Source organism: Haliotis rufescens, unplaced genomic scaffold (assembly GCF_023055435.1).
Source record: "Haliotis rufescens isolate VD_foot unplaced genomic scaffold, xgHalRufe1.0.p SCAF_37, whole genome shotgun sequence".
Taxonomy (NCBI): domain Eukaryota; kingdom Metazoa; phylum Mollusca; class Gastropoda; order Lepetellida; family Haliotidae; genus Haliotis; species Haliotis rufescens.
Genome location: NW_025964079.1, coordinates 3,878,827 through 4,023,005, shown reverse-complemented (window position 1 = coordinate 4,023,005; position 144,179 = coordinate 3,878,827). Strand labels below are relative to the sequence as shown.

At 41.6% G+C, this 144,179-nt stretch overlaps 4 protein-coding genes across 7 annotated transcripts; 1 reads left to right on the top strand and 3 right to left on the bottom strand.

The window, feature by feature from the left end:
• Nucleotides 1–34,613: 34,613 nt before the first annotated feature.
• LOC124144332 (cytochrome P450 20A1-like) lies at nt 34,614–56,963 on the bottom strand. 2 transcript variants are annotated; one of them, XM_048381233.1, is made up of 11 exons: nt 56,806–56,963; nt 51,650–51,702; nt 50,596–50,765; nt 48,769–48,914; nt 47,690–47,857; nt 46,646–46,727; nt 43,737–43,913; nt 40,256–40,379; nt 38,301–38,412; nt 36,518–36,582; nt 34,614–35,603 (listed from the first exon to the last, which is right to left on the bottom strand). In XM_048381233.1, the coding sequence occupies exons 1-11, from the start codon at nt 56,875–56,877 to the stop codon at nt 35,351–35,353; spliced, it is 1,422 nt and encodes a 473-aa protein (XP_048237190.1). In that variant the 5' UTR covers nt 56,878–56,963; the 3' UTR covers nt 34,614–35,350. The 2 variants fall into 2 exon arrangements, 1 of the variants encoding a protein (XP_048237190.1); XR_007218001.1 differs by lacking the exons at nt 34,614–35,603; nt 43,737–43,913; nt 46,646–46,727; ... (3 more) ...; nt 51,650–51,702; nt 56,806–56,963 and adding an exon at nt 42,061–43,681 and having other exon boundaries at nt 36,565–36,582; nt 39,634–40,379.
• Nucleotides 56,964–57,165: 202 nt separating this feature from the next.
• Nucleotides 57,166–79,755, top strand: LOC124144329 (aladin-like). Of its 2 annotated transcripts, XM_048381288.1 has the most exons (15): nt 57,166–57,255; nt 61,570–61,695; nt 63,469–63,593; nt 64,093–64,148; nt 64,768–64,859; nt 66,119–66,165; nt 67,885–68,043; nt 68,549–68,632; nt 70,005–70,125; nt 70,910–71,034; nt 72,166–72,226; nt 74,253–74,508; nt 76,094–76,169; nt 78,949–79,033; nt 79,286–79,755. In XM_048381288.1, exons 2-15 carry the CDS (start codon nt 61,576–61,578, stop codon nt 79,418–79,420), a joined length of 1,542 nt encoding a protein of 513 aa, XP_048237245.1. In that variant the 5' UTR covers nt 57,166–57,255; nt 61,570–61,575; the 3' UTR covers nt 79,421–79,755. The 2 variants fall into 2 exon arrangements, with proteins under 2 accessions (XP_048237245.1, XP_048237244.1); XM_048381287.1 differs by lacking the exons at nt 57,166–57,255; nt 61,570–61,695; nt 63,469–63,593; ... (8 more) ...; nt 78,949–79,033; nt 79,286–79,755 and adding an exon at nt 76,292–78,942 and having other exon boundaries at nt 74,371–74,508; nt 76,094–76,194.
• Nucleotides 79,756–86,768: 7,013 nt separating this feature from the next.
• Nucleotides 86,769–119,707, bottom strand: LOC124144328 (calpain-3-like). 2 transcript variants are annotated; one of them, XM_048381314.1, is made up of 16 exons: nt 119,644–119,707; nt 108,920–109,481; nt 108,068–108,199; nt 107,433–107,623; nt 105,799–105,976; nt 105,045–105,110; nt 104,467–104,555; nt 103,672–103,835; nt 100,044–100,145; nt 98,769–98,869; nt 97,389–97,597; nt 95,701–95,771; nt 93,289–93,405; nt 91,733–91,812; nt 87,566–87,786; nt 86,769–87,334 (listed from the first exon to the last, which is right to left on the bottom strand). In XM_048381314.1, exons 2-16 carry the CDS (start codon nt 109,421–109,423, stop codon nt 87,313–87,315), a joined length of 2,247 nt encoding a protein of 748 aa, XP_048237271.1. In that variant the 5' UTR covers nt 109,424–109,481; nt 119,644–119,707; the 3' UTR covers nt 86,769–87,312. The 2 variants fall into 2 exon arrangements, with proteins under 2 accessions (XP_048237271.1, XP_048237270.1); XM_048381313.1 differs by having other exon boundaries at nt 119,414–119,701.
• A 1,906-nt stretch (nt 119,708–121,613) lies between these two features.
• On the bottom strand, nt 121,614–128,366 carry LOC124144366. Its single transcript, XM_046513732.2, has 4 exons — nt 128,319–128,366; nt 125,220–125,644; nt 124,098–124,211; nt 121,614–123,044 (listed from the first exon to the last, which is right to left on the bottom strand). Exons 1-4 carry the CDS (start codon nt 128,337–128,339, stop codon nt 122,900–122,902), a joined length of 705 nt encoding a protein of 234 aa, XP_046369688.2. The 5' UTR covers nt 128,340–128,366; the 3' UTR covers nt 121,614–122,899.
• Between the last annotated feature and the right edge of the window lie 15,813 nt (nt 128,367–144,179).

Below are 144,179 nucleotides of genomic sequence, written 5' to 3'. Positions count from 1 at the left end.
TTTGGTCGTCTTATATTATGAGCCCAGACTCGACAAGGCTAGCTGATGTGGGATGTTTTTTGGGCAATAAAGAGAATGTGTACACACAAAAAAAAACAACTTTAAAACTGGAATGTAATCAAGTGAAATTGATATTTTAACGAGTCTTATATTGTGTGCCAGAGTCCATTAAACGTTTATCGCACGATACTTTTCGCCGGTATCAATAATTGAGCACAAAATCACATAAGCAAAATGAAGAAGTTGGATGTAGGCTGTCAACCCAATCTTCACTGAATAAGCTTGGTAAGCAACGAACTTATTATACTTCAACAGTTTTCACAATGAGTACAAAACATTTAGTAGTTACATACTCAAAAAGGAATAATATAGGATATTTACAGGAAATTATAGGGTACTGGATGACGTTTTGAAAGCTATTATCTATAGTAATGTACATGCACATACTTTACATCCGTCGACGTGAGGTATTATTTGGTTGGTTGGTTTCTTGTTGTTTAACGCCGTGCTCAGCAATATTCAAGCTATATGACGGCGGTCTGTAAATAATCGAGTCTGGACCAGACAATCCAGTGATTGAGCATCATGAGCATCGATCCACGCAATTGGGATCGATGACATGCATTAACCAAGTCAGCAAGTCTGACCACCCGATCCTGTTAGTCGCCTCTTACGACGTGAGGTATCAAAGGAGTGAGTGGGTTAAAATTTAACGTCGCATCGGCATTATTTCAGCCATATAGCGACGAGACCAAGTTTATATTACAATTAAGTCATTTATGCAAAACCATATTTCAAAACAATTTATGAAACATATTTGAGCATAACAATATCATGTATACAGTTATAAAACACGGGCTATAGGTCACCATCACTTCAGCTACTGTTGGATGTGCATAATACAAGTCAATATTAAAAACATGCTCAGCTTTGAGTTGGCTTTAAAACACTGGTTGATGCACCATCTTTCTGATCATGCTGGTCAAAAACCTTGGACAAGATTGGATACATTTCTAAGTTCGGCTAAAATTGTCAATACTCGCCAACATCTGAAGGGATGATGTAAATCCTGCTGGCGTCCATGCAGGTAGCAAAGGTACTGTAGGTCGCCGTGGTCCTTAGTCTGGTGACCTTTTTTCTTGTACTGTCAAGTATATAATAGTTAGGACCTTTTAATGCATACCGTTAGTCGCCTTTTACGGCAAGCATGAGTTGCTGAAGACCTATTCTTCCGCGGATCTTCACGGGTCTTGCCAAATAAGCAAGATAATTCTTAGCATATTTTGTAAGAATGGTCCTGCTCGGGGGTCACTTTAATTCCAAGCAATATCTCAACCTTTATCTGATGATAAAAATATAAATGTTTTATTTGTGGATATCAGTGCAAACAAAACGACACACACTAGGATAATTGTAGGTATGATAAGCCAAATAGTGTCATTAGCAAGTAAGTGATCCTCCGAAAAACATATTAATCGTGCTAAGATAAGTGTAGTTATGATAAGCCAAATGGTGCTATCAGCAAAGTGAATGATCCTCAGAAAAAAACAATTTTGTCGATCTGAATATACACAAAGCAATCGTGGTATCTTTGAGGAATCTCCGTCTACAAATGCCCCATAGTTCGTGTATCTGATGTTAGATAGCCAATAAAAACCACTTCATTCATCCGCACTCTTGGTCTAAAGGGTATCAGCACAGCGCGTACTAGTTTCCAACATGTTGCTCACCGGGTGTTTTGTGTTCGGGGTACTATCCTGCACTGTTGCTGAAGATGGAACGGGTGCAATTAGCAGTTCTATTCTGCTTCAATGTGGGCAACGTTGCAGCCGTACACGAGGTTGCAGGTCAACAATGTGCTGTCATGTTGATTCCATGAACTGCGTTAACGTCAAAATGGTAGGTGAATCGATTTTATATCCTTGAAATTCCCAAGCACGAAGCTGGTTTTCGACACTTTAAATTTAAACTTAAGTTGACTGCGTGCCCGTCCTCAAATGTCATTGATACGACTCAGGCTAGTGATATTCACCTTCCACTGACCGACCAATAGATACATAATGACTGACACTGATAATCGCCCAGGTTCATTAACAACTTCGGAAATCTTTCACGTTCTCGTGTTTATCGTGACTGCCATTTTGAAGTCGTGTAGTTCATGTTTGTTGCTGCACTAGGCAATATACCATTTAAATTGTTTATATTGTGATGGTTTCCCTTTGTTGTTGGTTGTTGGATTGTTGTATAACGCCGCACTCAGCTATAAGACGGCGGTCTGTTATTATCGAGTCTGGTCCAGACAATCCAGTGATTGATATCATGAGCATCGATCCATGGAATTGGGATACTAGGACATGCATCAAACAAGTTAGCGAGCCTGACAACCCGATCCGGTTAGTCGCCTTTTACGACAAGCATAGTCACCTTTTACGGTCAGCATGGGCACGACCAATAGATACATAATGACTGACACTAATAATCGCCTCAAGTTCATTAACAACTTCGGAAATCTCTCCCGTTCTCATGTTTATCGTGACTACCCTGGATCTTCACGGGTCTCAGGGAAACTATTTTCAAAAACTGAAATTCAGGGAACTATTTTCAGTTTAAATATGTTTCCACAGGTTTAGCTGTGGAGCCTCATATGTTTTGTTAAACCGATTTCAGTATTTATAAACAAAACAGTTTACTTATGGGCAAAGACTGTTTGTATCATTGTTCTTAGAGATTCGCAAAGCCCTTTTATCAAGCATGGGTTGCTGAAGACCTATTCTACCCCGGATCTTCACTGGTCCTGTACTTGATGTAAATGCATTACGACACACTGTCAAGTCTTAAGTACTAGTACGTATATTAACGACCCAAGTTTTCCTTTATGTTCCATGGATGCTGTACCCGTCCTTTCGTATTATTTTGGTGTGTTGTTGAGATGACACCCTCAGATGATGAATCATGACAGACAATAAATCCCACGACCCTCGCGCTTCCTTCAACTGTCTTCCCTCATTGTGCACTTTTGCAATTTTTTTATTTATCTGATGATTCTCTTCTGACGCATGTCAAGACTCATGATGAAGACAAGGCATTCCACAGTTTTCTTAAACGAACCAAGGATGTGTGACATAGCCTCAATGTCACTGTTGATTTTGTTGATGGTTCTGAAGTGCTATACCAAATCGGCCCAGATTCAAGGACAGGATATCTGAATGACCACTGCATCGAGTTCATAGAAGTATCCTGATAGCATCCTGCAGAGTCCTTCGCTTTGATGAGGTCGGCTGGCCTGAAACGTGAAACAGAAGGCTTTCTGTTTGCTGCTTAGAACCGGTCACTTCCCACTCCAAACGTATGCTTTAGCATCAAAATGTTTACATGAAATGCAGAATATACAAAGATGTAATGAGACTGGCCAACACATTGTCATTGGATGCCAAGCTTTGGCACAAACACAGTATCTTAAGCGACATGATGGTGTAGCTCGATCATTTTGTCCGTCTTCGCAATCCTTGTGGTTTTGACACATAGTTCCATCCATGGTACGACCCAGAATATGTAGAGGGCGTCATGGAAAATGCAGCCTCAGACGTATCAGGCCTACTAACCTGATCTTGTCCATTTTGATAAATCTAATGAAATCATTTATATTGTTGAATTTTCTCTGTCCCTTTTGACACTAATGTGATCGACAACATTCAAGAAAAAGATGGCCATTATGCAGACCTCGCTTTCGAAATGTCATGCTCGCATCCCAAGTACCAAGTTGTCCGACTCCCCATCGTTTTCGTTGCCTTAGGTTGCTACCTCCCAATCTGTTGACTGACATTTGGAGAGTACCCGGGTTTGCTACCAGGTATACAGCCCTCCTGACAATCTGGGTAATCCAGAAGGCTGCAGTGTTGGGGAGTCTTCACATTCTCCGAAAAAGTCTGGGTGTGTTTGACTAGGCAACGCTTCCTGGGAGAAGTCCCATTCGCTGTCTGTGCTGCATGTAGAGGGGGCAAAGGCCCTGAGCTGATGATGAGCCTAACCAGCTTGACTGTGCCAGGATCACCCATACCTCTTTGCTGCATTTGTTTATTTTAATCTGTACATAATACTAAAATATAAACAGGAAGTTCGCATTGTCCTCCCTGAAGTTCCTGATGCAGCTGTCACTGACGACCCACTCACAAAATGTAATCCCCGATGTTAAACTCGAAGATTTTGAGTCCACCCACCCTTCGGACCCCTCTGCTGTCGATGATCTTTCTGATGATCCCTTATATATTTTGTTCATTGTCAGTCGCGGATTGTTCTATGCCTGACATTAACTGCTGCGTCTATGCTGCTGCTCGAACACTGGAGGAACTCCAGACAGTTTTCATTGACATTGAACCACAAAAGGGTAATAAACAAAATCATCCAAAGAAAAACCGGTTTTAAATTAAACCAAATGAAACCAGGAAATTAGGGCTTTCTTTACGTTCCTCAGGGCAATCAATGTCAAAACGACCAAAATCAGTTTGGAAAACTTTAAAAACAAAATACAAGACAACAAAAGAGAAAATTCTTTGTCAAGTTCTTGATTCTCTGAAGGCAAGGTTAAAGGTTTAGACAGAAAAAAAAAGAAATTTGTGAAAGAAAACAAATTGTTCACATCAAAGGGGATGATGAGAAAAGACCCACCATTGATTCGAGTGAAAGGTTTTGGAAAGAGTTGTGGCAACTGTAACCTCGAGGAACCATGGGTGCAGGATTACAATGTTGTGTTTCATATAGGTCGCCATTTTTTTTCAAATAGTCTTTTGCTTTGCCCCCTTTAAGAATGCAGGTAATGAGACCACGTTTCAGTGTCACCTTTCTTATAAGCCATATTAAGAGATTTGATTAAATATTTTCCAATATCTATCCAAAAGAATTTTAGACATTTAGACATTTAGCAGTGAAACCATCGGGGCATTTCTGGGCGAGGCAAGAGGCAAGAGAGTTAACTGACTATAAAAGTCCAGTTTCCACCCTTGCCGAACTAGGCGGGTATAATGGAGTTATATTTTGGCTGGACTAACGTGTCAATGCATAGTCCAATCAAAATCGCGCACCGAAATCGAAATCCGGTTCGTAAACTCTCGTGCAGATTTCGGTCAATTGCAGGATTTGCAAAGCATGTGCACCGCCAACTAGTTGTCAGCAGATATTTTCCAAATCTTTTCATGTTTTTAATCAAGGTGCTCACGTGATTTAATGCATTTCGCGATGTAAGACCCGTTTTATCACAATATAGATCTTGATTATCGATCAGATCGTCCTGACCGGGCGCAACCATTTTGTGTGAAGCAAACGCAAGTGATACGAGAGGTGCAATCTGATTGGTCCATAGGAGAGGCTTAGAAGGGACATAACTCGTAATAGCCACTGGTGGCGCTACGATCGAGCCCAGTTATTCCAGCCTAGTTCGGCAAGGGTGGAAACTGGACTTTTAAAGTCAGTTAACTCTCTTGCCTCGCGAAGATGGGGCGTCGAGGACTTCACCATACCCTAGTTCACCTTCCATTGTTGAAGCTTCATCAACGTTTAAGTTTTGGTGACTGATAATTATTTAGGAGTTCGTTCAAGTTAATATCTGTTACTTCATGTTTTGTAACAGTGTTTTGATAAAAATGTACCACTTCTTTTGGTATAAATTCCCATGAATCAAGTATCGTGCCATTGCTATTTATTTATTCTGGAAATAGATTCATTTAAGGAGTTTCTTGATTGGAGTCTAAGAAAGAATTTGCTTGGATTTCTCCTTTTTCTATCAAGATATCTTTGGATCGGACAATGAGACCTTGTGATTTAATTTCACTTATATCTTTTTTTCATTATATTTATTTCCTCAAGTTATTCTGGTTTTTTTGTGCAAAGGTCGTTTGTCACATCTAGGAGTTCTTCAGTTTTTTATCTTTCTGATAGCACTTTTTCGAGTGTTTCTCTCTTTTTTTTCTTATATGATAAATATTTAATCATTTCTCATCTTATCATTAAAATCAGCGTTTCGAAGAATAATTGATCACCAATACTGAATTCCGTACAATTGTTATGAGTTTTATATTGTTCTTAGGTATTGGAAATTACATTTTATATTAGTTCCACATATTATGTGTCCCTAAAAAGAGAGTTATTAAATTTCCAGAAGCCTTTCCCATGTTGCAAATCTGATAAGTTGAAAGTGATAGATATTGGTGAGTGGTCTGATTTAAAACTAGGTTCAATTAAAGTTTCCGTGATAGATGGAAGAATATTGTGAGAAACTAGAAAATAATCCAAACGAGCTTGTTTTACAGGGTTGGGTTGTCGCCAGCTGTATCGTCTTTCAAAGAGGTTTCGATGTCTCCACGCGTCAATATAATCCTGTTCGTCTTTAAGCTTTTGACTTTGGATGATTTCTGTTCTTGTAGATGTAGGTATCTATAGCATAGACTTGTACTACATTCCAATCGCCACACAGTAATACATGATCGCTATTAAGTGAACGAATCAGTATATCGAGATATTTTATTAAAAGCGGATCATCAGTGTTCGGGCCGTACTTTGTACTTGTCTATAGAGAGTTCAACAGTAATCATGTTTCCTACTATGGAAATCGTATCCAAGAAGTTTGAACAAAGTATGGCCACACCTCTAGAGTTACTTTTAAAGAAATTAAAACAACAATTTCTATTACCCCATTCTTCCCTTATAGTCTTTTCCATGTCCTTAGCGGAGTGAACGTCCTATAAACAATATATATATATATAGAGAGAGAGAGAGAGAGAGAGAGAGATTGCCGATCGCTATTGTTTTATAAATCTAAAATTCTGTTTCCGGTTTTGTTTTTCGTGGATACCTCGGCAATTTAAAGAGGTCCTTTTCATTCGTCCAGTCATAGAAGATTATATAACAAGTATACAAGGGTTGGGGCTGCATAAAACATCAAGTCAAACTATTCATAGGTTTTGTCAGCCGTAAGTGTACATAATAATGGGCTGATTCTAAAGTTTGAAAGTACATCAAAAGTAAACTGAAACATAGGTGATGAACATACACAAACTTAAAAAGGATGGATGTAATTTTCCGACCCACAGATGTAGATTATCATTAGTTACTTATCCTTAAAAAGTAAGCATAATATTTGTAATGTTCAAACAGATATTCTAAAAATACTCTTCAGTGTTGGTTCATACTCACATGACCCGTGAAGATTCCGGGGTAGAATAGGTCTTCAGCAACCAATGCTTGCCGTAAAAGGCGAGTATGCATGTCGTGAGAGGCGACTAACGGGATCGGGTGGTCAGGCTCGCTGACTTGGTTGATGCATGTCATCGTATCCCCATTGCGTGGACCGATGCTCATGGTGTATCACTGGTCTGGTCCAGACTCGATTATTTACAGACCGCCGTCATATAGCTGTAATATTGCTGAGTGCGGCCTTAAACAACAATTATGTTCTAATTCGTCTAACTCAAACGAACATTAAACGTTTATCAACAGCACAATACTTCATTGGGTGGCACCTACCGCAACCTACAAAATGCTAACATTCTCTGCTGCCCAATTGCAACCTGGAACAAATCGAATCGAGCATTTCAAGTGCCTATCATGCAATGAATGATGTTTCTTTATAGGTAAATATATCTTCATAGGTATTAGACCCGTGAAGATTCCGGGATAGAATAGGTCTTCAGCAACCCATGCTTGCCGTAAAAGGTGACTATGCTTGTAGTAAAAGGCGACTAACGGGATCGGGTGGTCAGGCTCGCTGACTTGGTTGATGCATGTCATCGATCCCAATTGCGTGGATCGATGCGCATGATATTAATCACTGATTGTCTGGTCCAGACTCGATTATTTACAGACCGCCGTCATATAGCTGGAATATTGCTGAGTGCGGCGTTAAACAACAAACCAACAACCAACAACAAAGGGAAACCATCACAATATAAACAATTTGAAAACCGTTTGAACTTTTATGCATATTAAAAACAAAAGACATAACTTGAATTTTACTTTTGTTTTTCATACTGAGAGTTTTATCTCTACTATTTAATGAGAACGATATTGTTTAATATTCAAAATATAAGGCATTTAAAGTTATTTGTCCTTTTTGATATGTGTATTATGATTTTGACAATATGCTGTCCACTTTAAACATTTTTCAGCAGTTGTATTTATAAGATAGATAGATCTACTAAATACTATATCACTACAAATGTGGATGTTTAACAGTTCCTGAACTATAATTAATGTACATTCCAGTTTTAAAGTTGGTTTGTTTTTTGTGTACACAATCTCCTTATAGCCCCAAAAACATCCCACATCTGCTAGCTTTGTCGAGTCTGGGCTCATAATATAAGACTACCAAATTCAGAGATCTTACATACATCATGAAGATATTACTTTCATATGCAAACGACAAACCCTTACGCACATAACGTTTTTGTCCATACGTCATCACTGCACTTTACATATCCCAAAACCCGTGAAGATCCGGAAACCCGTGAAGATCCGGGGTAGAATATGTCTTCAGCAACCCATGCTTGCCGTAAAAGGTGACTATGCTTGTCGTAAAAGGCGACTAACGGGATCGGGTGGTCAGGCTCGCTGACTTGGTTGATGCATGTCATCCATCCCAATTGCGTGGCTCGATGATCATGATATTAATCACTGGATTGTCTGGTCCAGACTCGATTATTTACAGACCGCCGTCATATAGCTGTAATACTGCTGAGTGCGGCGTTAAACAACAAACCAACCAACCAAATCATAGGTATTAGCTGATTACCTGTGCAATCACAATGTTGGAAAACTATTCGGTTCCCTTTTGTGTCAATCTAGATCGTATGTTTACAGAAATAATCTACTTTTGACAAACTCATACAGTAATATACATATATCTATATCTATATTACTTACACGGGGTGGGTGAGCGGGAAGGAAAACGTCTCCTGTGGAGCTGGAGACCTCAAGTGGCCAGGCATCTGTCTCGCTCCGGCTCATCACCTCTGTCACGTGGCTTCAGCACGGACATCTCGACAAACATTTACCTGCACGATCACAAGCCCAAAAGCCCAATACTATATTACCCGTTGATAAATATTATTATGTTCTAGGGGCGGTCGGGTAGCCTAGCGGTTAAAGCGTTCGCTCGTCACGCCGAAGACCCGGGTTCGATTCCCGACATGGGTACAATGTGTGTCCCCCGCCGTGATATGGCTGGAATATTGCTAAAAGCGGCGTAAAACCATACTCACTATTATGTTCTAATTCGTCTAACTCAAACGAACATAAAACAGTTATCAACAACACAATACTTCACTGGGTGGCGTCTACAGCAACCTCAAGTACATAAAGAACGGGAATAATCAGGACACATATATTGCTAACACTTCACAACCCAAGTGTCTCTGAAACACTTATCCGTCTTTAGAAGAGTCCGATTTCCACCTACCATTTCTTTTAAAGAGTCTGTCCAGGACTCCAGCTTCCACAGAGTCTCTCCGGGATTCCAGCTTCCACAGATTCTGTGGCTCCTCTAGATCGAAAACTTTTTACACCAAATGAACTTTTTTCTAAACCCAGAGATTCCAACATCGACAAAACTGTCTCTCATTCTCGAATATGAAATAGGTTTTGTACCTGTTAATCTAGACATCCCCTTACTTCTACCCACGGAAGATGTACTCCTTGGATCCAACCTGCAATGCGGCCTATTTTATGTAACGGTTAAGCATCTGAACTGGACATAATTTTGACCTACTGACCGATATCACCACGTGATTTCCATCCCTGTATTTATCAGCTTTACTTTTCTCTAAGAAAATAGATATGTAACAACCTTATATCAGAACACTTAAGATTCACAACTTCTGAAAACCTGAAAAAATGCATATGCTATAAGACAAAATGTCAGGGATCCTAAGTTAAACAAACTAGCCTTATCACATCCATAATGTTCAACTAAACTAAACTCTTAAGAATATCTGGAGTAATAGGGCTTTCTTAGAAACGGGGCAAGAATTTGTTCTCATGCTGGATTCTAGAATAAACTTTACTTTACTTGACCCACCCGGAGTCCTTAAGCCAGCCAAGTTGTGAGCCCAACCAATACTGTACCAAGTCTGCTGAATAGTAGATCAGGTTTTGCCGTTCTGCATTAGATTTTGCAAATAAAGAGCTACGTGGAAATCTGTAGCTGGTAAAGGGGTAATTTCAGAAAACTACTCACACCAATCTACCCGCTTTTTATAACACTTTCTATACGTTTTCACCATAGATGGCGCTCGAGCTTTCAGCTTTGTTTTCGATAATTCGTGAGCTAGAGTCTGTAAACGGCCGTCCTGAAGTGGCATACCCACACTCCAGTGGTAAACACCTCTGCAATAATAATGTTAAAAACACTTTACTGCCAATGCACTCCCCTTGAATTTACCATTGAAAATTGTCTTGTGACGTCCTTGAACAAAGATAACTCTGTTTGTCAGTTCTATAACGTCCGACAAGCCTCGAACGGTCTCTCCTAATCTAGCAAACAAACCCGGCCAGAATATAGCAGATTTCCAACACCGCACTCTCAGTACTGACCGAAACCTATTGTACAAAATGAAAATAATCACTTTAGATATGAGAGGAAGAATTGGAAGTAGCCAATTGTTTTCCCCCCCTCTCTCTCTCTCTTCCTCTGCTGACCACATAGAATGGAACTGCTCTTCTGTGTTCTCAATATAAGATCCACAACCAGAATTGCTAGCATCTGAATACACTGAGAATGACGGACGAAAATCTCGATTGATGAACCTAGAGTTAATATGCTGTATGGTATCCTTCCAAAATTCTAGTTCAGTGACAGAGATTTAAGAATAGATGTACCTTATCCCATGACCTGCAATTAGCTATCTGTTAATAACATCTTTTTGTCATCAACCGCGTACTATTACATACCACTGGCGAGAAAGAAATGATCTTGCCTACTACACAAGCTAATCTTCTTGCTGAAAAAGCTGGCAACTCGGTTAGTAGCATCTACCAAGTCCTTCACCTTTTGGTTAGGTGTACCCATAGTTCCTGACGCCAAACACCAACTAATGCCAAGCCATTCTAACTGTTGTGACGGTTGCCAAACTGACTTTTGTGAGTTAACTTTAAACCCGTGCACGAGAATGACTTTTGTTGGCTCCAAAACCATCATGAAGATATATAACGAAGTCAAGTCCTGGTGCCCTCCAATACTTGACCAATGGCCTTATACACTTGGTAAAAATATATCGGGCTGATGTTAAGCCTAGCGGTAGAACTGTAAACTTGAAATATCTCCAACTACCATGTAAGTTCCAAGCAAAACCTAAAAATGTTTTCTGAGCAGTACATATATCAATGTGGTGATATCCTGATTTAAGATCAAACTTGAACATGAAATCTCCTTTTTGAATGAAGTCCAATACTTGAGAGTGATGATCTAATGTTGTGGATCGCTTCCAAACGTGACTATTTACTAACCTCAAGTCGAGAATTAATCTTTTCTTCCCAGATATTTGAGAGAGGACTGACAAATTTTCAGCTCTATCCCACCTTTGTTTTGTAACCGTTCTTCAGTTTCTGAATTAACGAACTTGTAGTGAATAGATGCGGAAGTATTGTTCTCAGAAAAACTCATGGGTGGGGTAGATATGAAAGGTATAACATATCCACATTTGTTTTAACTTTGTAACACTTCAAGAGATTGAAAATTCCAAATTCCAAATTCATCAAGGCAATAATTTTACATTGTTAAACACTTAAAATAAGTTGTATATGAATTTCATGTAAATGATACTTTTGTTATTCAGAAACACTCGAATTAAAGGCTTAATTCGGTACCACGCACCTGTGTGAGTGTTAGTTTTTGTCAATCTGCCCTGTCTCGGATGTTGCGACGGGAGTATCCTGTGGGTTCCGTCACTGAAGGGCCTTCGGGCAAGAACCTCACCAGTGTCCGTAACCACCGCAGGCAAAGCACTGTTGGTGTGGCTGGGGACCCCTACGTGGTTGCCCACGAAAAGACTGAGGTCAAGCAAGCAGCGACACTATATCATGTTTATCCATTGTAAGTGGAGCAAGCTGTTTCCTTGCAAAACGACCAACAGCACTAGAACAATTTCCCTTTCTTGGACTTGATTTCGCTAACCTTACAGTGTCCAAAAGACCACAGGTGAAATTATATTGAACAGAATTGCCTTATATTTAAACTCTGGTTTTGAATCTTTCCTCAACCGTTTGGTTACCAAGAGCATGAAAATCATTCAGAAAATCTTGTTTAAGTGTTTGAAGTTTATTGTCAAAGTACTGCCTGAACAGATCGAAAACAAATAATATCATCTTTGTCGTTTGGATCCGACTCTGGATCAGCGTCTTCAGAATCAATGGGTGCTTTGTTGAACGTATCCATGCTGGCTGAGGGGGTCGCTCGCCAGGAATCCGTCGCCTGTGAAGCTGTGGACCTAAAGTGACCAGCCTTCTGTCTCGCTCCGGCTCATTGCCTCTGTGACGTGACTTCAGCAGGGACTTCTCAACAAACATTTACCTGCACGATCACAAGCCCGAGCACCGAATACCGTATTACCAGTTGATAAATATTAATAAACAAACGAACAAACAAAATCATACTCACATATGTTCGTCAAGTAGACAGTTTTAAACGAAATTCCAAAATAGTCCATTATTAATCCACAAGAAGAACATTTCATAGGATATTCACCAAATTTGTGGAAAATCCAAACAAACATTTTGAACATTTACCTTTTGTGGTCTTGGAAGCAGGTATACTGTAACACACTACGTGTTCGCGTTTGCGCCTTTCACGTGCAGCCACAGAAGAACCTGACCGTGTTGTCACAAAACTGATTCAGCTGCAGTGTACAATGATTACATTATTAATAACAATTTGTATCCAAATCAAGCATCAGGCTAGAGTGGATAACCCAACTGTTCGGTTATGTTTTACCAGGGTTAGAGATGGAAAATTGCGGGAGAAATCATTGGCATTATTCGGTGGTTGTCACCAGGAAGTAAGTCTTAATCTGCAGGCACATAGTAAAGCGCTTTGTTTACCATTGATCTGGAAAACTACCTCTGCATAGAATGTTGTTAAAAAGAACTAGAAGATGTGGAATTAAAACATCACTGCCATACTTTATCATCTCTGGTAAAATACCATCAGGACCAGCTGCTTTACCATATTTGAGGGAATCTATGGCTTCTGAAACCTCTTAAGCCGTTATATCTTGATTTAACAAACTGTCAACACCCTCATCGTTACACACATGACAATTCATGCTATTTACTGGATGCTCTGTAATAACAGCTTTGCAGAACGCAACAAAATCCACATCAGTTACATTATCAGTAATATTCAAAACAGTTTTAAAGTAATCAATCCACTGAGAAACACCAATACTGGGTGCTGTTACGGGTGGCTTCCGTAGGTGAAATTTTAGTTCGGACCAAAATGTTTTTGAATTTCTCTTATCATTACAGGAGTTAAGAATATTTACAATAGCAGATTCTTCAAATACATCCTTTTTTTGCTGGCATATTTCTCTGAATCTATTGCGGACAACATGCGCCAGGCTGTCATTGTCTTGCGCGAATTACACGTGCAGCCAGAAACGAGTCCTCGGGAATATTTTCAAATAACTAGTTTAGCTGTAGTAGGTAAATAGACATTATTAATAACATTAAATACAAAAGAATCGTCCAGGTTAGAAGAAGTATCCCATATTTTTGGTTACTTCATTCCAGGGTTAGAGATAGAGAAAGAGTGGGAGAAATAATTGACGTTATTAGGGGGTTGTCTTGCACGAATTACACGTGCAGCCAAAGTGGCTCCTCGGAGTACTGTCCAACAACTAATTTGAAAAACGTTAAAAAAATTGATTGTTAGTCAACCCATTTTGAAACACACTGACATAGTTTGTAATTTCAGTTTCACATTTATATGGAAACAGCGTAGGTTTTTGCAGGGAGAAAGTATACCGGTATACATAGTTTCATCATAAATGAATGGGTGTCAACAATTACTTCCAGGATGAACAGAGTCAATCGTATGTCTTCCATGCTGACGAGTAGATTGCAGGATATTTTGTGTCAAGGATAACTTCCGTTCCCAAGACTGGGACTCTGGTCCAAAGTTTTGTGTTGGCCCTGATGGAATTTGCCTGTCGACCAAGTATTGCTGTACATTTTATCATTGGCCCCAATAAGTCGGTTTGAACACTGAATCCTGTTCCTTTCGGAAATTTCTTCGCGTCGAAAACCTCCTCTCTATCTGGCATGTATGTGGCGATAATGCTGGGTGAGGCGGAGGGCTTGTGTTGTCGCTGGTACTCAGATGTAGGTAATCTGTGGTCTACTTTAAAGTAGATGTCATCAACTCTGCTTGCACTAAACTTTAGATTGTCAGTCAGAAATGTTCTAAGGACTCTCTCCGTAATCTCCTGTGGTTCCTCGGGAATACCATAGAATATCAGATTGGGTTTACGGTCATGGATATCTTTTAAGATAATTTGCCTTTCATGGGTATTGTTAGCATTCTTCATTTCAATTGATTCATCTCGAGGGTTTTGAATTTCTTTCTCGTGTACATCCATCACGTGCTCAGTTGCATTTACCTTTGTCTTTATTTCAGTCATCTTGCACTTTAATGAATCAATTGATATTTGAATGTCCGTTTTCATGCAAGAAATTAGTTCTGATAACCTTTTTTCTGAGTTGTGGATGGTTTCCCCCATCCCCGCGGTAGCACGTGTCCTTCTCGATGTGTCAGCCATCTTGTTAGGGTCCCTTGGTTGGCGGTCCTTTTTCTCTTTTTTCGCAATTATTTGACGAAAAATGTATAGTTATATTAGCAGTTGACGTTGTAGCGTATATTCAGCAATGTTGAACTATTTAAAAGAACAGATGGGTTGGATTACATCCGTGGGTTGAAGGAGCTCCCACATGCACGTCTGACCTGTCCACATGCGCAGCCGGAAGTCATTACACCTGATTGCCTGAAAAATGTAAATACAACGTCTAAATCCGATTCGGCGCCAGGGCCTGATGGTATTCGACTCCAGTATTGGAAAGTGTTCCAATGTGTCCAAATGCCATTATTTCACTGTTTTAATTCTCTTGTTGATACAGGGAGTGTTAGCCTTGGTTGTGGAAAGGTCGGACAATACTTTTCCCAAAGAAAGGTGATTTGACTGATCCCCAAAACTTCCGCCCTATTACTTGTCTGAACACAGTACAAAATATTTACAGGGTGTCTTACAGATCTTGTGTCATCATACTGCGCTTCCAATGACATTATTTACATGGAGCAGAAAGGAGCCAGAAACGGATGCTTGGGTTGTAGGGATCAATTGCTTGTTCAGAAGTTAATCCTTGAAGAGGCTAAAACTTACCACAATAACCTTTCAATGTGTTGGATACACCACAGAAAAGCTTATGATTCTGTACCTCACGAATGGATTTTGAAAGTCACTTGAATGTATTGACCTCCCCTTGCGACAACTTGTTTTACTGAAGTCTTTAGTGAATTGCTGTACAACTCAACTTGAGATGTATTTGCAGGGGCAGGTGGTGACTTCGGAACCCATTTCTATGAGAAGAGGAATATTTCAGGGTGATTCTGTTATCCCTTTGCTTTTCTGTTTGTCATAAAATCCTTTAAGTTTTTTGCATAACAAAGAGGACGGTTATCATCCGGGACCTCCTCAGCACAGATCCCCAACACATCTTACTCACCTCCTTTACATGTATGACCTTGAACTTATTGCCAATGGAGGATCTACACTAAGAAAATAGATTCTCCTTATCGGGTCCTTTTCTAATGATATCGGCATGACCTTTGGACTAGACAAATGCAACGTTCTTCATCTGAAACGTGGCAAGGTAGAAGAGGGAGGATCAGTCAGTTTACTTGGGGGAGGAGGTATTGACCATATCGTGGAAGGTCAGGCCTACACCTACTTAGGGATGGAGATTAGGGACAAACTCCAGAATGCCCATATCAAGGACAAACTTCTGGCAGAGTTCAAATGTAGGCTTAAGAAAATCTGGAGTTCAGAGATGAACGCTCACAGTAAAGTTAAAGACACAAATAGTTATGCTGTATCCGTCCTTTCATATTCCTTTGGTGTTGTTGATTGGACGAAACAAGAAATTCAGGGTACTGACACCCTCACACGAAGAATCATATCCGACAATAGATCCCACCACCCTCGCTCTTCCCTCAATCGTTTATATTAACCAATAATGGGAGGGCGTGGTTTGATTAACGTTTTGGCTCTTCATGATACAATTGTTTTGTGCACTTTTGCACACATTTATTTGTCTGATGATCCTCTTGTGAAGCATGTCAAGACTCATGATGAAAACAAGGCATTCCACAGTTTTTGTAAACGGGCCAAGGATGTTGGACATAATCTCAATGTCAGAGTTGATTTTGTTGATGGTTCTGTACTGCTGGACGGTACAGAAATGAGTGTCAACCAAGTGAAGTGCCATATCAAATCGGCCCAGACTCAGTTTTTCAAGGAGAGGCTGTCTGAACGACCACTGCATCGAGTTTATCTCCAGTGTGTTGAGAAGATCAGTAACCTTGCAGAGTCCTTCGCTTAGATGAGGTCGGCTGGCCTGAAAAGTGAAACTGAAGGCTTTCTGTTTGCTGCTCAGGACCAGTCACTTCCCACTCGAAACCGTCAATGTGTGATTTTGCATCAAAATGTAAATATGAAATGTAGATTATGTAATGAATTTAATGAGAATGCTAACACATTGTCACTGGATGGCCAGCTTTAGCACAAACACATTATCTTAAGCTACATGATGGAGTGGCTCGGTCATTTTATTACCGTCTTCGCAATGCTTGTGGTTTTCACGCTGAGGTCCATCCATGGTACGACCCAGAATAGGTAGAGGGCGTCATGGAAAATGGTAAATACAAAATTATTTGGAATAGGTCCGTGTACAGCCTCAGACGTACCCAGGCCAACAAACCTGATCTTTCCCTTTTGATAAATCCAATGAAATAATTTATATTATTGATTTTTCTGTCCTTTTGACACTAATGTCATTGACAAGATTCAGGAAAAACATGGCAAAGATGTGGACCTCGCTTTCAAAATGTCACGCTTGCATCCAAAGAACCAAGTTGTCCGACTCCCCATCGTTCTCGGTGCCTTAGGTTTGCTACCTCCCAATCTGTTGACTAACATTGGGAGAGTACCCGGGTTTGCTACCATGAATACAGCCCTTCTGACAATCTGGGTAATGCAGAAGGCTGCAGTGTTGGGAAGCCTTCACATTCTCCGAAAAGTTCTGGGTGGGTTTGACTAGGCAACGCTTCCTGGGAAAAGTCCCATTCGCTGTCTGGGCTGCGTGTAGAGGGGGCAAGGGCCCTGAGCGGATGATGAGCCTAACCAGCCTGACTGTGCCAGGATCACCCAAACCCTCTCTGCTGCATTTTGTTATTTTAACCTTAACATAATAATGTTAATGATAATGATGATGATGATAATAATGATGATTTCTACATTTATTTGTTGACTCCAGATACTTCTATTGCCAACAAAAGATTCGTACAGCGTACAGAAGGTTGAACTATCTTTGTGGGTGTTTGTTTGTTGTTAAACGCCGCACTCGACAATATTCCAGGTAGAAGTTCCAGTTAAATCAGAACTTCCCCTCTTTCCTGAGTTGGATTAACGGTCAAGTCGACACAGATATGTATATACGATGACGCACAAACCCTGGCCCCGGGGACCAGGATTAGAAAGATCTGCAGGATCAACCTAGTCCCTAGTCACCAAAGCTGACCACACGATCCATTTAGTCGCCACTAATGACAAGTATAGGTTGCCGATGACTTTTACCAGGGTATTTTGAGGCTAATTTATACAGCTGGAATAATGCTGACCAATGTTTAGACAACTAACAGAGTGTCTTCAATAATATTTCATTTGACAAATAGATATGGTCATCGAATGAACACCTGGACAACATATTCGTCATCGAGAGAGTGGAAAATGAGACGAATGCGTCCACATTCTGGATCCGGAACACCTATGGTTATATTAAAGGGGGCATTGGTAAGAGCACATCTCTTTTGTTTACTTGATCTGGTCAAGACCTGATTATGTACAGGTCTCCGGAGTTTGAGCCTGAACTGTTTTAAGAGAAACACCTTGCAACAATGTAAGTTTAGTGGCAATGAAAAGCATTAAATATTGTATAAACTCGCCTGCAAATTAATGTCAACCCCATTCTACACTTGGGAACCGATCTCTGTGCTTTTGGTTCTTTTCAAAAAGTTACTTTTGGTTCTTTTCAAAAAGTTACTTTTGGGTGATGACACGGCTTTACAATGGCCCATCAAACCACCAGATCTCTAAGGTGGATCAATGTACCCCAGCAAAGCTTTGCAATGAAACAGTCTTGGGTGTCACTGTTTGGGTTGGAATCCTGTTTCTGGAACAACACTTACACTCTATCGGATTTAAGATTGTTTGAGGCAGAGTATGTTTTCTGATATTGCTTTAAGACACAATTGTGTTTTATGTCTGAAAGAAGGCAGACAATTTTGGGGAACCCACAACAGGGCCTCTTCGGGGAATCCAGTGAACAAATGTATATTTAATTTAAAAAATGTTTTTTTCTGTCTGTTTCAGGCGCTGCGTCACATATCGCCAATGTGACCAGCAACATGAAACCAACCCGAGGAAGCCTTCAACAAAGGCGTGCATTAACTCAGCACTGCTACAAAAACATTGGTAAACTTAGCCCACTTGTTTCAGTAGTTTCACCCGCCCGTGAAGATCCGGGGTAGAATAGGTCTCCAGTTACCCATGCTTGTCCCCGTGAAGATCCGGGGTGGAATAGGTCTTCAGCTACCCATGCTTGTCCCCGTGAAGATCCGGGGTAGAATAGGTCTTTAGCTACCCATGCTTGTTCCCGTGAAGATCCGGGGTAGAATAGGTCTTCAGCTACCCATGCTTGTCCCCGTAAAGATCCGGGGTAGAATAGGTCTTCAGCTACCGATGCTTGTCCCCGTGAAGATCCAGGGTAGAATAGGTCTTCAGCTACCCATGCTTGTCCCCGTCAAGATCCGGGGTAGAATAGGTCTTCAGCTACCGATGCTTGTCCCCGTGAAGATCCGGGGTAGAATAGGTCTTCAGCTACCCATGCTTGTCCCCGTGAAGATCCGGGGTAGAATAGGTCTTAAGCTACCCATGCTTGTCCCCGTGAAGATCCGGGGTAGAATAGGTCTTCAGCTACCCATGCTTGTCCCCGTGAACATCCGGGGTAGAATAGGTCTTCAGCAACCCATGCTTGTTCCCGTGAAGATCCGGGGTAGAATAGGTCTTCAGCTACCCATGCTTGTCCCCGTGAAGATCCGGGGAAGAATAGGTCTTCAGCTACCCATGCTTGTCCCCGTGAAGATCCGGGGTAGAATAGGTCTTCAGCTACCCATGCTTGTCCCCGTGAAGATCCGGGGTAGAATAGGTCTTCAGCTACCCATGCTTGTCCCCGTGAAGATCCGGGGTAGAATAGGTCTTCAGCTACCCATGCTTGTCCCCGTGAAGATCCGGGGTAGAAAAGGTCTTCAGCTACCCATGCTTGTTCCCGTGAAGATCCGGGGTAGAATAGGTCTTCAGCTACCCATGCTTGTCCCCGTCAAGATCCGGGGTAGAATAGGTCTTCAGCTACCGATGCTTGTCCCCGTGAAGATCCGGGGTAGAATAGGTCTTCAGCTACCCATGCTTGTCCCCGTGAAGATCCGGGGTAGAATAGGTCTTCAGCTACCCATGCTTGTCCCCGTGAAGATCCGGGGTAGAATAGGCCTTCAGCTACCCATGCTTGTCCCCGTGAAGATCCGGGGTAGAATAGGTCTTCAGCTACACATGCTTGTCCCCGTGAAGATCCGAGGTAGAATAGGTCTTCAGCTACCAATGCTTGTCCCCATGAAGATCCGGGTAGAATAGGTCTTCAGCTACCCATGCTTGTCCCCGTGAAGATCCGGGGTAGATTAGGTCTTCAGCTACCCATGCTTGTCCCCGTGAAGATCCGGGGTAGAATAGGTCTTCAGCTACCCATGCTTCTCCCCTAAAGATCCGGGGTAGAATAGGTCTTCAGCTACCCATGCTTGTCCCCGTGAAGATCCGGGGTAGAATAGGTCTTCAGCTACACATGCTTGTCCCCGTGAAGATCCGGGGTAATAGGTCTTCAGCTACACATGCTTGTCCCCGTGAAGATCCGGGGTAGAATAGGTCTTCAGCTACCCATGCTTGTCCCCGTGAAGATCCGGGGTAGAATAGGTCTTCAGCTACCAATGCTTGTCCCCGTCAAGATCCGGGGTAGAATAGGTCTTCAGCTACCCATGCTTGTCCCTATCAAGATCCGGGGTAGAATAGGTCTTCAGCTATCCATGCTTGTCCCCGGAAGATCCGGGGTAGAATAGGCCTTAAGCTACCCATGCTTGTTCCCGTGAAGATCCGGGGTAGAATAGGTCTTCAGCTACCCATGCTTGTCCCCGTAAAGATCCGGGGTAGAATAGGTCTTCAGCTACCCATGCTTGTCCCCGTCAAGATCCGGGGTAGAATAGGCCTTCAGCTACCCATGCTTGTCCCCGTGAAGATCCAGGGTAGAATAGGTCTTCAGCTACACATGCTTGTCCCCGTGAAGATCCGAGGTAGAATAGGTCTTCAGCTACCAATGCTTGTCCCCGGCAGATCCGGGTAGAATAGGTCTTCAGCTACCCATGCTTGTCCCCGTGAAGATCCGGGGTAGATTAGGTCTTCAGCTACCCATGCTTGTCCCCGTGAAGGTCCGGGGTAGAATAGGTCTTCAGCTACCCATGCTTCTCCCCTAAAGATCCGGGGTAGAATAGGTCTTCAGCTACCCATGCTTGTCCCCGTGAAGATCCGGGGTAGAATAGGTCTTCAGCTACACATGCTTGTCCCCGTCAAGATCCGGGGTAATAGGTCTTCAGCTACACATGCTTGTCCCCGTGAAGATCCGGGGTAGAATAGGTCTTCAGCTACCCATGCTTGTCCCCGTGAAGATCCAGTAGAATAGGTCTTCAGCTACCCATGCTTGTCCCCATCAAGATCCGGGGTAGAATAGGTCTTCAGCTATTCATGCTTGTCCCCGGAAGATCCGGGGTAGAATAGGCCTTAAGCTACCCATGCTTGTTCCCGTGAAGATCCGGGGTAGAATAGGTCTTCAGCTACCCATGCTTGTCCCCGTAAAGATCCGGGGTAGAATAGGTCTTCAGCTACCCATGCTTGTCCCCGTCAAGATCCGGGGTAGAATAGGTCTTCAGCTACACATGCTTGTCCCCTAAAGATCCGGGATAGAATAGGTCTTCAGCTACCCATGCTTGTCCCCGTGAAGATCCGGGGTAGAATAGGTCTTCAGCTACCCATGCTTCTCCCCTAAAGATCCGGGATAGAATAGGTCTTCAGCTACCCATGCTTGTCCCCGTGAAGATCCGGGGTAGAATAGGTCTTCAGCTACACATGCTTGTCCCCGTCAAGATCCGGGGTAGAATAGGTCTTCAGCTACACATGCTTGTCCCCGTGAAGATCCGGGGTAGAATAGGTCTTCAGCTACCCATGCTTGTCCCCGTGAAGATCCGGGTAGAATAGGTCTTCAGCTACCAATGCTTGTCCCCGTCAAGATCCGGGGTAGAATAGGTCTTCAGCTACCCATGCTTGTCCCCATCAAGATCCGGGGTAGAATAGGTCTTCAGCTATCCATGCTTGTCCCCGGAAGATCCGGGGTAGAATAGGCCTTAAGCTACCCATGCTTGTTCCCGTGAAGATCCGGGGTAGAATAGGTCTTCAGCTACCCATGCTTGTCCCCGTGAAGATCCGGGGTAGAATAGGTCTTCAGCTACCCATGCTTGTCCCCGTCAAGATCCGGGGTAGAATAGGTCTTCAGCTACCCATGCTTGTCCCCGTCAAGATCCGGGGTAAAAAAAGGTATTCAGCAACCCATGCTTGTCCCCGTGAAGATCCGGGGTAGAATAGGTCTTCAGCTACACATGCTTGTCCCCGTGAAGATCCGGGGTAGAATAGGTCTTCAGCTACCCATGCTTGTCCCCGTGAAGATCCGGGGTAGAATAGTTCTTCAGCTACCCATGCTTGTCCCCGTCAAGATCCGGGGTAGAATAGGTCTTCAGCTACCCATGCTTGTCCCCGTGAAGATCCGGGGTAGAATAGGTCTTCAGCTACCCATGCTTGTCCCCGTGAAGATCCGGGGTAGAATAGGTCTTCAGCTACCCATGCTTGTCCCCATGAAGATCCGGGGTAGAATAGGTCTTCAGCAACCCATGCTCGCCGTAAAAGGCGACTAGACCCGTGAAGATCCGGGGTAGAATAGGTCCTCAGCAACCCATACTGGCCGCAAAAGGCGACTATACCCGTGAAGTTCCGGGGTAGAATAGGTCTTCAGCAACCTATGCTTGCCGTAAAAGGCGACTAGACCCGTAAAGATCCGGGGTAAAATAGGTCTTCAGCAACCAATGCTTGCCGTAAAAGGCGACTATGCTTGTCGTAAGAGGCGACTAACGAGATCGGGTGGTCAGGCTCGCTGACTTGGTTCATGCATGTCATCGTAACCCAATTGCGTGGATCGAGGCTCATGATGTCAATCACTGGTTTGTCTGGTCCAGACTCGATTATTTACAGACACCGTCATATAGCAGCAACTAAACCTGATAACCTGTACTTTTTACACTAGCAACACAGGTTATTACTGTTTTCAGACGGAAAATGTTGGAAGAGTCAATTTTAATGATAAATACAATCTCTCTGTATTTTGATATTCCATATATCAACAAGTATCTATCGAGTTGTAAACGTTTGTCGACTCGTGTTGATATATTTCATATCGTACGAAGCATGTGTATATCGTCCGTACGTGCTTGTGCAATATTTGTCATTTCTGTTGTCTATCATTAAAGATGAACTACTCCGACATGGGACGGGTAATGATGGATGGAAGAAGGGCACATCAATCAAAGGAACACTTCAACGTGTACATCAATACAGTCAAGACGGCGTTAGCTATTTGATGGTGTGCACCAAACTGTTAACACCTGACATGACCACGTGCTCTATAAGAAGGCGTCACACTGATCATTTTCCAAATATTTTTACAACTCAACACACTGGAGACACCCCAAGCACGTCGCCTGTTACGAGCCCACCCATTCCAAATAATCCGCCAATTCAGAACACTAAATCCAATCAGAATAATCCATCCACTCAGAATAATGCACCCATTCAGAACACTCCACCCAATCAGAATAACCAACCCAATAAGAACACTCAACCCATTCAGAACAATCGACCCAATCAGAACACTCCACCCACTCAGAATAATGCACCCATTCAGAACACTCTACCCAATCAGAACACTCCACCCACTCAGAACAATCCACCCACTCAGAACAATCCACTCACTCAGAACAATCCACCGAATCAGAACAATCCACCCACTCAGAACAATCCACCCATTCAGAACACTCCACCCACTCAGAACAATCCACCCACTCAGACCAAACCACCGAATCAGAATAATCAACCCACCCAGAACAATCCACTCACTCAGAACGCTCAACCCATTCAGAACACTCCACCCACTCAGAATAATCCACCCAATCAGAACACTCCACCCAATCAGAACAATCCACCCATTCAGAACACTCTATCCATTCAGAACACTGCACCCACTCAGAACACTCCACCCAATCAGAACAATCCACCCATTCAGAACACTCCACCCAATCAGAACAATCCACCCATTCAGAACACTCCACCCAATCAGAACACTCCACCCAATCAGAACAATCCATCCAATCAGAACAATCCACCCATTCAGAACACTCCACCCAATCAGAACACTCCACCCAATCAGAACACTCCACCCAATCAGAACACTCTACCCATTCAGAACGCTCCACCCAATCAGAACAATCCACCCAATCAGAACAATCCACCCATTCAGAACACTCCACCCAATCAGAACACTCTACCCATTCAGAACAATCCAACCATTCAGAACACTCTACCCATTCAGAACACTCCACCCACTCAGAACACTCCACCCAATCAGAACAATCCACCCATTCAGAACACTCCACCCAATCAGAACAATCCACCCATTCAGAACACTCCACCCAATCAGAACACTCCACCCAATCAGAACAATTCACCCATTCAGAACACTCCACCCACTCAGAACACTCCACCCAATCAGAACAATCCACCCATTCAGAACACTCCACCCACTCAGAACAATCCACCCACTCAGACCAATCCACCCACTCAGAACAATCCACTCACTCAGAACACTCTACCCATTCAGAACACTCCACCCACTCAGAACACTCCACCCAATCAGAACAATCCACCCATTCAGAACACTCCACCCAATCAGAACAATCCACCCATTCAGAACACTCCACCCAATCAGAACACTCCACCCAATCAGAACAATTCACCCATTCAGAACGCTCCACCCACTCAGAACACTCCGCCCAATCAGAACAATCCACCCATTCAGAACACTCCACCCACTCAGAACAATTCACCCACTCAGACCAATCCACCCACTCAGAACAATCCACTCACTCAGAACACTCAACCCATTCAGAAAACTCCACCCACTCAGAATAATCCACCCAATCAGAACACTCCACCCAATCAGAACAATCCACCCATTCAGAACACTCTACCCAATCAGAACACTCCACCCACTCAGAACACTCCACCCACTCAGAACACTCAACCCATTCAGAACAATCCACCCACTCAGAAGAATCCACCCAATCAGAACAATCCACCCACTCAGAAGAATCCACCCACTCAAAACACTCAACCCATTCAGAACACTCCACCCACTCAGAAAAATCCACTCACTCAGAACACTCAATCCATTCAGAACAATCCACCCACTCAGAAGAATCCACCCAATCAGAACAATCCACCCACTCAGAAGAATCCACCCACTCAAAACACTCAACCCATTCAGAACACTCCACCCACTCAGAAAAATCCACGCACTCAGAACACTCCACCAACTCAGAACATTCCACCTAAGCCGAGGAGCTCACGCATTCAGAAGAATCCAATCTCGTCTGTTACTAGAAATAGACGACGGAAATCCAAACCTCCCATTACGCGTCGGTCGAAATGCGAGTATCCACGGCATAATTTTTTCGGGGACACGCTGTTTGCCTACAGGATCGATGGGTCTGGTTTTTTGTACGAACGTGATCGTAAACGATTTAAAAAACATTCCGAGATTCACTTCGACGTTGACAGGATAGAAGCCGTCAAATGTCTGTTAATCACCTACAAGTGTCATGTGTCTGAGGCAGTTACATGCAAGATGGAGCTGTATGATATCAATGGCCGCAAAATGAGAGACATCGTTTCCGGTCACTTCTGTGGAATGTATTTGGACAAAAAGTCAAAATTCGTATATTACATAGAACGTGCCAGAACTGGTAAGGGCGCCTGCCATATAAAAACACGATACTTTATGGAAAGACGCTCTAAGACTATCGCTGTTTTACGTCATTGCTATTGTGATCCGAATGGTAAGCAAGTACTCTTTGCTGGGGATTATATCAGCAGAAACCTTATCTGGAGCAAATCCAAGACAAAATCCAGATGCGTTGTGTACTATGGACAATATAGGGAAAGACAAAAAATGAAACCAAAAAGACTTAAAGACATTAGAGCTGTTGATGTGAGGAACATATTGCTCATACGAAGTATGTTGGTTTGGACATCCGGTGATGGGAGGTTCACATTTCATGACCTGCGCAGAAGGCGCGATGATAGCCATGATAGGTGCGGGTCGGACACCAAGTTTGCAACTGGGTTAGTGCATCTGGAAAAGCATGTAATGGCTGTTTGTAGCGACAGAAGACGTAGTGGTAAACAGAGCTTGACAATGTATGATATGGAAGGGGTCAGACGACAGTCGATTGAGTTTGGGTATGGAGGAATAATATTTAATGTGTGAATGCTCTTTTTATGGCTGAACACCAGGAGGAAAAGTAAAACTTCTCGCACTCATTGACTGCAATTAGAATTTTGGTTGCGTTTTGGGTTCGTTTTCTTTTTGTTTGTTTTTTGTTGGGGTGTGGGGGGTGGGGTGGGGTGTATTTTTTGTATTTTTTTTTTTGGGGGGGGGTGGGGTTGTTGTTGTTTTTGTTTAGTTTTGGTTTTTTTGTGGGTTTTTTTTTTTTGGTTTATTTTTTTTTTTTTTAATTTTTTTTTTTTTTTTTTGGGGGGGGGTATTGTATATTGTATATAATTTCATGCAACATGTGCTCAAAGAAACAGATCAGCAAGACGAGGAGTACAATTGGTGCCTATGGGGGTGCCTACTTCTTACTAAATTCTACATTGACGTTTTCAATGAGGAAGTCCACCATTTCACATATTATTTTCTCAGTAAACTTCAGATAGCAGTCGCTTTAATTTGTGACAAATTGACCTGAGCCTTTGAAGATTTATATGTAACTGTATATGTGATCATCACGTTTTGTGATAAAAGTCCCGTGGATCAAGGAAATAAGTGTTGAGGCGTTGTTAGGTTTTACCATGTTGGATAAAAGTGTACAAAATTGAAAACTAAAATGTTTTAACAGATTTGATGCTGGTTCTTTTCTGATATTTTGAAAAGAACCGCCGATAGCAGAATAGTCGATTGACCTTGATGCGTAACATCCGGTTGCCTAGCGACACCCGCATTATAATATCAGTCAGGAAAATATCAGTTCCAGCATCTTTTGAAGATATTTCAAAAAGGTTTTCAGACTTGATGATACATTTCGGGGATAGCTGAGGCTGCAAACCCCCTTTTGGAACGCGGGATAAGGGGGTCTATTTTACGGATATTCGGGACTCAGCAGTGTGATACACGGGATGCAAATAAAATCGGATTCAACTTTATTTCACGGGTGGCCAAGTCGTCTGAGTTGCTTTCTACCCTCGTGAAGAAAACAGGCTGCACGCACGTTAATGAGTCAATGAAAGTCAAGTTAACCTCAACGCAATCAAACAGCGGTTTTCTATCAATTTCCAATGTGTTTTAATTCTTTCACAATGGCAGATTGAAACGTCGGCAAGACACATTTGATGTAGCAGAGGGGTGTATGTGGTGTTATGTCACGCTTTAGGTCCTACGCCACAATCCCGACCTAATGTGGTCGTCACGCTTTAGGTCCTACGCCACAATCCTGACCTAATGTGGTCGTCACGCTTTAGGTCCTACGCCACAATCCCGACCTAATGAGGTCGTCACGCTTTAGGTCCTACGCCACAATCCCGACCTAATGAGGTCGTCACGCTTTAGGTCCTACGCCACAATCCTGACCTAATGAGGTCGTCACGCTTTAAGTCCTACGCCACAATCCCGACCTAATGAGGTCGTCACGCTTTAGGTCCTACACCACAATCCCGACCTAATGAGGGACGAAAAACAAACACATATAACCCTCTTGATACTGATACAACTTACATTGACTGTCTGAATTTACAGGAGCAGTTCTGACTTGGTCCATTTCGTGTGAAGTAACTGCAATATAGTTGTTTGTAGGGCTTGGATCCTGCCCCACTCTGAAGCACATTGTGGCGTCACCTTAGGCAAGAGACTTTGTTCGTAATTTGTCCCTGTTCATCCCTGCACAATCGAATGTACACTGATCCATTGACTGGAGTAATATTAATTTAGCGCTATGAGCATCCACTTGGGTGAGGTGAGGTGAGGTGAAATGGGGTTCAACATGGCCTTCAAGATTATTGCACTCATATAGCCATGTGCATGTACTGGTATGCTTGTTGTAAGAGACGACTAGCGGGATCGGGTAGTCAGCCTCCCTGACTTGGTTGATGCATGTCATCGGTCCCAATTGCATGGATCGATGCTCATGATGTCAATCACTGGATTGTCTGGTCCAGACTTGATTATTTACAGACCGCCATCATATAGCTGGAATATTGCTGAGTGCGGTGTTAAACTACAAACAAGCAACTAGCATGTACGCGTGTGTGTGTCAGCTTGCACTAGTCCTGACTGATGCCAATTTGATAGCGCTCGCCCACTGAGATACCATGCTGCAGTTTAACACGAATACCCCACAAGACACAGTGTACTGACTCCGAGCCGACTAGTCCTTGCTTTAGCCCCTTAATGCCGAGCACCAGGTAGTGTTACAAGTACTATCTTTTATCATTTAACTTAAGCATTTATCCATGACATAAGCTTATGACATAAAAACATGTATGTCATACCCCAATGACATAAGTATGCAAATTAGATATGCAAATTAGATAACCGGAAGAGCGAGCGGTTTGATTTGAAACTATATATTATAAGTGAAGTTACACCAGAGATATAATCAGATTACACAGAATCGTTGTTGTTACCGTTATTAAAGTTTCAATTATTCTGCAAAAGTCTGTTCAAGTATTTTGTTTAAAATAATCCGAGGAACTTTTTTTCTCAGCGAATTGTTTATTTTGGTTTACATGGCTATGGAAAACATGTATCACTACGCACGATCTATACGTAAGATTTCGACAAGTTGCTGATGTTAATGTTTAATGCAAATATTCCTTAATTTGGAAGCAAAAATGTGAAAATGATAAATAGAATTCATCACTCGTGTTTTTTAATATGGGAAATATCAACCTCGTCCCGTTAATCGGTATTTGCCTCGCCAAAGGCTCGGCAAATACCGATTAACTAAGACTCGGTTGATAATTCCCATATTAAAAAACACTCGTGATGAATCCTCTATTTAACATCTTTGGTATGACACGTCTGAGGTGAATGGAATTTGGCACATCATAAATGCACACACTATTTAACCATCACATTTTCCCATAAAAACAACACAACCATCAAGTTCGCATCATAGTATAATCTTTTATCTGCATAGGAAACAATAAGTACAGCACATTCTTTGGAAGCATTGGGATCCATAACCATTCAGATGCATTTCCTAAACATCAAACTAAACAAACAAAACAAAATATGATGAGGTTTCCATGATGCAAGACAGAGTGAGGAGTGCAGTGCTGTAGCCAGCCGGGGGGCAGGGGGGGCAGTTTCCCCCCTGGATTTTTTATAAAAAACATTTCTCCTGGTGAAAGTTAACTTGAATAAGAAATGAATAATCTTATTTGCCCCCCCTGTCAAAAAAAGTTAACTACAGCCATGGAGTGCATGAGTGAGGGAGTGCTTATTGGTGCTATAAATAGTTATATCACACCTGGATGGGAGAGAAGCCTAAGACGTGAGTGAGTATGGTTTTACAATGCTTTAACACGGCTTTTAACAGTACTCCAGTTATATCGCAGCGTGTCAGCTTAATGTGGGAGGAAAGCCCGAAGTGATGCAAGTCTCAGACATTTACGACTTCGGTGAAACCCACGAGCACGAGCACGGGAATGGTGCTGACAAACCTATAAACATAATCGGGGAGAACAGGGATTCGAACCCACAATCATAGGTTTCGATTCTCCACAGGGGTAGAATGTGTGAAGCCCATTTCTGGTGTCCCTCACCATGATATTGCTGGAATACTGCTAAAAGCGGCAATACTCACTCACTGCTCCAAAGGTTTCACAATGCAATGTCAATTTTGTTTTGTACAAAACTGGAGGCAATATTTCATTTTAGTATTTTCTGGAACAAAATATGTTTTTTTTCAAAAGAACACTCCCAGCACCCACCAATAATACCAAACTGATAGTCACTAATCAGGTCATGACTTGACATGGAAACATAAGTACATAAGGAGGCCATGAAATATGATGTGAATATGACTTGTGAACTTTGTTTGTACTGCCTTGAGTGCAAGACACCAGTTTAGTTTAACTGACTGAATGAATTCTGATGATGGCAATGTGACCTGTGTTTAGATACAGGCAATGTCATAGGTTATCACATCACAACATCTCTTTTTCAACATTGTAGTGAGTGAGTGAGTTGGGTTTAACGCTGCTTTTAACAGTTTTCCAAATATATCACAGCGTGTCAGCTTAATGTGGGAGGAAATCTCGAAGCGATGCAGGTCTCAGATGTTTACCACTTCGGTGAAACCCATGAGCACTGGTGTGGTGCTGACAAACCTAGAAACATAATCGGGGCTAACCTGGATTCTAACCCACAATCATAGGTTTCTGGCGTGCCCAAGGGAAACAACTCTGCACAGCGAATTGCAGCACTTTAGACGACTGGGCCACCTGTGCCCCCTTTTCAACATTGTAACTACAGTAATAAACTTTTAGCAAAAGTCCTCTTGAAAAAATTAGACAAACACATTTGTTTACAGTTCACCCAAACAAAGAAAACATGCTCTAAACAAAGATGCAAAGAAAATAAGCAATGATAATAGATAATTTAATAAAACAATAATAAATCTGTGAAAGATATATATTGAAACAACAAACACAAGCATGTTATAACAGACACAATAGATTCTAATAATCTCATAATGTTGCTTTCATGAAAAGGAAATTACCACAAATGACTCCCCAAAACAGTTGTCAGGAAAGCATTATTTTCCCAAAGAGTAAATTTGCAAATGGACACTTGAATGAACATACCATATTTTCTTGAGTACAGTGAACATATTTTCCCTAAAAACACATCCATGTATAATGGGTGCGTTTTATACACGCCATGAGTTTTGATGGGATTTTCAGCAAAGCAAAGACATTATGGTGAAGAAGAAACACCGGAAATACCATGTCAACAAACCACAGCTTAATCATGTGATTACAATGACCAGTCACACAAGATGAAAACATCAAACAAACCAAGCACATAGCAGGAGGTATTAGTGCTGGGACGAGTCCAAATTTACTACCCGGGTACCCTTCCCACTATTACTCAACCCTACCCGGGTACCCGCTGTTGGTCTCAAGAATTAGGTACAAATGTCCGATTGGGAATAGTTTGACCGTAGTCCTGGCAAAATGTATTTAAAAACTCGAATAAAACGATATGGTCATGCATTCACTGAAGTTGACTGATGTTTTATCTCTATTCAAACATATAAAGTCAGAAGGAATGCGTGCAAAGTCAGAAAGAAATGCAAACATTAGTCACTTATAGTGTAACCACGGGTCCGGGTAGTCCTATGGGTATCCAGGTCCTACTCAGAGTACAAGCCCTAGGACACCAGAACCCACTTGCACAAAGCGATCTTAGTGCTAAGATGATCTTAACTCCCATGCTTTAACATAGGCTTACAACAGTCTTAGCGCTAAGATTGCTTTGTGCAAGTGGGCCCTGAACTTAATCATGTGATTACAATGACCAGTCACACAAGATAAAAACATCCAACAAACCAAGCACGTAGCAAGAGCTATACAACTGGAAACATGTTAAGCACTACTTCCTGTATAGTTTCATGTATCTCAAACTACCTTGTGACAGATTTCATTTTCATACATGCATAAGATACCATTCCTGCTGAAATGTACGAAAACACGACATGTTCCTCTAGATGGTTGAAGTACATTCTGAGTGAGTGAGTGAGTGAGTATGGATTTACACCATTTTAAGCAATATTCCAGCAATACATGGTGGGGGGACACCAGAAATGGGCTTCACACATTGTACCCATGTAGGGATTCGAACCCGGGTCTTCGGTGTGACGAGTGAACCACTAGGCTACTCCACTGACCCCTTAAGTACCTGGCACCAGTCCGATGATATGACAAAAAGAAGCAGAAAAAGAACTTTAATGGTTAGACATAGGCACTGGTCCGTTTGTCCGAGACAGGTGAAAATCTCAACAGTTTATTGTTTTCTCTTAGAATCTAGTTATTTTACATTATCACGAGTGCAAGGTGAGGTGAAATTGGGTTTAACGTTGCCTCCAAGATTATTGCACTTATATACGTGGGTGTGTGTGGCTGCTTGTACTAGTAAGGACTGATTCCGATTTATAGTGCTAGCCCACTGAGATATCATGCCGCAGTTTAACATGAATATCCCACTCAGACACAGTATACTGACTCCGAGCCGACCAGTCCTTGTTTTAGCCCCTTAATGCCGAGCGCCAGACAGGGTAACAACAAGTACCATCTTTTAACGTCTTTTGGTATGAAGCGGCCGGGGATTGAATCCCGGACCTTCCTCTCCCCGGGCGAACGCTCTACCACTAAACCACGGAGACGGTCCTATCACGAGTGTGAAATAAGCTGTGGACAAGTTGGAGATGACCCATGGTGTCTACCATGACTCAGTAGTGAGTGAGTGAGTATGGTTTTACGCCGCTTTTAACAATATTCCAGCAATATCACGACGGGGGACACCAGAAATGGGCTTCACACATTGTACCCATGTCGGGAATCGAACTCGGGTCTTCGGCGTGACGAGCGAACGCTTTATCCCCAAGGCTACCCAACCGCCCCTATATTAAGAAAGCAGTGCTTAACTTTGTTTCCAGATGTACAATCTTCAAATATATCCCTCCACCAGCCTATCAAATATCCGACACTTAGACCACACCATGTATATTACTTATGGATGAGCATTCTTGCATGATAAAAGAAATAAACACTTTTGGACCCCTTGGTTTCCTTCATTTAAATAAAATTTATTCATTCAGCTTTGTTTGTTTGTTTGGTTGTTGTTTAATGCCGCACTCAGCAATATTCCAGCTATATGACGGCGGTCTGTAAATAATCGAGTCTAGACCAGACGATCCAGTGATTGACATCATGAGCAGCGAGCCTGACAACCCGATCCCGTTAGTCGCCTTTTACGACAAGCATAGTCACCTTTTACGGAAAGCATGGGTTGCTTAAGACCTATTCTACCCCGAATCTCTCCTCCTGGTGATGAATGTTACATGTAAATATCGAAACTATCACACTCATAATAATAGGCTCTCGAACATTTCAACAAAACTTGGCACCGACTTGAAGCACCGGTCCAACACATTTGTTGGAAATTAGTTGGAAAAGCAAAGGTTGAAAGTTGAGTTTTAATACATATTTTTTTGATGACCTACAAATTTGAACCAAAATATTTATGAACCAACAAATAAAAAATGAAACGATGTTATTGCTACAGCAATATGCCTCAAAAATTCGTAGATAAATCAATGATGGTTGAGTGAGTGAGTGAGTGAGTATGGTTTACGCCGCTTTTAGCACTATTCAAGATATATCACGGCGAGGGACACCAGAAATGGGCTTCACACATTGTACCCATGTCGGGAATCGAACCCGGGTCTTTCGGCGTGACGAGCGAACGCTTTAACCACTAGGCTACCCGACCGCCCCCAATGATGGTTGAATAATAAATGGAAAGTAACTGAAAATATAAATTGGCAATTAAGAGGGTAAGAAGCACCAGCTAGACATAGCACTCTCAAACTTAACATGCATCAAGGCATTAGAAGCCTTCTTCCCCTGGCACACATCATACAAACATTCAAAAAACATGTTCATACCAAATGATAATTTATCTTTTGTTTTCAAAAATAGATGTCAAAAGATTAAATACATCATTTTTTTCTGAACGACATTGAAGATAGAAAACTTTGGCAATTCTCTTGAAAGATGACTCTGGAATATTAACATGATTAATGGTTAGATAAAAAATTATTAATTATAAATATTAGATTCATCATTTTTTTTCTCATTTCTAAGCACAAAGTATTCGCAGCGATTTTTAGATTTACACACCAATACCACACTTTATTAACATAATACTTTAGGACATGATAGATAGTTAAGTAGGTACAGGTAAATAGAGAGTGAGTGAGTGTATTGATTTTTACACCACTTTGAACAGTCGTTCAGTTTTTCATGCTGTTAGCTGAAAGTGAGAGGAAAGCCCTAAGTGACAAAAGTTTATGATGCTGACAAACCAAGGAACATATCAGCACAAATCTATGATACAAACACAGGATCCTTGCATGACTAAGGGAAGCAACTCTATATGCAAATACCAGTGCATCAGGTGACTTAACCACTCGTGCCCATTGTTTAACTGTTCAAGATCAGAGTAGTGATGGTATGGGAAAGATCTGGATATTATGATGAAAAAAATACCATATTCTCCGTAATAAGCGCCCACTCACCTAACCTGGCCCAGCTCCAATAACCGGCCCCTGACCAACGACTTGATGAATATTTGAGTGAGTGAGTAAGTTAGTAATGTTTTATGCCGCTTTTAGCAATACTCCAGCACTATCACAACAGGGGACACCTCAATTTGTAAGTACCGTATTCGACGCAATAAGCGCCCCGCTCTAATAAGCGCCCATGGCGATATTTGCTAATATATTGGCTCGTGAACAATCCTAATTAGCACCCCTTCCGATTGATCAATGTATTTATTTATTTATTTATTCTTGCATAATACATGTGTTATATGCATCCCTAATTATGTGAAATTAAATTCTGGAAAAATACATCTGTCGTATTTAAACATTTCAGGCTGTCAGCATAAACCACGAAATTTACGATCTTTCAACTCTGTTGTTTTTCACCAAGATAATATTCTAATAAGAGCCCCCTATTTCTTATTTTGAGAGCGCCCTGGGCGCTTATTATGTCGAATACGGTAATCTTAATAAATACCCTCTACAAGACCGAAAATGTAAACGTGTGTACAGCTGATTGCTGTTTCCAGCTTAGTTTACGAAAAATTACACAAGGTAATCTTAATCCCTTGATGTAATACAATGTCTAGCAGGACAAAAAAATACAATTTAAACGGTAAATCAACATGTCTGGTGATTTTTTATCTCAAATTTCAAATTTGTACTGACCAAGTTTCTTATCACCTGTTTGTTTACCGGAATTCGCTGAAGGGGTACGGTGTATATTTTTCTGTGTATAATATCCAAAAAATAATTCTTAAAAATAGAGGGGGTGCGCATTATACTTGAGTGCGCACGATAATCAAGAAAAAACGGTACATCAAAGCACATATCATTTTGTCTATAGTACAGATTTGTTTTCAAAAACAGCATCGTAGAAGATTAGCCCTATAACTACCGGATTCGGTAATATCGAAAAAGTTTCAGTTTCAGCAACGTCTCAACAAAGTTTGTTTACTACCCATCGATCTCTGACAACAAATTTAACTAATACGGATTTAATAAGTGCCCTTGCTCAATTTCTAATCCCTCAGTGCCCTTACAACGGCAAATACGGTAATCCATTTTTGGCCCACATCTTCCAGCTGCATTCAAACAAGCAGTTGAAAACAAAAACAGGGGAGGTTACTCCATCTCTTCATGCTTGACTCAAGCGCAAAGTGTGCAATGGTACAGTTACTTCCTTTTACTGACTGTAATCCAGATTTCATCAACAGGATGTGTAACAAGGCCAAATTCTGGTTTCACAACTTGACCTTCAACTAAGTTGACCTTGAACTTGCGAATGAGTGTTGCCAAGCACATTGTGGTTTCTACGTAAGCAAATCTATACCCTGGACAGATTCTTTTCCCAGCAAAGCCGAATGGTGAAAATGCCAGGGAAGGTCGACCTTTACTTTGTTCTGTTGAGAGTCGATCAGGGTCAAACCTGGACACAAATTGAAACAGCAGACGTCAAATAAATATCAAATAAAATATATAAAATAATCCTCAGTCTGGCAATTTGAGAGGAGAAGGGAGGTGAAATAGGGTTTAAAATTGCATTCAAGATTATTGCACTTCCCCTTGCCACCCACACCACTGATGATACTCAGAAATTACTAGAATTGTTTGTTTGTTTGTTTGTTTGTTGTTTAACGCCGCACTCAGCAGTATTCCAGCTATATGACGGCAGTCTGTAAGTAATCGAGTCTGGACCAGACAATCCAGTGATTGACACCATGAGCATCAATCCACGCAATTGGGATACTAGAATGAATTAGTATTGTACTGATTTGTAGAATTCAGTTTTTCATAGACTCACATATAAGACTCATACAGAATTCTGGATGCTGAGGACTTCCAACTTGTTTGTTTTGTTAGTTGTTTAGCACCACACTCAGCAATATTCCAGTTATATAATTTATATTGCGAGCAATAATCCATGCTGTCGAGATACGATGAGATGCAATCAATCAAGTCATGAGCCTGACCACAGGATCCATTAAGGTCCCTCTTACAACCAGCATGGTGGTTGCGTGGTTGCGTGGTTGCGTGGTTGCGTGCGTGCGTGCGTGCGTGAGTGAGTGAGTGAGTGAGCACATCACATGAATCAGGTTCGTAATTTCAGAATTTCTGTTTGATTTCAAACTCATGAAAACTTAGCCAAGAAGATGAGATATGCTTTATTTTCAAAAGCTCAAAATACCAGTATTTTTTATACATATTGTGATATGTAATGATCAGTATTTCAAATTGCTGTATGCCAATGTACAGGTAATACCGCAAACCTCTAACAACCATGAGGTACAGGGGATGGACCCAGAATCCCCACAAGCTAACGTAAACACCAGGCTAACTCACTTGTTGGGCAGAGGCCACACTGTCTCATCCTGGAGCATCACACCGAGGGCATGGATCACGGGAGTCTGCAAATGAAGGGTATTTGCTCAACTGGATTCATATGTTGTTGTTATAATGATAATATTTGTTTGTTTCCTGTTGTTTAACGCCGCACTCAGCAATATTCCAGCTGCATGCCGGCGGTCTGTAAATAATCGAGGCTGGACCAGACAATCCAGTGATTGACATCATGAGCATCGATCCACACAATTGGGATACGAAGACATGCATCATCAAACAAGTAAGTGTGCCTTAATAATAATAATACATGTAATAATAATAATAATAATGGTTGGTTGGTTGTGTTGTTGTTTAACGCCGCACTCAGCAATATTCCAGCTATATGACGGCGGTCTGTAAATTATCAAGTCTGAACCAGACGATCAAGTGATTGACATCATGAGCATCGATCCACGCAATAGGGATTGATGACATGCATCAACCATGTCAGCAAGCCTGACCACCCGATCCCGTTAGTCGCCTCTTACTACTATTAATAATAATCATCATCATCATAATCAGGACAAGTTGGGTTGTAGAAAATTTTCAAGGCCTGTATCAATATATATCGTGGTTACCAGAAAGACAATTACAACGTTCAGCTAAATTCAGTCCAGTACACTAGCATCATTCCCAGCAACTGTTTGTACACGTAAACCTACTTCCCATAGTCATAGATAACATGAGAAATACACAATAATCAAAACCTGGTGAAAATGTATCTTAAACACTTCAATACACAACAAATCATGACGAATCGTAAAATGAAACAAATCAATTATTTGAAACCGAAAATTTCTTGAATTTATTTCCCGACCTACCAACCTGAATTTGTGATCCCACAAAAAGGTCCTCATTTGAGAAATAATCCATGCAATGTGGTAGTATAATTCACAAGTAGGCAGGTCACATGCTGTAGCCATCCAATTCCCTTATGCATCTTGTTTGTTTAACACCTCACTCTGCAATATCCCCATCTTCCCGAGGAAAGAGAGTTAACTTACTATAAAAGTCCAGTTTCCACCCTTGCTGAAGTAGGCTGGTATTATGGAGTTACATTTTGGCTGGACTAACGAGTCTATGCATAGTCCAATCAAAATCGCACACCGAAATTGAAATCCAGTTCGGAAACTGTTGTGCAGATTTCGATCGATTGCAGGATTTGCAAAGCATGTTCACCGCCAACTCGTTGTAAGCAGATATTTTCCAAATCTTTTCATGTTTTTAATCACGTGATTTGATACATTTTGCGATGTAAGACCTGTTTTATCACAATATAGATCTTGATTATTGATCAGATCGTCATGACTGGGCACCACCATTTCGTGTGAAGCAAACGCAAGTGATACGAGAGGTGGTATCTGCTTGGTCCATAGGAGAGACTTAGAAGGGACATAACTGGTAATAGCCACTGGTGGCGCTACGATCGAGCCAAGTAATTCCTGCCTAGTTTGGCAAAGGTGGAAACTGGACTTTCAAAGTCAGTTAACTCTCTTGCCTCGGGAAGATGCAATATTTCAGCCACATACAGTGGCCTGTAATTAATCGAGTCGAGTACAGATAATCAAGTAGCTGACATCATGAGCATCGATCTACGCAATAGGAATACGATGACATGCATCAACCAAGTCAGCGAGCCTGACCACCTGATCCCATTCTTATGACAAGCATGGGTTGTGAAGACCAATTCTGACCCGGATATTCACAGATGCACGATGTACTGAGAACCGATGACTATTCTTACATTTTTGGGAATCTTGTGTCCTCCCAATTCTGAATCAAAGTCTTGAAACCTGGCAGCCCAGGGAGCGACAACAGCACATCTGAGTGTCTCGTCAATCACCTGTCGAAGATACCTGTCCCGAGGAAACATGAAACAACACTTTGCATCAGCTGTTATTTTATATAACATTTACGGCCTTAATCAAAATACACCAAGCCACTGTACCAAAGGTACTGAAGCTCACCTTTATTTGATAATGAATAACTTGAGTGAGTAAGTGAGTGAGTTGGGTTTAACACCGCTTTAAACAGTATTCCAGTTATATCACAGCATGTCAGCTTAATGTGGGAGGAAAGCCCGAAGTGATGCAGTTCTCAGACATTTACCACCTCAGTGAAAGCCACAAGCACGGGTATGGTGCTGACAAACCTAGAAACATAATGTATAACTTGAGTGAGTGAGTGAGTTGGGTTTAACACCGCTTTAAACAGTATTCCAGTTATATCACGGCATGTCAGCTTAATGTGGGAGGAAAGCCCGAAGTGATGCAGGTCTCAGACATTTACCACCTCGGTGAAAGCCACAAGCACGGGTATGGTGCTGACAAACCTAGAAACATAATGTATAACTTGAGTGAGTGAGTGAGTTGGGTTTAACACCGCTTTAAACAGTATTCCAGTTATATCACGGCATGTCAGCTTAATGTGGGAGGAAAGCCCGAGGTGATGCAGGTCTCAGACATTTACCACCTCGGTGAAAGCCACAAGCACGGGTATGGTGCTGACAAACCTAGAAACATAATGTATAACTTGAGTGAGTGAGTGAGTTGGGTTTAACACCGCTTTAAACAGTATTCCAGTTATATCACGGCATGTCAGCTTAATGTGGGAGGAAAGCCCGAGGTGATGCAGGTCTCAGATGTTTACCACCTCAGTGAAACCCACAAGCACGGGTATGGTGCTGGCAAACCTAGAAACATCATCTGGGTGAACCGGGATTCGAACCCACAATCATAGGTTTCTGCACAGCGAAATGCAGACACCCATGCCCTATATAACTTGAGTGATGAGGTTAAGATGCTCATTATGCACATGTTACATACATTTAATTCATATAGTCAATACATTTCTGATTTATCTTGAAAATAAAATAAATGTCTTGTAAACGAACAGGTGAGAACAAACTGAGTTAATGCAAAGATGAAATTTGAGATAAAACGTCACTTGACATGATGATTTACTATTTAAATTGTAGTTCAAGTTCTACTAGGCAATGATTTATATGCATAGATATTTCAGGTCATTGAGACTGGGCTTACACTTCAGGTCATTGAGATTGTAATGCACAAAACTACTTCAGGTCATTGAGATTGTGGGCTCACACCTACTTCAGGTCATTGAGATTGTAGGCTTACACTTTCTTCAGGTCATTGATATTGTAGGCTTACACTTTCTTCAGGTCATTAAGATGGTGGGCTCACACTTACTCACGTCATTGAGATTGTGGTGCACACATCTACTTCAGGTAATTGAGATGGTGGGCTCACACTTACTCACGTCATTGCAATTGTGGTGCACACATCTACTTCAGGTCATTGAAATGGTGGGCTCACACTTACGTCATTGAGATTGTGGTGCACACATCTACTTCAGGTCATTGAGACTATGGGCTCACACTTACTTCAGGTCATTGAGATTGTAGGCTCACTTACTTCAGGTCATTGAGATTGTGGGCTCACACTTACTTCAGGTCATTGAGATTGTGGTGCACACATCTACTTCAGGTCATTGAGACTATGGGCTCACACTTACTTCAGGGCATTGAGATTGTAGGCTCACACTTACTTCAGGTCATTGAGATTGTCTGCTCACACTTACTTCAGGTTATTGAGATTGTCTGCTTACACTTACTTCAGGTCATTGAGATTGTCTGCTTACACTTACTTCAGGTCATTGAGATTGTCTGCTTACACTTACTTCAGGTCATTGAGATTGTGATGCTCCACTGTGTCGTCTTGACCCAGAACTTTGATAACCTCCTTAAATACCTTCTCCTGGATGTCTTGGTGGGTTGCCAAAAAGTAGAAGGCCCAGGTTAACACTGAAACAACACGCACATCACTGTCAGACCCAGGTTAACACTGAAACAACACGCACATCACTGTCAGACCCAGGTTAACACTGAAACAACACGCACATCACTGTCAGACCCAGGTTAACACTCAAACAACAAGCACATCACTGTCAGACCCAGGTTAACACTGAAACAACACGCACATAACTGTCAGACCCAGGTTAACACTGAAACAACACGCACATCACTGTCAGACCCAGGTTAACACTGAAACAACACGCACATCACTGTCAGACCCAGGTTAACACTGAAACAACACGAACATCACTGTCAGACCCAGGTTAACACTGAAACAACACGCACATCACTGTCAGACCCAGGTTAACACTGAAACAACACACACATCACTGTCAGACCCAGGTTAACACTGAAACAACACGCACATCACTGTCAGACCCAGGTTAACACTGAAACAACACACACATCACTGTCAGACCCAGGTTAACACTGAAACAACACACACATCACTGTCAGACCCAGGTTAACACTAAAACAACACGCACATCACTGTCAGACCCAGGTTAACACTAAAAATCACACACATCAGTGTCACATGACAGACCCGGTCGTGTTGAACCCGCAGCAAGGTATCGAGTCAACTTACTCTTACCCGGTCGTGGGGAACCCCCCAACAATGAATGTGAGACAAATTTCAGTTGCCAGTCGTGGGGAACCCCCGAGAAGGTAAGCCCCCAAGAGTGAGTGAGTGAGCCGGGTTTAACGCCACTTTTAACAGTATTCCCTCCCAAGAGTGAGTGAGTATGGTTTTACATAACTTTTAGCAATATTCCAGCAATAGCACGGCGGGGGACACCAGAAATGGGCTTCACACATTGTACACGTTGGGAATCAAACCCGGGTCTTCGGCGTGACGAGTGAACACTTTAACCACAAGACTGCCCCAAGAAGGTATGTGAGACAACTCACAGTTGCCAGTCGTGAGTAACCCCCAACAAGGTACATGATAGAACTTACAGTTGCCAGTTGTGTGGAACGCCCAACAAGGTACGTGATAGAACTTACAGTTGCCAGTCGTGTGGAAACCCCAACCAGGTACGTGATAGAACTTACAGTTGCCAGTCGTGTGGAAACCCCAACCAGGTACGTGATAGAACTCACAGTTGCCAGTCGTGTGTAACCCCCAACAAGGTACGTGATAGAACTCACAGTTGCCAGTCGTGTGTAACCCCCAACAAGGTACATGATAGAACTTACAGTTGCCAGTTGTGTGGAACGCCCAACCAGGTACGTGATAGAACTTACAGTTGCCACTCGTGTGGAAACCCCAACCAGGTACGTGATAGAACTCACAGTTGCCAGTCGTGTGTAACCCCCAACAAGGTACATGATAGAACTTACAGTTGCCAGTTGTGTGGAAACCCCCAAAAGGTTCGTGATAGAACTCACAGTTGCCAGTCGTGTGGAACCCCCAACAAGGTACATGATAGAACTGACAGTTGCCAGTCGTGTGGAAACCCCAAAAAGGTTTGTGATAGAACTCACAGTTGCCAGTCGTGTGGAACCCCCAACAAGGTACATGATAGAACTTACAGTTGCCGGTCGCGTGGAAGCCCCAACCAGGTACGTGATAGAACTTACAGTTGCCAGTCGTGTGGAAACCCCCAACAAGGTACATGATAGAACTTACAGTTGCCAGTCGTGTGGAAACCCCCAACCAGGTACATGATAGAACTTACAGTTGCCAGTCGTGTGTAACCCCCAACAAGGTACATAAAAGAACTTACAGTTGCCAGTCGTGTGTAACCCCTAACAAGGTACATGATAGAACTTACAGTTGCCAGTCGTGTGTAACCCCCAACAAGGTACATGATAGAACTTACAGTTGCCAGTCGTGTGGAACCCCCAACCAGGTACGTGATAGAACTTTCAGTTGCCAGTCGTGTGCAACCCCCAACAAGGTACGTAATAGAACTTACAGTTGCCAGTCGTGTGTTACCCCTAACAAGGTACATGATAGAACTTACAGTTGCCAGTCGTTTGGAACCCCCAACCAGGTACGTGATAGAACTTACAGTTGCCAGTCGTGTGGAACCCCTAACAAGGTACATGATAGAACTTACAGTTGCCAGTCGTGTGGAACCCCCAACCAGGTACATGATAGAACTTACAGTTGCCAGTCGTTTGGAACCCCCAACCAGGTACATGATAGAACTTACAGTTGCCAGTCGTGTGGAACCCCCAACAAGGTACATAATAGAACTTACAGTTGCCAGTCGTTGGGAACCCCCAACCAGGTACATGATAGAACTTACAGTTGCCAGTCGTGTGGAACCCCCAACAAGGTACATAATAGAACTTACAGTTGCCAGTCGTTGGGAACCCCCAACCAGGTACATGATAGAACTTACAGTTGCCAGTCGTGTGGAACCCCTAACAAGGTACATAATAGAACTTACAGTTGCCAGTCGTTGGGAACCCCCAACCAGGTACATGATAGAACTTACAGTTGCCAGTCGTGTGGAACCCCCAACCAGGTACGTGATAGAACTTACAGTTGCCAGTCGTGTGGAACCCCCAACAAGGTACATAATAGAACTTACAGTTGCCAGTCGTGTGTAACCCCTAACAAGGTACATGATAGAACTTACAGTTGCCAGTCGTGTGGAACCCCTAACAAGGTACATGATAGAACTTACAGTTGCCAGTCGTGTGGAACCCCAAACCAGGTACATGATAGTGAGTGAGTGAGTGAGTGAGTATGGTTTTACGCCGCTTTTAACAATATTCCAGCAATATCACGGCGGGGGACACCAGAAATAGGCTTCACACATTGTACCCATGTCGGGAATCGAACCCGGGTCTTCGGCGTGACGAGCGAACGCTTTAACCACTAGGCTACCCAACCGCCCCAGGTACATGATAGAACTTACAGTTGCCAGTCGTGTGGAACCCCCAACCAGGTACATGATAGAACTTACAGTTGCCAGTCGTGTGCAACCCCCAACAAGGTACATGATAGAACTTACAGTTGCCAGTCTTGTGGAACCCCTAACAAGGTACATAATAGAACTTACAGTTGCCAGTCGTTGGGAACCCCCAACCAGGTACATGATAGAACTTACAGTTGCCAGTCGTGTGGCACCCCCAACAAGGTACATAATAGAACTTACAGTTGCCAGTCGTTGGGAACCCCCAACCAGGTACATGATAGAACTTACAGTTGCCAGTCGTGTGGAACCCCTAACAAGGTACATAATAGAACTTACAGTTGCCAGTCGTTGGGAACCCCCAACCAGGTACATGATAGAACTTACAGTTGCCAGTCGTGTGGAAACCCCCAACCAAGTACATGATAGAACTTACAGTTGCCAGTCGTGTGGAAACCCCCAACCAAGTACGTGAGGCAGTCACTGTGGCCAACGTCTATATCCGTGTGATGGTCTAGGATGCGGTCTATCAGGAGGTGCTCCTCTGACTTGCTGCCATGCTTCTTCCGATGTTCCACGGACTTCATGACACTATCGATGACCTTCTTCCTGGCTGATGGAGAAACACCAAGGAAACACCAAGCAGGATATACAACATGTACACATGATTGTTGTTTGATGATATTCAGTGGATTTATTTAGACGTTTAGATTTAGACGTTTAGATTTAGAGTTAGATAAGACAATGCTAAACCAACACTGTATATATTTCAGAGGTTTCAAAGAACGATTTGTTACCCGTAAAAAACGTAAAAGACTGAATTCTTGCTACACTATTACACAGCAGGAAGTACTTCCTTACACAAAATTCAACACAGTCCAAAATCCTAAACTCTATTACTGCCTATGTTTCCATAGTTACAATTTTGAGTCCAATGACGCAAGCAACACTGCTATTCTAAAAGTGACATTGTCTACAATCTTATACTTGTACACGTTCTATCTTTACTACCAACAGTAATAACTACCCAAAATCGATCCATAGTTCATAAGTCAATATTGCCTACAATTTTTAAATCAACACTGTTAACAATCTTACAATCAAAACGGACTACAATCATCTAATCAAAACGGACTGCAACATTACAAGTCTTTGAAAGGTATTTAGAAGTGATACACATAAGGAAGAGATTTTATGGATGTCAACTTCTTTATTATGAGGAACACAACATTTCGGAGTATCCTTCTTTAGACGAATGCGTAAACATGTACTCCGAAACGTTGTGTAAAAGATCTGTAAATTCTCTTCCTTACAACACTACAATCAATACTGCCTACAACCTTAGTGTCAATACTGCCAACAATCATACAATCAATACTGCCTACAACCTTACTGTCAATACTGCCTACAATCACACAATCAATACTGCCTGCAACCTTACCATGCTTACTGTCAATACTGCCTACAATCATACAATCAATACTGCCCACAATCATACAATCAATACTGCCAACAATCTTACAATCAATACTGCCAACAATCTTACAATCAATACTGCCTACAATCATACAATCAATACTACCTACAATCACACAATCAATACTGCCTACAACCTTACTGTCAATACTGCCAACAATCTTACAATCAATACTGCCAACAACCTTACTGTCAATACTGCCTACAATCATATAATCAATACTACCTACAATCACACAATCAATACTGCCTACAATCATACAATCAATACTGCCAACAATCTTACAATCAATACTGCCAACAATCATATAATCAATACTACCTACAATCACACAATCAATACTGCCAACAATCATACAATCAATACTGCCAACAATCTTACAATCAATACTGCCAACAATCTTACAATCAATACTGCCTACAATCATACAATCAATACTACCTACAATCACACAATCAATACTGCCTACAACCTTACTGTCAATACTGCCAACAATCTTACAATCAATACTGCCAACAACCTTACTGTCAATACTGCCTACAATCATATAATCAATACTACCTACAATCACACAATCAATACTGCCTACAATCATACAATCAATACTGCCAACAATCTTACAATCAATACTGCCAACAATCATATAATCAATACTACCTACAATCACACAATCAATACTGCCAACAATCATACAATCAATACTGCCAACAATCTTACAATCAATACTGCCTACAATCATTTAATCAATACTACCTACAATCACACAATCAATACTGCCTACAATCATACAATCAATACTGCCTACAATTTTACAATTAATGCTGCCTACAATCATACAATCAATACTGCCTGCAATCTTACAATCAATACTGCCCACACTCAAGACTGCCTTTTATCTTATAATCAATATTGCCAACAATGAATATTTCTTACAATCATTACTGCCTACAATCTTACTATCAATACTGCCTACAACCTTACAATCAGTTCTACCTATAATCTTACAATTAATACTGCCTACAATCATACTATCAATACTGCCTACAACCTTACAATCAGTTCTACCTATAATCTTACAATTAATACTGCTTACAATCGTACTATCAATACTGCCTACAAATTTATAATCAATTCTACCAATAATCTTAAATTAATACTGCCTATAATCGTACTATCAATACTGCCTACAATCATAAAATGAATACCGCCTACTATCTTACAGTCAGTACAACCTACAATAAAAACTGCCTACAAATCTTACAATCAATACCGTCTCAAATCGATACTGCCTATAATCTTACAATTAATACTGCCTACAATTGTACAATCAATACTGCCTTCAACCAATACTGCCTACACTCCAACAATCAATACTGCCTACACTCCAACAATCAATACTGCCTACTCCACCAATCAATACTGCCTACTCCAACAATCAATACTGCTTACTCCAAAAATCATTACTGCTTACTCCAAAAATCATTACTGCCTACTCCAAAAATCAATACTGCCTTCAACCAATACTGCCTACTCCAACAACCAATACTGCCTACTCCAACAACCAATACTGCCTACTCCAACAATCAATACTGCCTACTCCAACAATCAATACTGCCTACTCCAACAATCAATACTGCCTACTCCAACAATCAATACTGCCTAATAAAACAATCAATACTGCCTACTCCAACAATCAATACTGCCTACTCCAACAATCAATACTGCCTACTCCAACAATCAATACTGCCTACTCCAACAATCAATACTGCCTACTCCAACAATCAATACTGCCTAATAAAACAATCAATACTGCCTACTCCAACAATCAATACTGCCTACTCCAACAATCAATACTGCCCCCAACTTACATTCACTGAATGTTTTAGCCCTGGGACTATCATCATCGGGAATGGTAGGATCGGCCAGCCGGTGTTCCATTTCAGACCACACCTACAACAAAAGTTAACAGCAAACAATGATATTATACCCATTATCAAATCACAGGCAATGACAACCATTTCTGGAATCCTTTTCAGAAAATAAGGCAGCGTTTGAAATTCCTTGTGTTATAGTAACAGTGTCTCAGTTAAAAGTGAAATGTTAATATAGTGAGTGAGTGAGTTGGGTTTAATGCCGCTTTTAACATTATTCCAGTTATATCACGGCGTGTCAGCTTATGTGGGAGGAAAGCCCGAAGTGATGCAGGTCTCAGACGTTTACCACTTCGGTGAAACCCACGAGCACGGGTATGGTGCTGACAAACCTAGAAACATAATCCGGGCAAACTGGGATTCAAACCCACAATCAAAGGTTTGTGGCTTGCCAATGGGATGCAACTCTGCAATTGCGGCAACTGGGCCACCCGTGCTCCCAAACTAAACCTTTGTATTCAATAATTGAATAAGATGTTATCAATGTCAATGATGAGGCAGGAAGCAAACGTTCTAGATCACAGCTGCTTATTATGATTTTGATTATATGGCTGATTGTCAAATGTTTGATAACTTACACACCATTTCAACATGTTCAAAGTCTTATTACTGTATTCGACGTTATAAGCGCCCGACTCTAATAAGCGCCCACGGCGATATTTGCTAATATATTGGCTAGTGAACAATCCCAATTAGCACCCCTTTCCCGATTGATCAATGTACACAGGACTTATTTATTCACGTATAATATGCACTTTTGTGTTCTATGCACCCTTAATTATGGGCAATTAAATTCTGGGAAAATGTATCTCTCGTATATAAACATTTCAGGCTGTCAGCATAAACCACAAAATTTATCTTTCAACTCTGTTTTTTTTCCACAAAAATAATATTCTAATAAGAGCCCCCTATTTCTAATTTTGAGAGCGCCCTGGGCGCTTATTACGTCGAATATGGTTAGTGGTTTCTTTCCTTATTTACCAAGTCATAGTGGGTCTTGAAAGACAAAATTTCTTTATCATTTTCAAAGCAATCCCCAAGAAGTGTTATCAAAGCTGCCTTGATAGAGAAGGCAAACATGTACTGGCCCAGTGGGATGTGCTCTTCCTTGACCATTGAGGACCACTTGTTGACAAGGCCATCAGTCACCTGAAACAGAAGAGTGGAGTGGAGCGGAGTGGAGTGGAGTGGAGTGGAGTGGAGTGGAGTGGAGTGGAGTGGAGTGGAGTGTTGTGGAGTGGAGAGGCAATTTGGAATTACGTCTCAACTCACCTAAGCATGATAAGTTAAGACTAAAGTATGGGAGTTATGTCTTAACACTACTACTGTCATAAGTCTAGGCTAAAGTATAGGAGTTACTTATTAACACGTAATAAAGTAAGCCACAAGTTGAACTTCAAACAATAATATATCATTCCAGTAACAAATATCGCTGTGCCAGCTTTCAAACGAAACCACAGACATAATCCATTTCATTCAATTTTATTCGACTTTTCATTCATTCATTAATTTTTGTGAATATATGTGTGAACTTCTCAGGCCAGATCGCACCAGCTCACCCTAATTCACAGCAACCACGACCAGATTACCGCTACTGACGCCTTTAAAAGAACTTTAGTTGACAGAGAATGGATACATATATACTACTCAAAATTTGCTAAGGATCACCCCTTTAAAAGGCAATAAGTCAAACTGTGTGCACCTGTTGAAATAGCCAAAGACAATATTGAATGAAGACATGTTTAATGATCAAAAGTGTGTTGTCATGTGCCAATTAAATTTGTGATATGTCAGTCAACGTAAACTTGGTGGCACAGGTAACAAAACTACTATGCACGCAGGCCCCTTACGGAATTATTGGATGCGGCATTTATTAAAATAATGTGTGAATTGCGGATGGCGTAAGACCTTCCCATTCACAAGTAAAGCATTAGTAAAGATTACCTGAAAAACTCCTTTTTTCGGAAACCTGGTTCATACTGATTACTTATTTCAAGATGGCTGCTTAATAATTACACTGCACATTCTTCTGCCAAAGTGCGGCAAGTCTCAAATCTCACCTTCTGCAGATTAGGGTAGTACATCTTCAGCTCTTCATGGGAGAAACTTTTATCATAAGCTGTCCGTCTAGCTCGTCCATCACCACCGTTAGCGTACTGTATACACTTTGCTCCAATAAGAGGCTCAAACAGGCGGAACAGCTCCGCTGGTAAAAAGCAACACGACTAGGTCAACATCTGTTTTCATTTGATAAAATATTTTTACATGATGGTCACTGAAGGATGGTTAGGGATAAGAGAAGAAGTTTAAGTATGTTCAGAATACAAAAATGACACTCCAAAATGGATGTCAATTTTTGGATGCCATATCATTATCTGTTATCATGATAGTGTTTTGGTGGGTTTTTTGTTTAACGCCACACTCAGCAATATTACAGACATATATGTCCACAGGTGGCACGTAATCTTGTCTGGACCCAGCAAACCAGTGATTGATATCATGAGCAACAATCCCCTGATCTCAGGCCATGATGATACACAATCAACCAAGTCAAGGAGGAGCCTGAAAATCTCTGGGCGGTGGAGTAGCCTTGTGGTTAAAGCGTTCGCTCATCACGCTGAAGAACTGGGTTCAATTCCCCACATGGGTACATTGTGTGAAGCCCATTTCTGGTGTCCCCCGTCATCATATTGCTGGAATATTGCTAAAAGTGGCATAAAAAACTTCCCTCTTACTCCGGAAGACCTGATTCATCAAGGCACCTCTAAGGTTGGTTGGTTTGTTTAACACCGCACTCAGCAATATTCCAGCTATATGACGGCGGTCTGTAAATAATAGAGTCTGGACCAGACAATCCAGTGATTGACATCATGAGCATCAATCCATGCAATTGGGATCGATGACATGTGCCTCTAAGGGCATGCATAGGTTGCTGGGGACCTATTCCAATGTGAAGCAGCCACTTGTCATGAAAACCCCATGAACATGATGAATACTAATCATATTTCAGCAAAATAAATAACCTTAGCTGAAGATAAGCTGCATATTTATACAAAAATATGCAAATTAATAACCACAACCCTATTATTTTTAGTTACTTGCATACAAATACCACGACTTTTTCATAAACGCAATAACTTACAACATAGCAGACAACAAAATTGTCTGCTCAGACTCATTAAAATATGATCTTAGTTCTCGCTACCGCCAAACAAAGATCTGAAGACATCCCATAACTTTAATGATCTGGTAAGCAACACTTTGATTGGTCGGATGAAAGGTCATTCTGACGTGACCCGTAATGGGATGTCCTCAGATCTTTGTTTAGCGGTAGCAAGAACTGAGATCTGATTTTAATGAGACTGGCTCAGTCCGTTTAAGACAACCCAATAGACTGGATCCAAGGGAGCCAACCCAAAGACAAGCAATACTCAACAAACTTAACAAATATCTGGAGCCCTGAAATAACCAGCAAAGTTTTTCATGGCCCTCACCAAACACTTGTTTTTTTTCTTAACATGATCACTGTGAAAGTTTCATAATCTGATAATAAGGAAATGACATCAACAATAGCAAATTCATTGTTCACAATCTACCTATTTCGGTGGGAAAAACGTCAACTTCAAAGAATTTGTTTTCAAAGAAGCAACAGGCTACATCTTATAATGCATATATTTTCGTAAGGTGTCAAAGGGTAAGAGAGCGTATAGAACAACCTTCTCACAACTCTTGGTATGAACAGGGCTGACAAAATTTCAGCTCCATCGGCCTTGAAGTTTCATAGATATCAGAAATATAAAAGTTGTCGACTGAAAGACAACACACCACAACATCAGCTCACTTGAACATCAGTCACGTGAGCTAAAAGCTACATTGGGGCAACTCACGAGGTCGATCAAACACGTTCTGGTGTTGCTTGAAGAGTTCGGCTGATGCAATGCTGACGACGAGTTGCGGCCCCATCCAGAAGGAAGCTATGGGCCCGAACTGCTGGTGTAGGTCCATGAGGAACTCGTGCAGGCTGCCGGCCCTCCTGATATCAGCCAGGTTGCCATCTCTGCCAACAACACAAAGCTCATCAAGAAAACCTATTACCAACGCTTGTCAAGAAAACTTATCAAGACATTTAAAGGTATTTTATTGTTAAATATATTCTATACCCATAGGTTAGAAAGAAAAAATTTCATAAAAATTGTATGTGCACTCGTGGGAATATAACTTCACACCTGTCACACACACCAGTTTATTGTTTATGTCACCCTGATGGCATTGTTGACGTCATTCGATTGATATTGTGACTTAAGGTCAGAATGACGTCACACTAGAAAGTAGAACAAGATTGAACAATCAAAAACCAAAAAAAGACACCGCCTGCCCGCACTATATTTTCATAACTAACATTTTTGGTCCGCTAGTCCTTATGATGATAACATATATATAGCAATACCCTTAAAAATGGACCCTTGAAGATCCCGGGGTAGAATAGGTCTTCAGCAATCCATGCTTGCCGTAAAAAGCGACTATGCTTGTCGTAAAAGGCGACTAACGGGATCGGGTGGTCAGGCTCTCTGACTTGGTTGATCCATGTCATCGATCCCAATTGCGTGGATCGATGCTCATGATATTAATCACTGGATTATCTGGTCCAGATTCGATTATTTACAGACCGCCATCATATAGCTTGAATATTGCTGAGTGCGGCGTTAAACATGTTAAACAAGAAATAAAACAAACCAAACAAACCTTAAAAATGGCAAATGTCTACTAGTCCTTGTGATACCTTAACTACTGGGCAGTTTGGCAAGGACTACAAGACTAGTGCCAATTTCTAATGCTGGAGAACAAGTTCTCTTATGTTTTTAAGCCTAGAATAACATCACAGTCTGTGCCCATGGACATGATGGATGTCACATAGACTGGTCAAGAACAAAACCAACATACTCTGTAGTGGTTGGAGAGAGGCCAGGCACTGTTGTCCCTTTGGCTGAACTTTTCTGGAAAAAATATAAGAAACAAATTAATGGTTATACATCAACAAGATCAATATTGATCATGAGAAATAAAATAAGATGGCATGTCCTTCTTCCTCTGATATGGCCGAATGAGACCTACTCTATATATGCAATAATCTCTGAGAAATATTACATCACGAACATAAATTATTATGATGTCCTCAGAAGATGTTGTTGTTACATGTTTTGTTGTTCGAGTGAGTGAGTGAGTGAGTGAGTTGGGTTTAACGCCGCTTTTAACAGTATTCCAGTTATATCACGGCATGTCGGCTTAATGTGGGAGGAAAGCCCTAAATGATGCAGGTCTCAGACATTTACCACATCGGTGAAACCCACGAGCACGGGCGTGGTGCTGACAAACCCAGAAACATAATCGGGGCAACCGGGATTCGAACCCTCAATTCTGGCATGCCCAAGGGGCGCAACTCTGCACAACAAATCGCGGCACCTTAGACGACTGGGCCGCACGTGCCTATTTTATTGTTCAAAGGGGCACAAATCTCTGGCTTCTCACAAAAGAGTCGATTTGCTGGCTAATGCAACTGAGTGTGACAAGAGGCTGGCCTACCATCCGCAAGGACAGTGTAGATAAACTTAGAAGCAGAATCTATGCACATTTCTGAACACTGATTGGTTACATGTGATCAATGAAGATTTCAATATTACAAAGGGGGCATGTTAATTAATTTTTTCAACCAAAACAAACAGACAAAAAGAAAGGTGGAAGCTCATCGGATGATGTTATTTGAAAATACCCATGACGGTTATAGTTTAATAATAAAATAAAAAGTATTCCTGAAGTGAAATCATTTTCAGATTTCGGATTGCTTGGATAATACGATGACTGAGATTGACTTAGATCCTTATTTCTGTGTTTCCTAGCTTGATATTTAATCATGTCATGTCAATAGACCTATAATATTGAAAATAAACATTTGATGTATTTGAGGCATAAATAATCGACAATCGGATGTAAGCTGAGCAAGGACATAAAGTCATCAATAGCCCATGCCTTTTTTCATCAAACAATGTGCATACCTCAATATACCAAAAAGGGTTTGTGAATACAACTGACAGATGACTACCACAGATGACTACACTGCAAAATGAAACCCTCATTTAAACCTGAGTTCAACTAAACGCAAATTCTGAAAAAAACACCTCAACAGCAAAACCAATTATCAGTTCAGCACTTGCAATATACAAACAATTGAGAAACACTTTATGAGTTGTGCTCTGGAAATCATCCCTACCCTCATTTGAAGTCAAACTTGCTGCCATGGAAACACACAAAAAAATAATTTCTGAATAACACAAGGCTCCGGTTCAGTGTATGCCTGATGTGTATACAAAGTTGCATGAATAAATATTGATTGGTGTATCACTGTATGACCTATGCCCTGGGAACGAAACGTGATGGACGGACCACGTTTCTACATCTCCTGCAAAACTTCATTTGAGCAGGGCATAAAAAAACAAACCTATAAAGTAAATGTGTATGTGCAGCTATGTTGGTTGGTTGGTTGGTTGGTTGGTTGGTTGGTTTGTTGTTTAACACCGCACTCAGCAATATTCCTGCTATATGACGGCGGTCTGTAAATAATCGAGTCTGGACCAGACAATTCAGTGATTAATATCATGAGCATTGATCCACGCAATTGGGGTCGATGACATGCATCAACCAAGTCAGCGAGCCTGACCACCCGATCCCGTTAGTCGCCTTTTACGACAAGCATAGTCGCCTTTTACGGCAAGCATGGGTTGCTGAAGATCTATTCTAACCCTGATCTTCACGGGTCGTGCAGTTATGTAATTTAGTAGACAGCAAATATGTGTACACATTATTTTTGCAGAAAATACCTGGCACACTGACAATTTGCAGATGGCAGCGTGAAGAAGGGCACAAGGGATGAAAATATTTACATTTTCACCATTAACTTTCACTACTAATTAGTGCTTGGTGTAACAGATATCTAAAGCAAACATTTAAGGTAAGAATCAATAGTTTTAACAAGTGTGCCACTGTGATTGATACTTGTATCGAGGAGTAAAAAAATTGCGATACAGTGATGCATCGGTCCCACCCCTTGTGTATATATGTAGGTTTTACTAAAGCAGAAGGAATACACCCCTATCTGCGCGTGAAGTGCCTATGTAAAAACAACATACTTTGTTCAAAAGATTAGCCATTAATACATTGATAGATTGCACATTGTTATCTAACTCAATGGAAATTTTTTAATTTGTGAACATCAATGAGACTTGAAATCCTATGTGAAACCCGTGAAACAAGCTTGATCAGTTGAGAAACGAACATGAGTTATAAACATAATATCCTGAAACAGTACATATATCTTAACATATTAGATTGTTACAAAGACATGTGACATCGCACAAGTTACCTTGTACAGCTGCAGATGTATGGGATATTGTTCCTTTATGTTATGTGGATATTTACAGATACATTCCTCGAATAAAGTAAATGCCTAATATTATACATATTACTTTGGTTGGTTTTAATTACGATATTTGCATTTATCATTCTCGTTCCTCTACGTTATCGTTGGGAAATTCTTCAATGTGAGACAAACAACGATAAGTCGTTCTTTTTACAAAACCTTTTTGTTTGTAGGCATGTAAATGTTACAGGAAATGTGCAATATGTGATTCACTTAGGTATTTCATAAAATGTCTAAACATTTCAGTCATTTTACAAATTGACTGAAAAATCTGTTCATTTAAATAACAGATTGACTAAAGATTACTAAGAAGTTCAAAGGGGTTTAAAAACACCACAATAGACTAATTAAGCAAGGATTAGAAGCCACAAAATATAGAAATGTACTTTGACTTTTATCTGGGTGATAAAATTAAACCTCAAAATGTTTGGAATTCTTTAGCATGTTAAAAGGACAGATTGTTCAGTCAATTTGTAAAATAACTGATTATTTAGATATTTAATAAATTGTCTAAGTGAAAATATTACCAGTAGTCATTTTACACATTCAATTTAACATATACACACAATAAAATAAGCAATACTCAGGTGAAATCTTTAGTTTGTGTTACCATTCAAGGTAGTATAAAAGAAAATCACACAATACCAAGCAAGTGATATCATCCATATTACGGATACTACCCCCAAAGATAACTACATTTCCTTATTAATTCCAAGACAAAGCTGTACTTCATTTTGTTGATCAATGTGACTATACAAACTTATACAATCAATAAAAGTGACAAATGCGCTTACGGGAAAAAAACGATAACAAAGACAACAGCCAGTCCCTGTGAATTGTCAGAGATCAGAGCCCCTTTAACGCCCACTCAACAATATTCCAGCAATATGACTGTGGACTGAAATAGTCAAGTCTGGACTACATAATCTAGTGATTGATATTGTGACAAATTATCCATGCTGTCAGGTACGGCGAAAAGTTATCATGGTTATCAACAAAGTCATTGAGCCTGACCACCCCTAACCTTTTGGGCCCTTCCTATGGCCAGCATTGGTTGCTGGGGACCAACTCTAACATGGAATTATGAATGATCATGGTCACTGGCACTATGCTGAAATGCTCAGACTCTTAGAGGGACATTACGCAACAGTTCTGTCTGTTTTTAAATAGAGGCAATAGAGGAAGCTTGTGTGTTTTTCTTATGACCGAGTTACAAGATATATTAACTGCTAGCTTGATTAAAAGAGAAGCCAGTGTTTATCAAAGCCTAGATTACAATACACAGTGATTTTGACACAAAAGCTGTATACAGGTCAATGACTTGGACCCAAGAAATGTAAGAAGTCACTGGCAAAAGTCAGTAAGTCACTTACACAAAGATGCCGGATACAGTAAAATTTCGAAGTTAAATCAGTACTTTTAAAAAATCGGGCATAGCTTCCGCACACCCGGCTGGCTACCCACCGGGTCTGAGAGCAATACTGCCATCAACTTCACCCCCCATCCCCCAGACACAAGGACAACTGAGTCTTGATTGGCACTATACTTTATGAGAGCATTAAAATTGATGGCTCCAGTGGAATAATCCTTACTATTTACTATTTAATCATGAAATTATGACACATGTGACGCCTTGCTTAGCATTTCTATCAGTCAGAAGTCCGACAACTTAAACAAACCATCGGTCAAATAGAAAGTTTATCGGTCTATGACCGGTGACCGAGGGCCATCTGAAACCCTGATACATATATGCCTCACATGTATAAAGCCAATCACTCTCCCACCCATACCAGGGTTCCTTGCAGCCAGCCGAGTGTGGCGATATGACAAAGATGTCTTCGTTCGTTAACTGTGTTTAATCACTTTAAGTGTAGCTGTGTACATAAGTGTGCCTTTGCCATGTGCTTGCAGCCAGCAGCATGCATATGAGAGTTATCTCCCCTATCCTGTCTTTGACTGAGGCCCATTTAGGGTTTAGCTAATACCACACCGAGTATATGTACCTCTGTCACATCATCACATCTTACACAGTCCACTCTTTGAGTTTTCATGTTTCATGTGGATGAGTTTGCACATTTCGATAAACATGTCATGAAATATTTAACTTTCATTGGGAAATATCATAAAACGTCAAAACATATTTCCATTTGTGTATTTATCCTCCATGCATGTACTGTCATCAAAGCCCTATGGAGAGCTATCAGTACAGCCACTTTGACATGTAAAGCCATATTGTCATGCACCGGACTGTTGCAGTTGTAATAGTATATCTGTATAATTATGCAAAACAATATGTAAAGCACACTGAAAGGCTTACATAAGGCCCGTCTGTTCTTATTTCAGAATAAGTGTTTGTTTACAAACAAGAGAAAAATACGGTATAGTGATAAGCATACACCGGCGGTGTGGTCACTGGAGCAGAAACGGAATCAGGCGCAGAGCCGAGTAAGCTCAGGGATTATTGATTGTTGTTTACAAACAAAGCTTCAGAACAGACGACGTCGCGTTCATTTAAAGTTCTCCAGTCTTTGCAGTGACGACACACGAGTATGTTGGTTTACTTTAATTGGCTTGCTGAGAAAATACGTGTCATGTCAGCGAAATCCCGACAGGGCACAGTACTTACCGGATATATATAAATAACGGCAATTATCAGTACAACCACAAACGTGGCTGCAAATATAAGAAATGCCAACATATCAGAAGCTAGACGGTCTACTCCAGATTCTTTTAGTGATGAGCTGGAACTCAACCGAACAACGCACCGGAAGTTGCAATATTGTTATTCCTCGGTCAGCTGGACCCTGCGGAAAACATAGTTCTATGTTATTAGCAAGTAAGACCTCGCTTCTAGCGGAGAAACCATGCAAATATGTATGTTTCATTCCATCATTGTCTTATGACACGCAGCACAAGTACTTTACGAGCTTGACAAAACGAAATAATGAATGAACGGTGTAAACACGCGCAATAATATTTTAAATGACGGAAGCGCGAGATTTCAAGCACCTGCACGAACTACAGGTCCAAAGTAGAAGTGCTTGATCTCAGCTGATGATTCCATCTGTCAAAGCTGGTAATCCGACTATGATTACTGTGTCTGCCAGTGATTTGATTGGCAATTACTTATTTACATGCTGTATTTGTAGGCCATGTAAACGGCCCTTATTTAATCGTTAAATCGGCCTAGATCAGAAGAAATGTCAGCCTTATAAAAATTGTCATTTTTGATACAGGATAAAGATCTACACTAACATTTAGATCTAGTCCCAGAAATAAAGTTATCCTATTAAAAATATATATGTACAACATAAAATAGTGGCCCATCAGGTTACAATGACAGTATGTTCAGATTTAGAAGTACTTTGATACTGAACGAAACCAGTTTAAATGAAACCCAGGTGTAAAACCTGTATAAATGACAGGTAGATCCTATAGCCTGCAACCTCGGGGTATCGCGGTACTTGTCATGTACGCTAAACGGAACAAAATGCACTCACTAACCTTTATGTTTATTCGTGTTCTCTGTATCAGATATCATTCATGTTATCAAACAATGCATATTTTACTGATAAAAGTTCATTATTTACATTAGTAGCTCCAAGTAAAAGCCGGGCCTCGCGCTCTGTTTGACAAGGGAGAGAACTCCATCGTATCGCGGTACAGAGAAAAGTTGTGTATGGAAGTCCAAATTGGACAAAAAGAGGACATAATTCTACTAAACCACTTGGTATGATCATGCCAGACATCAGTGATTTGTCCAGACAAGTGCAAAGACAGCACAAGTAAAATTCTAAATGTGTTATCAGCAAGAGGTATTCAATGCATATTTACCGAAAAGTAAGAGAAAAATATTTTTATAAGTCAACATCAAAATATCAGAAATGATATTTTAAGATTGTTTAAAAAAAATTGGATGACAATAATTTGTCAAAAAATGGAAAAATGTTAAAAGTCAACAATAAATATATAAAAAGCACTCCTAGTATGCCCAAAGTATGTATTTATCTTTTGGTTACTAGTGAAGAACGTATTTCTAAGTTTGGCATTATGGCCCTTATGATCTCGCAATAGATTCTGGGCACAGCGGGAAAAAATGTGCGGACTACGTAACTTCCGTTACCTCATTAGTCGCCATGAATATGCAAGTGATCTAGTTCAGGTCGATAGAGGAAGTTTACTTGGGGAACTGCGGGTTATATCGTTGGCCATTGATAGATGGGGGTAAGGCAATATTACAACAGATGCCAGAAATATGTATCAACGGATTAATAACTCCTTACTTACAGCAGACGGAACATTCCGAGGAAATTGAAATTGTTTACGAAGTGAGCACTTCCTGGTTACTGATTGGCATTAATAGACAGCCGCTAAGAGGCGTGTCCCGCGTGAACCACCGGAAATCACAAATGCCGCGATACGATGAATGCCGCGGTACCATGGGGTCCGAGTTTACATTGTATGTTGGTATATGACAATCTCAAAATGATTTCTGTAAAAGTTTGGTAGACAGCTGGAAGGCCATCAGTGTAAGTACATCGGCTGCATGACTCGAACACGTCTTATGAGTTTATTACAATCAACATAATGCATCTTCCCGAGGCAAGGGGGTTAACTGACTATAAAATAGGGCTGGGACGAGTCAAAATTTACTATCCGGGGACCCATATCTCCCCACCCTATTACCTGACCCTACCCCCGGGTACCCACTCTAGGTCTCAAAAGGTAGGTACAAACTGTCCGATTGGGAAAGGTTGACCGTAGCTCTGGTAAAATGTGTTTACATACATGTATGAAACGATCTGGTGTATACACTGAAGTTTTATTTTTATTCAAAATCATGTAAAAGTCAAAAGGAATGGGCGTAGTAGTCAGGAAGAACTGCAAACTTTAGTGACTTGTAGACTTGTTTTAGATATTTTTGTCTAAAACTAACCACAGGTCCGGGTAGTCCTGTGGGTACTCGGTTCCTACTCAGTACCCACCCGACGCGGGTACCTGAGTTACCCGTCCCAGCCCTACTATAAAAGTCCTGTTTCCACCCTTGCCGAACTAGGCTGGAATTTCCAGGCTTGATCATAGCGCCAACAGTGGTTATTAAGAGTTATGTCCCTTCTATGTCCATCCTATTGACCAATCAGATTCCACCTGATATGTCACTTGCATTTGCTTCCAACAAAATGGCGGGGCCCAGTGAAGACGATCTGATTGATAATCAAGATCTATATTGTGATAAAACAGGTCTTACTTCACAAAGTGCATCAATTCACATGAGCACCTTGATTAAAAACATGAAAAAAATTGAAAAATGTCTGTTGACGCTAAATCTTGCTATCGATGAAAATCTGCACATCAGTTTACGAACGATTTCTCTATGAGATTTTGATTGGATTATGCATAGACTTGTTAGTCCAGGCAAAATATAATTCCAGTCTAGTTCGCCAAGGGTTGAAACTGAACTTTCATAGTCAGTAACTCCCTTGCTTCGGAAAGATGTTTTTTGTGATACTGACTTAAGAGGCTCCTGGCAGGGGGAGAGGTTACTAGTCTTGAATCAGTAAAATTTGGGGCCTTTAGTCAGTTGTCATAATGTTTTTCTGCTTAATCAGTAAAACACCCAAGTAGCGGAGAAGCTGTCAAGTTGAATCTAAATGCAAAATTATCTCTATGTGAATGTGAACAAATAGTCTGTCTGTGTAGATGTAGAGATGCTGGCACTCACATCACATGGCGAGACACTGTAGACATCAGTGCCTGTCACCCTCCATTAGACCACGTGATCAACACAGAAAATCAGCTGTGCACTGAGTTAGAAATGTCCTCCTCTTTTGAAAACAGCTAAGTGAGGAACAGAAAAATGGTGGTTGTAGGATGTATTCACAAAACAGAATAATGCATGTGGACATTGAAAATGTTATTAGCATTACAATCAAGTCCTTAATATGTTTTTTTTCTACATAAACAGGTTGAAATATACTTGTCTTTTCGTACAACTATCATTTTTGTAAACAAGGTTGTTTTTTCTACAGTGCATTGATGCAGATATGGATTAATTTTTATGTCATCTTTATGTTTTCTGTGAGTTCTGAGTTTTACTTCTCAGCTGTTGTTAATACATGTCTGGGAATTTATGTTAATTGGATGTTAAGGCACTTTGTCTAATTCTAAGCTTAGCCAATAGACAAGGGAGTTTGATACCAACCAATTATGTTTGGGGAAATATTTATTGCACTTTCATTTTTGAAACAATATTGGTCATATGCAAGTTATGCCAGTAACATTTATCATTTCTGTTAATGTCTATAAATAATAGGGAAAGAATCACAGCTCAGCTCTGCACACCTAAGTTTGTGTTTTCTAAAAAAGCACCCTTAAACATGTTTTGTATGTTCTTAAGGTGTAAAGTATCTACCCTATTTGCTACAATATTGATTCTGTTCCCCATACCTCACAGTTATAAGAAGCGTCTGGTTCCATTATAGCATGAAATGGATGCAGCTTACATTTAGAGCCAAATCTGACTGCTATAGAAAAGAAGAAAGCATGTCGTATGCTCTTTCCCTTTCTTATAAGAGATTCCAGATACTGCTTAAATCTAGACTTTTGGTGTAAGACAATTCCAAAAGAGCTAACTATATCTATATCTATATACAGGTAGGTAGGTAGATAGATATAGATATGACATTGTGTTTTACTAGAAGCCTAGGCAAGTCAAACTAAACCAAGTCATTTCCTTGATTCCCAAAACAGCAGAAGAGGAAAGGTTCTTTCGAAGAAAAAAATCACAATTATTTCAAAGAAATGTTTTCATAGACTAAGTGTTAGTCTACCTATGACTATATAGGAAAACATGGGACCCCTGGTCCTGCTTTCATTTCTTGACTGTAATTTGTGTTTTTCAACTACCAAACACTGACTGGTTTTGTTGTGTTGTTAGATCTAGGTATATACGACTTATGAGATTTTAGCACAATTACGTTAAACAGTGAAATTTTATTGATGTAAAGCAGATTTCTATGGACATTTTACATTCATTTTTTGCGATATGAACTTCGGTTCATCTTACGTTTATGATAACTATTTATTATTATAGTTGTTTTACGCAAAGCATGCTAACCAGTGTATCCCATCTGGAGCCTCACTTAAAGCATGTAAGGGGAGACTACTCCCCATTGCCTGGAGGCGAGCCTTCTAGTTGTTATGTTATTGCGGCTTTAGACATGTTGGAGGTCCTGCGTAGGGCTCATGCCATCATTGGTTTCATGCACGCCTTGTTCCTTGTGGGGTAGCCTAGTGGTACATAAAACCATACTCACTCACTCACTCACTCACTCACTCACTCACTCACTCACTCACTCACTCACTCATTTATTCCTTATCTCTATAACAGGGCAGAATGAGCAGTATATTGGAACGTTTTCCTGCCCCTCCAGGCCGAGGTCACATGACTGTTGCTGAGCAACATGGAGAGTTTGTCTCGGTGCCAATCAGTGATTCTACAGGGAATATCGGAATGGTAATGTTGATTTTTCAGTCTGTGGCATGTGTAGATGACTGACTTGAACCAGAAATTAGCAAGCGATAATACTATTACCACAAACATCACTTGCCCATCACATGTCAATGAGATTTGTGGACTTGGTGTTTTGTTAAATTTTCAAATTATCAGTCACGATACAAAGACACTGTCTATGTTGCACAAATGATTCAGTTTCATTACATTATACGACCCTTGAAGACCCGGGGTAGAATAAGTCTTATGCTTGCCGTAAAAGGTGACTATGCTTGTCATAAGAGGCGACTAATAGGATCGGGTTGTCAGGCTCACTGACTTGTTTGATGCATGTCATCGTGTCCCAATAGTGTGGATCGATGCTCATGGTGTCAATCACTGGATTGTCTGGTCCAGACTTGATTATTTACAGTCCTTGTCGTCATATAGTTTGAATATTGCTGAGTGTGGCGTTAAACAACAAACAAACAAACAAACAAATCTTTGAAACTACTAGGCCTATGGAGCTGAAACATTGTGCACTGTTAATATTGAGAGTCGTGTGTTAGTTATTGTATATGTTCTCTTTCCCTTTGACATTTGACATCAAAACGGGAAATAGAATGTTTTAAATAAGTTCAAATTGTAAATTATCATATGTCTTTCTGTGATGAAAGTGCACACATTCTCATTTTGTCAAAACTACACAATGTGTGTAATCATGGCTAGAGACATGATGATATGATTCGGGCAAAGTATTGCCGTATTCGAGGTAATAAGCGCCCAGGGCGCTCTCAAAATTAGAAATAGGGGGTTCTTATTAGAATATAATTTTGGTGAAAGAGTTGAACATGTTGAAAGATCGTAAATTATGGTTTATGCTGACAGCCTGAAATGATACAAAAGAAAAGTCTGTGCGTATCATACACAACAGATATATTTTTCCAGAATTAAATTGCCTGTAATTAAGGGTGCATATAACACACGAGTGCATATTATACACGAATACATGAGTCTTGTGTACATTGATTAATCGGAAGGGTGCTAATTGGGATTGTTCACTAGCCAATATATTAGCAAATATCACTGTGGGCGCTTATTAGAGCAGGGTGCTTATTATGTCGAATATGGTAAATGTTTAGTGGTCACCATTATACAGAGGTTAGAATGTTGAGTCCCATTTGAGCATGTTAAGAATTATCATGGCTTTAGCATATTATGTTTAGCTTGGGACACTGTTTGTTCATAACTTAATGGATTTTATACAGGCAAGTCTACCTGAATACAGAAGGATATAGACTGTGAAGACCTGGGAGATCATGATGTGTTTGACATAGAATGGAATTATCCAAGTTAATTCTGTCACTGTCACATATTAAAACTGACCCGTGAAGATCTGTGTAAAGAATAAGTCTTCAGCAACCCGTGCTTGCTGTAAAAGGCAACTTTGCTTGTCATGATAGGCAACAACCGGGATCAGGTGGTCAGGCTTGCTGACTTAGTTGATGCATGTGATTGTATCCCAATTGCATCGATCAATGCTCATGATGTCAGTCACTGGACATACCTTTAAAAGGAGCCCCATGGGAATTCCGGGTTTGAATTGCTCCACAGCTATGCTGGTCGTAAGAGGCAACCAAATCGATTGAATGGTCGACTCGGTTACTTGGGTGATTGGTCCAGACTCGATTATTTACAGACTGCTGTCATATAGCTGGAATATTGCTGTGTGCGGCGTTAAACAACAAACAAACAAACACCCGTTATGTCTGCTTATGCTGCTAATGAATGTTTCAGCTTCCAGCATACCCAGTAATAACTGTTGCCAAGGAACTGTCCAGGAACCTCACACAAAGAGAAAGTGCCAAATCAGCATTTTTGCCTCATGATGAGACTGTATGGAAAAGAGCAATGCATTCCTGGTGAGGTTAACATGGTTATTGAACATACTGAATGATGTCATGTATTACCCAACCCGTGAAGATCCGGGGTAGAACAGGTCTTCAGCAACCCATGCTTGCCATAAGAGGCGACTATGCTTGTCTGTTGTAAGAGGAGACGAACCAACCAGGAAGTAAACATGAAGGGCAACAAGGGGCAGTAATTGTTGTATAATATGCAGTTTACCTGCCTGAAAAATAAGGGCCAATGCTGTTTTGTGGATATGAACTTTATTGCTGCGAAAATAATGTGTACACGTATTTGCTGTCTACTAAATTACATAACTGCAGGACCCGTGAAGATCCGGGGTAGAATAGGTCTTCAGCAACCCATGCTTGCCATAAGAGGGGACTATGCTTGTCTGTTGTAAGAGGAGATGAACGGGATCGGGTGGTCAGGCTCACTGACTTGGTTGATGCATGTCATCGTATCCCAATTGCATGATTGGAATGTGTTTGTAGCTTTGGTTTCCCTTTGCAGGTATGAACATGGGATGACGGGAACATTTGAGGAAGTGGTCAACAGCAAAGAAGAAGGTGATAAACATAATGAAACAGCAGTCAGTTAATTAGGTGATCTCCTCGTGGTTCCAGATTCCCCAAGATAGGGATTCTTGGTTTGTGCATGTGGGTGAAATTGTAAAAATTACCGTATTCGACTTAATAAGCGCCCAAGGAGGTCTCAAAATTAGAAATAGGGGCCTCTTATTAGAATATTATTTTGGTGAAAAACAACAGTTGAAAGATCGTAAATTTCGTGGTTTATGCTGACAGCCTGAAATGTTTATATACGGCAGATATATTTTTCCAGAATTTTATTGCCCATAATTAAGGATGCATATAACACACGTATTATAAATAAGTCTTGTGTACATTGATCAATCAGAAGGGATGCTTATTGGAATTGTTCACTAGCCAATATATTAACAAATATCGCCGTGGGCGCTTATTAGAGCGGTGCGCTTATTACGTTGAATACAGTACATCTTTTGGGGCTTTCCTGTTGGACATGTTGATATAACTTAAATATTTTTTCAAAGTGGTTGGTTTGTCAGCACCACAATAAGTACATTTATGATGCACCAAATTTCATCGAATACTGTGTATACATTTTATTTCATTTTATTCTTTTAAAGTAATTTTATTATGTTTTCAGTGCCACCGTGGATTGCATCCGTGGCCATGACAACCTTAGCCTTTCTGCGCTGGGCGAACTCTCTAAATGGTTCTCTCTTTCCTCATCTATCAGTGAGTCACCTACGTATGTTGGAATAGTTTAAGTTGGAGGCTTATCCCTCGGGGGGGGGGGGGGGGGGGGGATACATTTGATGTTGACAGGTACAGAGAGTACATCTAACCAGATTCCCCAAGGGATAATTAGCCCAGAATGAATCTATTTTTTTTTATGTGTATCATTTACCACAATTTGAAAACAAATGGCGATATGTGTGATTAATTTGTCGCTATTTTGCTCCTGGCAACAATTTGTTTAGCCTCTCTAGATTATGTAGATCTATCAGCTGATCTATGGTGATGTCAATATACATTACGCAGCACCATTTCGCTGTAAGGACTTTGAATTGCTGTTGGGTTTATTTTCTTCATTTGTACACTGGTGTAGACCTGTGAAGATCCGGGTAGAAAAGGTCTTCAGCAATCCATGCTTGCTGTAAAAGGCGACTATGCATGCCGTAAAAGGTGACTAATGGGATCGGGTGGTCAGGCTCTCTGACTTATTTGATGCATGTCATCGTGTCTCAGTTGCGTGGATTAATGTTCATGATTTCAAACACTGAAATGTCTGGTCAACTCGATTATTTACAGACCGCCGTCGTATAGCTGGAATATTGCTGAGTGCGGCGTTAAACGACAAACAAGCAAACAAAACATCTGGTGTAGCGGGATACATGGAAATATATCAAAAGCTCATGGACCAATAAAATTCCTTATATTTTATAAATAAGGAAAGATGAATTCAACTTACACAAGGGTGAACCTTATGTAAAGTCAGTGTATATATAGACATACAAATAAAAAGTGAACCTCAAAATTGCAACCTTTCGATCAAATGAAGGCTGTCAAGGTCGTTACAGCAGCGTACTAAGTCCTTATTTGGCTGCAAATATTGGTAAAATTCCAAAATTGGAACTCAAGTAATACTCAGTTGAGGCTATCAAAAATAAAAGTAATACCTTTGCAATGTACTGATAAGAGGACAAATATTTGGGTAGAAACAATTTGTGCAAATTTTGCCTGCAACAGGTATTTAGTTTTACATCCTAAACAGTCGCCTGATACCTTGACTCGACCAATTGGAGACTTGGCTTCAAGTTAACCAAGTAAGCAAATAGCTATGTCAGGTATCAGTGTTATAAATACAGAGTGAGGATTCCAGGTCAGAATAGATCCGCAGCAATGTATGCTGGTCGTAAGATGCGACCCTGAGAGGATTCCAGGTCAGAATAGATCCGCAGCAAATGTAGGAACATCGATATTTCTGTTGGCAGTTGTCCAATGAAGACCTGATATCCAGCTATACGTCAGTTGCTGATTGGTAAGTGACTCATGTTTTCAAGGTTGGCCTCTACTTTACTAGTAATGTAACCATACAGCCAGACAGTATTGCGGAGATTCCCACTATTACGCTTTTGGCATAATAATTACACTTTTGGGCCTAAAATTATGCTATTTTGCTTATCCTCCCCAAATTATAATTTTGGACATTTTTTTCACATATTATTTACATGTATGAAATATCACAGAGAGCATGTGAAGCATTCTACAGGGAGATAATTTTGTGTACTCTGATATTTCTTTTCGGCTACATTAATAGCATCAATGCATGTGTACCCATGCTTCACGTACGTATAGGCTTGCGAAAACCAGCATCATGTCATGGTACTCTTAAAATTACTCTTTTCCGACTGCCTCTGTGGTCTAGTGGTAGAGTGTCCGCCCGGAGAGCGGAAGGTCCAGGGTTAGATCCCTGGCCGCGTCATACCAAAAGACGTTAAAAGATGGTACTTGTTGTTACCCTGCCTGGTGCTTGGCATTAAGGGGCTAAAACAAGGACTGGTTGGCTCGGAGTCAGTATACTGTGTCTGAGTGGGATATTCATGTTAAACTGCGGCATGGTATCTCATTGAGCTAGCACTATAAATTGGCATCAGTCCCGACTAGTACAAGCAGCCACACAAACACACACTGTACATGCACGTCGCTATATAAATGCAATAATCTTGGACGCAACGTTAAACCCCATTTCACCTCACCGTTACTCTTTTTCACATTAAATTACGCTTTTTGACTACTCCAAATTTTCAAATAAGGTTGACACCTCTGAGTATTGTACCACTATCTGAGGCCCACGATACCCCCTGCCCTATTTTGTTTACTAAGCTGATGCTACTGACAGAACTATAGCAATGTCAGTAAATATTATTATGTTTCGATCTAACATTTCCAAATCACAGCAATGCAGATAGCAGTCATGTTTGGGATTTGCATAGGTGACTTGTATGTCACTAAAAACAGGACCAATAACGAGAAAAGGGTTTTACCACCAATATTTACATTATTGCAATGAATGCAATGTTAAGGTGCTTCTGTATTTAAGTAAATATTGACCAATATAATCCAAAATTTTAACTTATCCTGACTCCTACTTACTGCTTATCGCAATTCGGAAAGGTAGCGGTAACTTCCTGAACTGTGTTCCCGAAGAACAGAAAAAAACAGCTCGACCGAACACAACCCTGAGCTGTGTATGTGCTACGGAATCATGTGACCAATCCGGTAGACTCGTCATTCTCTCATTTTCATGCCAACTGAGAAGTTGGACAATTTTTTTCTGGACCTGTAATCCAAACCATCTGCTCAAAATTATCCATTTTTCATACAAAAAATTGCATTAAGAACCTACAGGCCTTGGCAAAGAAGAAGAAGAGCTTCATGGGAGCTATCTTCAACTTCAAGAGAGCGTATCTTTGTGAAGGTTTTCACCTCTATGAAGCCTCTGGTGACGTCATCGGCAAAGGGGTCCACAAAGCCAGCTGCTTTAGTGCAGAACACAGAAACCTGCATGCTTCCGACAAAGTTTCCATTTCAGAAACGCGATGAGATAAGCAATAAGTATGAGTCAGGAAAGGTATAAATGATATTTTTACCCCGAAAATATGTTTTTGCACATGACAATGTTTTTTTTGCCAGATCAACTGTCAGTTGGTTGTAAATCCTACATGAACCCCTGGCCTGACGTGTCTGTGTGTTTTAGGCAATGCAGTCCGGTGCGAGCATTTGCATGGCACCCCCACACCATCAAGGTGGCGTACGCCCTGCAGGACGACTCCATCAGAGTACACACCGGCAGCAACAACCTCATGCCCATCCTCAAGCACAAACTACAGAAAAATGTGGCAGACTTAGCTTGGCAGTGAGTGCATGTTATTCCATAGTGTTTCCAATTTAATAATCCTACTTAGGGAGAGAGAAATAGACATTTCAGGATTTTTCCATTTGCTGTAAGTGTGAAGCCCATTTCTGGTGTCCCCCGCCGTGATATTGCTGGAATATTGCTTAAAGAAGCGTAAAACTAAGCTCACTCACTCACTCACCATTTGCTGTAAAGGTTAAACTTATCACATTATTTCAAATATGATCTTGCAGTTAACCTATTGTATGCGCAAGTGTTAACACAACTGTTTGGATTCGGCGGAATAAACAAACAGTTTTTATTTATTAATATTTTTTTCTCATTTCCTTTCAGTTTCAGCAGAATCTGCAAACCAATTAAGAATAAGTCTAACCTAACTGATGACTGCGTACTTCACTTGTAAAGGTTGCTGCCACTATTTCACATACAAAGTACAACATGTTCTGCATTTCAGGAATGTATAGTGCTGTGTCTAGCAGTCTAGTTTTTGTGGTTTCTGATCCAGGCCGAATTCAGCATCCGTGTTGGCAGTGGCGTGTCAGTCTTGTATCCTCATCTGGCATGTGGAACCAACGTCCTTGGCCACCAGGTACGTCAGCCAGCTGGTTAATGTCCTTATCAACACCCCTTGTCAGTAGGTTTGTCAGTTAACTTCATAACATCCTTCTTATCAACACCCCTTGTTAGTAGGTGTGTCAGTTAACTTGTTAACATCCTTCTTATCAACACCCTTGTTAGTATGTGTGTCAGTTAACTTGTTAACGTCCTTTTTATCAACACCCCTTGTTGGTAAGTGTGTCAGTTAACTTTGTAACATCCTTCTTATCAACACCCCTTGTTAGTAGTTCTGTTAGTTAACTTCGTAACATCCTTCTTGTCAACACCCTTGTTAGTAGCTGTGTCAGTTAACTTCGTCACATCCTTCTTATCAACACCCCTTGTTAGTAGGTGTGGCAGTTAACTTTGTAACATCCTTCTTGTCAACACCCCTTGTTAGTAGGTGTGTCAGTTAACTTCATAACATCCTTCTTATCAACACCCCTTGTTAGTAGGTGTGTCAGTTAACTTCATAACATCCTTCTTATCAACACCCCTTGTTAGTAGGTGTGTCAGTTAACTTGTTAACATCCTTCTTATCAACACCCTTGTTAGTATGTGTGTCAGTTAACTTGTTAACGTCCTTTTTATCAACACCCCTTGTTGGTAAGTGTGTCAGTTAACTTTGTAACATCCTTCTTATCAACACCCCTTGTTAGTAGTTCTGTTAGTTAACTTCGTAACATCCCTCTTGTCAACACCCTTGTTAGTAGCTGTGTCAGTTAACTTCGTCACATCCTTCTTATCAACACCCCTTGTTAGTAGGTCACATCCTTCTTATCAACACCCTTTTTAGTAGATGTGTCAGTTAACTTCGTAACATCCTTCTTATCAACACCCCTTGTTAGTAGGTGTGTCAGTTAACTTCGTAACATCCTTCTTGTCAACACCCCTTGTTAGTAGATGTGTCAGTTAACTTCGCAACATCCTTCTTGTCAACACCCTTGTTAGTAGGTGTGTCAGTTATCAACACCCCTTGTTAGTAGGTTACCATGCAAATATGTCAGTCAGCTGCTATCAACCTTGTTATCAACACCTTGTTACCAGGTACATCAGTTAAAAACCTTATCAGCACCTTTTTAGCAAATATGTCAGTCAGCTGTTATCAACCTTGTTATCAACACCTTGTTACCAGGTACATCAGTTAAAAACCTTATCAGCACCTTTTTAGCAAATATGTCAGTCAGCTGTTATCAACCTTGTTATCAACACCTTGTTACCAGGTACATCAGTTGAAAACCTTGTTATGTGTGTCAGACAACACCTTACATTTATGGAAGATGTGGTGTTTATCAGTGAGGTGGTAGGGGGCGCGGGAAAATCTGGTCAATAATTCCTTATGCCTTATTGTCTCCTGATTCTAGACCATCAGCAAGTTCAGTGCAGGTGCTCCACCGCTCCGGCCACACCCCGGTGACCAGCCTGGCCTGGCATCCTGACGGCAGCATTCTCCTGTCAGCCGCCCCCACAGACACTGGCATCATGGTGAGGCATGTTAGCTTACACTGACATCCTCAGCGTTGAGCTAGTATGTTAATCTTAATCTATGCGTTAAAAACAATGCCAATCAGAACAGGAAATACTATTAAATCGGTAAATCATCATGTCTGGTGATGTTTTATCTCAAATTTCAAATTTGTATTGGCCAAGTTTAATTGTTATAATCTGTTCGTTTCCCTGAATTCGCTGAAGGGAAAGGATGTAATTTTTTTCTGCGGAAGACAAACACGTTTTTATTGCAAATGTAGGGATTATGTATGCGCTGGTGACGTGCTTCATTCCAATTCGCTCTAAAGACGGGATATATAAATTAGCATCGATTTCCCGCTTATTTTACGAGGCACATTAATATGTAAATCTTAACCCCCGTGAATGAAACATTGTCCCACATTCAGTACACAGATACCATTGAATTTGTAAATCATCATGTCTAGTGATATGCATATGTCAGGTGATCAGGGCGCTGGGGTCGTGTCGCACAGGATTTTAGTGGTGCGTGAACCATGATCACAGTGGTGATTTGGTGATGTGTGGGATGTGTTTGGGTAAGTGGTGTTTTGAAGCTGGAAACTTTGTTCTAGGACGTTTCCACACCAAGATCGAGGAATTAGAGGAAATGCATAGTGTGAGATAGGATAAGTATATAAACATACAATTTATCAGAAAATTTAAAATTTTAGAGCAAAATAACAAATTTGCCTAAATTGTCTGCCGAGGTTACTCAGTTTGGATTCCTAGATAAATTGCTGATGTTGTTCTCTGCCCACAGGCGTGGAATGTTCCCATGGAGATTTGTGTGACACTGCGTCGTGGGGGAGGGGGAGGTGTGTCGGCTTTGAGATGGTCCCCCGATGGTACCAAGGTGTTGGCTGTCACACCGTCACCATTGTTCAGGTGAGTGGGTCAAGCAGGGCTCTATACTTCTTGTATCTTTTTGTCCCCCTGGTTTGAAAAACAGGGCAATATAACAATCACCTGTCCATTTTCCATTCCGGAGCAGAACTCTAAAACCTTTCAGTTTCTTGTTGAAACTCTCTACTTAGATCAGTCTAGTGAGGAACTTGTGCCTTTTGATGATTTGGGATTTATTAATTTTTATATTATTTTTATCTTTTCCATGACAACAGTTTGGACTAATATTGAAAATGAGGGTAGTGCTCGTTTTAGGAGAAGAACTCCCAAACCATCGATTATTTCCAGATGAAACGGATCAGTCTAGTGGTGAATTGGTGTCTTTTATGATTTGGGATTGGTTAATTTTTTTATGACTTTAATCTTTTCCATGATGACAGATTGGACGAATATTGAAAATGTGGGGTAGTGCTCGTTTCGTGAGCAGACCCCCAAAACCATCAGTTATTTCTAGATGAAACGGATCAGTCTAGTGGTGAACTGGTGTCTTTTGAAAAATGATGAACAGCATTATTTTTTGCTTCACTGAACTGAAGATATCCAATGGCAATGAACCAAAAATGAGGTATAAGTAGCCAAACTCATTCGGTCAGGTAGCCTAGTGGTCAAAGCGTTCGCTCGTCACGCTGGAGACCAAGGTTCGATTCCCGACATGGGTACAATGTGTGAAGCCCATTTCTAGTGTCCCCCGCCGTGATATTGCTGGAATATTGCTAAAAGCGTCATAAAACCAAACTCACTCACTCACTCACTAATATGTTTGAATAAAGATAAAACTTTGCCCGGGCTACGGTCAAACTATTCCCAATCGGACATTTTGTACCTATCTCTTGAGACCGACAGCAGGTACCCAGGTAATAAATTATACTCGTCCCAGCCTACAACAATTGCTAACAACAGGCTTCTACTTGTCCAAACTATTAAAAAATCTTTAATTTATTCATTTTTGTGACTGAACATTAGTGTGGTGTCATCAATACATGCATTAAGGTATCCTACTGGAGTAAAAGATTCTTCCTGACTACAATTGCATTCCTTCTGACTTGATGAGACATGATGAGATTGATGCACTGGATATGAAGGCTGATCTAACATTGACCTGTGGTATTTCAGAGTGTGGGAAACAAAGACCTGGAGCTGTGAAACCTGGTCCCGCTTGTCCTCGCGCTGTGTGGTAAGATTAATCTCCATATCGTGTTTAAGCTACGTTCTGAGATGTTATTTACCAGTTTTAGGACCCGTGATGATCCGGGTTAGAATAGGTCTTCAGCAACCCTTGCTTGCCGTAAAAGGCGACTATGCTTGTGGTTAGAGGCAGTGTTCGAAATACCTGCCTGCCCGACCGTCTGAGACGGGTTGATTTCAACTGGGGCTGCCAGATTTTCAAATCCCCCTGCCCGACGGTCGGGTTATATTTCATATGTGAAAATATTCTAAATATTTCCCGATGATAAGCATTAATTCACATGTAAAGATGAATGATAGAATGTAACCGAAAAGAAACCCCGTTAGCTTATCCTGAGAAACATATGATTATAGTGGGCAGGCAGGTTTTGGTCAGGGCTGGCAAGTATTTCAGCTAGCCAGTCCTGTTGTCTGGCTGAAATTTTGGGGAGTTTTATACCCTGTTAGAGGCGACTAACGGGATCAGGTGGTCAGGCTTGCTGACTTGGTTGATGCATGTAATCATAATCCCAATTGCCTGGATCAGTGCTCATGATGTCAATCACTTGATTTTCTGGTCCAGACTCAATTATTTACAGACTGCCATCATATAGCTGGAATATTGCTGTTAACTGCGTTAAACAACAAACAAAATACCAGTTTTAGTTTATAGTCATGTTGGCACAGATTTGACATTAAAATCACATTAAAAAGATCTAATTGATAGTATACCCTACAAAAGGGTAGTCAGTGGATAAAGTGTTTACCCATCACATGGAAGGCCAGGTTTGATTCCCCACATGGGGACAAAAGGTAAAGCCCATATCTGGTGTCAAGATACAGCTGGAATGTTGCTAAATCGGCAAAAAGTCACTCAATCACTGACAAAACCCTGCATATGCTGTACTTTGAATTATTACGTACGGTTGGCCTCAGAGATCGAATTGACCCATGAAGATCCGGGGTAGAATAGGTCTTCAGCAACCCATGCTTGCCGAAGAAGGCAACTATGCTTGTAAGAGGCGACTAATGGGATTAGGTGGTCAGGCTCGCTGACTTGGTTGATGCATGTCATTGATCCCAATTTGGTGGATTTTTGCTCATGATGTCAATCACTGGATTGTCTGGTCCAGACTTGATTATTTACAGACCGCCGTCATATAGCTTGAATATTGCTGAGTGCGGCGTTAAACAACAAACAACAACAGAGTACGAATTATTCCTCTGCATCCTACTGGTTCAAAGAAGTGACAAAATAGATCTGGTGACAGAATAGATCTGAAGGTCAGGCTCTATGACTTAGTTGATTGTTTGTCATCAATGATCATGTAAAGGCCTGGATTGCTGCTATCAAAATGAATGGCTGCACTGTCAAGGTCAACTCAATTATTTAAAGGTCGCCATGAGATAGCTGGAATATTACTAAGTGCAGCATTTAAACAACAAGCATTTTCATTGGCAGATGTTGCAAGCTGCCTGGCTACTCTGGTCATGGGTTCAGATCCAAAAATTGCCCTTATTCTGACTGTATACAAACTGTGTCAAATGGGGATTTCGGCACACAATGAGCAGCTTATCTCAATCTCTCTGTACCACCATGGGAATCCTGGGTTAGAATGTATCCCCAGCAAACTGTGCTGGTCGTATGAGGCGATCAGGTTGTCAGACTCGGTGACTGGTTCATTGCATGTCGCTGATTGTGTTTCTAGGTCAGCACCATACCCATGCTAGTGCATTCCACCGAAGTGGTAAATGTCTGAGACCTGCATCACTTCGGGCTTTCCTCCCACATCAAGCTGACACTCCATGAAATATCTGAAATACTGAACCAAACTCACGCACTCACTCACTCACTCATGAAAAGCACGATATCATGACCTCATTACCACATGATGACCTTGTGTATCATCCAGCCTCACACATAGCATGTATAATTTAAAACTTGAACCAATTACTTTTTTATATCTATATTTAATAAAAACAATTAAGATGAATGTCACATGAAAGTTTGAATGTAATCAACAATTTTCCCATAGGCTGCATCTTGGAGCTCGGACGGAAGTATTCTTCTCTTCGCCATGGAAAATGACCCAATCATCTACTCAATCAAATTCAGTGCAGGACAGTCCTATGGAGGCAGTGACATCAGCGTCTCCAACAAGGCCATAGCTGTGACGGACGTGTCCGAGGTCGACATGCAGACAGCCACTGGGGACATGGTGAAGATCGGTGGCTCGGTACACGCAATGGAGTGGGATTCAACTGGTGAACGTCTCGCCATATTGTTTAGAGGTATGGAGCTAAATTTTAAGGATGTTTTGTGGAACTGATTCATACTGTTACTTTCATTAGCAAAGTGATCGACGATGAAGACCTGCATAGTGTTGAAAGAGGACGTAATCGGATGACCTTTCAAATTGTCTTTTGACAACAAAATAACACAACCTCTACATTCCCAAGCATCCATGTTACCATGGTCTGTAATAGTTTTCTGAAAAGTCAGTTGGTAACTCAATACATTTCTATTTTATTTTAGGCAATTGTCCATAACATGTTATAGTTAGTCTACTTTATCTTAAAATTCCCAATATGTTGTTTGTTGTTCAGTTTTTGTTTTTTATCATCCAAAACTGGCTCCTACAGGAGATATCGTTTGGATGCGATCAAGCGATATCTACACTGTAGAAATTACGTCACAATGCTTTTCAGACCATTGTGACGCCACTGGTTACCATGACGTCACAATCAAATGACATCACTAATGGCTCTGCTACTGAAGCTGTTAGCAGTACTTTTTACACTGAAGACACTGCTAATTACTGTCTACAAATTGAAAAAGCTGGAAGAATGATGTTGGATGATAAATAAAATCTCACCCTTGTGTCTTTTGATATCAAATATATCAACACTCGTTGATAAAAGTGGCAAAAATCCTTGGCAAGTCTCGGAATTTTTCCACTTTTATCAACTGGTGTTAATAAACTTGATATCAAAAGACACTCGGGTGAGATTCTCTATATCTACACCCAGAAAACATGACATTTGTTGGAAAATTTACGGCAACAATGAGAGGGAGACTGTGCCTATGTGCCTGCCAGTTCATCACAACAGTTAACTCGATGACCATTTGGCCTGAATAGGCTACTGCTCTCTTTTACTGTGTATTTACAAATGTTGATCAAATTCAGTTGGTAAGGGAGGTAATAACATGGTAGTGAAAATCATGATGTAAAACAGGATATAGATTGAAAGAAATATTGGTCCTATTGTATTTTGCATGCCTGTGTTGACAAACATTTTGGGAATGTTTTCTTGTAAATTTATTTGTCGTTTTAATTGAGACATACAAATTTAGTGACGCCTTTTGATGCCTCGCATCAAAGTTCATTTGTAATATTTAGAGCTAGAACGTAGGTTATGATCCTTGGCCAGTCAGCTGTGTATATCCCCGACAGGTTACCATGGTTACAGTGCACATCACCTAAACATTTTAGTCTAGGCTGACACTAACCAACATTGCCCAAACTCACTGAGTTTGTGATCTCTGAATTTAGTACTTTGGTCCTGAGCTGGACAAACCTATGATTGTGGGTTCCAATCCCGGTTCGCCCCGATTATGTTTCTAGGTTTGTCAGCACCATACCCGTGCTCGTTTGTTTCACCGAAGTGGTAAATGTCTGAGACCTGCATCACTTCGGGCTTTCCTCCCACATGAAGCTGACACGCCGTGATATAACTGTAATAATGTTAAAAGCAGCATTAAACCCAACACAGTACATGATCATCTGTCATGAAATGCTGTCTAGTGCTGATGGTAACGGAAAGTCTGTTAATTGACTAATGGATAAATTTTACATATATTAATTTCTATCTACAGGGCATGACAACAAGGCTGGTTCCTATGTTGCAGTATTTAAAACAGTTACACATCCTGTCATTGAGATCCTGCCATGGTAAGTACACATTCTTTCAGGGCAGGTCACACATCCTGTCAGGGCAGGTCACACATCCTGTCAGGGCAGGTCACACAACCCAAACATTCTGTCAGGGCAGGTCACACATCCTGTCAGGGCAGGTCACACAACCCAAACATTCTGTCAGGTCACACACTACTCACACATTCTATCAGGGCAGGTCACACATTCTGTCAGGGCAGGTCACACATTCTGTCAGGGCAGGTCACATATCCTGTCAGGGCAGGTCACACAACCCAAACATTCTGTCAGGTCACACACTACTCACATTCTGTCAGGGCCGGTCACACATTCTGTCAGGGCAGGTCACACACTACTCACACATTCTGTCAGGGACGGTCACATATTCTGTCAGGGACGGTCACACATTCTGTCAGGGCAGGTCACACACTTCTCACACATTCTGTCAGGGCAGGTCACACACTTCTCACACATTCTGTCAGGGCAGGTCACACATCACTCACACATCCTGTCAGGGCAGGTCACACACTACTCACACATTCTGTCAGGGACGGTCACACATTCTGTCAGGGAAGGTCACACATCCTGTCAGGGCAGGTCACACACTACCCACACATTCAGTCAGGGCAGGTCACACACTTCTCACACATCCTGTCAGGGCAGGTCACACACTACTCACACATCCTGTCAGGGCAGGTCACACACTTCTCACACATCCTGTCAGGGCAGGTCACACACTACTCACACATTCTGTCAGGGCAGGTCACACACTTCTCACACATTCTGTCAGGGCAGGTCACACACTACCCACACATCCTGTCAGGGCAGGTCACACACTTCTCACACATTCTGTCAGGGCAGGTCACACACTTCTCACACATTCTGTCAGGGCAGGTCACACACTTCTCACACATTCTGTCAGGGCAGGTCACACATCACTCACAGATCCTGTCAGGGCAGGTCACACACTTCTCAGACATCCTGTCAGGGCAGGTCACACACTTCTCACACATTCTGTCAGGGCAGGTCACACATCACTCACACATCCTGTCAGGGCAGGTCACACACTACCCACACATCCTGTCAGGGCAGGTCACACACTTCTCACACATCCTGTCAGGGCAGGTCACACATCCTGTCAGGGCCGGTCACACACTTCTCACACATTCTGTCAGGGCAGGTCACACATTCTGTCAGGGCAGGTCACACACTTCTCACACATTCTGTCAGGGCAGGTCACACATCACTCACACATCCTGTCAGGGCAGGTCACACATCCTGTCAGGGCCGGTCACACATTCTGTCAGGGCAGGTCACACACTACCCACACATCCTGTCAGGGCAGGTCACACACTTCTCACACATTCTGTCAGGGCAGGTCACACACTTCTCACACATTCTGTCAGGGCAGGTCACACACTACCCACACATCCTGTCAGGGCAGGTCACACACTTCTCACACATTCAGTCAGGGCAGGTCACACACTTCTCACACATCCTGTCAGGGCAGGTCACACATCCTGTCGGGGGAGGTCACATTTTCTGTCAGGGCAGGTCAGACACTACTCACACATTCTGTCAGGGCAGGTCACACATCCTGTCAGGGCAGGTCACACACTTCTCACACATTCAGTCAGGGCAGGTCACACACTACTCACACATCCTGTCAGGGCAGGTCACACACTTCTCACACATTCAGTCAGGGCAGGTCACACACTTCTCACACATTCAGTCAGGGCAGGTCACACACAACTCACACATCCTGTCAGGGCAGGTCACACATCCTGTCGGGGGAGGTCACATTTTCTGTCAGGGCAGGTCACACACTACTCACACATTCTGTCAGGGCAGGTCACACATCCTGTCAGGGCAGGTCACACACTACTCACACATCCTGTCAGGGCAGGTCACACACTTCTCACACATTCAGTCAGGGCAGGTCACACACTTCTCACACATCCTGTCAGGGCAGGTCACACACTACTCACACATCCTGTCAGGGCAGGTCACACACTTCTCACACATTCAGTCAGGGCAGGTCACACACTTCTCACACATTCAGTCAGGGCAGGTCACACACTTCTCACACATCCTGTCAGGGCAGGTCACACACTACTCACACATCCTGTCAGGGCAGGTCACACACTTCTCACACATTCAGTCAGGGCAGGTCACACACTTCTCACACATCCTGTCAGGGCAGGTCACACACTACTCACACATCCTGTCAGGGCAGGTCACACACTTCTCACACATCCTGTCAGGGCAGGTCACACACTACTCACACATCCTGTCAGGGCAGGTCACACACTTCTCACACATCCTGTCAGGGCAGGTCACACACTACCCACACATCCTGTCAGGGCAGGTCACACATCCTGTCAGGGCAGGTCACACATCCTGTCAGGGCAGGTCACACATTCTGTCAGGGCAGGTCACACTCTACCCACACATCCTGTCAGGGCAGGTCACACACTACTCACACATCCTGTCAGGGCAGGTCACACACTTCTCACACATCCTGTCAGGGCAGGTCACACACTACTCACACATCCTGTCAGGGCAGGTCACACATCCTGTCAGGGCAGGTCACACATTCTGTCAGGGCAGGTCACACACTTCCCACACATTCTGTCAGGGCAGGTCACACACTTCCCACACATTCTGTCAGGGCAGGTCACACATTCTGTCAGGGCAGGTCACACTCTACGCACACATCCTGTCGGGGCACACACACCTCACACACTATGGTATGTCACACACAACTGGATGTTTTAATTCTCCTTTGTGTTTCCAGTGGGTTGGTGAGGGGACAGGACAGTGAAACTGCTCACTGCATCAGCTTCAAGCCCAAGTTTGATCAAGGGGCACTTCTATCTGTTGTAAGTAGTCGAAACAAGCCTCATTCTATCAGACAAGTTTCTTTATTTTCACAGCAATAGTTCAATCAATCACCAGTTATTGTCAGATTTGGACTAGAACAACAGTTTCATTGTCAAAACATGGATTAGATCACTACAAAACCAATTCTTCTGTTACTTAGTATAATGGCATTAAATTTAGATGTGTTTGCAGTTCTGTTTTTGTGGAGTAAATATGGATAGTTTTGAATGTTTTGAAATTGATGTTCACAGGTTTGGTCTAGTGGCAGAGTGGGTTATGTCCCTTTGTTGTACACACAGACAGAGGGCGCAGTTCCTCACCAAGCAGAACCTCTAGCACCACTTAATGGACAGGCAGGAATGTCTCTACACACAAGTTTCCGATGAAAAATACAAGTGCTTGGAAAACTTTACGAAGAGGCAATTTGTGAACTGGTGCCTGCGATCTGTGTGTTTTCTCAAAATGGCAGTACCATGTTAATGGCTGGCTGTAGACACTTCTTGAGACTGATCATTCTATTTATTATGACTCAGACAAGTCTAACTTCTTATTATGCTAGAAGACACAGCGGACTCAGAATTGCATCTCTTTCAACCTCTGAGATACAGGGATCATCGGCTTGAATCACAGATTTTCCCTGATTATCATTGGTCTGTCACAACCATCTTCTTGGTATGTTTAAGACTGATCATACCAATAAATGAGATTCAAACAAGCCTTATTTTTTGCCTTGTAACTTTATTAAACAAGCACCCAGGATGTCAGAAGAATTAGGACATGAATCTATACATGTGTTGGTACAATCTCATTAAAATCAGATCTTAGCTCTCGCTACCGCTAAACAAACATTCGAGAATGTTTTTTTGTTCAGGTTTCAAATTTGTAATCGAGAATTTGTCAAAATATGTTTAGAAGCGTAGTCGCCAATTTGAAATTAGTGCCGTTAAGCACGAGAAAGCTGCCTTCTGATTGGCTAATGTGGACTTCTTGTCAGTCATTACATTAGTCGGTCAAAGTTCGCGCAAGGTCGGTCTGACGTGACCCGTAATGGGATGTCCTCAGATCTTTGTTTAGCGGTAGCAAGAACTAAGATCTGATTTTAATGAAATTGGTGTTGATGTATCATTGATCGTATCATCAAAAGCAGACCCGTGAAGTTCCGGGGTAGAAAAGGTCTTCAGTGACCCATGGATGCTGTAAAAGGCAACTATGCTTGACATAAGAGGTGACTAACAACAATCGGGTCGTCAGCGTCACTGACTTGGTTGATGCATGTCATCGTATCCCATTTGCGTGGATCCACGCTCATGATGTCAATCATTAGATTGTCTGGTCCAGACTCGATTATTTACAGACCGCATTCATATAGCTTCAATATTGTTGAGTGTGGCGTTAACAAAAAACAAATCATCAAATGCGCCCTATATTGGTGAATTGTTTGCACCCATACTTGGTGTTCACCTGTTGTGGGTGGCTACTGAATTTGCCCCACCATCAGCAGGAGATTTGTATTTATCATCCAAAACTGGCTTCCACAGGAGACATCACTACAATGAAATTGCACCACAGTGCTTTGTAAGACATTGTGGCGTCGTCGTTACCATGACATCACAATCAAATTACATCACTAATCTGGTTGGCTATATTTTTTAGACTCTAGACAATGGATATTATTGTTTACACACTGAAGAGGTTGTAAGTATGATTTGGATTGACAAATAAAATCTCACCCTCTTGTCTTTTGATGTCAAATATATCAAAACTTGTTGATGTTTTGACGTTGCACAGCATATAACATACATTTTTCGCAACCGGAAATGAAATCATGTGTGTATCACTTTCATATTAAGGTAGCTACGCCAGAAACCTATGATTGTGGGTTCGAATCCTGGTTTGCCAAGATTATGTTTCTAAGTTTGCCAGCACCATACCCGTGCTTGTGGATTTCACCAAAGTGGTAAATGTCTAAGACCTGCATCACTTTGGGCTTTGCTCCCACATCAAGCTGACACACTGTGATATAACTTGAAGGGCTAACTTGTTAAAAGAAGGGCTAAACCAAACTCGCTCACACACTTATTACGGTGGCTAGAGACCCGTGAAGATCGGGGTTAGAATAGGTCTTCAGCAACCCTTGCTTGCCATAAAAGGCAACTATGCTTGTCGTAAGAGGCGACTAACGGGATCGGGTGGTCAGACACGCTGGTTTTAGAGCATATAATAAGTCTATGCATATCATCGTATCCCAGTTGCGTGGATCGACGCTCATGATGTCATTCACTGGATTGTCTTGATTCACTTGATTATTTACAGACCGCCATCATATAGCTGGAATATTGCCTTGTGCTGCGTTAAACAACAAACAAACAAACGATGGCTGGAATCAGGATTTTCTGGTGTTTATATTAATTGTACTGCATTGGGGGACATTGTCAATGTCAGCTCGTCATTCTGTTGGCTGGAGGTAAGGTACTTGGTTTGAGGTTGCAGTAGGCTATATATATTATATTATATGATATTACTACACAAGTGGGACCGCCTCCGTGGTCTAGTGGCAGAGCATCTGCCCGGGGAGCGAAGGTCCAGGGTTCGATCCCCACCCGTGTTAAACATGTTAAAAGATGGTACTCGTTGTTACCCTGTCTGGCACTCGGCATTAAGGGGCTAAAACAAGGACTGGTCGGTTCGGAATCAGTATACTGTGTCCGAGTTGGATATTCATGTTCAACTGCGGAATGGTATCTCAGTGGGCTAGCACTATAAATCGGCGTCAGACCAGACAAGTACAAGCAGCCACTCACACATGCATGCATATAAGTTCAATAATCTTGGGGGGCGGTTGGGTAGCCTAGTGGTTAAAGCGTTCGCTCGTCACGCTGAAGACCCGGGTTCGAATCCCAACATGGGTACAATGTGTGAAGCCCATTTCTGGTGTCCCCCGCCGTGATGTTGCTGGAATATTGCTAAAAGCGGCGTAAAACCATACTCACTCACTCACTATAATCTTGGACGCAAAGTTAAACCCATTTCACCTCACTTCACTACACAAGTGGTTGGCAGATACCATCTATCTTAACAGTGGTTTCAAAACGTCTCAACAAGCAAAAGTTTTGAAACATCGAGTTGTAAGATAAATGGTACGTGACAGGCACAGGTGCATTAGTTTGTTTCTAGACAAGATTAAAAAACATTTATTAAACACTCCAAAACCACAAAAACAACAGAAGCACGAGAAACTTATCAATGAATTACAAGCAGGAAAGTAGTCCATCGTAACCATGGAGTAGACAATCCCATTACTCATGCTTTCTGTCAGGTTTTCCTGGTCCAGACAGGATTATCAACAGACCGTTGCAAAATAGCTGGCACTCTGTACCCATGAAGATCCAGGTTAGATCTTCAGCAACCAAAGCTTGTCATAAGAGGCGACAAAGGGGATCGGGTGGTCAGACTAGCTGACTTAGTTGATGCATGTCGTCATTCCCAATTGCATAGATCGATGCTTAAGATGTCAATGACAGGATGAATGGTCCATACTTGATTATAATTTGCTGAGAGCGGCGTGAACGGCGTGAAACAACAAACAACCACTCACTCTGTGACATTTTGGAGGAAATGTGTTCTCTTTCACACTGTCTCAAAAACAACATCTTGGTTCCGTGTATAAGAAATGTTTTATTAATATCACAGATGAAATGTGTAAAACATAACAAAGTCCAGTCTGGCTACATTATCTGTACACTTGTAGCCATGGTAACTATAAAACAAACAAACGTGCTGAAAAACACAACAAAGAGAAAAACTAAGGATGTGGTCATTGCAGCTATAAAAATATTGCAAAATTTAAAACTGATTATCTGTAAAGTGCGAACTGATATCACATGAGATTCAAAAAAGAATATGAACAGTTTGATTGGTATATATTACTCAAAAGAAGTTAAAGATCACCCAATCCTAGATAATCTGTAATGTGATGATCAATTAACTACAGTAATAGTCCTTAACCTCTTTTGAGTAGTATAGATAAGTTGAATGCAAGCATGTGGCAGATAGAAATATGAATATGATGATAGGTAGATGGACTGATTCAAAGACAGAATCCATACAATCTAGACCATCTATCAAACATTCCAGAATGTTTTTTTGTTCAGGTTTCAAATTTGTAATCGAGAATTTGTCAAAATATGTTTAGAAGCGTAGTCGCCAATTTCAAATTAGTGCCGTAAAGCACGAGCAGCTGCCTTCTGATTGGTTAATGTGGACTTCTTGTCAGTCATTACATTGGTCCGTCAAAGTTCGCCCAAGGTCGGTCTGATGTGACCCGTAATGGGATGTCACCAGATCTTTGTTTAGCGGTAGCGAGAACTAAGATCTGATTTTAATGAGATTGGTGTTGATGTATCATGGATCGTATCATTAAAAGCAGACCCGTGAAGATCCGGGGTAGAATAGGTCTCCAGTGACCCATGGATGCTGTGAAAGGCAACTATGCTTGACATAAGAGGTGACTAACAACAATCGGGTCGTCAGCGTCACTGACTTGGTTGATGCATGTCATCGTATCCCATTTGCGTGGATCCACGCTCATGATGTCAATCACTGGATTTTCTGGTCCGACTCGATTATTTACAGACTGCTGTCATATAGCTTTAATATTGTTGAGTGCGGCATTAAACAAAAAACAAATCATCAAATGCGCCCTATATTGGTGAATTGTTGCACCCATACTTGGTGTTCACCTGTTGTGGCTTCTGAATTTGCCCCACCATCAGCAGGAGATTTGTATTTATCATCCCAAACTGGCTTCCACAGGAGACATCATTACAATGAAATTGCATCACAGTGCTTTGTAGGACATTGTGACATCATCATTACCATGAAATCACAATCAAATTACATCACTAATCTGGTTGGCTATATTTTTTAGACTCTAGACAATGGATATTATTGTTAACACACTGAAGAGGTTGTAAGTATGATTTGGGATGACAAATACAATCTCACCCTCTTGATGTCAAATATATCAAAACTTGTTGATGTTTTGATGTTGCACAGCATATAACTCATTTTCCGCAACCGGAAATGAAATCATGTGTGTATCACTTTCATATTAAGGTAGCTACGCCAGAAACCTATGATTGTGGGTTCAAATCCTGGTTTGCCCAGATTATGTTTCTAAGTTTGCCAGCACCATACCCGTGCTTGTGGATTTCACCAAAGTGGTAAATGTCTAAGACCTGCATCACTTTGGGCTTTGCTCCCACATCAAGCTGACACACTGTGATATAACTTGAAGGGCTAACTTGTTAAAAGAAGGGCTAAACCAAACTCGCTCACACACTTATTACGGTGGCTAGAGACCCGTGAAGATCGGGGTTAGAATAGGTCTTCAGCAACCCTTGCTTGCCATAAAAGGCAACTATGCTTGTCGTAAGAGGCGACTAACGGGATCGGGTGGTCAGACACGCTGGTTTTAGAGCATATAATAAGTCTATGCATATCATCGTATCCCAGTTGCGTGGATCGACGCTCATGATGTCATTCACTGGATTGTCTTGATTCACTTGATTATTTACAGACCGCCATCATATAGCTGGAATATTGCCTTGTGCTGCGTTAAACAACAAACAAACAAACGATGGCTGGAATCAGGATTTTCTGGTGTTTATATTAATTGTACTGCATTGGGGGACATTGTCAATGTCAGCTCGTCATTCTGTTGGCTGGAGGTAAGGTACTTGGTTTGAGGTTGCAGTAGGCTATATATATTATATTATATGATATTACTACACAAGTGGGACCGCCTCCGTGGTCTAGTGGCAGAGCATCTGCCCGGGGAGCGAAGGTCCAGGGTTCGATCCCCACCCGTGTTAAACATGTTAAAAGATGGTACTCGTTGTTACCCTGTCTGGCACTCGGCATTAAGGGGCTAAAACAAGGACTGGTCGGTTCGGAATCAGTATACTGTGTCTGAGTTGGATATTCATGTTCAACTGCGGAATGGTATCTCAGTGGGCTAGCACTATAAATCGGCGTCAGACCAGACAAGTACAAGCAGCCACTCACACATGCATGCATATAAGTTCAATAATCTTGGGGGGCGGTTGGGTAGCCTAGTGGTTAAAGCGTTCGCTCGTCACGCTGAAGACCCGGGTTCGAATCCCAACATGGGTACAATGTGTGAAGCCCATTTCTGGTGTCCCCCGCCGTGATGTTGCTGGAATATTGCTAAAAGCGGCGTAAAACCATACTCACTCACTCACTATAATCTTGGACGCAAAGTTAAACCCATTTCACCTCACTTCACTACACAAGTGGTTGGCAGATACCATCTATCTTAACAGTGGTTTCAAAACGTCTCAACAAGCAAAAGTTTTGAAACATCGAGTTGTAAGATAAATGGTACGTGACAGGCACAGGTGCATTAGTTTGTTTCTAGACAAGATTAAAAAACATTTATTAAACGCTCCAAAACCACAAAAACAACAGAAGCACGAGAAACTTATCAATGAATTACAAGCAGGAAAGTAGTCCATCGTAACCATGGAGTAGACAATCCCATTACTCATGCTTTCTGTCAGGTTTTCCTGGTCCAGACAGGATTATCAACAGACCGTTGCAAAATAGCTGGCACTCAGTACCCATGAAGATCCAGGTTAGATCTTCAGCAACCAAAGCTTGTCATAAGAGGCGACTAAGGGGATCGGGTGGTCAGACTAGCTGACTTAGTTGATGCATGTCGTCATTCCCAATTGCATAGATCGATGCTTAAGATGTCAATGACAGGATGAATGGTCCATACTTGATTATAATTTGCTGAGAGCGGCGTGAACGGCGTGAAACAACAAACAACCACTCACTCTGTGACATTTTGGAAGAAATGTGTTCTCTTTCACACTGTCTCAAAAACAACATCTTGGTTCCGTGTATAAGAAATGTTTTATTAATATCACAGATGAAATGTGTAAAACATAACAAAGTCCAGTCTGGCTACATTATCTGTACACTTGTAGCCTTGGTAACTATAAAACAAACAAACGTGCTGAAAAACACAACAAAGAGAAAAACTAAGGATGTGGTCATTGCAGCTATAAAAATATTGCAAAATTTAAAACTGATTATCTGTAAAGTGCGAACTGATATCATATGAGATTAAAAAAAGAATATGAACAGTTTGATTGGTATATATTACTCAAAAGAAGTTAAAGATCACCCAATCCTAGATAATCTGTAATGTGATGATCGATTAACTACAGTAATAGTCCTTAACTTCTTTTGAGTAGTATAGATAAGTTGAATGCAAGCATGTGGCAGATAGAAATATGAATATGATGATAGGTAGATGGACTGATTCAAAGACAGCAAGGCTGACTGGAAATTATGAAATGTCAGTCCTATTTTCTTGTTTGTGTATAAAAATAAAACGACAGATATTGTTGAACGAGGACCAGTGATATGTCAGTGGCACTTTATCCTGTGATCCCTGAAAAAGTTATTAAGCTCATGTTGAATTGTCTTCTCAAAAAACGGGCAAACAAACCAGTCCAACTTCTGTCAACAGACCCGTAAAGTTCTGGGATAGAATAGCTCTTCAGCAACCCATCCTTGCTGTAAAAGGTGACTATGCTTGTCGTAAGAAACGATAACGGGATCGGGTGGTCAGGCTCGCTGACTTGGTTGACGCATGTGATCAATCCCAATTGCATGAATCGATGGCCATGATGTCAATCACTGGACTGTCTGGTCCAAACTCGATTATTTACAGACCATCGTCATATAGCTAGAATATTGCTGAGTGCGGCGTAAAACAACAAACAAAACAAAACAAACTATAAAAGTATGACAAATTACACATTACAAAGGAATGAGGGATGTAGTATAGTAAATCATTTTTATAGGCACTGAGTGTGTTCAAAGATTGATTTTGTGTGTGGACAAGAAGCGGTTAGAATTTTTTTACATGCACTTAGTGCATGTAGACATAACTATTCGGTTGCATTTTGAAAAAAAAATAGGTGGCACTGGTTTTATATAGCTAAATGGAGCCAGATATTCAGATATATGATTCCAACCCAGATAGGGGTCAGAAACAACTCCAGCAAGTTGCAGTGCCTTCGGACCCTATACATGAGACAACTCTCCATGGCACAACAATGGCGTGTCGAGTGATTCCGCTGTAGCGCCTCTATAAGTAGAGATGTCATGTGGAAGATGATGAACGGAGCTGTTTAATGCCCAACTGTTACACTTTGTCCAAGGTCATGTGGTTTTCAGCTTCTCACTGTCCCGTCTGGTAGCCTCTGTAACACATGGTCAGAAATTGACAAATTGGGGCAGGCCATTTTGAGTAACAAAATCTGAAATGCTAGTCTGAATGGTTCGCTTATCATCCCAAGAACTTAGAAGGCTGATTGGCTGACTAGAATGTCAACATGATGCAACTTCCTGTGGAGGTATATCATATCGAAGTGCGGCAGTAAACAACAAATAAACAAAAAAGTGACTATTATCTCCATGATTCCATAACTCACCTAATGTTAAGGTGTGCAGAAGATCGGACGAGCAGGGCATAGGCCTTCTCCGTGTTGGGTTCATCCATGTGTATTACGGCCACGTAGTCGCCAGGTGGCAGCACATACTTCAAGTTCAAGTCCCACGTGATCATGAAGGAGCCGTCTCCCCCTTCTGTCTCTGGGCAGTTGTCGTACTGGTCATAGAGGTAGTCGATGTCCACGGGGGCCTCCCTCTGCAGCTGAAGATAAGAGGGCACCATGCAGAAGTCTTTTTTTCAGGCAACATGTTTTGGGGTTTTTTTTCAGTCTACACCAGCCACAATCACAAAATAAAACAAAAAATATGTGAATTATTTTATTTGCCCAACAGCCCTTATGATTGTCCTTGAGTAGAATACTGAAGCTGTGGTATCAAAAAAGACATACCGTATTCGAAGTAATAAGCGCCCAGGGCGCTCTCAAAATTAGAAATAGGGGGCTCTTATTAGAATATTATTTAAGTGATAAAAAACAGAGTTAAAAGGTAAATTTCGTGGTTTATGCTGACAGCCTGAAATGTTTATGTACGACAGATATATTTTTCCAGAATTTAATTGCCCCTAATTAAGTGTGCATATAACAGATGAGTGCGTATTTTAAGCGAATATATAAGTCTTGTGTACATTGATCAATCGGAAGGGGGGCTAATTGGGATTGTTCACTGGCCAATATATTAGCAAATATCGCCGTGGGCGCTTATTAGAGCGGGGGTGCTTATTACATCGAATACGGTACATACATTTTAACTTTATTATTCTTTAAAAATGATGTTCCAGTATAGATGCTTGTTCCTTTATCAAGCAAGTGATTCTTCATAAAATGGACCACCTGTACTGGAATGTTGCATTGAATGAATAAAGAAGTTGAACTCCATATGTCAACTCCATCTATGTGATATATAAGGAGCGGTCGGGTAGCCTAGTGGTTAAAGCGTTTGCTCATCACGCCAAAGACCCGAATCCGATTCCCCACATGGGTACAATGTGTGAAGCCCAGTTCTGATGTCCCCCATACTCACTCACTCACTCACTCACTCACTCACTCTAATATAAAAATACAAAGATATTACTACAAAATTAAAACAAAAGTAACTGTTTATATGATAAATAATGAAATAGATTTTCTGAGTGAGCCAACGCTTCCACTGACATAATTGAAGTTGACGAGCTGGACTTTTTGGATCATTTTTTTGCTGTAGATCGATGCTCGTGATATCAATCACAGGATTGTCTGGTCAAGACTTGATTATTTACACATCGCCGTCATAAAGCTGGAATATTGCTGAGTGTGGTGTTAAACCACAAACAAACTTGATCTGATTCAGATTTGCCTTGACCGCCCCTGACCCAAGTATAATCCCAAAACAATGTGACATGTGTGTTGAGGGACTGCCTACATGGTGTAGTGGATACAGTGCCTGCCCAGAAAGAGGAAGATCTCTGGTTCAATCCCCTGGCCGCGTCACACCAAATGATGTTAAAAGATTGCACTTCTAGTTACCTTGCTTGGCGTTCGGCATTAAGGGAGAAAAACAAGGACAAGTCACCTCTGAGCCTGTATACAGTCAAGTCCCGGTAATCCGACATTGTTGGTTGCATATGATTATGTCGGATAAACGAGTATGTCGGATAAACGAAATTAGGTGGTATCAACGTTCGTGATCGAAAATTGGACAACTACACGATAGATAATGATACGAACACATAATAAAAAAAGGAAAAAAGAAATATTCATATTGTAGTGTTACAATGTTAGCGGAATATGTTTTCTAATCATGCAATCTCTAAAGTTTTACACAAAACTACTGTTACGGATTGTATGACTGATTCAAAATACTTTTTAAAGCATAGTCTGGAATGGAAGTCGCTAATTTAAAACTAGTGCCGCAATGCTTAAGAAAGCTGCTTTTTTAGTGGCTGATGTCGATTTCCTGTTAGTAATGTCATTGGTCGGTCAAAGTTCACGAATGGTTGTCCTCAGCAGTAGCGAGAACTTGTATCCGATTTTAATGAGATTGAGGCAATCTAGGCATGAAATTAATCCTGTTTTGTTTATTTAAGTCAGTAATTGTTTATTGTTAAGCAAGTTTATCCCTGCAGACGTTGAAATATGCAGCTACTCGCCGACTCGTCTTGCATCAAAACATGGGACTGTGTACTCGCGGACAGATAACCATGGAGTACGCAGATCACTGTCGGATTAACGAGACTGATTGATGAGTGATTTCAGCAATTCGTTGCAAATTGGATGTGTCGGAGTCTGAGTGCGAGACTGTCGGATTAACTGGTCTAAATAGCACTGATTAAATCGGTTCCCATCATTTGTGTCGGATGAAGCCGATTGTCAGATAAACGAGTGTCGGCTTAACAAGACTTGACTGTACTGTGTCTGGGTGGGGTATTCATGTTAAGCTGTGTCATGATATCTCAGTGGGCGTCCGGCATAAGTCCAGACGAGTACAAGCAGCCACACACACACATACATACATGTTGCCGTATGAGTGAAACAAGCTTAAACGTGACGCAAAGTCCCATTTCACCTAGCCTGTTGATCTGGGGTAGAATAGGTCTTCAGCAACCCATGCTTCCCGTAAAAGGTGACTACCGGTATGCTTGTCGCAAGGGGCGACTAACGGGATCGAGTAGTCAGGCTTGCTGACTTGGTTGAAGCATGTCATCAATCCCAATTGTGTGGATCGATACTCATGATATAAATCACTGGATTGTCTTGTCCAGACTCGAATATTTCCAGACCGCCATCATATAGCTTGAATATTGCTGAGTGCGGCGTAAAACAACAAACCAACCAACCAACTCATTTCACCTCATCCCTTGTCGAGGCGGGTGAGTTATTAGTTGAAACAATGAAAACATTATCGTGATGCAATGAAACCCAAGTAACCCAGAAAATAGCATTCTCACCATCTTCCTAAGACAAGGGCGTTAACTGACTATAAAAGTCCACTTTCCACCCTTGCTGAACTGGGCTGGAAAGATGGAGTTACAATTTGGCTGGACTAGAGAGTCTATGCATAGTTCAATCAAAATCGCATAACAATATCGACATCTGGTTTGTTAACAACATTGATTTCAACATGTTGATTTCTGTTGACTGCAGGATTTGCAAAAGAGGTGTACTGTCAACTGGGCGTGAACAGCTATTTTTCTAGCGAGTCTATGCATAGTCAAATCAAAATCACGTAACAAAATCGATATCCGGTTTTTAAACAACATTGATTTCAAAATGCTGATTTCGGTCAACTGCAGGATTTGCAAAAGAGGTGTACTGTCAACTGGGCATGAACAGCTATTTTTCCAAACCTATTCATGTTTTTAATCAAGGTGCTCACGTGATCTGAAAATGAAAACATTTTTGTGATGCAATGAAACCCAAGTAACCCGGACAATAGCATTCCCATCATCTTCCTGAGGCAAGGGCATTAACTGACTATAAAAGTCCGGTTTCCACCCTTTGCTGAACTGGGCTGGAATTTTGTGGCTCGATCGTAATGCCACTAGTGGTATGAGTTATGTCCCTTTAATGTCCCTCCTATTGAGCAATCAGATTCCATCTCCCATATCACTTGCAAGCAAAATAGTGGCGTCCAGTAAAGATGATCTGATGGATAATCAAGACGCTGTAATAAAAGGGTCTTACCCTGCGAAGTGCATCAAATCACTTGAACACCTTGATTAAAAATATGAAAAGATTTGCAAAATATCACTCGACACCCAATCTGCACATTGAAATCAATGTTGTTTATGAACCGAATGTCTTGATCGTTACACGATTTTGATTGGACTATGCATAGACTCGTAAGTCCAGCCAAACTATAACACCGGATTTCCAGCCTAGTTTGGCAAGGGTGGAAACTGGACTTTCATAGTCAGTTAACGCCCTTGACTCGGGAAGATGCATTCCCACAAAAACTGTCAGTATTGATGAATCCTGGTTACTTTGTATGCACGTAAGTGTTCTGAGCAGTCAACATCAGGTCTGGTTTAACGTTTCAGGCCAAAGGTACAACTGTACTGACAAGTCAATAGGAAACAAGGCATTCCTGTTTTCAAACATCCCTCTGAGGAATATTTTGATTAACGGAACGTAATTTCACTGTTTCCATGGTAACAAACTAATTCCACTTACTGGATACACCCTGAGACCAATGGGGAACTTTGGTTCTTCCTGAGGCTGCATGAGGTTGAAGAAGACTGGAACTGGCATCCCTAGAACAATACACACATGCTCAGTAAATGCTAGCATAGTTGTGAACATAGGAGACAGACAGACAGACAGACAGACAGACAGACAGACAGACAGACGGACGGACGGACGGACAGACAGTTTATTCAGTAATTTAGGCATCAAGGCCCATAGTACAATGCAGATTGCATATCAACATTTGTCACGTGATGTACATGATTAGATTTCAAATGAAGTTACACATTCCTCATTTCAAAGACATGTTTTAAGAAAACAGAAACAGCATGGATCATATCAGGAGTTTAGCAGATTTATCATTAACTGACGGTCTTTAAAAATACCTTGGGGAGAAATTTATGCCTTAAATGGGAATACGTTTCACATATAAGTAAGACATGGTATTCATCCTATACTTCTCCAGATGAACACTTTGTACAAATAGAGTTCACAATATCACTGCTTTGGACCTGCGACATACATTGACATTTAAATTGTGCAAAGAAATTCTTTACAATAAGCTCTGATTAATTTTTTATCGTTTAAACAAGTTAAATATCCTTCAGTTTGTAACAATGATTTTACTTTCCTGTAATTGCTGAGATAAAGTGATACAGGCATACTTTGGTGCCACTGTTGACAAAATATAACCTTTAGTCTTTGCTTAAATGAATGTACTAACGGAATCGGATGGTCAGGCTCGCTGACTTGGTTGATCCATGTCATCGTATTCCAATTGCGTGGCTCTATGCTCACGATTGCTCACTGGATTGTCTGGTCCAGACTCGATTATTTACAGACCACCATCATATAGCTGGAATATTGCTGCGAGGTCTTAAACAACAAACAACCAAGGAACAATGTGTGAAGCCCATTTCTGGTGTCCCCCCAACCCTCCCCCTCCCCTCCCCTCCCCTCCCTTTCTCCCCTCCCCTCCCCTCCCCTCCCTTCCTCCCCTCCCCTCCCTTTCTCCCCTCCCTTCCTCCCCTCCCCTCCCCTCCCTGCCCTCCTCCCCTCCCGTTCTCCCCTCCCCTCCCCTCCCTTCCTCCCCTCCCCTCCCTTTCTCCCCTCCCCTCCCTTCCTCCCCTCCCTTTCTCCCCTCCCTTCCTCCCCTCCCCTCCCCTCCCTTTCTCCCCTCCCCTCCCTGCCCTCCTCCCCTCCCGTTCTCCCCTCCCCTCCCCTCCCTTTCTCCCCTCCCTTTCTCCCCTCCCCTCCCTTCCTCCCCTCCCCTCCCTTCCTCCCCTCCCTTCCTCCCCTCCCCTCCCCTCCCTTTCTCCCCTCCCTTCCTCCCCTCCCTTCCTCCCCTCCCCTCCCCTCCCTTTCTCCCCTCCCCTCCCTGCCCTCCTCCCCTCCCGTTCTCCCCTCCCCTCCCCTCCCCTCCCTTCCTCCCCTCCCTTCCTCCCCTCCCCTCCCCTCCCTTCCTCCCCTCCCTTCCTCCCCTCCCCTCCCCTCCCTTTCTCCCCTCCCCTCCCCTCCCCTAATATGAAATGGTCTGCCCGTACCTCTGCTTGGGATGGTGAACGCATACTGAGGGTTGAGATGGTGTGTCTCTCTCTTTGAGATCTGACCTCCTGCATTCACTCCTGACCTCCATGACCCAAACTTGGCCTCACTAGTCGCTGCAAAGAAATAAATCACATCTCACATCTATTCAGTATCATAACTTGGGTAACTAGGTTCATTGTGTCATAAATATTTATTTATTATGATCAGTTTTAATGGATCTGTATCAAGTAATACAGAATCTGCAGACGTGACAACATTTAAACTTTAAATAATGTCAATAACTGATAAAATTGCATAATTACGCACAAGACACCGTGAATGAGGCAATTGGTCATGTTTCTGAGCCCAGCTATGGGCCTGGGTCTTGCGTATATAAACGTATACACCTTTAAAAAAGTTTAGCACCACTTCCATATTACCAATCTTCCATGTATCTTTTGGAAATATCTTCATACAAAATTGACCTCCTTTTTTTCAGGAATGTGTAAGATACCTCCAATACCAGATAGACAGTTTATTGAGTGAGTGAGTTGGGTTTAATGCTGCTTTTAGCAGTATTCCTGTTATATCATGACATGTCAGCTTAATGTGGAAGGAAAGCCTGAAGTGATGCAGGTCTCAGACGATACCACTTTGAAAAAACCCAGGGGTACAGGTATGGTGCTGTCAGACCTAATCAGGAACCGGGATTCGAACCCACAATGATAGGTTTCTGCTGTGCCCAAGGGACACAACCCTGCACAGCACATTGTGGTGCCTTAGACAACTGGGCCATCCATGCACCCGAAAGTTGGTATAAGAACACTGTATGTGCCACCAGATGGTGACAAGGGTAGGTAATATCATATGACGAAGATGTTCCAATGGATAGGGTAGTCATAAAACTATTTGCATGGAAAGGTTACAAAATAAGTCATTTATGAATAATTTCAGTTTCTGTATTTCTATGTCACAAAACCAAATGTGTTTTATCTGAAATTGACATAGGATATAATTTTTCTTATAGCTAAAATGGATAGAATTATCAGTAAACCGCCCACACGTTATCAGAAATGAGCCGGCCACTGTAACTTGATAATGCCCTCATATTGCTTGACGACGGGCCATTATCAAGCCCCTTGTTAGGTGACGTCATAGGATAGGATAGGTGACGTCACGTTCAATAGTGACGTCATCTGGTTTGTTCTATGACGTTTCCATATTTGTAAAATGTGGTCAGTGACATTCGCGTTCATTGCAGTAAATGTTTCAAAACCGATGTTGTTGTTTCTTTATATTTGATAAAATGTTCCATCCATTTTAGCTATGATAACGGTAACGCTCTTTTTCAGGTCATTATCATTTGCAGAAGCCCTCAGTCTTTTCAACCCCTCCTTCGTCAGGCAGTTAATGGAAGACCTCGGACTTCTGCAAATGATAATGCCCTGAAAAATAGCGTTACCCTTATAATAACAGCATTATCTATTCTCATGCAAATATACTGAACAAAAAAAGTTAGGGATCATGAATATTTGTGGGGATTTTTTGTAGTGAAGACTGAGCACACTCTTTTCTTATGCAATATCCCCCAAAATATTCTTGATCCCTAACTTATTTTGTCCCCAATTAGGATTCAGAGCCTAAGTTACACAAGGAACTTCTTGGATAATTTAAAAATCATTTCAGAATAATTCGACATTAGGGTCTTTCGATACTGATTTCTTCCTCTGCTGGCATGAATCCGCCATAAAAGAAAATCTTCAATTTCTATAGTGTCCGGCACAACTGTTTTCGACTGATCGCTGTGTCTATCGGTAATAGATATTGAACTTACATGACATCATCACAAGCAAGGAATCGTGACGGCATCTCAAGCATGATGTCACATAACAATTGAATTGATTGTCCGTTCACAGATAAGACACCATTGCAAACATGACGTCATATAACAATGAGAATCTGCCACGGATTAGAGCCCTGCCACAGAGTCCTACACTTATGCCATCTCTGTGAGATACCGTATTCGACATAATAAGCGGCCAGGGCGCTCTCAAAATTAGAAATAGGGGGCTCTTATTAGAACATTATTTTGGTGGAAAAAAGAGAGTTGAAAGATAAATTTCATGGTTTATGCTGACACACTGAAATGTTTATATGCGACAGATACATTTTTCCAGAATTTAACTGCCCATAATTAAGAATGCATATGACACACGAGTGCGTATTACATGCAAATAAATAAGTCTTGTGTACATTGATCAATCGGAAGGAGTGCTAATTGGGATTGTTCACTAGCCAATATATTAGCAAATATCGCCGTGGGCACTTATTAGAGCAGGGCGCTTATTACGTCGAATACGGTATATCAGCTATCCCAAACAGTCCTACCACATCAAGATCCGGTAACATCCAGCCACCCAAGTACTCACTGAGTTTTACTGCACTGCTATCAACTTCGACCGACTCGCATGACATCAGTGTCGTGTTCCGGGGGACTTCACTGGTGAAATATACAAGTGACTTCATCAATGCAGATCAATCTCACTCCTGGTACTAATCCTCATATTCTAGTATCAAACAGTATACATTTCAGCTGATGTTAGTTTAGGCTAAAAAAATAATAGTCTTGGTTCTCAGGCACCGCCCGCATCACCATAAAATTCACCACACGTTTCGTTTTTATTTCTATTTTGAAAAGAAAAAAAAGCCTTAAATATCCAAGTACAACGGTAGTCAAATACTGCATTCCAGTATTATACTCATCAAGGAATACATTTATGTATGGAGGTTGATTGGACACAAATGTTTATTTGGTTACACAGCAGTTTATTTGGTTACATACTACATGTAGTTTGAACACCCCCCTACCCCTCCCCCTAAAAAACACCCACCCACACTATATTTTCAGAAGCCATTGCCTGAGAACAGCATCATCATAAAGTCAGCCGCACATTTCGTTTTAATTTCCATTTTAATTTTTTTTTTAAAAACTCTAACACTTAAATACAATGCAATCCAATATAGCATGCAGTTACTTCCCTTTACATGTGCACTGCTTTACTGCACATTTCGTGTTATGGTCATGGCGGCAATAGGAGTTTCTATGCTTGTTTATGTTGGAGGCCCTTTTCCCAGGTTGATGGTACACAGCTGTTTTTTTGGTTACATACTAGTTTGAACAAGCAACAACAAAACAAACACCGCCCCACACTATATTTTCAAAAGCCATTGCCTGAGAACCAATTCTTTTATTTTTAAAGCCTCAGAGGCAGTTCAAATCACCTGTTGGTGAACATATTTCAAACAAAGTCACTTACCGAGGAGACCTACTTATGCTACATGTGCTTCAGTGTGGTGCAAGACCGTTAATGTTAACTTCACCTGACCTGTGAATTGTGCATAGAACCACATGCCACATCTAATGTCAACAAGAAGACGAAGTCATTGAGATGTTATTATATTTTAGTGGTAGGGCTGGGACGAGTCCACATTTACTACCCGGGTACCCAACCCTGGCCGGACACCCACTGTAGGTCTCAAGAGTTGGGAACAATATGTCAGATTGGGAATTGTTTTACTGCAGCCTTTGCAAAAACTATTTAGAATCATGTATCAAACCATCAGATCATGCGTACACTGAAGTTAAATGAAGCTTTATTTTTACTCAAACAAAAGGAATGTGTGTATCATCAGAAAGAAATGCAATCATCAGTGACTTGTAGTGTAACCACTGAGCTAACAGTGATTTTTTTGTCATTAAACAATATATCACATGACTAACAATGGAACCGGGTAGTCCTGTGGGTACCGGGTCCTACTCAGGACCCACCCGACCTGAGTACCCGAGGTACCCATTCCAGCCCTATTTAGTGGCTGCTTTGTCAAGAAGAGGGTACTGATGAAGGAGTAAGCATATATTCCAAAACGTTGTGTTTCTCATAATAAAGAAGTTGACATCCATAAATTCTCATCTTTACGTCTATCACTTCTGAAAGCCTTTCAAAGACTTCACTTCCACAAAAGTTTCAAAAGAAGATGATTATTTCATATTTGAAACATTTTCTCATAATTATTTTTTTGACCTCACATGACCTCAAATAACCTCACATGACCTCACCTGCAGTTGTGCAAGGGACAAGGGGCAAATATCCTTATAAGGAATTCCTTCTCCACAGCTGCGTCTATGGTGGATGGGACCACGACGTAGTGGCCGGGTTCGACACGATGTCGAAAGGCTACCTGGACTCCAGGGCTGTATACGTTGGTTTCTGTACCCAACATTTCCAGCACGTACGTGGGACGGCCACTCACATCACTCCCAAGCACCTGTTGGTGAAACTGCCATGTTGTACTGGGTCATCACAATCACTGACCAGGCCCAATTCTACAAAGAGATCTTAGCACTACGACTGTTGTCAGTCAATGCTAAAGTATGGGAGTAACAATCGTCTAAACGCTAAGATCGCTTTGCGGAACATGGTCCAGGATACTGTAGGTCAGTATTAAGTATGTCAGTACTGATCTATTACACATGCATTGTTTTGTATCAATACATGACCTACTGATTCGATAATTGCATCATGTCACAATCTCATAACAATCAGATTAGTTCTTGTCTCTGAGGACATCCCATTTCGGGTCGCGAGAACTAAGATCTGATTTTAATGAGATTAATCATTTCAAGGAGTGCCGCAATGAAATGGTTTGGTTGTTTGTTTAATCCCACACTCAGCAATTCCAGCTATATGAGGGCGGTCTGTAAATAATTGAGTATAGGTCAGATAACCCAGTGATTGACATCATGAGCATCGATCCACGCAATTTGGATAATGACATGCATCAACCAAGTCAGCGAGCCTGACCACCCGATCCAGTTAGTCCCATTCGCAATAACATTATGTGAAATGGGGTTTAACGTCGCGTCCAAGATTATTGCACTTATATAGCGACGTGCACACACATGTGTGTGTGTGTGTGGCTGCTTGTACTAGTCCAGACTGATGCCGATTTATAGTGCTAGCTCACTGAGATTCCATACCGCAGTTTAACATGAATACCCCACTCAGACACAGTATACTGACTCCGAGCCAACCAGTCCTTGTTTTAGCCCCTTAATGCCGAGCGCCAGACAGGGTAACAACAAGTACCATCTTTTAAAGTCTTTTGGTATGACGCGGCCGGGGATCGAACCCCGGACCTTCCGCTCTCCAGGCAGATGCTCTACCACTAGTGAGTGAGTGAGTGAGTGAGTATGCTTTTACGCCGTTTTTAGCAATATTCCAGCAATATCACGGCTGGGGACACCAGAAATGGGCTTCACACATTGTACCCATGTCGGGAATCGAACCCGGGTCTTCGGCGTGACGAGCGAACGCTTTAACCACTAGGCTACCCGACCGCCCCTCTACCACTAGACCACGGAGGCGGTCCCGCAATAAAATTAATATTTGGTGAATCGTTACAGTCCTAAAGTTGTGTACAAAGCCTGGCTCCTCACCTTGTACAGGTCACATCGCACTGACACTAAGTCCGACTTTCTGTGCTGGGTCTTCTGAATGAGCTGCACAACCAAGGGGACATAACCTTCCTCTGTCATGCCTGAAGGGAGATAATAAGTACATACTTGAGTTTAAGAATACCACTCAAAAAACATTTTGCTCAGTACAGAAAGAAGTATGATGAGAGGCTTAGTGAGTGAGTGAGTGAATGAGTTGGGTTTAACGTCGCTTTTAACAGTATTTCAGTTACATCACGGCGTGTCAGCTTAATGTAGGAGGAAAGCCCAAAGTGATGCAGGTCTCAGACGTTTACCACTTCGGTGAAACCCACGAGCACGGGTATGGTGCTGACAAACCTAGAAACATAATCGGGGCGAACCAGGATTTAAACCCACAATCATAGGTTTCTGGCGTGCCCAAGGGACACAACTCTGCACAGGGAATAGCAACGCCTCAGATGACTGGGCCCCCACGATAGGCTTAGAAAATCATTGAAGAGATACATTGGGTTAAGATGTGAATTCTCAGTGATACTTTTAAGGTGACGCAACAGGATTTAGCAAGTTTGCGACTTATTTCAAATTTTAAGGTGCGGGGGGTAGCCTAGTGGATAAAGGGTTTACTAGTCATGCTGAAGTGAGTGAGTGAGTGAGTGAGATTCAGTATTTCAGATATTTCATGGAGTGTCAACTTGATGTGAGAGGAAAGCCCGAAGTGAGTGAGTGAGTGAGTGAGTGAGTGAGTGAGTGAGTGAGTGAGTGAGTGGTTCAGTATTTCAGTTATTTCATGGAGTGTCAACTTGATGTGGGAGGAAAGCCCGAAGTGAGTGAGTGAGTGAGTGAGCGAGCGAGCAAGTGAGCGAGTGAGTGAGCGAGTGAGTATGGTTCTACGCCGCTTTTAGCAATATTCCAGCAAAATCACGGCGGGGCACACCAGAAAATGGGCTTCACACATTGTACCCATATGGGGAATCAAACATGGGTCTTCAGCATGACGAGCAAACTCTTTAACCACTAGGCTACCCCCAGCCCTTGTCTCCTGCTGTGACATAGCTGTAATATTGCTAATACAAGATACAATACAACTCATACAAGATGCTACTTTCAGTATAATGGGCCATCTACATGGTCTAGAGGATAGAGCAAAGGTCAGTGGTTCAATCCCAAGGACACACCAAAAGATTTCAAAAGATGGTACTTGTTGTTACCCTGCCTGGCACTTGGTATTAAGGGGATAAAACAAGCACGAGTTGGCGTAGTCATGTTAAACTGCACCTTCATCCGGGACGGTGAAGACATAGCGTGGATTCTGGAGCCTGTCGGAGAACCCTGCTGCTGTATCGCCTAGCCACTGGCCGTAAATCCTCAGGACATTGTCTGTAAAGTCAAACAGAGGCTCTATCACAGTGTGTCAATCACAGAAGGATCTGTGCAGATGTTCTCTGCATCCTAGCAATCATTCACCTGATGAGGGATGTTGGTGGGTTTGTTTGTTGTTTAACGCCGCACTCAGCAATATTCCAGCTATATGACGGTGGTCTGTAAATAATCGAGTCTGGACCAGACAATCCAGTGATTGATATCATGAGCATCGATCCACGCAATTGGGATCGATGACATGCATCAACCAAGTCAGCGAGCCTGACCACCCGATCCCATTAGTCGTCTCTTACGACAAGCATAGTCACCTTTTATGGCAAGCATGGGTTGCTGAAGACCTATTCTACCCCGGAATCTTCACGGATCTGATGAGGGATGTAAGCATATACTCCAAAATGTTGTGTTCCTCATGACAATCTTCTCTCTCTCTGATAATAAACCTGGTAAGAACTCTGAATAATTCTTATTATATTGAACCTAGTTAGAACTCATATTACCGTATTGAACCTTGTTAAAACTCTGAATGTTAATATTACTGTAGAAAATGTTAGACCTCTTAATATTCATATTTCCGCATTGAATCCTTTTAGAACTCTGAATAATTCATATTACCGTATTTAACCTTTATAGTACTCGGAATATTCACATTAATGTAGAATATTTTAGACCTCTTAATATTCAATTACCGTAGTGAACCATGTTTAAGAACTCTAAATTAGGAGATAAACATACGACATTCAATGTAGAGCAAGATTACCTGTAAATTTAATCACACTAAAATGAATTTCGACCAAAGGCGCAGCATGAGGCTTTAAATGTTAAATTTGTCTACAGGTAACCTTGCTCTACATTGAAAACACAGTGTGTTTATCTCCATTCTACCATGACAAAATTTAACGCGAACTCTTTGGTGCTAGCAAATATACTGAGTGAAGCGGCATGGGTTGAGTCCAGTGTTTTGAGTGGGTTGTCCATGTGAATTACAGAATCACCGACAACATCCTTTAAACAGCCTATAAACAAAATATGGCGCTGTATATGCTCGAACAGTTTGTTTACACAGTAATACTTCACTCGAACATGTGACGGGCATTGAAAGCATATAAGCATGGCAACTTCATAAGCTAACATGAGGTGGTCACCCCTAAGTATGCCTTGCAAAGCTTTCTGTTCTACATCTGCATGTCACCATTTTGACGCAAAAGATATGACGTCATAGTCATATATAAAAAAGCGCCAAATTCCAAGCTCTGTGTTCTCCCAAAAACTGAAAATACATTCTTTTTGTAGATTTCTATCATGTTTTCTGATGAAATGTATCGTCACATATCACTTGAATGAGTAGTAATTGCAATTTTGCATTTTTTAGCCAATAATTGTAGACATAATTATTTAGATATGCCTACCGACAATGACTGAAAAAGAATGATTCTATGTATATTAGCTTCCGCGGTGATACAGCTGTCAAATTGGCTATTTCAATCAGAGAGGGTTAATTATAATTTGACAACCTCTGATTGACCAATCAGAATCAAATAATTTCCAAATTCATGGTAGAATAATTCATATTACCCTATTCAACCTTGTTAGAGCTACGAATATTCACATTACCGTTTTTAAACCTGTCAGAACTCTGAATATTCATGTTATCGTATCAAATCTTGTTTAACCTAATACAGTTGAAAATCATTTTCGAACTTGGATGTGTCAAATTCCCGATTGTCTCAAACAGACCTTACAGTCCATATAAATTCCTTCCATAGTTTGATCATTTATACTCGGAACTGTGGCACTGGATGTATCAAATTCCAGGTTGTCTGGAATACATTTGGTCCTCGATGACTCGAACAGTTCAAAATAGAAAATAACGTCCACAAACCAACATTTCAACTTTCAACTCACTTCACACACAATTGTTTGACCTCGCTGCAATTGCTGCAATTTCATCAAAGGCAGGATGCTTTCCAACAACATGCCAACATGCCAACATGCCTATCTAATCAAGCTTAATTAACAAGCACACCCTACATCAAAGGTGCAAGCTGGTTACTGTTTACACATCAGCACCAAGCTACTGAAGGGTTCTCACGTGACTGCCATTGACACATGAAAATTGAGAAATGAGTAAAATGGATTATGATTATGTTTGGCAAAATTAAAAATAGTCTCAGGCAATGCCCACATGATCATATAGTCTGCCGCACATTTCGTTTTTATCTCCATTTCCCCCCCCCAAAAAAATAAAAATCCTGATACTTAAAAACAATGCGATCCAATATAGCACACAGTTACTTCCCTTTACATGCGCACTGCCAAGCTCCTTCCCAGCGCGTGACGCCTTCATTACACTCTCGGTAACATCCCTCCCGGCAACCCCATATGTAGTAACGTTTATACTTTTGTTTATGTCTTTCGGAATGCCATCATATTTCATTTTGAAAAGATTTACAACTGACCATGTTTTCCAGATGAATTTACTTTTTTGTTTGTATAATCAGATTGGTTCGAGATTGAAGACTAACGGAAAATCAACCAACGTCTCCCTTACATTCTTACTATATCAATAAAATGATAGTTTTAATGAAATTCGAATTCAAATTGACAAACAAAGAACAGTAATTTAGCAGCGGTAAGTGTATTCGGCGTCATGACGGTCGTCACTTGTTTGAAAACATAACGGTCATTCGGCTGCGAGTTCAACTCCAAGCATGTTTGGGGCCACCTAACACAGTGGATAGTTTTGACTGGTGGCAGCGATAGTATAGTGAGCTCCGCGAACGGGCTATCGCTGTGAGGAGCTTGGTGCACTGCTTTACTGTGCATGGTGGCAATAGGAGTTTGTATGCCCTTTCCCAGGTTTATGGTACACGTTAGTCCAGCCGAAATGTAACTCCATAATACCAGCCTAGTTCAGCTAGGGTGGAGCCTGGACTTCAGTTAGTTAATTCCCTTGCCTCAGGAAGATGTTTGGGAGGGGTCAGTTAAATGGCTAAAACTGCCAATATATTGCATCCTTCATTACCTCGTCATGTGCAATGATTGGTAATAAAGGTAAAGTCAGTCCGCCCACCATTTGAGATGGATGGAACCCAGTTTGGCTGTTTTGAAGGAAATATTGTGTTGTCACGTGACTACATGTGACGTCCAATCACCAATCACAGCCTAGAGTTTAGCGTAAATTCAGTTTACAGCAGTTTGAAAATGAATAAGGAATGCATAGGTGAGCATGGATATAAAGAATGATGCATTATTATCTACATATCAATTATTTAGTAGGTGAATCACAGAAAAAGAGGCATTTTATTGGCCAGGGTGCCGTTGTGCCAAACAACCTTAACGCTACGACGGTCGTAAGCTTAGTTAAGGTATGGAAGTTACATTCACCTTAGCACTAAGATCGTTTTGTCACTCAGAGGGTGTGACGTCACGGCTATACTGTAGAGCTACACAGAAAAGAGGCTGTGTATTGTAATAAGAAATAGCCTTAGGCATCGTGTACGCTGATGGGTGCATGTGTACTCACCGAGTGAATCGGAGCAGCCATCACTGTCAAAGTCTGGCGTGAGAGAACAGATTGTTGTCTGGGAGAAGTATGTGAGGAAGTCAGGCAGCGATATCCAGAACTCTCCGTCATCGATGTTCACTCGCTGCACAGCACCGGCAGGGATGGTACTCCACTCCTCGCTCCTACACGACATCACAGTTATCTTAACTATCTTAATCATCACCATCGTCATTGCCGTCATCATCGTTATCATCATCACCGGCATTTTCATCCCTATCATCTTAACCATCACAATCACCATGGCTGTCATCATTATCACTGTCATCATCATAATCTCCATTGTCATTATCAACACCATCGTCATCAGTTTCATCATCATCATCATCATCATCATCATCTTTATCATAAAAATACTACTAAGGCCAGGCTATTTTTCAAAGTTAGTTTACAGATCCACAAACTCCAAATATTGAAATGTATAAAAAATAAACAAAAATTAAAACTATCAATACAAACCTGCTAAAAATTTATCTTAAAAACCTCCAAACACAATGGTGAATGACGAACTCGATGGGTCTGTGTCTATAATGGAAGGGAGGTAACTCTAATCTCACCTCACTTTATCCACACATTTTTCTTTCCTTTCTCCCCCTACTTGCTTAACATTTTGAGGAAATCAACTTTTAATTGATTTTCACATAACGACTGAATTTTGGGGCCCAAAATCCGTAACCCTCACCACCAACAAAAGGCTGGCCTAAATTCTACCTGAGGTGATTGATATGAATGGACGCAAGAAGAGCAGTTCCTTACTCATCTGACCACGGGCCCTTCCACTCGGTGTTGCCCCAAGGGTTGCGTACACGCAGAAGGTAGACATTGTCGCCGCTGTCACGCTGCACCTGAATGACAACAGCATGTTTTTTCACAAGTTATACCACAGGTGAAACTGACTCATTGTGACTGAGGACAGAATTATAGACAAAGTGAACACACTAAACTGTTGAAATGTTTCCAAGATGTGTTTGTATCGCTACTCTCATTATATACTATTTCCCTAACACCACTACTATCATTATATACTATTTCCCTACCATCAAGACTACCATTATATACTATTTCCCTATTATCACTACTATTATTATATACTGTTTCCCTATTATCACTACTATTATTATATTCTATTTCCAATTCATCATTCAGTATCATAAAAGATATTTCCATACCATCACTACTGTCATCATAAACTATTTCCCTACCATTGTTTCTATATTTAAGCACTATTTCCCCACCATTGTTCCTATCATTAAGCACTATTTCCCCACCATTGTTTCTATCTTTATGTACTATATCCCTACCACTGTTTCCATCATAATGTACTACTTCCGTACCTGTTGTGCTCCCGTCAAGGAGTATGCATGTGCTCCAATTAATCCATAAACTCCATCATGCTTTTCCTGAAAATTCAAAATCATCCATGTAACAATTTCAAAGGGACATAATACTTTTCAAACTAATATCACATTCATATATTTGATATATTTAAACATTTCTTTTGAATTAAATGCTAACCCTTGCATGACTGTCTATTGGACATTCAAGGAACCAACAGATGATTATTCCTAAAAATGTCAGATATTTTCTTTTTTTAAATATTCCACTTCTCTATAAATATAATAAAGCATTCAACCAATTTAACGGAACAATGGAAGTTTTTTATACACAAGCTCGTCATCAAGTACATAGGTCAGTTCTCCGACTGTTTTTAGCCAAGTAAAACAGAGGGAAGAACTATAGCAATATTTGTCTGCCCACTTTCTGCATCCAAATCCAAGAACTGTTGGGACTTTCTTGTCAGTAAGGTGGCAATTGTTTTCTTTATTGCCTCCCATTATCGCAACAAAAATGCATGCAACAAAAAGTGGCCTGAAGCCAAAAGCCAAAGACACAGATTGGTTACCCAAGTCACATGACCAGAGGTTCCAACCTTTAAAACTGCCTCCGTGGTCTCCGATATGATATATGAAACGGTGCTCCTTGACAGTAAGGACACAATATGGTGCTATATTTTGTGCATATTACACAATTAGCAGCTTATCTTGAGCACTGTATGTATTTGAAGTTTAAAGTATGACGACATCTCACCGGAACAGTACACGAAACAAATGCTCCTGTGTAAAGGGAATTCCTGACACGACGGAAGAGGCTGTCTGGATCAATATTATCCTCCTCAAAGTCCAGTCTCTCCGATATTCCTCCAGTCAGGGCCATGTAGGCGTCGCTGGACTGTCCACCATACACAGCATTGTACGATCCATGTAACCTGATGTTGTATAATGGATTCAGGAAATGTAGAACAAGGGTTTTAATTCACACAGAGCACATGGCATACATGCAGGCAGACATATTGGAACTCCCCCCTTTCTTACGCCCTAACTGAAGAGTACATTTAATAACATAAACTGTCCGGAGTTATCTCCCCTAGACCATACCATGAATACATTAAGCCATCAGGAGTTATCTCCCATAGGCCACTACATTGAGTGTACATAAAGACATAACACCTGATTACCAAAAACTGCCAATCATAAAAATGTTACAGTTTAAGCTAGGGCTGGGAAGGTAACTCAGTACTCGTGTCGGATGGTTATGAGTAGGACCCGGGTACCCACAGGACGACCCGGACTCATGGTTAGTCACATGATGTATTGATAAATGTTATCTGGAAATCTATGGCTACACTATAAGTGACAAATGTTCGCATTTCTTTCTGACTATGCACACATTCCTTCTGACTTTATATGTTTAAATAAAGATAAAATTTCAGTCACCTCAGCATATGCATGACCAGATCGTTTCATGTTTGTATTTACATACATTTTGCCAGGGGTCAAGTTTTTCCCAATCGGACATTTTGTACCCATCTCTTGAGACCTACAGTGGGTACCGGGGTAGGGTCAGATAATAGGGGGCTGGGTACCTGTGTAGTAAATTCGAACTCGTCCCAGCCCTAGCTTAAGCTCATGAAATTGCAACACTTTTATTGTGCACTAAACATGCAAAACCTGAAGAAATAATGAACAATGAATTTGGGCACAAAACTTTAAAAAATATATGCAACAAAACCTGCTTAGCATCAATAGTACAGAAATACTGAGTAAGTACATGTGTACTGGTTGAACTGTGGCACAGAAGCAAAAAGCAGGTTTGCAAGGGAAAGATAACTCCTGCTGACAGATCTCAAAGGGAGACCACCCCCAAAAACATTTTACTCAGTTACACCACTACTACATCATTAAAATATGAAAAAATAATAACTAAACTATTAGTCCGAGAATAGTGAAAATTTAGAGGAATTTGTTTTATCCCGTTAATGCTGAGTGCATGTCATGATAGGGTACAACAAGTACCATCTTTCAATGTCATTTGATATGATGCAATCCGGGGTAGACCAGGCTTCCAGCAACCCATGCTTGCCGTAAAAGGCAACTATGCTTGTCGAAAGAGCCAACTAACAGGATCGGGTGGTCAGGCTCGCTCACTTGATCGATGCATGTCATCGTATCCCAATTGCGTGGATTGATACTCATGATGTCAATCACTTGACTGTCTGATCCAGACTCGATTATTTAAAGACAGCCGTCATATAGCGGGGATATTGCTGAGTGCAGCATTAAACAACAAACAAAAATTATATAATTGCACCCAGGGATCGAAGCGCGACCATTCTGATTTAACCTATATTCAGTTTGTTTTGCTGCTTTAAAGCTGATACTTACTTGGCAAAGCTTTTCTCCAGCATGGAGACCCACATCTCATTGTCATCACTGGATGACTTGGCACCCCAGATCTGTTTGCCGTAGACAACCGGGAGGTGATCATCGATGTACACGTCTTCCCACACACCAAACTTCCAGAAGCGACAGTGGAACACCCCAGTGTGGCGAGAGTAGTCGTTATCTTGGACAACCTGCGGCCAGTAACAGCTCATGTATATGTATGATATATATGTATTATTCTTAATAATATAAGGGTAACGCTATTTTTGAGGGCATGATAATGCCCTGATAAATAGCATCACCATTTTTATAGCAAAAAATGGATAGAATTTGTTATCAAATAAACATAAACAACAATATCGGGGCTCTTATTATGGTGAATACGGTATTTATGTTTCAAATGCAAGAGTTTATTTTGTCTAATAATAATAATAATAATAATAATAATAATGATAATAATAATAATGATAATAGGCTATTTATATTGCGCATATTTCCACACCACTCATTCTCAAAACGCTATTATTACACCGGTCACTGGATCATGGTGCACTCAAGAATCATTCTCAGCTCCCTGGGGAGTACATAACATGGTTAACAAAGAAATGATAACACTCCCACATGGTTCTTCCTACCTTCCTGAGCTGCTGTGGATGGTCCGACAGATTGGCCACCATCGACAAGAACCAACACGTCCCCGCCGACCCCTGACCAATGTCAAACCTTGTTGTTCCTTCCGTGAACAAGACTGGGTCCTCAGCAAGCTCCTGTAAATACACACTAAATGTCATCTTGTTCGTTCGTTCGTTCGTTTGTTCGTTCGTTCGTTCATTCATTCGTTCGTTCGTTCATTCATTCGTTCGTTCTGCGGTCGGTCGTTCGTTCGTCGTTCGTTCGAGGGAGTGCATACATGTAAGGATCAACATTTTGATATTTTGGAAGTGTGGCAGGGTTTATTTTAATAAAAGAAAATAGTTCCAGAAAATAATAAAATACATATTTCACAACAAAACACTGGACTTGCTAGATGTCCTTGTAAAAAGAGATTACACGTGTTCTCCCAATCTACCAGGGATTACCGGTACTTTAAAAAATACCCAATAATATAACAGAAAAGAATTTTGATGCAATGGTCAGAAAAAATAAGTATCTTAAATTACTATTTTATTACAAATAATATATTCTGATATCGTGTTATTTTAATTGCAGATTATACTATATATCTTCAAAATAATGATAACCAAAACTAGGGTTATGTGGTAGCACTACTGTGTATTGTCGGATACTTTTTTCGGATGGAACAATTTGAAAAATCCCCCCAAAAAGGGGGAAAAAATATATTCTTTAGTTCATCATTACAAAGAAAAAGATTGTACGTCTTGAAGCAGTGACCCCCAAAATATTCTGTCTTCACCATAAATCCCTGGCAGCCCCAAGAAAATAAGAGATCGGTCATTGATAACACACAAAGCAAGCTGACAACTCACCGATGCCCTTTTCCAGCCCAAGTTCTTCTGCCTATGTTCCTGTATGGCAACGTGAAGAGGGAATTCTTCATCAGTCCACCTTTCACCGCTGTCAACACTTGGCTCACTGTCGTGATAGCCAGGACTCTTAGCTGTCCGGAAATCTACAGTTGCATACTTGAGACCTGAACCGTCATTGTCAACGACATCGCTATGACGACGATTGCTTCTAACAACTTCGTTGTCTCGAGCTTCAGGAATGTCTGGTTCGGGTTCGGGTTCATGGTCAACAGTTATCCTTGTTTCATTATCCTCGGTGTCTGGTTGATCTATGTCGCCATGGTGATCCTGTCTGTTGTCATGGTGATCCTGTCTGTTGTCATGGTGATCCTGTCTGTCGTCATGGTGATCCTGTCTGTTGTCATGGTGATCCTGTCTGTTGCCTCGTTCATCGCTTCCGTTATTATCATGATAATCATTGTTTGGGTAATCTGGTGATGTTGAAGTAGATGATCCACAACCCATGTTGACACAGAGGTGCTGAGGAAATCAGCCAATCATACGAAGACACTCCAGAAACTGCCTGAAAACAAGGAATAACAATGTTACTATCCTTCACGTCTTTCACTACAAGGGTGAGACCCATGAAGATCCCGGTTAGAATTGATCTTCATCAACCCATGCTTGTCATAATTTGTTGGGTTTTTTGTTTAACGTCACACTCAGCTATATTCCAGCTATATGACAGCGGTCTGTAAATAACTGAGTCTGTACAGACAATCCAGCGAATGACATCATGAGCATCAATTTACGAAATTGGGATATGATGACATGCATGGACCAAGTCAGCAATCCTGACCAACTGATACCAAAAGCATAGTCACCTTTTACGGCAAGCATGGGTTACTGAAGATCTCTTCTACCCCAGATCTTCACGGGTCTATAATGATTATGTGTGGCGTTATAGGCGTAACCCGTGAATATCTGGGTTAGAATTCTCCAGCAACCAATGCTTGTCGTAAGAGGCAACTATTGGTATCGGGTGGTCAGGCTCGTTGACTTGGTTGATGCATGTCTTCATATCCCAGTTGTGTAGATCGATGCTCATGATGTTAATCATTGGATTGTCTGGTCCCGACCAGATTATTTACACACCGCTGTCATATACCTGGAATATTGCTGAGTACAGCGTTATATAACAAACAAACATCACATTGGTGAGCAATGTTTTGCTTGTAATTATAAGGGTATTTAAGTGAGTGAGCTTTTAACAGTATTCTAGTTATATCACGGCGTGTCAGTTAAATGTGGGAGGAAAGCCCGAAGTGATGCAGGTCTCAGACGTTTACCACTTCGCTGAGACCCACGAGCACGGGTATGGTGCTGATAAACCTAGAAACATAATCGGGGCGAACCGGGATTCAAACCCACAATCATAGGTTTCTGGCGTGCCCAAGGGACGCAACTCTGCACAGCGAATCGCGGCGCCTTAGACGACTGGGCCACCTGTGCCCCCCATCATCATTAAAGTCATTAATTAGTCACAATAAGGAAACAGCAATAAGGAAGAGTTACAGATAAGCTGTGTATATGCGTAAAATACCTCTCCAAAATATTCAAAACCCAATTACTTTCAATTAACTTGCGTACAGAAACGCATGCATTAAATGAAAAAACTCAAAATACCCAATGAAGCTTTTTCAGCATGCGTACAATGGAACTAATATCCAAAACACAATTACGAGCTAATTTACTTTCCGAGTCAAGCCTATAGTAAGAGCCTTTATATATATCTAAAACATTATTAATTTTTTTTTTAAATATCAAAATGTTAACTCATTTTGGGGAAAAACCAATAGAGTGATGAATAGATGAGTGAAAAAATATTGGTTACCCAATAAAAAATGTAATAACCCAATAAAAATCGAAACCTTCGAGTAAAAACTCAATTGCTCAAAAAGTCATCTGGAGCTTGATAAGGTACCAACAATTTGGAATTATGAAGCTGGGCTGGGACAGAGACCATATACCGGTACTAGCTGGGATTGAAAAACAGATGAACAAATACCGTATTTGACGTAATCAGCGCCCTGCTCTAATAAGCGCCCACGGCGATATTTGCTAATATATTGGCTAGTGAGCAATCCCAATTAGCACCCTTTCGGATTGATCAATGTACACAAGACTTATTTATTCACGTACAATACACACTCGTGTGTTATATGCACCCTTAGTTATGGGCAATTAAATTCTGGAAAAATATATCAGCCGTACATAAACATTTCAGGCTGTCAGCATAAACCACTAATTTTTTTTTTTTTCACCAAAATAATATTCTAATAAGAGCCCCCTATTTCTAATTTTGAGAGTGCCCTGGGCGCTTATTACATTGAATACGGTAATTCATGTGGGTCGGACCAGGCAAGCAATCAAAAGCGCCAGGCTAGCAAGCGCAAGGTGCTGAGATCGTATCCCGCTAGTGATCGGGTTGTTATTCAGCCTTGGGACCAACAATGTTGACAGGTCTTTACAGTGTTGTCACTACCCCTAGTGTACAGTAGATACACCCTGTGAAGCTTGAACAGATAGCTGGAACACAGCCTGAACGCAACTTGCTTCACGGAGAAAACAAAAGTATGACAGGGCACATGCTGTCGGAGCATGTGCACGACGAGGTAAATCGGACTTACTTGAGTTAGGTTCAGATTGGCATGATATGTCATCACGATAGGACCTACATTCAACAATTTCGTTTTATAGCTCGTCAAGTAGGAACTAGTAGAACACATTAGTTAAGATAGGCTGTCGCAATAGGACGCAACACTGCTAGCTAAAATAGGGCTAGACTGATAGGCTTGATAGCAACAGATTTTGAGAATCATATTTTGTTAATTTTGTCATATTTACATTTCTTCATCTTTTTAAGAAGAGATTCACATTTAGTTCCCTATATTTATTATCTGAATTATTTTATCAATATCAAGAGACTCATGTTTAGTTCCCCGCATACAACAGTAATGGTAGATGACTAGATGGTGGAAACACGAATACTTACATACACCCGAAACACAAGTGTCGAAACATGTGGTGTCACCCTGGGCAAAGACACCTAGTTCATTTCAAACAGGCAAATACAACAAAGACAAAGACCCTGCAATCAATGCTTTCTATCTACACGTTGCTACTTGGTCACAGAGACCTGGCAAGTGTTGATTTCTCAACCCTACAGATCACCAACACTCACTCTGAAATCTTAGCATGTCATATTACAAAGACGTTTCCCCTTTCACTTACTGACACAGGCACATGGACGTTCAGGGCGCTAAAGAGCAGGACTGAGGTCATGGTCGCCTGCGACTGAACAGAAGAGAAAACTTGTATTGCTTAGATACATTAATCATGAATTAGGGAGGTCATAATTGATGAGGAAGTATTATATAATGTATTATAACATTTGATCCCTTTTCGCCTCACTACCAAACACCCCACCTCTCATCATTTTATTCCTACCTATCATGTTGCCTTCAATTTACTTGACTAAATACACCACAATTATTGTGGACCCGTGAAGATCCAGTGTAGAACAGGTCTCCAGCAACCCAGGCTTGCCGTAAGGGGTGACTATGCTTGTCGTAAGAGGGGACTAACGGGATCGGGTGGTCAGGCTTGCTGACTTGGTTCATGCATGTCATCGTATCCCAGTTGTGTAGATCGATATTGATGCAGATCATGATGTCAATCACTGGATTGTCTGGTCCAGACTCAATTATTTACAGACCGCCATCATATAGCTGAAATATTGCTGTGTGCGTCATGAAACAACAGACGAACATCGACAGGTAATACACTGATACCTTGAATAGTGCGTTGTTACTTATTACTCTTGCGTGTGTGAATATAAACGTGGGCCCATATACACAAAGTGACCGTAGCAATACAATTATTGCAAACCCTTTAGATGGGTCTGTACAAGTGGAATATGACTGTGATAGGGTTATTGTAAACCAATCTCATGAAAATCAGATCTTTACTCCGATACGATACCTCCCTGCATGAAGATGTTTTTGTTTGTTGTTTTACGCCGTACTCAGCAATATTCCAGCTATATGACGGCGGTCTGTAAATAATCGAGTCTGGACCAGACAATCCAGTGATCGACATCATGAGCATCCATCCACGCAATTGGGATACGATAACATGTATCAACCAAGGCAGCGAGCCTGACCACCCGATCCCGTTAGTCGCCTCTTACGACAAGCATAGTCACCTTTTACAGCAAGCATGGGTTGCTGAAGACCTATTCTACCCCGGATTTTCATGGGGTCCTGTGTGACGATGACTGAGGGCACTACCATAGGGAGTTGTGTCAGGTGAACCATGAGCTTAGTTAGATAGCCAAATTTAATGGAGGAAGCATGGGTTCTTGAACCAATCAGATATCTGCTTTCTAAAATAGCTCAGCTTCATTTCTATTCGACCTTGATTCAGAAATTTCAATCTTAGCTGAGGAAGAACACCACAGAACACAAACAAACCATCAATAGTACACACGTTTGATGTAGATACCATGGCGCTCCAAAACAACAGGATGTATAACATATCCACAACAAAATTATAGTGAGGCTTCAATATTTTGCATTCAGAACTCCCTGATTATGTTTGTTTTTAAAAAATACAGAAATCAGATGCTTGTCTGAATGCTTCACTCACCTGTACTAAGAATTTAGAAACCTCGACACAGAAAGCTTATTAGAATGTTCACCTGCCCCTTTCTGATCGGAGAGCGGAAGGTCCGGGGTTCCATCCCCGGCCGCGCCATACCAAAAGACGTAAACAGATGGTACTTGTTGTTACCCTGTCTGGCGCTCGGCACTAAGGGGCTTAAACAAGGACAGGTCAGCTCAGAGTCAGTATACTGTGTCTAAGTGGGGTATTCATGTGAAACTGCGGCATGGTATCTCAGTGGGCTAGCACTATAAATCGGCATCAGTCCGGACTAGTACAAGCAGCCACACACACACACACACGTGTGCATGCACGTCACTATATAAGTTCAATAATCTTGGATGTGACGTTAAACCCTTTCATCATCATCATCATCATCATCATCATCATCATCATCATCATCATCATCACCTGACGCTATCTACTATGGAGATGTCCTTTGATCTTCACACAGAAAGGTATGATCATAGAGTAAAAGATCTGATTTTAATTTGATTGATTGTAAAGCTGACTGTAAGTGCCTAAGGCTAAAAAAAATAATATTCTTGGTTCTCAGGCACCGCCCGCATCATCATAAGTTTGCCACATGTTTCGTTTTTATTTATTTTTTTAAATTATAAAATTCTTAAATATTTCAAGTTTTATGGAAGTCAAATACTGTATCCCAGTATTTTACTCATTAAGGAATACATTTATGTAGGGAGGCCCTTTCCCAGGTTGATTGTACACAACTGTTTATTGGTTACATACTAGTTTGAACAATCCAACCAAAAAAAGACACCGCCCGCCCGCACTATATTTTCAAAAAACATTGCCTGAGAACAAATTCTTTTATTTTTTTTAGCCTAAGCTGGATTGTATACAAGGATGATCTGCTTGAAGCTTTCTGTATAGATCTCTGTACAACCCTACTAATGAAACATCTAAGACGTGGCCAGTAAGATGAAAGCATGTTATTTGTTGAATCCGTACACCAAAAAAACGACCAGCTGAAATATATATTACTCAACATAAGTTAAAGAACACAGGATTTTTTTCATATGGCTATAGTTACTCTGTCATGGCTAGTGGATATTGCAACACACGGCCTTCTAATTGTGGATGTTCTGTAACTTGGTTTTTTTGTAGTATACATCAGGTTCACAACCTATATGGGGGGTCCATGATGAGATGACCAAGCTGTCAAGTCAGCAACCAAATCATAAACATATACCGTATTTGACGTAATAAGCGCCCAGGGCGCTCTTAAAATTAGAATTAGGGTCTCTTATTAAAATATTATTTTGGTGAAAAAAAACAGAGTTGAAAGATAAATTTCGTGTTCATGTACGACAGATATATTTTCCCAGAATTTAATTGCCCATAATTAAGGTTGCATATAACACACGGGTGCGTATAATACGCAAATAAATAAATAAGTCTTGTGAACATTGATCAATCGGAAGAGGTGCTAATTGGGATTGTTCACTAGCCAATATATTCGCAAATATCGCCGTGGGCGCTTATTAGAGCGGGGCACTTATTACGTCGAATAAAGTATCACAATTGTAATACAATCAATTTAGTTAAAACATTAAGTTAAATTAGTGTCACACAAGTACACTCACACTTAAAAGAATTTTAATCTGAAAGACAATACACTTCATATGAAGTAGAATGGTCTAAATTCTGCAGAAATCATTAATATTTCTCACACACAAAAATATGAATAATATAATAATATCTGAATAAATTACTTGATTTACTGACAACTGAAATCAGTCTTAATCACAAACTAAATTAGTTCTCAGCCCGCAAACTAAATATACACAGTTTCTTACTGTCATCAATCTTTTCACAAGACCCATAAACATCCTACAAAAGCATTTCTCTTGTAATAAGAGACGGTCGGGTAGCCTAGTGGTTAAAGCATTTGCTCGTCACGCCGAAGACCTGGGTTGGATTGCTGACATGGGTACAATGTTTGAAGCCCATTTCTGGTGTCCCCCGCTGTGATATTGCTTGAATATTGCTAAAAGCGGCGTAAAATAGGGCTGGGACGGGTATTTCGGGTACCTGTGTCGGGTGTGTACTGAGTAGGACCTGGGTACCCACAGGACTACCCGGACCCGTGGTCAGTCACGTGATTATAGTTTAATGGCAAAAATTATTTAGAACTCTATGGTTACACTAAAAGTGACAAATTTGTTTTTGAGTATACACACATTCCTTCTGACTTTATATGTTTGCATAATGATATAACTTCAGTCAACTTCAGTGTATGCATGACCAGATCGGATTATATGTGTATCTAAATTTATTTTGCCAGGAGTATGGTAAAACTATTCCCAATCGGACATTTTGTACCTACCTCTTGAGACCTACAGTGGGTACCCGGTTAGGGTTGGGTAATAGGGGGGTGGATACCCGGGTAGTAAATTTTGACTTGTCCCAGCCCTAGTGTAACACCAAACTCACTCACTCACTCTTGTAATAATAACACTCTTTTCAAGAGAAAATATCAAAGGAATTCACTTTAGATGCCAAGATGTTCACTCAAGCTGTACCCAGGGGAATTTAATCAAGCATGACAGTCACACAAAACAGCCTCAATGACCCTTGATCCCATTCTTAACTGACATCACTTAGCTGTGAAGATTATCTTATTATTACGGCCCAGTCTCTGATGACACGGTCGTTTGAGATATGTATCAGCTATTATTGGCTTCAGACACACAATGATACATGCACATTGCATTGGCGATATCGATCCTCGCCGATATCCTTTTGTCACCATGTTGTCTACTTCAAGGCAACAGCCATCATCCTTTCATGCAATGACAGACATCTTACTTCAACATATCAGTAATTGCCAAGTCGAATATTTCAGTATTAGGCTATTTATATAATTACTGAAACCTTTCCCCAAAATCATAAATCTTTTGTACCTTGTTACCTCATTATGGATGCCTATTTGAACACAATATAACTTTATTTAGAATGAACACTTTGTTAAGTCTAGCTCCATAGCAATATTGATTTAATTCTATTATGAAGGAGTCATGTTCAATAATAGCTATGGCTTCTGTTTATTCAAGGCAAACTTTAGGACATAATAATGAAATATTGGATTTACATCCCAATCCACAATACTGACTCTATACTCTGCTAGGCGCTCTCTCTTCCTTCTCTACCTGGGGCGGTGGGGTAGCCTAGTGGTTAATGCTCTCAATGCTACTGTCAAACCCAGTCGACAGGCGCATAGTCGAAGGACACCCCAAAATGAAACTCTCAATAACTGTTTAACGAGTAGGCATTGTGTATATTTCAAATAAGTCCAAGATAATTTACAAATTTTGTGGTCGCTTTGGTCTTAACCTTGGTATGATTCAAAACATCAGGATATTTTTACGTTGTAATGTGTTTTTTTCTATCAGGAATAAATGAGCAAAATATTTCTTCGATTGGTCCTTGATAAATGAAGCACCGACTGTTTGAGATCGTCCACCCTCTTTACAGCGTCTTATGCTAAAACAACTCAGTAGACTTAAGGCAAAAGTTTTCACTCATCCGGGTTCAATTCTATTGCTGGAATATTGCTAAAAGCGACGTAGAACAATACTCACTCACTCTTTCTATACTTAGTGACACACACCACCCAAACAGTCCTGCCACACATTCAAACCTAATGGGAATGCCTTGAACATGTTGAAAAGCTAGTTTAAAACAAACAAAAATTCTAAAAAAATAACATGCCCAAATAAAAGTGTATGAAAATCTAAAACGTTTATATTTCGGCCTTAAGAGAACCTACAGCATGTTTGTCAGATCCTCGAGAAGATGTATCGTGTCAGGGTCAAATACCTGATATTAATGAGATTGGGCCAAATATTTCTTTCAACATACTTTGTATTTTCACAATGAAACATGTACATACAGAAAACGTTGTTTGCAAGTGGTCATGTAAAAAGAAATTAGTATACTTCAACTATTTATTTCTGTTCATCTGAGTGTCATTAGTCTTTCATTAAACTACGTTAAGTTTAATATACGAAATAGTGAGTGAGTGAATCTTAAAGACACATTTTCAGTATTTCAAGCATATTGTGACTAATAAAAAATACAGACTATATAACATTAATTGTAAAATTCATCTATAAAGTTTTAAATTAAGAGTACGCCAACTAACATATTACTTTGTTCAATTTTTCACTTAATATTAGGCCATATAAATTTTTCTTGTTTCTCATTTAAACACATTAATGGGTAGGTAAGTCAAATTTTTATCATAATTTATATTTCAATTTCCCAACCACTCAAACCTAAATTCACAACTGTTCTAAATGAAAGCAATATAAAAAAATGCAAAACAGTATGGGTATTAGAACAGGTAGCTTCAAAAAGTCAGAATGGAAGTGTGTTACTGTAAAAATAAGGAATCTGAACTGAACATAGCATGCCAAAAAATATGAAATGCCCTAAAGCAAAGCGACAAAACGATTGCCATTTGTAGAGGGTCTGACATGTGTTATTGATGTGTCAGCTTCACGTGAGCTTCAGGGTCAGAGTCATTAAAATGTAAATAGATTACGGTATATCTTTATCAGATTCTCTCTTAAACCAATTTGTATACGGTGACATTATTAAACTTTTTAGTTTACAGATTTGTTTGACCACAGCCAATAACCAAAATCAGAAAAAATAGTAGGTTAAATTGCATTTATGTTTATTTACCTAAAAGGTTGATCTTTTAAGGATTAAAATATAAAAAGGGTGACTGTTAACTTTTTAAATAATAATTGTAAATGCATTGTTTGTATTGACTGTACTCCAAACATGTCTTAATAAGAACAAAACCTGCTCTGACAAAAGTAAAATCCATTGACCTGTTACTCAGAGCTCCAGGTAACTTTTTAAGCAATTGAGTTTTTACTCGTGGGTTTCTATTTTAATTGGGTTATTACATTTTTCATTGGGTAACCAATATTTTTTCACTCATCTATTAATCACTCTATTGGGTTTTTCCGAAAATGAGCTAACATTTTGAGATTTCAAAAAAAATGAAATAGATATATATAAAATAGATATATATCGTAATTGTGCTTCAGAAATTAGCTCCATTGTATGCATGCTGAAAAAACTTCATGGGTATTTGTGCATACTGTTTTTATACATTTGAGTTTTTCATTTAATGCATGCGTTTCTGTACGCAAGTTAATTGAAAGTAATTGGGTTTTGAATATTTTGGGGGTATTTTACGCAAATACGCAGCTTATCTGCAGCTCAGTGTAACTGTAAAAAAATACATAAATTTTGCTACTTTTTTTCCCCCTCATCCTAACGCAAATAATTTTATGTCAATATAAAACAAGTATTAGGTTGACACAGCTAATTAATGTATATTTCAGCTTACCAAAGTTTATCAAAGTAGAAAAGTGTGTCCTAATGGCAAGGACAGAATTAAGAAGTGAATACACACTCACTTACATGTATATACCAATGGAGAAATGGAGGACAATTCTCTTAATAATTAACTAGTTGCCCTTATTTGCCAATACTGACCACAATCAGAACCAGCTTATTATTCATTGACAAGGCAACTGTTAAAAAGTTAAGGACATTTCATCTCATAAACAAGTACAAATATACTTCCTAAAAAAAGTTTTAATAAAGGATAAGAATAATTTATATTATCAGCAGTCATTTATAGATTTAATAGACACATTGATATATAACGTTTGAAATCAAGAAATTAATCAACAATCGACGTCTGTCAATAGATAAGAGTCAAGTCAACACCGCTAAACTCACCAGTGGTTGACCTCCTTGATGCTATCCTAGGCCAATCAGTGTGGAATATATCCAGTATCACACCCGTAAATCTACAAATGTTACAATGTATGGAAAGAGATCAGCTTTGATTTCAGTAATGATAGCGTCATATCACCTCACGTCATCAGACTGGCCCTCCGCTGAATAATGTCAATCAAATCTGCAGTCATGTCAACTCAACATAGGTTAATCTATCATATGCTACCAACCCGCGAGCGACCTCCGCTGCGTGAACCGTTTTCAAGACTCGAGTTGCACAGTCCACAGCTTGGCAACATCACAACAAATACAGCGCGTGCTATTATCGAAGGGAGATAACTATTAGGTTCCTTACATTGATCGTGATCACGGTAAATAGTGGTGTGATTAAAGGATCGATCCAATGTCACAGTTCAGTGGTTTTCAAAGTTCACAATGCTGTGAACTACAGTGTTGAATATGTGTCGTGATTCTTCAATACCAATTTTGCCTGTCACGTTTTGGGGGCACATATATATGGGACACATTTTGGGTGGGTGGGTGGGATGTTTTTAAATTTTTTTCGTTGCAATCATGTACTGAAAATAATAACCCTTCCCTAACGCTTGTCATATTTTCGGAAGACCCTCCCCATGTCCTATATTTTTCATGACCCTCCGCGAAATGACAAAATGCAAAAGCACTTTGTAATAAGATGTACATTCTTTTCACGACCCTCCCCAAATATATGTATTACTTTTATTACCCTCCCTTAGAGTGAGTGAGTGAGTGTGTATGGTTTTACGCCGCTTTTAGCAATATTCCAGCAATATCACGGCGGGGGACACCAGAAAAGGGCTTCACACATTGACCCATGTCGGGAATCGAACCCGGGTCTTCGGCGTGACGAGCGAACGCTTTAACCACTAGGCTACCCGTCCTTATGTACAAACGTTTAGTTTGGGGTACTTATGAACTTTGTGACAAAAAAATATACGACTGGTAATTTTGACATTTACCAAGTTTTTCAATGCAAAGCTGAGTTAGTGCATAATGTTTTACTCCTGTCACTCACACTATCGGCATATGGTTTGTTTCATTGTGGCCTGTTGTTATGAGATTGAACATTGTAGGTTTATTTGTAGTGATTATCATAGACAGCAAATGATTGAAGCGTTCGTAAAATGTCGAGAACTCCTGTGGCTAAGTTTTAGCGGCAGGCCTGGACCCCGTTCAACAAAGCCATCTTAGCGCTAAGGTGATCGTAACTCCCAATACTTTAACACTGGCTTACGATAGTCATAGCGCTAAGATCTCTTTGTGGAACGGGTCCCTGGTCGTTCGAGAAGTTTCGTGATGGGACAGTTTTAAGAAGGGCGACTGTACCTGTGTAAACCTACAAAAACCGATGTGAACACTGTGCGAATGAATCCAAGAACTCAATTTCGAAATAAACGTAAAATTCGACACTTTGATATACCAATTTCTAAAAGTTTTTCTCAGTTATATAATCATGCAGGAACGGTGGGTAGCCTAGCGGTTAAAGCGGTCACTCGTCACGCTGAAGGCTGTGGTTCGAGTCCCCACGTTGGTACTATGGGTAAAGCCCATTTCTGGTGCCCCTCCCCGTGATATTGCTGGAATATTGCTAAAAGCGGCGTAAAATCCAACTCACTCACTATAGTTATGCAGATCCCGTGGGTTAACAAGGGCCCTATCCCACCTTGCCCTTTCCCCTAAGCAATAACAAATAAAGCACAATAAGTTACACGTCAGAAAACGTAGTTGCACTCGTTCATACTGGCAAAGCGGTTGTCAATTTACAGATGGGTTCACGTAACATTTCTAGCATTCAATATGTTAACTAAAAAGAAAACTAACAATCAACATTAAATTAAATAAAAATGATTTATTATCACAGACGGAATATATATATTATATATAAATACAAAACAATATAGGTAATTCCTACACACAACATGATTCCACGAGACTTATGAATTTATACAAAATAACATACCGTATTCGACGTAATAAGCGCCCCGCCCTAATAAGCGCGCACGGTAATATATGTTAATTTATTGGCTAGTGAACAATCACAATTAGCACCCCTTCCGATTGATCAATGTACACAAGACTTATTCGCGTATAATATGCACTCGTGTGTTATATGCACCCTTAATTATGGGCAATTAAATTCTAGAAAAATATATCTGTCGTATATAAATGTTTCAGGCTGTCAGCATAAACCACGAAATTTATTTTTCAACTCTGTTTTTTTTCCCCACCAAAATAATATTCTAATAAGAGCCCCCTATTTCTATTTTGAGAGCGCCCTGGACGCTTATTTCGTCGAATTCGGTAAATCATATTTACCCTGTTTATAGTCATGCAACTTGACTGTTTCGAATATTAAATAAATGCGATTGAGTATAACCTATATACAACGCCATGCACAGCATAAATCAGGTAGGAAAATATGGTCATGTCAGAGTTTTCTTCCAATATCCACAAGTGCTAAGCTATAAATAAGTCATGAATCAAGTCTACATGAATCAATTCTAAAAGGCTTTGAGAATATAAAAAACATATTGTAGATATGGCTGTTTGTTGATGTAAGAATGCTGCAAATTAATCGTCGAAGGAAATGCAGAATAGGCCGTGTTAGAAATTCGGCGAAGACCTTTGATTGGCGACATATACACTTTTTTTAAAAATGAAGGGACTTTCCGAAATCACCAATTTCAAATTTATGTTCGTCATGATTCTGTATAAAAATACGCTCCTAGCATTATAGATCTGCACATTTCTTGACAGATTAGGGGAAAAAAACATTTGTAGGAAGTGTGTGATCTGACAGTTGACTCGGCCGGTGAATCGGATCCTGGCACATCAAAGGGACGCAATTCTGCACAGCTAATTCGTGTGTCCACATGCAATCGTGGGGTGACGAGGTAGCCAGCTGACACAGTTGGATGAACTTCACGTGCAGACCAAGCGCTTCAACCTTCTGGCAAGGCCGAGGAAGCGGACGTAAAATAATCTATTTTTATCAGAGTTTTATTGAATATTGAAAAAAAAACTATTTTAAATTATTACATTTGTAACTCTACACTGTGCTTTAGGACGTACAGAAAACAGCACCCATAACATGGGAAGCGACAAAAATTATACTGCTCAAAAGAGTAGTATGTATATGTAAATCGCAGTGCAAAGACAGCCGCGAGCCAGTCTTCATGATATGCTCTGAGGGACGGCGTGACGCTGAGATGGTATTGCTCTCTGGCCAATGGAATATGTGAAACAAAAGATGTGACGTGGCGATAGTCCTCTGCCTCAGTTTGTTGAGGGTTAAATGAAACATACTTCTCTGTTCTATGTAAAGAATTCGAATCTAAAACTTGTTAAGTATGAAACACGTAGGCGAATCGCATATACTAACTCGTTAAAAAGGGAAAGAGATCATCATATTATTTGAAAACTAAATTTGCAAAATCGTTCTTGGTTTTAAAATCCAATTACTCGACACGAGCAGTATCCGGGAACCTTGAAAAAGCGGAACATGATTGGTAAACCGGCCCCCGGTTCATCAACAGCCAGCGGTAGGTTGATGTAGTGCTGCAGACACTCGCCCTGACACGCCCCCTTAAACCTGAAACAGTGGAGAAAGAAATCACACCTTGACGTATGTGAACATGTTCCTTTATATATGACAGGAATGTATGAACATTGAAGAAGAAAGTTAAAATTGATCTCATACAGGTGTACGCATATATGGACAGACATTGAAACCTTCGGGTCCGGATCCTCCACTTAACCCGGAAACCCAAGTTTTCGGATATTTAGAGTGAGGTGAGGTGAGGTGAAATTGGGTTTACGTCGCGTCCAAGATTATTGCACTTATATAGCGACGTGCATGCACGTGTGTGTGTTTGTGTGGCTGCTTGTACTAGTCCGGACTGATGCCGATTTATAGTGCTAGCACACTGGGATACCATGTCGCAGTTTAACATGAATACCCCACTCAGACACAGTATTTTGACTCCGAGCCGACCAGTCCTTGTCTTAGCCCCTTAATGCCGAGCGCCAGACAGGGTAACAACAAGTACCATCTTTTAACGTCTTTTGGTGTGACGTGACCTTCAGCTCTCCGGGCGGAGGACCACGGAGGCGGTCATATTTAGAGTGAGTGAGTGAGTGTGTGTGTGGGTGGGTGGGTGGGTGGGTGGGTGGGTGAGTGAGTGAGTGGACGGGTGGGTGGATGGGAATTGAGTGAGTGAGCTAAAATATAACGTCGCATCAGTAATATCTCTGCAAAAAAGGGCGCATAAATGCATTCAAGTGGAAACAACACAGTAACCATGATCCGAATGTCTTTGTAATTCATTTACTCCAAAATGGGTGTTTTACGCACAAGTCCTTGCGCGAAGTGTTTAGAAAAAACAAGAAGTCAATAGGCAAGACGTCAACTCCCCTCCAGTATTTACTGTGTGATAAAAGACACGGGAGACTCCAATGTTTAGTCAAATCCTGCCGTGTTTGTGAGATGTTTTTAATCAAGATGGATTATGTGTAGTAAAAATAATGATGTCCTGTTCATAAAGAGAATTATATGGTGAAGTATTGGGTCATGTGTTACTTTAGGTCTTCCAGCCTTTGAGCGCCGCTCGATAACTTCCTTTACGTATTATCGGAGTATACTCACGCACAAAATCCATGGCGTATAAACTGGTATGCCCCAATCCTATTCAGCTGGGCAATCTTCCTTGTGATATTCTCCACATCCACCAAGGTATCGTTGATGAAGAACACCTCATTCCTAGGAATACAATGAATAAAAATGTTTGTTAAATCTGAAAGGCATGAACATAAGTTTACAAAGCGTATATGCATTAAGGTAGGGGGCGGTCGGGTAGTCTAGTGGTTAAAGCGTTCGCTCGACACGCCAGAGACCCGGATTCGATTCCCGACATGGGTACAATATGTGAAGCCTATTTCTGGTTTCCGCCGCCGTGATATTGCTGGAATATTGCTAAAAGCGGCGTTAAACCATACTCACTCACTCACTCACTCACTCATTAAGGTAGAATGAATATCTCGTCACCTCGCAGAGCAAATGTCACTTTGTCCAGAATTCTAAAGTGAGTGAGTAAGGTTTTACGCTGCATGTAGCAATATCCCAGCAACATTGCGGCAGGGGACACGAGAAATGGGGGAATCGAACAGTGACAGTAGTAGTAGTAGTAGTAGTAGTAGTAGTAGTAGTTTGTGTTGTGTTAGTGTGTCGTAACAGACGACTAACGGAATCGGGAGGGCAGGCTCGCTGGCATGGTTGATGCGTGTCATCGTACACCAAATGTGTAGATCGATGCTCATGATGTCAATCACAAGGTCCAGACTCGATTATTTACAAGCCGTCATACAGCTGGGATATTGTTGAGTGCGGCGTTAAACAACAAACAAGCTAAGCCATACAAGTATTAGAAGTAGTACCAGTAGCCATAGTATGTTTGTTTTGTTGTTTAATGCCACACTCAGCAATATTCCAGCTATACGACGGCGGTCTGTAAATAATCCAGTCTGGGCCAGACAATACAGTGATTGACATCTTGAGCATCGGTCCACGCAATTGGGATACGATGACATGCATCAACCAAGTCAGCGAGCCTGACCATCCGATCCCATTAGTCGCCTCTTACGACAAGCATAGTCGCCTTTTACGGCAAGCATGGGTTGCTGAAGAACTATTCTACCCCGGATCTTCACGGGTCAGTGTGCAGACCAATCACAACTGGACAAATCTAGATGGCTGCGAAACACTACTTACGTTGAACAACACACATCAGAGTTGATCTGCAACCCGTTTCTACCGATGATGCTGGCGCTTGTTGCGGGCCTGTTGTCAGGGGAGTGAACTCCATCCTTCCAGTTGATATGGTCAGATGACGAGATCCCTAAGGACTCCTTCAGTTGACCAAGGGTCATAAATATATCTCCATAGCTTCTCCTCACGCTGCCCTGGGCGTTGGAGTCGTCCAAGGTTTTTAACGGAGACATAGAGGAAAAGGGAAGGCGAAAGAACATATCCTTGCCGTACACCATCTTCAGACAGTTTGACAGAGGGTTGTAGTAGGTTCTGTAGGGAGGGTACACGGGAGGCCCATAGGACCGTGTGGCGTAACGTTGAAAGGGGCCGTAGCTGGCGCGTGTTGTCGTTGACATCCACGTGAGAGCAAAAACCAAGCTGAGCATCTGAAGCAAAGTTTTCTAACGTTATTTCGATGTAGTAAACTAGTCGTTTCATTTATGATTGACACATATATTTTTTTATTTAAAACCATGAAGTCGTCATGAAATACGTTGGGTGCAAGTCATCCTTGCCGTAAGAGTCGACTAACGGGAATGGGTTTTCAGGCTCGCTGGCTTGGTTGATGAATGCGTAGATAGATGTTCATGATGTCAATCACTGGATTGTCTGGTCCAGACTCTATTATGAAGAGACCGTCGTGCTATAACTGGAATACTGCTGAGTGCGTCGTTAAGTGAATGAATGAATGATATATTTCGATGTGACAATAGAGGTGACTGTTATCTTGCGATATTGGAAGACTTGCTAATGGTTCAATGACAGCTACAGACAGTTTTTGTAAATACGTGGAACCATATTTATTTTCGATATCTATGTCAAATACATGACCATGACCATTAACAATGGCCACACATCTCAAACACAGAAGGATGCACGTGAACTGAATATACAATGACGAAAATAACACAATACAATTTAGAAAAAATGTTTGTTTAATCTGAAAGGCATGCACATAAGTTACAAAGCGCATACAGTAAACTACGTTTATAAGGAACACTCTTATAACGAAGTCACCAATATATCGAACTTTTTTCATACTCCAGACCATTTGTTGTATATATGCTGTATATATGCTTATAAGGAACTAAGGTTATTACGAACTAAAATTAGTGGTCCCTTTGAGTTCGTTATAACCGTAGTTTACCGTATTTGCATTAAGGTAGAATAAATTCCTTGTCACAACGAATACTAAGCGTCAATTTATTCAGAATTCTGAAGAAAGTGAGTATGGTTTTTCGCCTCATTCCAACAACATCATGGAGGGGGATACCAGAAATGGGCTTCCCACATTGAACCCATGATGGGAATCGAACCCGGGCCTTCGGCGTGAGTGAGGGAGTGTGTAGCATTTACAATAGTTCAGTTATATAACGGGTGTGAGATTGATGGGAGGAAAGTAGAAAGTAGCGTCTTGTTTGCGACATTATGACCACGCCTTTAAAACACAGAGGAATACACGGTAACTGATTTTCAATGACGAAAGAGCTATCCCGAGTTTTGTTTTCGAACGTTTTAAATAAAATCTCGTTTCAAAACAAGTCTAAATATCGAATAGATCTAAATCCCATACGCATCCACCATAAACGTGGGACCTGAGGTGTTGATTTCCATATACGTTCATGACCTAATATTGAGTGCAATATCAGTAGACTTGCAAATAAGAAAGTCGCGACCCATTACCCGCGGTCATGGGCCGTATCTCGACAGGATGAGACAATTAGCACATTTTCTATCCTCCTTACCGGTGGACCGTAAAATAAATTCACGAGGATATATCGATAAAATTCTTTTAAGTGTTAATTCGTTCCAGGGCGAAATAGATAAAGACGAGTTTAAATTTCAGTTTGATGGTTTGAGGCTGCTTAGTGGGCTGGGAATATTTCCTGAATCTCAACTGCAGATCTTTGATGCATTTTTATTTCAGCTTAAAAGTGGAAAATGTCCTTCGAATCGGTATCGAAACAAGCTATGGTAGAAAATGGGACAAGGTTATTTGAATTATCATAATAGAATGGACGTGTATAAATGTTGATAATAATAAATGGAAGGTGCAGAACCTCACCTTCATGAAGTGATGTAATATGTTCTAGTGGGCATGTGTCAAACCTCCAAATTTGTCCTTAAAGTCTGACAGAATGGAGATATATTACCCTCGATCATAGAGGATGACTCTCTGTATGCGTAAACGTAACCCATCAAATCTAAGCAATACAAGCAGAAGAGAGTGAACTTAAGTCGTATTTTCTCTTCTAAGAGATCTATCATTTAATATTCTTTGGTGTTGGGGAGGAGGGACTCGGTCATATAGAGGATGACTCCTTGTATGCGTAGAAATAACCCATCAAATCTAAGCAATACAAGCAGGAGAGAGTAAACCCAGGTCGTATTTTCTCTTCTAAGAGATCTATCATTTAATATTCTTTGATGTTGGGGAGGAGGGAATCGATCATATAGAGGATGACTCCTTGTATGCGTAGAAATAACCCATCAAATCTAAGTATTACAAGCAGAAGAGAGTAAACCTAGGTCGTTCGGATATAACGAACTTACTTTTTTGGTCCCGTCTATTTGCTGTAGTTATGCTGTACATATGCTTATAACGAACTACGCTTATAACGAACTAAAATTAGTAGTCCCTTTGAGTTCGTTATAACCGTACTTTACTGTACTAGAAAGTGCTCATAAACTATCACAACTCAATACACCATGCCAAGGTGATATAGTATTACTGAAATGTTTTACATAATGTGTTTACATTTGTAATATATGAATACACTGTACATAACATAAAATACATGCATAAGTACCCCTTTATAAAAAAAAACAAACTTTTTCGAAACAGAAACAAAGTGTAAATTGAACGTTATATCTACACAAAGCGAATGAGGATATTTATATACATGTAGATCTACTTAAATACATGTTAGAAGTATTGAAAATATAGGAAACTTAAATGAGTAAAACAGAATATTTTCAATAATCAATACTTTATGTATGTCTCTAGCAAATGGCCATTTACATAGGAGGTACATACGCACAAAAGCAAGTATAGCTCACCTGGGCATACTGTGGCGACATTCTACCTTAGCCTCGGGTAACCACACATCGACTCTATCCCGCTCCGTGTGTCCACATCCCTTTTATAAGCCGAACCCGGATCTTTTAAAAATCGGCTTGAATAAAACCCGGTGACATCAATCTAACGTATTCTGTTTGACAAAGGGAGGTAAACGTGTATTAGTTTCACCCATTCGCTATTTTTGATGTTAATCAGGTGAATCAAGTACGGATTTTCATGAAAAAAATGTTTTCCATTTCTCTTTATGTGATATTGATCTAGTATGAAAAATATTTTTTAAAATAGTACTTATCTCAAGGATGCAAATAATTACCGAAGGTGAGAAAGATCCGGCGAAAGTGTTAAATGGGACTTGTATCTACTTTATGAAATCGTATTCAAGTGAAGAATGGAATATATACGAGAAATATATGATCATCGATTTGTATATAAAAATAAGAACCAGTTAAAGAATATTTGATATACAGTGACACCTAAGTTTCCAGTACCACGTATGTTCGGAAACTCCGTCCTCCGACAAAGGACAAGAGTCAGTGCATTCATGACCCACAGAGAGTGAGTGAGTATGGTTTTACGCCGCTTTAAGCAATATTCCAGCAATATCACGGCGGGGGACACCAGAAATGGGCTTCACACTTTGTACCCATGTCGGGAATCGAACCCGGGTCTTCGGCGTGACGAGCGAACGCTTTAACCACTAGGCTACCCGACCGCCCGAACCACAGAGAAAATGTTATTAAAGTTATCAGATTTTTCATGAGAATGAGAACTAGACTTTGTTTATTTCAACGGATGTTTAGGAATTACTAAATGTATGCGGCTTGACTGTGGCTAAAGGCTTATTATATAGATGTTTTTAGGAAGCATTTTATAAACAATTGAACATTGGCAAATCTTTGACCTAAGCCAATTTTAATAACAAATTGATAACGACGTGGTTTCCGACTGTCATAAACTATACGACGTCTCCGTCACTGTCAACTGCTATTAACTATACGACATCTCGGGAGGGCTCGGTGGCTGGATTGATGGTGTGTCAACGTATACGTCGACGACGTGGATCGTTGCCCATTACATCAATCACGGCATTACGGAAGCGTAGTGGGGCCACGGTGAAATTCTTTTTTGTCTAAGTATCTCCTGCGTAGGACTTAGTATCTCCTACGTAGAACTTAGTATCTTCTACGCAGGGCTTAGTATCTCCTACGTAGGACTTAGTATCTCCTACGTAGGACTTAGTATCTCCTATATATACGTAGGACTTACTATTTCTTGCGTAGGACTTAGTATGGCCTAGAATCACTAAGTCCTACGTAGGAGATACTAAGTCCTACGTAGGAGATACTTAAACAAAAAACATTTCACCGTGGCCCTACTACGCTTCCGTACGGCATTCCATGGCCCAGACTGGATTATTTACAGACCGCCGTCATGTAGCTGGAATATTGCTGAGTGTGGCGTTAAACAACAAACATGGAACAATGCCTCAGTTCTATATATATACAACGGCTTGTAGCATGTGACCTAGACGTGTAGTGCAGTACGTCCCTTTCTAGCAAAATCCCAGCAATACCACGGCGGGGGGATACAAGAAATTGGCTTCACACATTGTGCCAATTTTGGGAATCGAAACCTGGCCTTCAGCGAGAAGAGCGAACGTTTCAACCACTCCCGATCGTAAAGCATACACTTAACGTTCAGTGTTTCAGTGTGCCAGTGTTTCAAATATATCTTCATCAGAATAAAAGAAACATGAAAAAGGACATTTACCCTGGCGTGACCCCTTTCATGCTTCCAGTCAAAGCAAGATCGGCGAGATGAAGGTTTTATCGTGTAGCTCACCTTCTGAGTGTGTCAGCTTGAGATGGGAGGAAAGTCCGATGTGACGCAGGTCTTAGAATTTACCACGAGCTGACAAAAAACGAATTCGAACCCGATGTCCTAAGTTTTTGGATCGAATATTAACTCTGCACATCGAAATGCGGCGGTTTAGATGACTATATGTGTTCAAAAATCGTGATCAAACTGTAATTTATCTCCTTCTTATATTGCGTTCGTGAGTGCGCGCGTGCGTGAATGCGTGCGTGCGTGCGTGCGTGCATCACTAGTAGGAGGCGTGATGCTGCGTTTCAGAATCTATACGAAACAAATAACGAAACAAATTATTAATATTAATAATAATCCTTAGGGCAATCAACCTTGTTCGGGAAATAAAAATGTCTGATTCGTTTCGTAAATCAAAATGACATGAAATAATCTCTTTCTCTCAAAGTTATCAAAGCAGATATAAGGTCATATTCATGAATCGTGAACACAGCTGAAATACGTATAGAGCTAGACCAGGCACACATGTACTTGAACAAACGGGGCGGTCGGATAGCCTAGTGGTTAAAGCGTTCGCTCGTCACGCCGAAGACCCGGGTTCGATTCCCGACATGGGTACAATGTGTGAAGCCCATTTCTGGTGTCCCCCGCCGTGAGTTTGCTGGAATATTGCTAAAAGCGGCGTAAAACCATACCCACTCACTCACTCACTTGAACAAACGTTTAAGATAATAAGATAACGTACGACTTTATGGACTTCAACTTCTGGTTTATTGGTTTCCAAGCTAGACAAAGGTGTAAGAATCCACATCGAAACGTCGCTAAATGCAAAACAAAATCAGTTGTTATTATCCATGCAGTTGTACGTTTTCCTATTTACTCAACAACTATTAGAATGCCAATCAAACTGGAAGTTTCAGAAAGTGTTAAAAATAACATTCGGGTAGAATAGGTCTTCAGCAACCCATGCTTGCCATAAAAGGGACTATGCTTGTCGTAAGAGGCGACTAACGGGACAGGGGGGTCAATTGCGTGGGTCGATGCTCATGATGCCAATCACTGGATTGTCTGGTCAAGACTCGATTATTTACAGACCGCCATCATATAGCTGGAATATTGCTGAGTGCGGCGTTAAACAACGAACAAACAAACAAACAAACAAACAAAAATAACATTTAATTAAACGCACCATAGCTATCAATGAACTCGGATTTAACGTCACTGTCGTCTGGGACAACGTATTTCATCACTAACCCGAAATATGTTAGGTTTAAAGTTGATCTTTGACGTATTTAAGATGGAGGCCATGACTCGTTGACCCGGAGATTCGTTAACCCGGACGAGTGTCCTGGTTTGATATTGATACAGGGAGAAAACCACAAAATTCCCAATCTGAAAGATTATGGACATATTGTAATCTAAACAATATCGAAGATATCATTTCACCTTCAAATGTCCATCCCTAAAAGATATTCGAAAGCAATACATACCAAATAAATATGTAATTCGACCGTCAGTCCAACAATTTATTCGCCTAATAACAACCTCAAATTATCAAGATTTAAATTTTTTTATGTTGTATTTCGAATATGCCTTCAAGACCAGAATTGTACAGAAATTAAACATGTGATTATATTTGTCAAATTATCCTGTACTGTATTATATCCACTGCATGTATTTCAGCCTATGGCCTCTCATGCAATAAACATTTGAACTTAGACGGTACTGTCTTGTTAAATTTGCTGAATGAGTGAGTGAGTTGGGTTCAACGCCGCTTTTAACAGTATTCCAGTTATATCACGGCGTGTCAGCTTAATGTGGGAGGAAAGCCCGAAGTGATGCAGGTCTCAGACGTTTACCACTTCGGTGAAACCCAAGAGCACGGGTATGGTGCTGACAAACCTAGAAACAAAATCGGGGCGAACCAGGATTCGAACCCACAATCATAGGTTTCTGACGTGCCCAAGGGACGCAACTCTACACAGCGAATCGCGGCGCCTTAAACGACTGGGCCACCCGTGCCCCGCTTTGCTGAATGAACACTATCAATACTAGTATTCATCTTGTATAACACCATAGGCGGATATCATTCAGATAAATATCCTACAGTACCCTGCATCCGGGCACCTGTGACATATTTCACTAGCATGAAATGGGGACTGTTATATGAATATATCCTGTTAATCGATCAAAAATGCTTGCAATGTCATCTTAAAAATTAAATAACCCTAAATCACGCGTAGGTTGGACACACTTGGACTGACATCAGTTGTCAGTCGTCACTGACGACAAGGGATCATGACAGTGCAACTTTTTATTAGTTTTCCGTTAAATAGAAACTATTTTATCCGTGAACAAAATCGAATCCGGGTGACTTGTCAGTTTCTAAGGAAGAGGTTATTACACCAAAGACGAAACATGACGAGGTAATGTCGTGATTTCCTTTAATCACCGAGACATGACAGGGATCGTTTCGTCGCCAACTGCAGCGTCACCCCGGATGTATCATTGTATCATTGTTTTCTAATGACATCTTGGTATATCGTGGGCGTGAACGTACCCCAGCGTCTGTTAGGGCCCCATCCACCTGGGTTTAAAGTGGTGTGCTGGCCACTGATGTGACGAGGTGCTTGGACGGAGGCGGATGGAGCGTTATGTGGGCGGGATGCGGGTGCGAAGGGTTCAGGGGAGAGGGCCGGAGGAGGAGGAAGGGTTGGAAGTGGGGTGGAAGATTGGGAGGGGGTGGGAAGGGAGATAGGAGGGAGGGTGGGGTGGAAGATGGGGAGGGTGGGGTGGAAGATGGGAAGGAGCAGGAAGATGGGGAGGGATGGAAGTTGCGGAGGGAGGGGTGGGGTGGAAGATAGAGGGTGGGGTGGAAGATGGGGAGGGGTGGGGTGGAAAATGGGATGGGGTTGGGTGGAAGATTGGGTGGGGTGGGGTGAAAGTTGGGGAGGGATGGGGTGGAAAATGGGATGGAGTGGAAGATAGAGGGTGGGACGGAAGATGGGGAGGGATGGGGTGGAAGTTGGGGAGGGATGGGGTACGGTGGAAGATTGGGTGGAAGTTTGGGAGGGGGAGGGGGAAGTTGGGGAGGGAGGGGTGGGGTGGAAGATAGGAGGGAGGGTGGAAGTTGATGAGGGAGGGGCGGGATGGAAGATGGGGAGGAGCAGGAAGATGGGGAGGGATGGGGTGGAAGTTGGGGAGGGATGGGGTACGGTGGAAGATTGGGTGGAAGTTTGGGAGGGGGAGGGGGAAGTTGGGGAGGGAGGGGTGGAAGATGGGGAGGGGTGGGGTGGAAGATAGGAGGGAGGGTGGAAGTTGATGAGGGAGGGGTGGGATGGAAGATGGGGAGGAGCAAGAAGATGGGGAGGGATGGAAGTTGCGGAGGGGAGGTGGGATGGAATATGGGGAGGGGTTGAATATGGGGAGGAGCAGGACGATGGGGAGGGTAGCAATGTAATTGTCACATGGTGAGCGAGCGAGTGAGTGAGTGAGTTGGTGAGTTGAGTTTTAAACCAGTTAAACTAGCAATATTTCTGCTGTATCACGATGAGGACACAAGAAATTGGCTTCACTCAATTTACCAATGTGGGGAATCGAACCCGAGTCTTAAGCTTGACGAGCGAAATGGAAAGCTTTAACCACTCGGCTACTACACCGCCCGGTTGTCATGTAGATCTACCTCCCTATGGTGCCCATTGTCCTTCACCAACAATACAAACTCCCCAAAGCGCTAAGATGATTGTAACTCCCATATTTTAACATAGGCTTATGATAGTCTTAGCGCTAAGATCGTTTTGTGCAGGTGGATCGTGTTGTCTTATACCACAAAACTAATTATCAAGACTACAACAAACTGCTTTTAGTAGAATTGGGGGATTCCACAACTTTTCGATATATACTGAACTTTTTTGGGATCATGAATATTTTTTGGAATAATATTTGTAGTGAAAACTGAGCACACAGTTTCATAGAGATATTAAAAAATATATTTATGATCCCTTCCTTCTTTTGTTCAGTATATATAATATCTCATAAACCGATATTTATGTCAATAATGTCAGATTGATGTTAGATTAGATAGATGTTGTTCTTCTAAGCCGTAGGTGAGTGGCAGGATTTGTTTGTTTGTTTCTTTGTTTCTCTGTTTAACACCCCACTCAGCAATATCCCGGTCATAGGATGTCGAGGGGCGGTGGGGTAGCCCAGTGGGGAAAGCGTTCGCTCGTCACGCCGAAGACCCGGGTTCGATTCCCTACATGGGTACGATGTATGAAGCTCATTGCTGGTGTCCCCCGCCGTGATATTGCTAGAATATTGCTAAAAGCGGCGTAAAACCATACTCAGTCACTCACTCACTCATAGAATGTCAGCGTGTAAATAATCGAGTCTGGACCAGACGAACCAGTGATTGATATTATGAGCAACGTCCCACGTTGTTGGGATAGGATGACACGCAATCAAAAAAGTCACCGAGTCTGATCCCCGATCTCTTTAGTCGGCTGCTACCACAAACATGGTAACTAGGCACCTATTTTAACCTGGAACCCCTATGGAGAGTTCTGTAAGGTAGGTGAAGGATCTTCACATTTTGTGCCCTGTTCATAATCGAAGATTATTTTATTTTTAAACAGTCTATCCTTCTTTGTCATCTTATAAATTCTTAATTATAATGGGGGCGGTCGGGTAGCCTGGTGGTTAAAGCGTTCGCTCGTCACGCCGAAGACCCGGGTTCGATTCCTGAAATGGGTACAATGTGTGAAGCCCATTTCTTGTGTCCCCCGCCGTGATATTGCTGGAATATTGCTAAAAGCGGCGTAAAACCATACTCACTCACTCACTCACTCACTCACTCACTTAATTATAATGAAAGGCCGTTTTTGAAACCGTCCGACAGAGGCGGATGCAGGATTTGAAAACAGGGGGAAGGGGTGCATATGTACCGAAGTCACGAAGTGATCTTGCCGAGGGCGTAATGAACATACAAGGTTTTTGAAAAGAAGAAGGTGCCGGTGGGGTGCGGGTAGGGGCACACCAACTGGATCCGCAAGTGCTGTGACTCACACATAGAAGGATCATCTGGTTGCACCTCGGTTGGCTCAAATTGGGGATTTCGTCAGTATTTTTAAGACCCGTGAAGATCCGGGTTAGAATACATCTTCACCAACTGTGAAGATCCGGGTTAGAATACATCTTCACCAACTCACGCTTGACGTAAAAGGCCACCATGCTTGTCGTAAGAGGCGACTAACGGGATCGGGTGGTCAGGCTTGGTTGATGCATGTCATCGATCCCAATTGCGTAGATCGATGCTCATGATATCAATCACTGGATTGTCTGGTACAGACTCGGTTTTTAACAGACCGCCGTCATATAGATGGAATATTGCTGAACAAACAAACAGTATTTTCAAAATCTTTGTGAAGGTACACACACTGACTGATTACGTAAGTGAGTGAAAGAGTTCGGTTTAACGCCACCGTACAAGTGAGGTGAGGTGAGGTGAAATGGGGTTTAAAGTCGCGTCCAAGATTATTGCACTTATAAAGCGACGTGCATGTACGTGTGTGTGTTTGTGTGGCTGCTTGTACTAGTCCGGACTGATGCGGATTTATAGTGCTAGCTCACTGAGATACCATGCCGCAGTTTAACATGAATACCCCACTCAGACACAGTGTACTGACTCCGAGCCGACCAGTCCTTGTTTTAGCCCCTTAATGCTGAGCGCCAGACAGGGTAACAACAAGTACCATCTTTTAACGTCTTTTGGTATGACGCGGCCGGGGAGTGCTAAAAGCGGCGTAAAACCATACTCACTCACTCCGTTATTGTTATGTTATTGTTATTGTTCAGATTATTGTCTCAAGTGGTGGGCATCATTATGGTGAAACCCACAAACACGGGTGTGGTGCTGAACAGGGAGAACCGGGGTTTTAAATCACGATCGTAGGATTCTAGCTTCTCATTGGGATTCACGGCAAATTGCAGCGCTTTTCCCGGTCAGCGGTTCAAGGAGTGACTGGCTGTGCTCGAGTAGGTGAATGAGTATACAAAATTGTGATAAACGGGTTCGTAGAAAATGACAGATGTGCTTCCCATATTGCAATCCATGGTGGTCGACCTGATGCCTTGACATTCTTTTCCTAAAAGTTTCCCTCCACACAATGCATGTGTTCAACCCTTTTGGCCACGCCCTCATCAATCTCCCCTCCACACAATATATGTGTTCAGCCCATTTGGCCACGCCCTCCAACATCAATCTTCCCTCCACACAATATATGTGTTCAGCCCATTTGGCCACGCCCTCCAACATCAATCTCCCCTCCACACAATGTATGTGTTCAGCCACGCCCTCCAACATCAATCTCCCCTCCACACAATGTGTGTGTTCAGCCACGCCCTCCAACATCAATCTCCCCTCCACACAATGTGTGTGTTCAGCTCTTTTGGCCACACCCTCCAACATCCTAAACACAGAGAACGTGTCCAGCACCTTTGGCCACGCCAATCAACATCAATCTCCCCTCCACACAATGTATGTGTTCAGCCCTTTTGGCCACGCCCTCCAACATCAATCTCCCCTCCACACAATGTATGTGTTCAGCCACGCCCTCCAACATCAATCTCCCCTCCACACAATGTGTGTGTTCAGCCCTTTTGGCCACGCCCTCCAACATCAATCTCCCCTCCACACAATGTGTGTGTTCAGCCACGCCCTCCAACATCAATCTCTCCTCCACACAATGTGTGTGTTCAGCCCTTTTGGCCACGCCCTCCAACATCAATCTCTCCTCCACACAATGTGTGTGTTCAGCCACGCCCTCCAACATCAATCTCTCCTCCACACAATGTGTGTGTTCAGCCCTTTTGGCCAGGCCCTCCAACATCAATCTCTCCTCCACACAATGTGTGTGTTCAGCCACGCCCTCCCACATCAATCTCCCCTCCACACAATGTGTGTGTTCAGCCCTTTTGGCCAGGCCCTCCAACATCAATCTCTCCTCCACACAATGTGTGTGTTCAGCCACGCCCTCCAACATCAATCTCCCCTCCACACAATGTGTGTGTTCAGCCATTTTGGCCACGCCCTCCAACATCAATCTCCCCTCCACACAATGTGTGTGTTCAGCCCTTTTGGCCACGCCCTCCAACATCAATCTCCCCTCCACACAATGTGTGTGTTCAGCCCTTTTGGCCACGCCCTCCAACATCAATCTCTCCTCCACACAATGTGTGTGTTCAGCCCTTTTGGCCAGGCCCTCCAACATCAATCTCTCCTCCACACAATGTGTGTGTTCAGCCACGCCCTCCAACATCAATCTCCCCTCCACACAATGTGTGTGTTCAGCTCTTTTGGCCACGCCATCCAACATCCTAAACACAGAGAACGTGTTCAGCCCTTTGGCCACGCCCATCAACATCAATCTCCCCTCCACACAATGTATGTGTTCAGCCCTTTTGGCCACGCCCTCCAACATCAATCTCCCCTCCACACAATGTGTGTTCAGCCACGCCCTCCAACATCAATCTCCCCTCCACACAATGTATGTGTTCAGCCACGCCCTCCAACATCAATCTCCCCTCCACACAATGTGTGTGTTCAGCTCTTTTGGCCACACCCTCCAACATCCTAAACACAGAGAACGTGTCCAGCACCTTTGGCCACGCCAATCAACATCAATCTCCCCTCCACACAATGTATGTGTTCAGCCCTTTTGGCCAGGCCCTCCAACATCAATCTCCCCTCCACACAATGTATGTGTTCAGCCACGCCCTCCAACATCAATCTCCCCTCCACACAATGTGTGTGTTCAGCCCTTTTGGCAACGCCCTCCAACATCAATCTCCCCTCCACACAATGTGTGTGTTCAGCCCTTTTGGCAACGCCCTCCAACATCAATCTCCCCTCCACACAATGTGTGTGTTCAGCCACGCCCTCCAACATCAATCTCTCCTCCACACAATGTGTGTGTTCAGCCCTTTTGGCCACGCCCTCCAACATCAATCTCTCCTCCACACAATGTGTGTGTTCAGCCACGCCCTCCAACATCAATCTCTCCTCCACACAATGTGTTTGTTCAGCCCTTTTGGCCAGGCCCTCCAACATCAATCTCTCCTCCACACAATGTATGTGTTCAGCCACGCCCTCCAACATCAATCTCCCCTCCACACAATGTGTGTGTTCAGCCCTTTTGGCCAGGCCCTCCAACATCAATCTCCCCTCCACACAATGTGTGTGTTCAGCCACGCCCTCCAACATCAATCTCCCCTCCACACAATGTGTGTGTTCAGCCATTTTGGCCACGCCCTCCAACATCAATCTCCCCTCCACACAATGTGTGTGTTCAGCCCTTTTGGCCACGCCCTCCAACATCAATCTCTCCTCCACACAATGTGTGTGTTCAGCCCTTTTGGCCACGCCCTCCAACATCAATCTCTCCTCCACACAATGTGTGTGTTCAGCCACGCCCTCCAACATCAATCTCCCCTCCACACAATGTGTGTGTTCAGCCCTTTTGGCCACGCCCTCCAACATCAATCTCCCCTCCACACAATGTGTGTGTTCAGCCCTTTTGGCCACGCCCTCCAACATCAATCTCCCCTCCACACAATGTGTGTGTTCAGCACCTTTGGCCACGCCCATCAACATCAATCTCCCCTCCACACAATGTATGTGTTCAGCCACACCATCCCACATCAATCTCTATAACCACAATCTCAGTATTTCAGCTCAGGTGCCACAAACAGTGGAGAAATCAAAACTAATTTTATACTATAAATTTTAATGACAACTTCCCATGTTTGCTTTTGACTGTTGTTTATTTGTATACAAAAATCTTTTATTCACACAAATATTAATAATAATGTTTTTAATATATATGTCAAATTAAAAAAAAACTCCCCTCTGAAATCCCCAATGTCATTTCTGCTCTTTATCTACATATAAAATAATTATATTCAATATCTAAGACATAAAGAGCAGTATAAACAGCAGTGTGCACACAACAAATGTTTTCTGTAAAATCACAGTAGTGATATAGGTACTTTGTCTTTCTGACATATCTACAAAAGTGCCAAAATATACAAATTTGACAGTGATCAATACAAAATTGACACCTGTTAATCTCAAAGTGCATGTGTGCGTGTGTGTGAGTGTGTGCATGTTGTTTAATGCCTCAAACATATTCCAGCTACATGATAGCAATCAGTAAATAACTTCTTTGAGAGGCATTTAGAAGTTGGAGTACTAGGTAAGGATAAGATATATGGACAAACAACGTCTTTATTACAATAAGTGGCAACGTTTCGGTGAAGGTGAAGGTGTAGGTGTAGGTGTAGGTGTAGGTGAAGGTGAAGGTGTAGGTGTAGGTGTAGGTGAAGGTGAAGGTGAAGGTGTAGGTGTAGGTGAAGGTGTAGGTGAAGGTGTAGGTGAAGGTGTAGGTGTAGGTGAAGGTGAAGGTGTAGGTGAAGGTGAAGGTGTAGGTGAAGGTGTAGGTGTAGGTGAAGGTGTAGGTGAAGGTGTAGGTGAAGGTGTAGGTGTAGGTGTAGGTGTAGGTGTAGGTGAAGGTGAAGGTGTAGGTGTAGGTGAAGGTGAAGGTGTAGGTGAAGGTGTAGGTGTAGGTGTAGGTGTAGGTGAAGGTGAAGGTGTAGGTGAAGGTGAAGGTGTAGGTGAAGGTGTAGGTGAAGGTGAAGGTGAAGGTGTAGGTGTAGGTGAAGGTGTAGGTGAAGGTGTAGGTGAAGGTGTAGGTGTAGGTGAAGGTGAAGGTGTAGGTGTAGGTGTAGGTGAAGGTGTAGGTGAAGGTGTAGGTGTAGGTGTAGGTGAAGGTGTAGGTGTAGGTGTAGGTGTAGGTGTAGGTGAAGGTGTAGGTGTAGGTGTAGGTGAAGGTGAAGGTGTAGGTGTAGGTGTAGGTGAAGGTGAAGGTGTAGGTGTAGGTGTAGGTGAAGGTGAAGGTGTAGGTGTAGGTGTAGGTGAAGGTGTAGGTGTAGGTGTAGGTGAAGGTGTAGGTGTAGGTGTAGGTGTAGGTGTAGGTGTAGGTGAAGGTGTAGGTGTAGGTGTAGGTGAAGGTGTAGGTGAAGGTGTAGGTGTAGGTGTAGGTGTAGGTGAAGGTGTAGGTGTAGGTGTAGGTGAAGGTGTAGGTGTAGGTGTAGGTGAAGGTGAAGGTGTAGGTGTAGGTGTAGGTGTAGGTGAAGGTGTAGGTGAAGGTGAAGGTGTAGGTGTAGGTGAAGGTGTAGGTGTAGGTGAAGGTGTAGGTGTAGGTGTAGGTGAAGGTGAAGGTGTAGGTGTAGGTGAAGGTGTAGGTGTAGGTGTAGGTGAAGGTGAAGGTGTAGGTGAAGGTGAAGGTGAAGGTGTAGGTGTAGGTGAAGGTGAAGGTGTAGGTGTAGGTGAAGGTGAAGGTGTAGGTGTAGGTGAAGGTGTAGGTGTAGGTGTAGGTGTAGGTGAAGGTGTAGGTGTAGGTGAAGGTGTAGGTGTAGGTGTAGGTGAAGGTGTAGGTGTAGGTGAAGGTGAAGGTGTAGGTGTAGGTGTAGGTGTAGGTGTAGGTGAAGGTGTAGGTGTAGGTGAAGGTGTAGGTGTAGGTGAAGGTGTAGGTGTAGGTGTAGGTGAAGGTGAAGGTGTAGGTGTAGGTGTAGGTGAAGGTGAAGGTGTAGGTGTAGGTGAAGGTGAAGGTGTAGGTGTAGGTGTAGGTGAAGGTGAAGGTGAAGGTGTAGGTGTAGGTGAAGGTGTAGGTGTAGGTGTAGGTGAAGGTGTAGGTGAAGGTGAAGGTGTAGGTGTAGGTGAAGGTGTAGGTGAAGGTGAAGGTGTAGGTGTAGGTGTAGGTGAAGGTGAAGGTGTAGGTGTAGTTGTAGGTTTAGGTGAAGGTGAAGGTGTAGGTGTAGGTGAAGGTGTAGGTGTAGGTGTAGGTGTAGGTGAAGGTGTAGGTGTAGGTGTAGGTGTAGGTGAAGGTGTAGGTGTAGGTGTAGGTGTAGGTGTAGGTGAAGGTGTAGGTGAAGGTGTAGGTGTAGGTGAAGGTGAAGGTGTAGGTGAAGGTGAAGGTGTAGGTGTAGGTGTAGGTGTAGGTGAAGGTGTAGGTGTAGGTGTAGGTGAAGGTGTAGGTGTAGGTGTAGGTGTAGGTGAAGGTGTAGGTGTAGGTGTAGGTGTAGGTGAAGGTGAAGGTGAAGGTGAAGGTGTAGGTGTAGGTGAAGGTGTAGGTGTAGGTGTAGGTGAAGGTGTAGGTGTAGGTGTAGGTGAAGGTGTAGGTGTAGGTGTAGGTGTAGGTGAAGGTGAAGGTGTAGGTGTAGGTGAAGGTGTAGGTGTAGGTGAAGGTGTAGGTGTAGGTGAAGGTGTAGGTGTAGGTGAAGGTGTAGGTGTAGGTGAAGGTGTAGGTGTAGGTGTAGGTGAAGGTGAAGGTGTAGGTGTAGGTGTAGGTGTAGGTGAAGGTGTAGGTGTAGGTGTAGGTGTAGGTGAAGGTGTAGGTGTAGGTGAAGGTGTAGGTGTAGGTGTAGGTGTAGGTGTAGGTGAAGGTGTAGGTGTAGGTGAAGGTGTAGGTGTAGGTGTAGGTGAAGGTGTAGGTGTAGGTGTAGGTGAAGGTGTAGGTGTAGGTGTAGGTGAAGGTGTAGGTGTAGGTGTAGGTGTAGGTGAAGGTGAAGGTGAAGGTGTAGGTGTAGGTGTAGGTGTAGGTGAAGGTGTAGGTGTAGGTGAAGGTGTAGGTGTAGGTGAAGGTGTAGGTGTAGGTGAAGGTGAAGGTGTAGGTGAAGGTGTAGGTGTAGGTGAAGGTGTAGGTGTAGGTGTAGGTGAAGGTGAAGGTGTAGGTGAAGGTGTAGGTGTAGGTGAAGGTGTAGGTGTAGGTGTAGGTGTAGGTGTAGGTGAAGGTGTAGGTGTAGGTGTAGGTGAAGGTGAAGGTGTAGGTGAAGGTGTAGGTGTAGGTGTAGGTGAAGGTGAAGGTGTAGGTGTAGGTGTAGGTGTAGGTGTAGGTGTAGGTGAAGGTGAAGGTGTAGGTGTAGGTGTAGGTGTAGGTGTAGGTGAAGGTGTAGGTGTAGGTGAAGGTGTAGGTGTAGGTGAAGGTGTAGGTGTAGGTGTAGGTGTAGGTGTAGGTGAAGGTGTAGGTGTAGGTGAAGGTGAAGGTGAAGGTGTAGGTGTAGGTGTAGGTGTAGGTGTAGGTGTAGGTGAAGGTGTAGGTGTAGGTGTAGGTGTAGGTGAAGGTGAAGGTGTAGGTGTAGGTGTAGGTGAAGGTGTAGGTGTAGGTGAAGGTGTAGGTGTAGGTGAAGGTGTAGGTGTAGGTGTAGGTGTAGGTGTAGGTGAAGGTGAAGGTGTAGGTGTAGGTGATGCTTTTATTTAGGTTATGAGGCCACCGGCCCATTATACACGTGCAGAGCATGATGGCATACAAATGTGACAGAGCGCTGAATTATAAGATTTACAATGCAGTGTTCAAACTGTCAATATTGGAGTTAATTATATGACACAGGTATTCCCTTGAAAATGGAATTACGTTTCTTACCAGCAAGAAATACATATTTTGCTAAATTGTTGCAAATACTTTGATTAGTAGAGCTGAATAATAAGAACATTTTCTCACGACTTGGAAACATGTGATAATAATTGGGTATGAGATTAGACCGCAGATCAAGATAGAACGGACACACCATACAAAAGTGGAACTCATCTTCGATAGCACTTACAACACAGAGGGGACAGAAACGTTCATGTCTTGGTATATTATGATATCTGTCTGTTTCAACCATAAGACGATGATTGGATCCGAGAAAATTCAAGATATTAATTCGAAATAATGTTACATCAATTAATTGTAGGTGTAGGTTCTAACACCGTTATCAAGCACTTGCAACATTGTCCGAACCTACACCAAACATCCCTCCTTATTGTAACAAAGTGTGTTCATTCATATATCTTATCCTCACCTAATCTGTAAATAATCGAGTCTGTACCAGACAATCCAGTGATTGATATTAAAAGATGGGGATGATGACACACAATCAACTAACTCACCAAAAAACAACCCGATCCATTTAGTCATGTCTGACGAGAAGCATAAGTTGATGGGGACCTATGATCTAACTCTCTAACCCTGAATCCCTATGGGGTCACTCTCAAAGAACTGTCCTTTTCAATGTCAATCTTCAAATAAGCACAACACAGGTTTAATAACTTCATGAAAAAGAATTCACCACTAACACCACTCTCGACACTTTATTACATTTTTATTGCCATTTTCATCATAGATATTTTTTCACCCTTTTTGCTTGGGCAAAACTGCTATTAACAATTGTGAACAGATTCAGCTATGGGAAAGCACCACCTGTGTGTATGCTGAGGTATAATTTTGTTCTTTGTGCTTACATCAACAATACAAAATCAAACAATTATAGCGAGTGAGTTGGGTTTATTGCCACTTTGAACAGTATTCCAGCTTTTATCATGGCGTTTCAGCTTAATGTGGAAGAAAAGCCCGAAATGATGCATGTCTCAGATGTTTACGATGTTGGTGAAACCCACGAACACGGGTATGGTGCTGACAAACCTTGAAACATAAATTGGGTTGAACCAGGATTCGAACTCACGATCACAGGTGTCTTGCATGCCCAAGGGACACAACTCTACACAGCAAACTGTGGCACATTAGTCCTATGGGTACAATGTGTGAAGCCCATTTCTGGTGTCCCCCGCTGTAATTTTGCTGAAATATTCCCAACATCTCACTCACTAGATACATATAATTGTTTCAGAAAGCTGCTATAATTATCTTTCAGCTAGAACATATATTTTCCTGAGTTTCAAGACAGGGTAAGGTAAATCCTTTAGCACAGAGGCATCCCCAGTTGAGCAAGTGTGACATCGCCTCGTTTCAATCAGGAAAGAATAGGGTAATTCTATGGCATGCTATTTTCAAAGATGTGGTATTTTTTCCGAAATGGGCTAAAAAAAAGCTATGGTTTCAAATATGTCCAGGAAATTAATCACAAAACAATGGTGACATATATGTATGCAAAGCCTGTAAAGTAATAACTATGAATAGTAC

Bases quoted from the DNA above. Each gene is read 5' to 3' on its own strand.
- LOC124144332 (XM_048381233.1), bottom strand. From the start codon at position 56,877: ATGTTGGCATTTCTTATATTTGCAGCCACGTTTGTGGTTGTACTGATA. The intron at 51,703-56,805 runs GTAAGTACTGTG...TATTTTTTCCAG, and splicing joins CCGTTATTTATATATATCCG to AAAAGTTCAGCCAAAGGGAC. The intron at 43,914-46,645 runs GTAAGTTGGGGG...TTTCTCCATCAG, and splicing joins GGCTAAAACATTCAGTGAAT to CCAGGAAGAAGGTCATCGAT.
- LOC124144329 (XM_048381287.1), top strand. From the start codon at position 76,097: ATGACAACAAGGCTGGTTCCTATGTTGCAGTATTTAAAACAGTTACAC. The intron at 76,195-76,291 runs GTCACACATCCT...CTGTCAGGGCAG, and splicing joins TACACATTCTTTCAGGGCAG to GTCACACAACCCAAACATTC.
- LOC124144328 (XM_048381314.1), bottom strand. From the start codon at position 109,423: ATGGGTTGTGGATCATCTACTTCAACATCACCAGATTACCCAAACAAT. The intron at 95,772-97,388 runs GTGAGGTCATGT...ATATTTCACCAG, and splicing joins TGTCCCTTGCACAACTGCAG to TGAAGTCCCCCGGAACACGA. The intron at 93,406-95,700 runs GTGAGTACTTGG...ATTTCTTTGCAG, and splicing joins TAGCAGTGCAGTAAAACTCA to CGACTAGTGAGGCCAAGTTT.
- LOC124144366 (XM_046513732.2), bottom strand. From the start codon at position 128,339: ATGTCGCCACAGTATGCCCAG. The intron at 124,212-125,219 runs GTAAGTAGTGTT...TTGTATTCCTAG, and splicing joins TCTGATGTGTGTTGTTCAAC to GAATGAGGTGTTCTTCATCA. The intron at 123,045-124,097 runs GTGAGTATACTC...CCACTGTTTCAG, and splicing joins ATACGCCATGGATTTTGTGC to GTTTAAGGGGGCGTGTCAGG.